This window comes from Papio anubis, chromosome 6 (genome assembly GCF_008728515.1).
Source record: "Papio anubis isolate 15944 chromosome 6, Panubis1.0, whole genome shotgun sequence".
NCBI classification, from domain to species: Eukaryota; Metazoa; Chordata; class Mammalia; order Primates; family Cercopithecidae; genus Papio; species Papio anubis.
This window is the reverse complement of record NC_044981.1, coordinates 94,147,504-94,291,682: the sequence shown is the minus strand read 5'-3', so window position 1 is coordinate 94,291,682 and position 144,179 is coordinate 94,147,504. Positions and strand designations below refer to the sequence as shown.

Below are 144,179 nucleotides of genomic sequence, written 5' to 3'. Positions count from 1 at the left end.
TGAACCCACGAGGCGATGCTTGCAGTGAGCTGAGATTGTGCCACTGCACTCCAGCCTGGGCCACAGAGTGAGACTTCATTTCAAAAAGAAAAAAAAAAAGGAAATACATTTAACCAAGGAGGTGAAAGATCTCTACAAGAAGGACTGCGAAACGCTTCTGAAAGAAATCATAGATGGCACAAACAAATGGGAAAGCATTCCATGCTCGTGGGTTGAAAGAATCAATACGTTAAAATGTCCATACTGGGTCAGTCCAGAGATTGGGAGCTGAAAGGAACCAGGACATAAAAGAAGACAAGCCCATTGCACTCAGTGTCCCAGTGGTTTTGCTATTGTGCACTCACTCATTTATTCATTCAATAACCCTTATTAAACCCCCACCATGTGCCATATATTATCCTAAGTGTTGCAGTTATGCCACTCACATCCTTGCCCTCGATATACTTGTCTCAAGACATGCAAATACACAGTTGCAATCCAATGTGATAGGTGAAATATTAAAGCTGTGTTCTAAGTTCTACATGGTTAAAGGAGAGAATGACCAACTAGCAGGGATGAGGGGGGACAGAGCAAGAAACAGCTTCACAGAGGAGGGGATGGTGATGCTTTGAGTTCTGAAGGATAAATAGGAATATGTTAGTTAGATGGGGGACTATTCCTGACAGAGGAATGATACATTTATTTTAAAGTTCGGAAAATATAAGAGTGCGCCTTGTCGGAGGTGGCAGGTAGATCAGAGTGACTGAAGCAGAGCAAATGTCCAGAGTAGTGGAAGGAGGTGAGCCCAGAGGGGCAGCCAGAGGTCAGTTCACAAAGAATCTTGTGTCACATGCCAAGGAGCTCTCAGTTAGGATTTACACACATAGTCATATTTGTTCCCTAGAGAGGGTATTGACTGCAGCATGATAAAGGGATTAGAGGGGTTTGTAACTTGAGGTGGGAAGATTAATTGAAATAGTTCATTCAATTTTTTTTTCCACCTGTGTTTGTTGAGTGCCATTTATGCTGCCAAACACTATTTTAGGTGCTGGAGATATCACAGTGCAAAGGCAGAGAAAATCCCTGTCCTTATTGAGTTATACTCTAATGTAAATAATTTTACCAACGATGGCAGTTCATGATAAGTGATAAGAAAAAAAAAATAAAGCATGACAGCATTAGCCTGAGGATGAGGGCTAGGTTAGATGAATGGCCAGAGAGGTTCCTTCTGAGGAGATGATGTTAAGCAGAGAGCTAGATGTTGTGAGGGAACTAGTCTTGTGAAGAAGTGGGGAGGGCATTCCAGAGTGAAAGCAAGTACAGAGAGCCAGGAGGGAAAGAGCTTGGGGAACTCAGAAAGAGCAAGGAGGCTGGTGTGAATGGAGCAGAGTGAGCCAGGGAGTGCACTAGGAGAGGGTGGGAGACTTACATGGACAGGGGCTGATCACATAGCCCACAGGAATGAGTGCAGATTTTGTTCTAAATTGGAAGGGATCCTGAGGAAAGGCTTTACGAGTGGAGCAACTTGCATTTTTTTTTTTTCTTTTTTTTTTTTTTTTTTTTGAGACGGAGTCTCGCTGTGTCTCCCAGGCTGGAGTCCAGTGGCGTGATCTCGGCTCACTGCAAGCTCCGCCTCCCGGGTTCACGCCATTCTCCCGCCTCAGCCTCCCAAGTAGCTGAGACTACAGGCGCCCACCACCACGCCCGGCTAGTTTTTTGTATTTTTAGTAGAGACGGGGTTTCACCATGTTAGCCAGGATAGTCTCGATCTCCTGACCTCGTGATCCACCCGCCTCGGCCTCCCAAAGTGCTGGGATTACAGGCTTGAGCCACCGCGCCCGGCCGCAACTTGCATTTTTAAAAGGTCACTCCAGTGTGTGAGGAGCAGGCACTGAACATCTGGGCTTGAATTAGGGCAGAAGCATCTGAGATAAAGAGGTAAGACTGGATTGAGGAGGCAAAATTACCAAGACTTAGTGATGGGTTGGATACATGGAGAAGAATTTATGATGGCTCCCAGGGTTCTGGTAAGGTGTCTGAAAAACAAGGAGCAGATTTAGGTAAAAAGTAAAGAGTTCAGTTTAATTTAGTAATTGAGTTTAGTTTACATGTTTTTTACGTGTGTTTCATATAGTAATGAAATATATGCATAGAAATCCTTAAAAGCAATTGGTATATGGATCTGGAGCTCGGTGGGTGGGATGTAAAGAATAAAAATATAGGTTTGTAAGTTTGGAGGGTCTGAGGCGGGTTAAAAAAGTAGTACCCCTTATCTTCACCTAAGTTTGGAATCAACAAAGAAATAAAATATAAAAGAAAGGGAGAGAGAAGACCAAACTGATGTAGCTTACAGTGGAGAATACAGCTCATATATGCAGACAAATAGGCTTTGTAATGCTTAGCATCAGGATTACCTGCTGGGTGACTAGTAAACTCCACAAACCCACAGATAACAAATAGTACTGAGACAATGAGGGAAGCTTTGAGCCAAGCATACCCAATTCATTCTTTCCACATTTACCAATTTAGTAACTTAATCTGCCAACCAAAGGGTTGACTAAGTGAGAAGAGGGAAGGGGACCAGGAGAGCTTTACTCGTGGAACATTTCCACCTGGAAGGAAACATCAGGAGTGAGGAGATGCATGCGGCCTACCATGCACCCCTTGATGATCAGGAGAATTGAGGGCAGAGATTGTGAGGAGCAGGCAAGAATCCTGAAGCAGGAACTCTGTGCCACTAGCCACTCTAGAAGAGGGTGAGTTGGGAATTGATTGGGTGGAATCGAGGGGAGAAAGATCTCAAGAGGAAACAGATTCTCCCATTTAAAAGTGAATAAACCTGATTCTGCCTGTCACTCAAGGAGCTCCTTTAGTGTGATGATTTAATCTTCATAAGACTTGGACTTCATGAATATCAGTGTTTTCAAAGCATTTCATATTCATTTTGTGATTAATAATTACCACCTATGAAACTATAACACAAATAGTATTTTACTGTTTTCCTATCAAAGAGGCAACGGAAGCTAGAGAACTTGAGGAACTTAACCAAGGTTACTTAGGTTGGTCAGGCGAAAGCTTGGTCAGGATTTTGATGGCAAGCTCTTAGGCAGCACAGTCTCTGTGTACACAGTTGGAAAAATATACATGGATGATATAGGATATTCATCTCCTATTAGTGTCTGAGACAGTGTGACTTTTCAGATATGAATAGGACAATTAAAAAGGAAACATAAGATCTATTCTTCATAAAAGTGAAATAATTTCAATCAGTTATTCATGGATTTGATATTTGATTAGTGTTATTCTAATTCCATGATGTAGTTGGGTTCCCTTGGACCTTTTAATACGGGAAAATTTCAAAGCTGTGGTAAAAGTGATAAAGTATCTAACAAATACATAGTTTGCATCAGTGCTAAATTGTGATTTGTATAATGATTTCACCCAATCATTCAAAAATAGCATTTAACATAAGGAATCTCAGATTTTTTTTTTCTCAAAAGTGTACTTGTCCCCAGTCTTCATCAGGACACCCTCCAACAATCCTTAAGCCTTAATTAGATAAGGGCAGGAGAGAGCATCAGGCTTGGGTATAGGATAAATATCCCTGGCTTGAACAGGAGATGTTGCTTTAATGACTTGGAATATGTCCAGAAAGCTCAGACTGGCTAGCAGACAAATCTGACAGCTACTGGATCTTGCAGCAATAACATTCTAACCAATTAAAAGCTGAGCTAGAAATAATGGTTTGTCACTGAATGGTGTTTCAGAAACCAATTGGTCCAGATTAACCAGAGGATTAACTTTTCCAACTGAATTTAAAGGTCACGAGAAACTGACTAATTAAAGAGAAAAGCATTCAATTAGAAGGGGAAATCTTACATATAGAAATTAGTTTAACAGACCTTGCTGTATTATTTATAGATAACTAAACTGCTGTCTTATTTTATGGCAGGAGTTCATAGCCAAGAATAAATATGTTCATTATTTTAGAAATTAAATGAGCAATCAGGTACTTCTAAGAAATTCGTCTACTGAAAAATGGCATTCATGGGTTTCTAACATCCACAAGTGTGGATTTTTTAAAAAAGATTTTTAGCAGGTAAATGTAGTCCACTGTTGTCTGATACTCAACTCTGATGGAATTAGATGGTTTGGCTTTTGATATGTGGGGACATCTGAGATCAGCTCTTCAGATGGCGCTTGTGTGGATAAGACCATGCAGTGGCCCATTCTTATCTGGGCCACTGAAACAGGTGTGTGTGAAAGGAAGCCTTCAGTACCTTCAGTGTAACTTGCCAGGCTTTCACCCACTGTATTGGTGATGACATTTCCTCATTGAAAATACCATTCCTTTAAGAATCACTCTTCCTGCAGTTACCTCAGGCCCCGATAGAATCCATCTCCTGTGGGAAACTGTGCCCCTCATACACATAGTGAGAGTAGCTTGCTTTGGGTGGAAAGATGTTGACATAGACTTTAACTGAATTAATGGTGTGCAGGTAAGCATTAAAATGACTTCTTGTTAATAGTGTTTCCTGTACCTAGCACAATGTCTGGCACATACTGGGTTTTAATAAACATTTGTTCAGAGAAGGTTGGGTGTAGGGGGTGGAATTGTAGAGAGGGAAAGAGAGAAGTGTTAGTCTGAAGGAAGCAAGGTATTGCTGCTGACTGTAAGGAATTAGAATGGCCAAATAACCCAGTCAATTTCAGTTTTTATTGTACACATATAGAACTCGAGTTAAGTGAACTGAATTTTGATGTGACAAGTACTATTGTGTCAGAGGTGTGTGCTAGAAGTTAAAGTCTGGCATCCCCATTGGTTAAATGAAACCTTTTGATCTCTCTCTGTGACGTGTGCTAACAGCCCCCAATAGGCATCATTTGATCCAACTGAAGTTCAACAAGAGATCACACTGGATCTATCAACAGACACCCAGAGAGCCGTTAATTTCCTGGACACTCCCCTTTGGTTGCTTGGCCCACTGTTCAGTCCAGCCGGAATGTTCTTACAAACGGGCTTGAACACTTGAACACTAATAGCAGTTCCTCATGGATGAAAACCAGATTTTATGTCCATATTGAGGAAGTAATTTTCAACCAGTATACACTGGTTTGTTTGTACTTACTGTTAAGAGATCAAAATATTTTTGTACCAGTGGTAAATATCTGCTGCCACAAGCACTACCCACCCTCCTATACCCAGTGCTTCCAGCTTGCTGCCGTGGTCTCCCTCACTATCCAGCAGTGCCTGACCCAGAAGGGTTCTTCCCAGACTCCGGACCATAGCTGCAGCCAGTGTCCATTCTTAGCGGTCAGTTGTTGCATGGTTTGAACATTGCTCCTGCCTACATCTGTGCTATGCTGTTTTCAGTTACTCCTCAGGTGTTTCTGTGTTTCTTCCTCAGTGATTCAGTCCAGAGAGGTTACCACATTCACTCCTGTTTATTAGAAGCATACAAGCAAACTACCTGCAGTTACCAATGAAGCAACTAGTTAACATCTTTAGCCTATCGACACAGAGATTGGGCCCAAATATCCCAAGGTGAAGTTTAGAGGTTATGGTTATCTGGTTTGTTTAGATGTGAAGGCAGTCAAACTAGTTTTCTTCATACCAAATACACTTTGCTGACTGAATTATTTAGGTTGGCTAGTTAGGGAGAATGAATAAATCAGATAGTTGACAATCTCACTTTGTTCTAGGTAAACCTTACTATTAGCATTTCATAGAAAGAAATATAAGCACTTCAAACATTTTTAGCATTAGCAACATTCCTTTATTGATAGTGCATTTTTCTAAGCTATCAATTTGTTTTCTTTCCTTTTAAATCAGTTTTATTCAAATTGTAAGAAATAGCCATGACCAAATTAGTTGACAAATGTCCATATTTTAAAATACAAAGCCCTTATCCTTCTAGTAAAACTTCAGCCCAAACTAAAGTTATCCTTCACGTATGGTGGCAGAATGAGCCTGAGCACAGCAGTGTTTGTTCCACTTCTAAGACTCAGCTAAGCTGCAGTTGATAGGTTTTGCCAGAAGTACATGTGACAAATGCTGATTGAGTTCCTATTATGAGCCACGAACTCTTCTGGGTTATATGGATTCAGCAACGAGCAAAATGAAGTCCTTTCCCTCGTGGGGCTTAAAAGAACCCTAAACTACTATGCTATTGACTAGAAAAGAATCACAAATTCCTTAAATGTTTTGAATATCTTAAAAAAGATTCTGCTAAATTATTTTTATCTTACTTTTCATTAATTCTAGTACTTTAATTACTTTTCATTATTTCTAATACTTTTCCATTCCATATTATATCCCAGCTGGCAATGCGTAAACCTGTAAATAATTTTTAAAATTTCAGAAAGATCCTTCTGGTTGTATTTACCATTTAATTATGCTACAAATCATTAGATGTATTCCTGCAACAGTGTTAATAAACTGCTTTCCCCTACATGTTTCAGGAAAGGGGTGTCTTATTTGTTGGCTTTGGTAAAACGTACAGTGCTTGGGAGGATGTCTCCATCCCAGAACCCTCCCTGCACTGTGCTGAATTAGCCCTCATACAGGCATTTCTGAATGGAAAGCTCTTCCCTGCTCACCTCCATCTGTGGAAGTTCTATCTCCCTGGTCATTTACACGGTAACTTCTTTGCTCCACACTTTCTCCTTTATACATGATATGAAAGGGGAAAAAGGCAGGGTATTAATAGCTATTTTAGTTTGTCCATCTGCTGTAATAAAATACCATAGACTAGACGGCTTATAAACAACAGAAATTCATTTCTCCTAGTTCTGCAGATGGAGAAGTCCAAGATCAAGGCACCGGCAGATTTGATGTCTGTTGCAGGCCTGCTTCCTCATAGATGACACCTTCTTGCTGTGTGTTCACATGGTGGGAGAGGCAAGCCAGCTTTCTCAGGCCTGTTTTTATAAAGGCACTAATCCCAGTCATAAGGACTCTGCTCTCATGATTTAATTGCCTCCCAAGGGCCTTTACCTCCTAATACCATCACCTTGGAGATTAGATTTCAACTTATGAATTTCAGGGAAGCACAAATATTCAAACCATAGCAACAGCTGTGTGAAGACCAACCCTTCCTTCAAAGCCTTGCTCAAGCATTGCTTGCTCCAGGAACCCTTCTCAGATTCCCTGGGATGAAGCGCATCTCTCTTTCCTTTCTGCCGTGGTTCATTATTTGGTACCTCAGGGCTCTTTGTGTATGTGCCTGCCTCTCCCTTTAAAATTGGCACTTGTAGAGGGCAAAGGCTGTATTTTAATCACTTTTGTATTTCTCAGAGTGCCTAGCACAGTGAGCTACACAAAATAGTCACCTAAGAAATGCTTATAGAATAGAATAAGTTAGTGCCAATGCAATCCTTTATCACTCACTTGAAAAGATGGAAAGGGAAAAAATTGGGTTGAGCTAAACCATAATTATGTTTGCAATATACTGTATCAGACATAAAGGTTGTTCAAAGTATTTGTTTCAAGTTTCTTCTAGAACATTCCTTCAAATCCTACATATACTGTAGACTGGAGTGCTGAAGTGAATTACACATGAGGTGCCCAGTCTCACGTATACAGGATATACAGAATTGCCTGTGCTTTGTGGGACCCCCAAAATGAGGAAAACAAAGCCCATCAAACTTTTTTTTGAAATCCACTGGAGAGGAATAAAATACAAAAAGGCAATCATGCAGTAGCAGCAGCAACCAGGCTCTCTAAGTTGTGTCAAACTGCCTGACTAGTTAGAGTCGTGTTCAGGGCGTCTCCCCTGCCTGATTCTCTAACTCTCCCTTTCTCCCTCTGCTGCCTTGGGAAGCTTGCTCTCATTAAAAGGGATGAGAAACTAGCCACATCATTATATTCACTTAAGGCAGAGTTTAGCTGGTCAGTTTTTGCCACTGTCAGTAATAGCTGCCACTTTGGGATTTTGAGCTCTTATTGGCATCATGGTTTGGGTTGGGATTTTTATTTGTCTTACGTTGAAATTTACATGTCTTCAGAACAACTAAAATTCACAAGAACAAACTAATTAATGGATTCCATTTTTGACAGCTACAAGAAGACGAATGAGAAAGTAACATGCTTCTGGCAGCGTGTTATCAATTGGGAGGCAACAGTGCATTCCCTCTATGTGGAACAGTGAGCTGGAACCGACACTGACAGATGACACAGCCCTTTGACAGTGACGCCTGTATGAGCTGACAGCTCCACTTGCAGTCAGTCAAGTCCATGCTTTGCAGTGAAATTTTAACGGGCTTGATTTGCAGAATATTTTTTGCCTACTTCTCAGCTTGTGGTAGAAGTGAATAAAAATTTCAAAGCATTCACATTACAAGAGGATTCTAGGATCTGTTACCCAACATTTCTTCCCTTCAAAGCTAATAGTAATAATAGTAAATAAAGCATAATCTTGGGGGCAAAAACCTGTAGGATATCTAGGAAAGGAACAATTCTCCTCCTGAAAATTAGGTTTTCTATAATGCAAGGTAATTTATATATTAGTAAAAAATCTTTTAGGAATGATGAGATACCACATTTCCCAAATTAATTATAATTTAATCATAAAATATGTGTGTATGTATGTGTATATATATACACACATATGTGCATACACACACAAATCATATTAAAGGAGACTGATTTAATTATGCTTTTAAAACTTATTATGTGTTCAAGTAAACTGCTTCCAAATACTAGAAAATATTTTTCTGTAAGAGAAAGAACCTTGCTTATTCACTTTCAGGTTTTAGGTCGTGCTTTCCATTTTACCTTTTTACAATCTATTCTCTTTGAACAAGACATAGGCATGAAGCTAATTTCCTGTGTGACTTTTGTAGAGTTACTATTCTGTGTTTCAATTCCTTCACCAACAAAATGTAGCTAATCACCCTGTCACCACCAACATCTCTCACAGGCTAAGAGCAAGAAATAAGGGCATCAGGGGTTGCAAACTAGTGAGTGGAAGGCCAAATTGGACTGGCAGGGGTGTTGTGAATTTTTGCATTTGAATGCCCCTAGGCTGGGCAGGCACCTCCAGTTTACATAGCCTCTGCTCCCTGTCTAACACTGTATCTCTTTGCACATTTATATAACTTGCTTGGGCCCTGAAGGCAATTGAATTTGTCACTGTGGCATCATCAACCAATGTATTCTCACTACTCACAGAAACACATAATAATTCTAACATTGTTGGTTTCAAAAGACTCACCATAAATGGGTAAAATAAATAGAATTTAATGATGGAGACAGGCAAATACAAATGAAATAGACATATGATGACAAAGAACAGCTAAAGTTAAAAGCTAATATTGACGTATAATGCAAATTCTCTTCCTAGGGTGATAAGCTAGCACTGAGCCACACACTCTGCAACTGTCCTAACTAGTCCTTCCTCTTGCTCCCCACTTCCCCATAAACAAATACGGCAGAGAGCTGAGACTAGCAATCTTATCCCAGGAAAAGATAAATGATTCACTTGTTATTGGGATTATCTAGCCAATTAAGGCGACTGATGCAACTGCTATGGTTTTAATGTTTGTCTCCTCTAAAACTCATGTTGAAATTTAATTTCCATTGTAATAGTATTAAAAGGTGGGACCTTTTAGAGGTAATTAGCCATGAAGGCTCCACCCTCATGGGTGGGAATGGTGCCCTCGTAAAGGGGCATGTTCAGCCCCCTCTTGCCCTCTTACCTTTGACATGGGATGATACAGCAAGAAAGCCCTTGCTGCAAGATGCCAGCATCTTGATCTTGGACTTCTCAGCCTCCAGAACTGTGAGCCAATAAATTCCTGTTTATTATAAATTACCCTGTCTCAGGTCTTATGTTAGAGCAAAATAAAATGAACTAAGACACCAACCTTCATATAAGTACAATTATAAATGATTAAATAAAGTGACATGGACAGCATATTAGGAGAGATGAGTTTTTGAAATGTCTTGGAAGAAAAATAATTCATAGATTGGCAAAGGAAAGGAAAAAGCCATTTTATACAGAGAGAATGGTTTATGCAAAGGTTCAGAGATGAGAAAGTCTTAAGTTATCATTGCTAGAATAGAGCCCATGAAGTTCATAATGCGGAAAAGATAAGGTTGGGTTCCCTGGATTAACTACATATACAAAGTATTACCGCATGTTAATTTGTAAGGAAACAAAATTCACAGACTGCATACAAAAACCAAGTAAAATATAATGACCTTCCATTTGTTTTATGGTAATTGGACATTTATTTCATAAAGTAAGTACTGCTATTATACCATGACCCATGATAAAAAGAAAAACTTCTCAGTTTACATTTCACCCATCACAACCTTGAATATTAAAATAAACTTACATGCTTCATTAACTAGAAAATAATTCCTTTCCATGCTTTGAATTTGCCTAGGGTGTGGTTCTCAGTGAAGACAAGTTCAATTGATATGCTTGAAGAATTCTAATTAAGAAACAAGGTAATTTCAAAGATACGACATTTAATGTTTTACTAGCATCGGTTTAATGCCTACTTTTATTCCATCCTTCAATTTCTTGAAACTTTATATGATTTTTGAGATTTAACTTTGTGATTTCTATATCAATTAAACCCTATTGGCCACCTCTTATACCAGAGATGAAAATTATCATAGGTTGATAAAGAATATTTGATTAGTGCCTAGTATGCTTAGAATAATGTATCAATGAATATTTGTCAGATATCTGTGTGTTAGGTGCCCTGGTGATATTCAAAAGAGTTACTGGACATAACTGTTTCCCTGTGAGGAAGCAGCTGATAATATAAAATAGATAATTGTGGAAATAGATTTCCTCATCAAATTAATGCTCCTTGTCAGGTTTCTCTTTTTCCTTAATCTCTGAACAAACAGTTTTTATTGGCAAAGCCCTCGATCAATTATATGATAGAAAAACACAAAATGGTTATACTTTAATATCAAGTATTCAGGTTACATAAGAGTTTAAAATAAGATGGGTAAATTGCAAGAAATTATTAAACATTTTCCCATTATAGATTGAAAAACAGAGGAACCAAAATTCAAATGAATAACTCCACCCAGGTAGCAGGGAGGTATTGAAGTCAGATGGGACTCTTACACACTCAGGACATGCAGGGCTCTTACCTGATCTCTCATTGCCATTTCTGTGGACTACAGACCATTGCATTCCCTCAGTGGAACTGAAAGCCTATTTGTAGGAGAGCCACAACCCAACCCTGCATTGTACGGGAATGAAAAAATGAAGGCAGTCAGGAAACACATGATGAGATGGATTACTTTTTTGTGACTGGAGTCCCTCCTCCTGCCATTTTTAACCAGAATAACAAATGTTCTTTGTTTGGACATATTTCTGAGCATATAAGGATTCAGGACAGGATTACAGGTGGTGAAGATCAGAAGTAATGGTTCCTGAATTGAATGAGCTCCATGTTCAAAACATTAATCTTAAAATTAATTAAAAACTCTATTTGATTATTTCTGTATACCTAAATCAAGTTATCTGTGTTATGAATTTCCAAGAAAATAGGTTGTGTGGAATTATGTTGGTTGGCATATTCCTCTTTCCTCATAAGTCAAGATAAAATTGAAAAATGGAACGTTATCTAATATTAAATGACAATTTTAATTAATAAGAATTCCTTAATAGCAAATATAACTACTAATGAGTACATTAATTACAAAAAATCTTTGTTTTTGAAAACCTATTGACTTCCTTTATTTATTTTTTATTTTCTTTCCTAAACATAATTTTGGACTCAGTTGCTTCAGTGTTTGCCTTCTCACATCTCCCGGGACTCCACTCAGTGTGTCTTACAGAAGAGCCAGGAAAGCCAAGACAACAGCAACTGAGTCAGCTCAGGCTACAGATATCTTCCCTTTTTCTCTTCTTTTCTTCTTTCATTTAACAAACATTTATTGACTGTGTGTTGGACCGTGCTTAATGCTGAAGGCGCAGTGATAAACAACATAGGCATGGTCACTGTCCCCTGGAGCTCACAGTCTCAGCAGAGGCAACTACTCAAGCAGTTACAGTGCAATATAGGAGGTGCCATAATGGGGAAACATTGGAAGGGAACCCAACCCAAAGGCCTGGGAAGACTTCTTGGAGGAAATGACCCTTATGCAGATACCTCAAAGATAAAAGGGAATTGGCCAGTGAAGAGGTGGAACATGTTCCTGGCAGATGGTACAGCATATGCCAAGGCCCATAGGCAAGAGACTGTGAAAGAAATTCAATATGGCTAGAATAGAATGGTGGGATGAGACTGAAGTTAGACAAGTAGGCAGGAGCTAGATCATGTGAGGCCTTACAAACCATGCTAAGACTTCATCCTTAGAGCAATGGGGGAGCCACTCCAGGAACTTCTATTTGAAGCACATATACATTATCTATACTCCCCTTGATGTCACGGGCAAGGGGAGAAGGGGGGCATAATTCCTTTCATTGACAAATACCGTATTATCCTCTTTATCTCATTATGGGCTCTCTCTCTTTTTCTTCCCCTACCCCCTGTCAAGTGTGTATGTGCATATGTGCTGGCAGAAAAGAATTTCCCATCTATCTGGCATTCTTTTCCCCCCAGAATGGTCTTCCAAAGGCCTCTCTGTCTTCTTTAGCCTCCAAACCTCCTGTAGGAAAACAGCCTGTTGCATGGCAACGATGATACCATCTGGAAGCAGAACCACCATGATGATTGATGTTTCATCCCTGCATGCCACGGTATTCTGCAGCAAGGTCTTCAAACCATGCTCATAGCATAGATAACTCCTCATAAAGAAACAATACCTGTAGCATGGACAACTCTTCATGAAGATGCTTACTCCCCAGTGATCATGAGTTTCAAAAGAAAGTATGCAACCTGACCAGCTGCACATATTTCACCAAAAACAGGATGTCTCCCAGCCACTGAGACATCATGTCTGTTGGTAAGTCCCTATTAAATGTTTCTCTTTGAGAAACCAGAATTGTCAGCCTCTTTCTTCAGCTTCTCAGCTTCCTCGGTCTTTGGGGATACGTTTGCATAGATCTGTCACCATGGAACACCTCCTTTCTAAAGTGGGTCTTCATTGATGATACTATATTATATTATATTTATAGTATATTATTATTGTTTCTTTTTTTTAAGAGACTGGGTCTCATTCTGTTGCTCAGACTGGAGTGCAGTGGGTGCGATCATAACTCATTGCAATGTCGAAATCCTGGGCTGAAGCCATCCTCCCACCTCAGCCTCCTGAGTAGCTGAGACTACAGGCATGTGCCAAAATATATATGTTTTGAAGCCCCTACTGTTGCCAGTCATTGTGCTAAGCAGGGAGATAAAATTGTGGGCAAAGGTACACTCTGCCTGCTCAGTTGGAATTTACATCTTTGTCACAGTTTCTTAAAAAAAAACCCACTAAGTTAAGTAAATAATAGATATCTTCCCAGTGATAAAGGAGTAAAAGTTTAGAAGCACAGAGCAATTTTTTTTCCTAAAAAGAACCCTTCAGAGAATACAGATCTGGATTGAAATGAATTATTGGCTCATGTTTAAGCCCTGTTGACATGATGATAAATAAATATTTAGGCAAGTTATAAACTGATGTGTGAAGGCCACAGCAGTATCTTAACTTCCTCATCCCCTCTCCCTGCTTCACTCAGAAATGTTTTGTGAAAATGTTTCAAACTGCTGTAGAATACTGTCACACCAAAGGCAGGTTTCCAGGAAAAAAAAATGTGGCAGCAGCTTCTCTGCCACCACAGAGATGAATGTTTTTCAGTTATTTATATCCCGTAGCATGTGACTCTATGGCAGGCCTGAAGGTGTTAGAGAGCAGGAGAGAATAGGGCACTTTCACCAAGGAGAACCCGTGAGAGGCGATTGAAACACATGGTTACAAAAAGAGGAAACATGAAGGCAGGAGAAAATAAAATGTATGCAATTTTTCACAGGATTCAATGAAGATCCATATTAATTAAACTTCACTTGCGAAATTCACATCCCATAGGTGATATGTATTTTGCTGACATGATGGGAGGTTGACTCTAAGCTTATGATAATTAGTCAATGAGTATGTATTGTCCGCTTTTGATTTGTATTGGATAGCGCAGGGACATACAGAAGAATATAAATCCAATGAGGATGTGAGAGAGTTTTCCTTTATCTTATCTCTATGCCGCTCGTTCCCTCTCTTTGGTGGTGAGGAGCAACTGATCCCTGGGGTGGAGGCACCAACACCTTGGAAAACACTCAGGGTCAGGTACTCTTCCCTCTGGTTTCTCTCATGCTGTCTGGGACTTCCTCATATTGGCCAAAGCTTTAGAGAGTTAAAAAAGGACACTTCTGGAACGAGGCTATAGATGCTGCAATGTGGACATTCTTTATCCAGGAACACTTGGGATGGGGTTACCGTCTATTGAAGGCTCATCTGGCTAACAGAAATGCTGGGGAAATTTTTTACTGAATTGCAAGTGCATTTGAGGTAATGTTTCAAAATCTGACTATCCATCAGAATCCCTGTAAGGGCTTTTAAAAATACGCACATATAGCCTAATACCCGACCTACTGACTGATTCAGAAGATTCAGAGCACCAGAATCTTAATTTTTAAAAAGATTCCCCAGGTGAGTCTTATGCAACCTACACTTTGATGTGTTTGGGAAAGACTGAATGGCAACCAATACAAAGACTGTGCTGTTCAATACTAAACACTTTACCTTTTGAATTTCATTTCAATTTAACAATGATACTTTAAACATCTACCAAGTGCTATTCAGAAGCCCATAAACATATTTGGAAGTATTTGTTTGTTTGTTTGTTTGTTTGTTTTTGAGACAGAATCTCACGTTGTCGCCCAGGCTGGAGTGCAGTGGCACGATCTTGGCTCACTGCAACCTCTGCTTCCTGGGTTCAAGCGATTCTTCTGCCTCAGCCTCTCGAGTAGCTGCGATTACAGGTGCCCGCAACCATGCCTGGCTAATTTTTGTATTTCTAGTAGAGACGGAGTTTCATCATGTTAGCCAGGCTGGTCTTGAACTCCCAACCTCAAGTGATCCACCCGCCTCAGCTTCCCAAAGTGCTGGAATTATAGGCATGCACCACTGTGCCCAGCCCAGAAGTGTTTTTTTAAAAAATGTAAATTAACAATTATAATCCTTGGCCTGTATTGAGCCTATCACAGACATCAGCCTAACATTTACGACAGCCCTATGAGGTAGATACTATTATTATCCCATTTACAGATGGAAACACTGAGGCTTAGGCAGTTTAAATATCCTGACTAAGTCATGTTAGGATTGAATTCAGGTGAGTATAAGTCAAGAGCCTTGAGCTTGTAACCTTTCTGCCTATTCAATCTCTCTATGTACTTTACCTTTGAAAGAAACACTATTCAGTGTATTGTTAAAGTAACTGGAAAAATTATTGCTTTCTGGATAAAATGCTTTAAGTGGGCTACTTGCCTAAAGAATTTTTTTTAAAGTTAAATTAGTGGGTGAGCAATATGTCAGATCTACTCACAGGTAAGAATACAAATTTATAATATTGCTGAATTAAATATTTATGAATATGAGTAGACAGTTACTTATTTACATAGGTCGGTGTGAATATAGCCAAATATAGATGCCTATAATTTTTTCCTCAATCAGCCTTTTCCTGGAATTCCTACTTTGATATATTTTAGCTGACTTATATTTACATCAATGCTGTGGTGTTTATGCACTTCGAGGTTGGCAGATTTTAAGGTATCTTCTAAATATGCCTGTGTCCAAATTTAGACAAATAACAAAATGACCTTGATGCAAATGCCATATTTTAATGAATTATGGAAAATAATATATGTGACCACAGAAGAGGGTACATCAGTTTGATCATGCTTTTAAAAATTATCTATTTTTAGTACCTGTATAAAATAAATGTTTTCATATAAGGTTATGCTGTTTGCTAACGATTTTGTTTTGGCCAGAAAAGAGAGTATGAAAGATAAAAAAGCATTTATAATAAACCCATTGGAAACCAATAATATATGTCATAATCTGAGAAACTCCTTCACTTTTTAATTACATATTTAATTACAGTGTGACTGAGCAGGTTACACTTAACCTCTTTGTACTTCAGCCCCCTTATCAGCAAAATAGAGTTGAGAGTAGTACCCTCCTCTTTGGGTGGTAGAAAAGATGAAATGAAATAGTGCATGTAAAGCTGTTTCAATAGTACTTGTCACAGAGTAGGCACCCAATATTAATGGCTCTCATTATTAATTCAATTCAGCAAATATTCACTGAATGGCAATCATGAAAACAATTGATCATTTTATAAATAATAAGTTGTATCTCAGACACTAAGCCACACACTATATTCATATTATCTCATTAAATTTCATAATAACTCTATGGAGTCAGTATGCTTTTAATCCCACTTTACAGATGAATAGACAGGCTTAGGGAGGTGACACAGTCAGAAGATGCTGATACCAGTGTTTTAACAAGCAGTCGAACTCCCTGGCCCTCCTGACTACCAGACTGTGACTCTATATCTAGTACCACACCCGGCACTGGAAGGCAATGGTGAGCTGAAGAGCCACGGATGCTTACCCTTGGGAAGGCTACCGTCTAGAAGAGAAGGCAGCTGTCAATCAAAACATTACAAAAATAATTATGGTCCGATGCTTCTCTGAGAAATTGACATTTAAATGGATTACAGATCCCCCAAGGAGTTAGCCTAGTAAAGGAAGGGTGTAGCCACTAGGGGAAAATTTCAGGTCAAAGAACAGTACAGGCAAAGCCTAGAGGTGGGAAGGAACATGGTTTACTCCAGGAAATGCCTTGAAACAGCAAAACACTCATGTGAGGAGATCACTTTTAATCCAAGCAATAACCACAGAGGGAGATATTCCACAGAGGAAGAACTTCTGAGTAATGGGCAAGAGGATCTTCCAAATCACAGTCAACACAGAAAACATGTAAAACCTAAAACCTGAAGAGTTGTAATTCCATTCTTGTCATGGGCACCACAGACATTCATGGACACGAGAAACTCATAAATCTAACAAAAAACAGGATTTTGTAGGAGGCATTTGCAAATAAATTTGCATATAAAGAGTCATGTTTCTAGTCAAAGGGCCAGCAGATTATGGTTTGTAAGCCAAATCCAATTGTCTATCTACTCTTTTACAGCCCACAAGCTACGAATGGCCTGTACATTCTTTAATGGTTGAAAATTATTCCAAAAGGGAATAATATTTCGCAGCATATGAAAATCACGTGAACTTCACATTTTAGTGGCCGTAAGTAATATTTGAGTAGAACACATCTACATCCGTTTATTCATATTGCCTCTGGCCACTTTCATGGTACACAGGCAGAGCTGGGTAGTTGTGACAGAGACTGCTTGGCCTGAAAGACCTAAAGTATTTCCTACCTCCTATATATGGCCCTTTTAAGTCTGCCAAGCCCTAATCCAGCCTATTGTCATTGCTGGGAACTATGTAGTTGCAAAAAGGAATTTTAAAAATCAGTACAAACGCCCCAATGTCTATAAGGCAAAAAGTCTTTGCATTTTAAAACCTAGACTTTGAATCATTGTAGACCTTGAAAGAGCAATCTCAGTGCAATTAGTGTATAATTTTCTATACAAAGAAATTGCCAGCCCAGCAAGTTCTAGTGTGGAACTGTGATGCAAGGCAGAGGTAGTGGCTGTTTTATTTGCCTTTGCCTATCCAGTGCCTAGACCAATGCCTTGTTCATAGTAGTATATGTTCAATAAATATTTGTTCGATGAACTATTGACGTGTCAAATGGACGAGGCAGAATCATTATAATGAAAGATAAGGCTTTTTGGCAGCATTAGAATAGCAACACCACCCTAGCCTCCTAGTTGAGAGTCTCACTGGTTTTTCAGTGAGAAGAGACCATGGTTATACCTACAATCAATTGCAGAGCAATCTGGTATTGATAGAGTAGAAACATAATCACTTTCCCCTTTCAAATCACAGCTTTTAACTCCAATCTGAAAAATTTCGCTTTCTCATCATTCCATAAGAACATTATCAACAGTCTCTTTCAATTTAAAAGTCCATTCTAATTGAAACTTCAGTCTCACATCTGATTTAGTGTTCACTTCTTCTTCCCTTCTCAGCATCAGCCTAGCTTTGATAGAGGAACTTGGCTTCTTCTCTGACTGGGTCTCCTTTTCCTCTCACAGGTTTGCACAGGGAGGAGGACAATGGAAAGGGAACAGAATCTCTTATTTGCCTGGGTATAGCCATGGGCCTCTCAGCTGTCTCTTCTTTCCTGGCCAGGAATGACCCTTTGGGTGGCAGATATCCACATCATGTCTCTCTCATGAGATGAAAGTGTTCCAGGTGTTTGACAATGAGGGTTTTTGCTCTTTAGGAAACCGCAGTGATGTTGCATCTCCCACTGCACAGTGCCCTGACTTTTGACCCTCACTTGGCTCATCTCTTCCAATGCCCCTACTTTCGTCTCTAGGAATACATTCCACTGTGTCTTGATTCCAATGGACACTGGACTCAAGGACATGGTCCTCTCACTCTTGACTTAAGTTCAGCTAATTATGTCCTTTGTGTCCATTTGATCCATGGACAGCTCAGTCATCTTTGCCAGACCAAATGGTGGGAGTAAGACCACTTGTATAGTCTTCTCCTCACCTTGCCATCTCTCTCTGTTCTTTCTACTCAAAAAGGCACTGCAGGTAACATAAGTACATGTTCAACCAGAGAGTGAGAGGCCAGTCTCTTCTTTTGACAGAGAATCTCTATTAGCAATCCTCTTGAAGCCTTCTTCCTAATTTAGAAACTGTTAGGAAAGAGGAAATAGAAAGAAAACCCACAGTGTTCCCCATTGAGTTGATGACTTATGACTCCAGTAATTCCTTTGAATTCTCCCTCCCTGTTGTTTGGCCAACTCTTAATAAGCTCTGAGGAGGCATTTGTTTTTAATTGTTTTCTGATCTCTTTATAATATGAGGTAATTGATTCATCTTTAGTTTCAGTCTTGGATTCTAGATGCCAATTCCAGGGGAATAAAAAATATTTCTAATTAATATCTTATTACATCTTTCACATTTTTCAGTTTACTGTTCACAATTTATGCTAACCACCTGATACTTTTGTGGCTTACTAGTGCCAGGTTCTTTTGGGGGGATGGGGACAATAAAGAAAACAGAAAAACTGGCTACCCCCATGGAGCTTACACTCTAGTTTAGAGCAAACATTCTCCAAACATTCTAGTTTAGAGCAAACATTCTCCAGGAGTTTAGACGTAACTCTTTCAGGTTCTAAGGTATAATAATCTACCTACATGAATGTCTTGGACTGGCCCAGATTCTTGTTCTTCTTCTGTCTGTCTGTCTCTCTCCTTGACTAATTGTTAATCTGTCTTAGCTGTACTCCTTTGGCTACCTACAAGACCTCTTTCTTTCTAAAACTGTCCTCTGCCTCTTGATCCACTCCACTGAGTTTAATTTTGATCTCTTGTACCCTGAGATGAGAACCACTGAACCCCTGGGTAATCCATGCCTCTTCCTCATCTTTTAGAATAGACATCTCCTGCCCCTTTGCTCCCACAGCCTTTGGGCATGCCTCCATTAGAGCACTGACCATACTTGAGGTCACGGACTAGGTCATTCCTTTTTGTAACTCTCTCCCCCTCACAGACGCACACATACCACCACCTCAACTTCCATCACCATCACGCCTGCCCATGCTACAGCTGTCAACACTACCATCTTTGTGCCTTGGACAAAGTAAGAATTCAACAGAAATTGTTTGAGTTGAACTGTTTATCTATTAGCAATTAACCTTTCACAATGCCGGTGTAGTCTTTTAATAATTCTGCCAGGTCAGGCAATATAAAGCCTCTTCCACTTCCAAGCTGGCAATGAGGACAATTTACTGCAGATGATTCTACGGGAAGTGACTGACTCTCACTGCTTAGCTCCCCAATAGCTGTGACTATGTAAGAATAACCAGAGGCCTCCAAATTCCACATCCTCTCATGATCCATGAACTCCCAGAAAGATAGATACATAAAGGAGAGGTCTGTTTCAAAAAAGCTTTGCAGTGTTAAGCCAGCCTTTGAAATCTTATTTATTGTGTTTCATAATACGTCAATTTAGGACTCATGTTTGGTCAACTCTGCTAAAAAATGTTAGAACTGCAATCTGAGCTTCCTTTGTTAGTTTGAATTTTCCATAAAAGAATTTCTTCTATAATGAAAATAACCAAAAGGGCTTTCATTCATGAAAATATTTGAGGCATCTGAAAGCCTAGTACATGTAGGAGTACTTTTGTACTGGTCTTTTTGAAGGAAATTTCTTTTAACTCTTTTTTAACTGTATCAAAAATGTTATGACAGATCTCTCGGTACTTGCTTCTTTACAAATGACCAAAAAATAGATGCTAATTTTATAAAAATATATTTTCACTGGGAATGGACAAAAGTGAAGGGTAGATCAAGGTTAGTCACAGTCAAAGAAAATAAAGATCAAAAAGCCTCCTGGGGTAATATGCTGAAAAATAATGAATTTTCCAAAGCCAATTTATGGCAAATTTTCTATATCAATTGCTGATTAAACAAAAGAATAAATAGAGAGCTTTACATGGCACTTGTTCTCCACCTGACTTGGAGAAATTGTGAACCATACACACTTTCCCTAATTTTCCCCCTTGTTACTTGAAACTGAGCCAAAGGCTTGGTCATTGAGTTAGAGAATTGGAGGAGCAATCCCTGGAACTTTTAGCCACTCATTGTTTGTTAGTAATGTGATCTTTCAGGAGATCTTGGAGGAAAAAAGTCAAGTTTAACATTACAGAGGAGAATGTAAAGGAGGATTACTTGAGGGATAGATATGGAGGGGATGATAGTCATTAATTTAAAGTGGTTTAGAATAGAGCTGGCTGTTATTTGTTTCTACTTGAAATGAGAAAACAGTAGATGATTCCCCTATTAATCCATTCAGTCATGTTACAAATATTTATTTTTCATCTATTGTGTGCCATGACGAAGAGTAACAGATAATTAAGGCTAGAGAAAAAAGCACTCAGGTAATAAAATTAAACTTACTTATTTTTAAATTTTTAAATTCTGGCTTCCATAAAACCTTAAAAATTTTTATATTTCTTGGGTTTTCTCAGAATTATGAAAGGCAAAGGAGACAGGTTATGTCAGTGTGTTGTTGAAAATCACAGGATTGGTGATTATATTTCGTGTGTCTCATAAAACAAAGTAAGTATCTAATATATTAGAAATTAAAATTTTAATAATAAAATTGTTTGTAATTGTAATAATATGTTAAGAGGGAGATTCTTTCCTCTCCATCCATACAGAATAAATCCTAAACAAACATATATGAATAATTCAATAGCTTAGTAATTAAAAATACAAATTAATATAGCAATGAGATACCTTTTTGCCTTCAAACTGATAGATATCATTTACACTGATAGTGCCTGTTGTTGGTGAGAGTTCATGAAAACAGGCAATCTCAAATAGCTATTGGTAGGAGTGTGAAGTCATACAGTCTTTCTGGAGGACATTTTAATAAATATAAAAAGCTCTAAAAGTATTCATTATTTTAATCCCACACTTCTACTTTGAGGAATGAAAGCTATACAAAGAGATAAATATCCAAGGATGCTTATCACAGCATTATTAAAATAGCCCAAAATTATAATCATCTAAATGTCCAACAGTAGAGAATTGTTAAAAAAAATTAGATTGTATCCATATTTTGCTATATTTTAAAGTCATTCAAATCACACTGTAGAATTGTCAATGCATGGAGAAATGTTCACAATGTATTAATTTAAAATACCTAAATGATGTGGAAGTGTATTAATATGTGTGTATTAGTCTGCTTGGGCTGGGCTGGCATAACAAATACCATCGATTGGGTGGCTTACACAACAGAAATTTATTTCTGGTAGTTCTGGAGGCTGGAAGTCCAAGATCAAAGTGTTAGCTGATCTGGTTCCTGGTGAGGGCTGTCTGCCTGGCTCGCAGATGGCTGCCTTCTTGCTGTGACCTCACATGGCTTGGGAGGGGATGTGGTGGGGAGTTCTCTGGTATCTCTTCTTATGAAAACATTAGTCCTATCAGGTTAGGGCCCTGCCCTTTTGACCTCATTGAATATTAACTACCTTCCACAGGCCCTATCTCCAAATACACTGGGTCTTAGGGCTTCAACATTTGAATCTGGGGAGAGTACATAAACATTCAGTTCATAATAACACATATATTGTCAAATAAACAGTATATGCTCTATATGCGTGGAAAGAAGTCAGAAGGATATACATGAGGTATATCAAAATGTTAACAATGTTTGTGTTTGGGTAGTAAGATTAAGGATAGTTTACATTTTTTTCTTTCTTTGTGCATCTGTCAATTCAAAATTATCTATTGAAAATGTATCAGAAAAACACTATAAACAGCATATGTGTTTTTAATTTCAACACCATAGCACCAGCCCTCACTGAGCAGACCATGTGCAGAGCAGGCTGCCCATTTCAGGGCTGGCCTTGGAATCGCTCTGGGCAATGTATGCACAGCACAGTAGGGAACAGAGAAACTTGCTGAACTTCCGAAGGAACCCATAAGAGATAATACAAAGACAAAGCTTTCATGGGATTTCAAGAAACAGCTACTTTTCTAGGAAAGCCTTATTATAAATGGGGCTTCCGAAGAATATGAAAGCCAAATAGGAATAACTAACGCTTGAGTGGCACTTTTAACTTTTCCAAAGCACTCTCCCATTTATTAATTCATTTGATCTTCATAACAACTATGCAGGCAGGGCGTCTATTAGTATTCCTATTTTAACAATGAAGACATAAAGGTAGAGAGCGATTAAGAGGCAAACTCCAATCACAATTAGCAAAGTGAGATCCAGATGTCCCAGCTCTTAGTCCAGCGCTCCTGCCCCTGCCTGGGCACCCTCACACATAACACAGCCTCTGGGAAAATCTAGGATCTTTTCAGCTTTTATTAAAAGAAAAAAGTTCCTTAGCTTTCTTGTGAAAAGAATGAAGCCAATAGGGCTGTAAGAAATAATATAATTCAAAAGGCAAAATAGAGCCTGCTATCACCCAGACGGAAGGTTTTGCAGCTAGCGTGTTTTGTAGTTATTTCTGGTCTTAAGAAGGTGTCAGTTTTTTCATTGACTGTATACTGTTGCTCCTTTGCCCTGAGACCCAGACAGGTAACAACTCTTTAAAAGCTAAGTGTAGTGAATCCCACCATGGTAAAGTGCTTTAGGGACAGTGAGTTGAGTGACTAGTTGTGTAATATAAAATTATATGGTCCTAACGTCCATCTTAATTAACAATGATTTCCTATCTAAGGACATTGTTTTATATACTAGATGACTTCACGGTTCTACTTAAATGCAGTGTAAGAATATAATCTAAATCTTTTTTTGTTGTTGTTTTAAACCCTCAAATATGGCAGCTTGGGAGATAGTTTACAACTCTATTTTTAATGAACTGATTTAACTATAGATATTATAACTGCAAATAAAACACATTTACAAAAAGCTGTTGTCTTTAGAATTGTAAATCTGGCAAGGTTTTTAGCAGTGGAGTCTTAGATAAATAAAAAGTTGCATCTTTTTAAACTGTGGGTGTTAATTGGGCTTTTCTTATCATCATGAAGAGTAAAAGCAGATGTTGATCTGAAACAATGCCTTATCATGCATAGTGGTCCTAAGGGAATGCATTTTCTTTGATGCCCTTATTTTTTCTGATTTATTATCAGCCAGATTTACCTGCTGGTCACATACTTATTCTGACTTGGAAATACCAACCAATGGTAATTCAGGAGATAGCTATTACTAGAGAGAAAGTATCCAACAAGAATGTCACAAACGTGTTTTGTCAGTGGACTATAGCTGTGTCAAGGTGAGATAAACTAATCGTTTCACCTTGACGTGCTAAATTAAGTAGTGTGAAGAAATCAGAAGACAATGGTGAATAAAATGAGCTGAGTGAATAACTTGCTATTTCCTTGCATAAATAAATTTTTTGTGATGATTAGAGCTTAGTGAATAAGTTCAGGGGTGGGGGTGGGAGAGGCAATTATTTCACATAACAGAAGAAAGCATCTATAATTATTTCATGATGACTATTTAGAGTCAAACAGAAGTTATCAGAACGGATGTAGTTGTAAATTTATTTAGTAAGCTAGGAAAGGCAGACTTTGCTGTTCAAACTCTGAAAAGTTGTATTCAAACCCATATCTTTCCAAATGAAAAAGAAATACTTATAAACATGGTCATTTAGGAGAAGATCAAGTACTAAGGGAATGAATGTAAATACTAGAACCTGTTGGGTTTAAAGCAAGTAGTAGAAGAATGAACAAAAACAAGAAAGCTTGCTCTTGTCTTCCTCTCTTTCTTGATTGTACTCTTTTTCTCCTTCATTTAGTTCATTTCACTTCAAAGACAGTATTTATTGAACATTTTCTAAGTTCAGGGTTCCATGCCAATAGGCACTGTGAATGCAACAGAATCAGTTACTACACACCAGGAACTCTAGGTAGAGATGTAGTTCTAGTAGATGAATTTCTTGCTTTATTTAAGTGCTGCCCAACTGGGAGATTTTCCACAACAGATTGGATATGAAAAAGTAGCCTCAAAGCAGCTAACCAAGGCTGAACAAAACAAATACATATTACTAGATAAAATGTTGATGAGCAACAGCTTCTTCTTGGGAGTGTCCAGTTAGCGTCTCCCTCAGCTGTGTGTACACATGTCTGTACATGTACATGTACATGTGTACATGGATATGTGAGTGAGCACATGTCTCTGCTTATGTATGTATTTCTGTGTGTGTATATATATATATGTGTGTGTGTGTGTATATATATATGTGCCTCTAGTAGATCAACAGTCAGTATGGCATGAAATCTTGCAAGGTTAAGTGTGTAAGTCCAGGACTTTAATAATTCTGCTTTTATATTACTATTTATTCTATTTCTAAAGTTGGTGATTTTCCATTGTGTATGTATTCTAACAGAAAGCTTCCCCAAATTTCCCTCATTTACATTGTTCCCACTTGCAGGTTTACATTATGCCAACATTTTGGTTGAAACTTCTCTTGCCTACCCTAACTCTCTTTGGTTTATATTCTTTTTTTTTTTTAACCAATCCTAACTAAAAAAAAAAACTTTACTAAAGCTAGTGCAGCACACATGTACTTGGAATTTTTTTGCTTTCCTTACAGAGGAGCAAGCTGACAATGTCACTGAGAGTTGTAACATTGCATTTTTTCCATTGAAATGGGGCAAAGCAAGGTCAAATGCCAAACCTATTATGCTTGGCTGCTGCTTACAAGAGTGTAAATTCAGGTTTCCTGCTTAGCACCATATAAGGGTTATGACAAGCTATTGTCATAGGAAGGGTACTGGGCTTAGGCTATGTAGTGGAGGGAGTCTTCCTGGAGGAGGCACTGTCTAAACTGAGATGTGAACGATGAGTAGGAGCTAGCCAGGCAAAAGGGAGAGGAAGAGGGAGAGAAAGCACATTTCAGGTAGAGAACCCAACAAGGGTTATTTCAGAGGTTAGAGAAAGTTATACATTTAAGAAGCTTGTATTAGTTTGCTAGGGCTGCCATAACAAAAGGCTGGATGGCTTAAACAACTGAAATTGATTTTCTCAGCATCCTGGAGGCTAGAAGTCTAAGATTAGGTTGTCAGCATGGTTGGTTTCCCCGAGACCTCTCTCCCAGGCTTACAGATACCTACCTCCCCTCTTGCTGCCTCTTCACATGGTTTTTTTTATCTGCACACTCATATCCCTGATATCTCTCCTTTTGTGTTTAAATTTCTTATTCTTATAAGAACACCAGACAGATTGGATTAAGGCCCATTTTAACAGCCTTGCTTTAACATAATCATCTCTTTAAAGGTTCTGTCTCCAAATACAGTCACATTCTGCATTTGTACTCCGGTGCATAAATACTGGGGATTCAACATATGAATTTTGGGGGACACAATTCAGCCCCATAACACAGCTTAATGCAAAATTCAATATTATCAAAGCACTTATTAAAGACTAAATATATGCCTAAATCTTACAATCAAATCACAACATCAAACACATCAATATTCTGAGACAACTCAAGAGACTGCATTAACTGTTTCACAAGGAACTACTGGTCTATCTCCTCTCCCCTCCAAATGGAACTGAAGACAATACATTTTCTACATGAGTTGAAGATCTGGGGTTAAAAACATCTTAGCAACTTGATAGTAGCAGTTTCTGGAATATTTGTTAGACAAACAAAACCTCTGCTTTAAACCTGAAGGACTTTGGGGAAGAACTAACAACACTACCATGTGTGATTCTTGTCCAAGCACCTAGAGTGACATTGCCATGAAAAGGCCTGTTGGCCAAGAGTTACTTTTGTCAGCTGATGACGCAGTGTGCCATCATTTTTATTAAGACTAAAGAAAGTCGGTCTGGGTAAACTTGTAACGAAAAAGGTAATCACAAATAAGGTTTGGGCCTTTGGGGCATATCATGATGGTCTAACTAAGAGAGTGACCTCTGCCTGAGCTGTCAAGAGACCCAATCTGAGTACAAGTTCTGCTGCTTAGTGTGATCCTGATGTCACTTTTGGCACTGATATTCTGTGATTCTATAGTCCTAGTATATCAAGTCATGTCTGAAAAGGATCACAGCTAAAGAGTTAAGGCTGTACTTATTCTTTGTCAACATCTCCAATCCCGAACGATGAGGTGATGTCAGAAAGCTGGCCTCACATGCCCCCAGCCCTGAGACCGTGGGGATGGCACTATTAATGGTAGGACGCCTCGCTTTTCTTTTCTGGGCCTCTGGGCACTAGGCAGTGAAACCGTGCAAAACTTAGAAAGCTCTTGCCTGCATGATTTATGGCTATAGCCAGTTCTTTATTCCCTCACTTTCATAAGCACCATATTCTCTTAGAAAACTTAGGGGAAAATCTGCCAATCCTGGGCTATTTTGGGGTTTCTTCATCATCTCTTGACCTTTGATTTGACAAGCCAAATAGCGAAATGAAAAATGGGCTCTGTAGTCTTGCCCGTGATTACCAGCCAGGACAGGCAGCATCCGGAAGGAAAAACAAAAAAGCCACCAAGCATTTGGAGTAAAAGGCTCTGAGCTAGTAGCAAAGGAGGAACTTGAGAATTTGGACACAATGTCCCAATAAAGGAAAGTAAATTATTTTAAGTTTGACAAATTTTGTTTCTAATTTGCATCTATCTTTGTGAGATAGAAATGGAAGCTTCAGGAATTGCTTGCTGTTTTAAGTGGCCGTCTGCATCAGGCACATCTTAAAGGGTAATTTTGACATTCTTGACTTCTATGGGAATGAGCCTATTGGGTCTATATAATCTACTTGGTATTATTAATATCTTTAAGATAGTCTGCAAAGTTAACATTTTAAAATTGTGCTTACCAACAATCATCATTTTCCTGTATCATGTTGTAATTTCATATGAACATCAAGGTATTTCAGTATTGTTGACAGTTTTCCATTCTTGCTATATATAACATGTCTAAATTTGAAAGTGAAAGCAAAGTAATGAGGAAATTTGCAAAGCACAGAAATATATTCTACTCGTTCCCTTCCTGAATTTTTCCTTGCAGGTAAGGAAGAAGGTGCAATGTGCCAGTTAATCTATTTAAATGAAACCATAGCTTTTTAAGATTTGAGGGAAAATATTTTTCAGACATTTACATGCATAAACAATTGCTCTATGAAAGCTAAACTTAGTCATACAATCTACCTAGATCTTTAGAACATGCGCATACATTAAACCACTTCAAAATTAATAAAACTCTCTAAATTATGCATAGCGCAGAGGGTGAAAAAAGTTGATAACAGGAACTGCTGCCTGGCTGGTGCTATGAATTTGGTAATGCACTGAGAGCAACCCTATGGCTATGCACTAGAGAAGATCATAATAAGGTATAATTGTTGCTTGCTCATTTGTTCGAACTCTAAAACTATATCAAATAACACTTAATTATACACATAGAATACCATTACAGCAAAGAACTCACACTTGAATAGCTCAGTATAAGTGAGGACATTTAATATTATTTGGCTCCAATAGGTGCAAAAAAGATACAAAGTAGCAGCTGCTAATTAATCTGGAGTTCTAGGTTTGCAACCTCAAAAGAAAATCTAAAGAATATTTCCTGGAGTTTGAATATGTAAAGTTTTAACTGCTCCATCTGGTACATGCCCTCTGATTACCCACAATGTTGGCTGGCAGTTTGAGGGACGCATTTGATAGCCAGCCAAGTTTAAAGGTCTATTGGAGGTAAAACAATGCCCACCCTTTAACAAGAGTGCCATTGTTCCTTAACAATGAAGCTCTCTGGCTTATTTGAATGTCAACAATTCAGAAAAGTTGATGTTTGGAGCCATCAAATAAAATGTTTTTGTGAAACAGTTTATTATTTCAGTGGTAATTATTTGAATCATTCATGGTAAAGGATGTTTGCTAATGAGAGCTTGGCTGCTGTAAATTCCAGAGAGACTGAATGCTCTTTGTGCTGACAAAAAGACCCAAATCACTGGAGAGCGACTGACTGGACAAATCATTCATCTATGCAAATGCCAGCCGAAATGGTCAGATGCATTTATTACCCTCCTCATTATAGTAAACAAGGCAGGAATCGTGACTGGCAGTTATCAACTTGCCCTGAAGTATGATTTGTTCTCCTACCACTATTTAAATGAGAGGAAAAAAGGCATGCCACCAGGGACTTTGTTGGTTTATAAAAGAGTAAATGTCACATAGCCCAGTGCTTAAAGACTTTTGATTGACAAATGTTTTATTTGACATATCAAACAATGATGGTTTTCATATCAAATAGTCCATATTTGTTAGCAAAAATCTTAACCCCTTGAAGTTTGGCCAATGCTTTTAGCTCGCTTCTGCCAATGCTTAGAAACTAGAACACAGATGGCAAGTTACATTAAAGGCAATACCAAATATCTCTACACATAATGTGCAAAGACCTAAAAATACTCTGCATTGGGTGACAGAAATGACACAGTGTTTTATCACAACACATATAGTGTAAAATGTTCTTCTGAACTGATAATGCAAATTAAAGTGATGTTGACCTACTTGCACTTACTAAGTATTCTTCTGCTGTTTAGTGCAAGATAAGCTAAACATTAAAGAATTTATACAGCATATGTCACAGTGAAATCTAAATTGTCTGGTGTAACTCTTCTTAAATGTCACAACAGTGTCACAACACGCTCAGGGTTTCAGAGCTTACAGTTAAAGCCACAGCACCCTTACATAACCCCTTGTTCTCGTGTGCTCAAAACTTTTCCCTTCTTATTTCCTGTGACTTCAGTTTTATAGGCTTCATTTCAGCCTGGTTGATATTTACAAGTATACCTCATAATACAGAAGCATGCCAGGCAGATATGTGAGCTTATAGAATTTGTAATTGAGGTTGTCACTTGATAAACATCATATGACAACTTGCCTGGGAGACACTTAGGGCGATGTGTTCCCACACATGCTCTCCTCTCCTTTGTTGCTATATTTTAGGCTGTCACCACTGCTGGAGTTTGGTGCCTCTTCATTCTCTGAACTGCAATGGAATTGTTCATTTTCAAAAGCCAGAAGTAACTACAATCACTGGAAAAGGTTCTAAACAAACCTAAAACTGTGGTTTGTTTTCCTAGCATAGAATACGATATGAAATTTTCATGGAAACGAAAGGTTTTTCAGGCCATTGTGTTTCATTCAGTTAAGCTGACGTATTTTTTTGCCTTGAGTATTATATTTCAAAACATAAAAATACGTTTAGTAGTCTTCACTGATATAATTTGAGTATTTAAATATGCATTTTATCAGAAGGAATAATAGCATCCCTCCTTTAAAATATGATTATAAAAGTTTGGTGGTTCTTAAGTAAAATCACATCATCTTGGATTTGAACTTTGTCCATAGAAACATTTCCATTTTATGATAAGTTGTAATCATAAAAGAGAATATAATTGTTAGGGGATAACAGTTATTCCTAATGCTCCTACTTCCTTCCATGTGCGTGGGGGGGCCGTCCATTAGGAAACCCTCGGCCTATGTTGTCCCCATCACTCAGTGGTTTCTGGGCCTGGTGCACTTGGGAAAAGACTAACCTTTTCTCTGACTGTCACTTTGGGGTACATCTGCCTGGAGAAAGCATGAGCTCTGATCTGCCCCTGGAGTGGGAAGGTTGGATCTTCAGCTCCTCCTGACACTGAGTGTGTAAATCTGCCTAATTCTGGGTGCAGCATTAGGAAGCCCACAGGAATGCCATGGTCTACAGTAGTTCCATTGGAAATTTGAACATTATCCCCTTGACTCTTTTATCTCTCAGTCAGTTCAGAACTTGGATGAGCAGGAGAAGTATATTAATATTAATGTACAATGAAATTTGTTTCATTAACAAGGTTTTGAGAACATATTTCTTCTGTACAAGATGGCACAAATGAATTAAGAAAGTCTGGACTCAGCTGGCTCTGGTAAGTTCAGAGATTTGGGGGTTGAACAAGAAAGAGATGGGATCATGAGAAGTAGTAACACGGAATAAAGTTACTGGGTAGTGCCCTGATAGGGCTGCATGAGAGGGGAAGTCCCTGCTAGCGAGAGACCTTCCAGTAAGAGCAGCAAGAGGCCACCACCTGAAAGGGGTATAGGGCAGGGAAACTCACAAGGGAGAGTGGAAAATCAGAGAGGGGGCTTCCATGTCTAGGTGATGTTGCTCAGCAACAAGGTGGGGTGTTTCGAGGTCAGAGAACTCTGAAAGGCAACAGAGTTTTGGCATCTTTTATAGCTACAGGCTTTGTCTTATCTATGGCGAGCAGATGTTGGGTGCAGTTTCACGGAGTATATAAGTAGGTAGACTCTGAATGGCTAAAAATATGTTTATTTGGACTATATTTAATGGATGTGAGGGAATTTGGGTTTGCTGTTGGTGGGTTTTGGGCTAATGGTTCCAGCCTACTGTGAGGAAGTAACATTGGAGTCATTCTAGGCTAATAAAGAGGACCTGTCTCTGGCTCATTTATATAACACTTGCTCAGTCAAATTTCATTTCTTTTAGAGGATATATATATAAAAAAAGCACTAGGCTTTGTTCTCTAACTCACTAAAATTTCTCTGGGTTGGGAGATTTTGGCTTAAGCAGAAGGGAATATAAAAGGTCCAAAGTGAAAGCACTTTTCTGATCAAATGAAAACTTGTAGTCCTGAAATCACACTATATACATGGCTACCTATTTCACTTTCCGTATGGGCTGAGAAGTACATTTCTTGATGGAAAGCTTCCTGAGGGCACACTGTTTCAGATCAATGGCATTTGCTTTGGCTTCAGCTATCGACTTTGCAGTTTTTCATTGACAGTGAGATTCCATGTATGAATTTGTCTAGTCGAACCTGGACTAGACCAGCTATTTTTCTTACACTGTCCGTAGTCAAACCAAACCCTGTCTTTTGGTTTGTGGTTAAAGCTGCTCCTTAAAGAAATAACCATCTTCGTCACATGGCTTTTGCTGAAGAAATGGTTTCATCTTGCATGGTAATTTCTGTCTATTGCTATTGATGATAAGTATGACATAGTGTTACTCTTCTGGTTTATGCCCCAAACACAGCCTTCATCTTCCAACTATGAGTGTCTTCATCCAATTGACTCTGCCTATTGAAATTCTACTCTCTGAAATGTTACCTTGGTCACCTTTGGATGACAGGATTATGAGCACTGAGATTATTTTTGCTACTTTAGCCCACTTTATATTGTCTTTATGCTTTGCTAAGTTTCATTTTATAATTAAGAAAAGACTATGAAGCTATAAATAGAAAATACTCAGATTCAAATGATGTCATCAGTTGCTCTCTGGTTCCTCTTTCTTTACTGCTGGACTATGCTTTATTTATGTTGATCTTATTCTCAGACTTACATTCTTTTCATTTATGCAAGATGGCTGCCGACTGTCCCTGGGATTACAGTCTTCCTGGCTCATGCCCAACAGGAAAATGTGAGAGTGTTGGTTCCAGTATTCTCATTAAAAATCCTGAAATTTACTTTTTTGGACCAGGTTAAGTCATGAGTTTATTTGAACCAACCACTGTGGTCATGAAATATGATATACTGCTTGACTTAGGCCTGGGACTACCCCCTAGAGCCAGGAGGAAGCCTCACCTCACCCCGACAATGAGAACTGGGCATAGGGGAGAGAAGCATCACTAGTCAGGAATTATCCAGTGAAGAACAAATTTCCACTCTGTGTTTTGGCCACCTTCATGTGAAGTGGCCAAAAGAATAGTTACTAACACTACAATGTTGGTAGGATTCTTATGACTCTCTCTACACATACCTGAGTTACCTTTCCTGTGTTGGTGGCTATGATTTTTGTCACAAAGAATTTTAAAAGTTATTTCATTTTTCAGAAGTTCCATATAGTTTCACGTATAGCACCTTGAGTTCCAGTTATTCCAGAACAAAATTTAAAAATAACAATACATTAGCACACATGAAGTTTTGTAAATCATACAGACCTGCTAAGTCAACTGTTGATAGATCTACAATGGGAGACTGAATATACAAACAGGCAATAGCCAGGTTGTATATAAAAATAGAACTCTGGCCCACAGTGTGCAGCAATCACTCCAGGAAACTAACTCATTATCTGCAATAACCAGCATGGAAGCCAGTCTGCTGTAAGTCAGATTTGTAGGAAGTAAGACCACCATCTCTAGCAATTGATTCTGGAAGCCAAATAATAACCTTTGTAACAACTGGCCCCAAATGGCCAGGATTTGATTAGTAACAGACAGCTTTATAGTTTTTCTTCTTGCTCCCAACTTAGGACCAACCAGAGAAAGCCAAATTTGAACCCTTAACCAATCATGTGGGATATCTCACTTTTAGTTGGTCTACCTACAGCTTCCCCATGCCAACAACCTCCAATCAGAGCATACCTAAAGTTTTGTTGTTGTAGTTATTGTTTTTCTCAACTATAAAGCTTTCCCATTCTTCTGCCTGCCTGCGAATCTTTGCCAAAATGCAAGTGATGGTGGCTGACTCCTTCGATATGTTATAGCAAGTCCTGAATATAGAGCCTTTGTTTGTTCTCTTACCAATGGTCTTTATTTATTTCCATAAGTTACTTGAGAAACCACCTAATCAATTAAAGCATGTATCCTCTAGTCTTTTGTATGCCTGCAAAGAAATCTGTAATTCTGTTCACTAGAATGGTATTTTTCAGTTACATAGTAGCAGATGTTTAAAAATATTAATTCTGGCAGAGTCCTCATATTGGCATCTCTATTTTACAAATGAAGTGACCTAAAACCACTAAACTGAGTTACTTATAATGAATAAAAGGCAGAGTTAGAATTTGAACTTGACAGTTTTGTTTCACAACTGATCTTTAAACAAACAGATAATAGAAACTATAAGAGAAAAATAGGGCTAAAATTAGATTTCTATTTTTATATCAATGTCTGAAGAGAGAAAAGATTGAAGTTTATAAAATAAAGAAATAAATCTATACCGTGGATATCCTCTGATATTTGAAAGGCGACATTAAGACAAATGAAATAAATTGCTATTTTATTTGGATGACATAAAACATATTTCTTAGTTGCTGTGTTCTTTGAACTGGTAAAGGATAATAGGAAAGTGGAAGAATTGTGTAGTTAAGCAAAAATCAAAGGCCTACCTACTTACTTCCCAGGACTGATTATATCCATCTTAGCAATCATGGACAAGCCACTTTATCTCTCTGGACCTCAATTTTCTCATATTCTAAAATGAGGTTTGTAACCTCTATCTGCAGGGATTAAATGAGGTAACATGTGAGAATATCCTCAGTAACTGGCATTTAATACATACTGGTTCCTTTTTCCTCTCTGTTCAGGGTGTTATCACTATCAGAATCATGGCTGTACATAGATGGCATAGTATCATTATTACTGATTTGCCAGTCATTCTCTCTCCAGATTGGATTTCTCCAGGATAGGAATGGAAACTTAGTTACCTCTGTAAAATTAGTGCCTGCTTGGACATAAACACTCTGCAAATGATCACTAATGTAGATAATCTTGGACTTCAGGAAGCACATACTCCACAAGAAAAAATAATGTGTGTGATATGATAAAGGAATGACATAAGACAGCAAAAACTAAAGTGATAAAATGGAAGGCACTGAGTAAATGCACAAAAAAGGGTAGGTGATGTTGGGAAAAACATCACAGGAGATGGATGAGCCTTGAGGTAGACCTTAGCAAGGGAGAGGATTTTGCTACCAAAAAATAGGTACAAAATGTAGTGCAAGAGGAATGTGCAAAGGCTTAGAGGTAGAAATAGACATGCATGTCTCGGAGGAATGCTGAAAATATAAGCTTAACTAGTAGAAAATTCATCTGACAATGAAAAAAAAAAAAAGAAGATTGAATAGCTATGGTCACTAATGTAGATAATCTTGGACTTCAGGAAGTACATACTCCACAAGAAAAGAATAACACATGTGATGTAATATAGGAATGACATGAGACAGCAAAAACTAAAGTGATAAAATGTGAGGCACTGTGTTTATGTCCTATCAGGCACTAGTGATACAGAGATAACCGAGTTTCCATTCCTATCCTGGAAAAATTCAATCTGGAGAGAGAATGACTGGCAAATCAATAATGATGATACTATGCCATCAATGTACAGCTATGATTCTATTTAATCTGTTAAATCGGGTCTTGAGTTTGTCAACAAGCATTTCTGAGTACCTAATAATTGCCTGTGCTTGCAACAGCCTACATCCTCTGATAAACAAACAAAAGAAAGTCATTACATAAAAACAGACTATTCAAAGAGTAGAGCCAGAGTCCCTACAAAGACTCCCAAAGCCCTGCTGATCTGACCCTCCATGGTGCTGCCCTGACTGCCTCTCCTTCCACTATCCTCCTGGCCTGCTCCGGTCCACTCACACTGGCTTCCTGTTTCTGGAATATTCGAGGCAACGACCCACAGTAGAGTCTTTGCACTTGCTATTCCCTCTGCCTGGAATGCTCTTTCTTTCTGGCATTTCCTTCACATCCTTCAGAAAGGTTTGTTCTCCTTTCTCACCTCCAGGAGGTTGGCTTGATCTCCACCTTTAAAACAGCAGCACCTCCACCCTACCCTACTCTCTTTATTCCTTCCTACCCTGCTCTACATTTTTTTCTTCTCAGAGCACCAATCACCTCCTCACCTACCATAGATGTACTTATTTGTCATGCTTATTTTATATCACCACCCTAGTGTAAGCTTCATGAGTGGAAAGTCTGAGTTTTGTTCACTGAGGTATACTGACTACCTGGCACAGGGTAAGCCTCAACAATCAATCATTCAGCGAATACATGAAGAAATAGAAAATATTCAGTTTTACCAAATGAAAACAAGAATGAGGTTCCAGATTCAAGTAAACCCTCTGTCTAGTAGTCAGTTTTAGGATTATTGTTATTTTAGCATTTTAATTTAAGATCCTGACCATTTTACATACTCAGACCTATACAGAATCTGGACTTGTATTTTTTTCACTCATTTACTCCACTGGAAGTCACTTGAACTTTATAGAAGTTGGAGAAAAAAAGAGAAAATAATAGAGGGCCACAGATTTCACACTGACATTAGCTGCAGTTAAGGAGACAAATGTGGAACGGAAAGCCCTCAATCAATGAACTTGGTTTCAAATGTGTATTAAGAAAGCCTGAAGTCTTAATTCCTTTTCTCAGAAATGAAGAAAGGTCAGGAACCTTGGTGACAGAATTTTGTTTGATCTTTCAGCTGAGGTTTCCAAGTGTTTTCCAGATATTTAAATGTGGATGAAAGGTCAAACATCTTGAACTAAAAATTACAACTACGCTTTAAAACTTGGTGCGTTAAACACTTACACAAACTAAATCGTCGTTCATCAGGGAGCAAGAGTAACTTAGAAACAAAAGCTATGACACTTACACATTGTCAGCACAAATGGTAATTTGGCAATCAGCTTAATTCTGGGTAAGAAAACTTCTTTTCCCAATGGGGATAACGGTTCTAAGTGTAATGAGAATCTTGTGCCAAATGGAAGAAAATAATTTAATCGTACACTAAAAATTCAAAGAGAAGTTTCTTATTAGGATGAATAATATTATTTACCCATGGTACTCCAATCTTGTGCCTTTGATACTTTAGATAGGAATTAAAAATTGAAACACAGGAGTCATCTTTAACTTTTGTTTTTTACTTCTTAATACGCTGTATTATATTAATCAATCATCAGAGTTTATAAACTTTTCTTTTGAAATAGAGTGGGCTAGGTCAAGCAGCTCCCTCTCCACCTCCACGTCATCACTATCTCTGTTCCTGTCCTCGGTCACCACAGCCACAGACCATTTGCTGTGTCCCCACGAGTGGCTCAGGAGCTCAGACTCTCCCAAATTACTCTTTTGAAAATTTACTAGTGCTTATACCTGTCTTTTGCTCTGGGCAGGTGGTGGGGTCTGAATACCTGAGATCAGTCATATGTCACTGCACGCCTTCAATAGACTAAATGATCTATATGTGGAAACTTAATTCCTAACGTGATATATTTGGAGGTGGGGCCTTTTGAGGTGATTTGGTCATGCCAGTGGAATCCTCATGAATAGGATTAGTGCTCTTATATAAAAGGAACCCCAGAGCACTCCCTTGCCCTTTTCTGCCGTTGAGGTTAGAGTGAGAAGGTACTGTCTATGAAGATATTATGAACCAGAAAATGGCCCTTCTCCAGATACTGAATCTACTACTGCCCTGATCTTGACCTTCCCAGCCTCCTGAACTGTGAGAAATAAATTTCTGTTGTTTAAAAGCGCTGTGGTTTGTCCCCACCAAAAGTCATGCTGAAGTTTAATTGCCAGTGTGGCAGTGTTGGGAGGTAGAGCCTAGTGGAAGGTGTTTGGGTCATGGGAATAGATTAATGCCTGTTAACCTTTGAAGTAAGTGAGTGAGTTCTCACTCTCTCAGGACTGGATTCGTTCTCTCAAGAATGAGTTGTTATAAAGTGACTTGTTTTGTCTCTCTTGGCACATTCCACTTGCCTTTCTGCTTACCCACCACGTCTTGATACAGCACATGGCCATCACCAAAAGCTGAGCAGAGGCTGGCACCTGAACTTTCCAGCCACCACAATCATGAGCTAGAAAAACTTATTTTTTTTTTTTCTAATAAATTACCCAGCCCCAGGTATTCTGTTATAACAACACAAAATGGACTAAGACAAGAAGTCACTCAGTTTATGGCATTTTGTGATAGCAGCCTGAACAGACTAAGACAATGACTGACCCCAGTAAAAACGCTGAACCCAAGACTCAGTTGAGTTGCTTGTTTAACAACACTTCATATATGTTGTCACCCATTGTTGCTGGGAGAATTAGTGTGTCTTTGTGCAACTCCATTGGGAGGGGATACCTAGAAGCTTGTGCCGGGTGTTTCCTGAACTTTGCCCTATGTCTTTTTTCCCTTTGTTGATCTTTATCTGTATCTTCTTAATGTAATAAACCATAATTATAAGTATATTAGTTTTTTTGACTCTTGGTACACATGCATATGCACGCAAACCCACAAATTATTTTTTCAAAAGTAATCACATAATTAGATTTCAAATATCTTTTCAGACAAATTTATGTTTGTTACATTATAAACTATTTTCATCATCTATTAGTTTAATGCCATCGTTTTCATCTAATTTAGGGGAGAGTCAGGAGATCAAAGAGTGAAAACATTAGAAAGTGACATCTGCTTTGGGCATTATCCTCAAAAGTACAACCAGCTGGGACATATCCAAGTCCTCAAAAGACCATGCTCTGTTCCATACAGGCAGGCTCTTTAGGATAATGGGGCAGTGCTAGTGGCTCATATCAACTCTATTAATATGAAGTGAGTTTCTTGGTTGGAGGAAATGTTTTGTAGAAGGAAATGAGGGTTATAATGTATTCAAAGAGTCAATGAAAAGAGTTTATGGCAAAGGCATCAGGTGTCGAAGGTGGGTAGGGAAACCAAATCCAAATTCAGAATAATTATCTAGTCCCAAAAGGACAAACTGCTCTACCCTCTATGATGAAAAGAGGCTAAAATGATCAACTTGTCAGCTGAAATCTGTCATTTCCCACCCAGTCTTATGCTCTGACTACTTTGGGCTCTTCGTGGTTCCCCACATGTATCACAGTATTTCACATCTCTTAGTGTTTGTGCATACTCTCTTCTCTGCCTGGAATACCTTTCCATTGCTTCTCCACATGGGTAACTGCTTATGTAGGTTTTTTTTTTTTTTTTTTTGACTTTCATGCTTAGCAGAGCAGAAACATAGTGAATGTTCATTGAATTAAATGGAAGATGATCTTACCAAAAGAGAATAGAGTGAGAATAAAACCTGATGAAAAACCTTAGAGAATACTTAAATTTAGGCCATATGATATATAATTCTCTATCCAAGGTCTAAATATATATATGATGATATATTATATATTATTACATATAATCAATATATAATTATATATAATATATATCATTAAATTATATATAACATATATAATAATAAAATAGATTATATCAATTATATATATTGTTATATATAATATATAATACATGTAGTATACTATTATATATCATTATAAACTATATATCTCCAATACTGTAACTATACTTGGCTATATATGTGATGTGAAGTCAAAGAGGAGAGGGTCTCAGGAAGGAGAGTTGATTGACTATCAGATATTGCAGATAAGTTGGGGGACCTAATTAGATCTCATTCTCCAGGCTCCTCATTGGACTTTATTCTCAGACTGACTCTCTCCATATGGTGATCACTTCCAATTCAATGTTTATATCCTCCTGTTTAAGAATTCCAGTGAAAAAAAAACAGCATCTGTTTCCCAATAACTTCTTCAAGAGACCTACATCTAACGCTCACTGACTCTGATGAACCAGTCACTGGGCAGGGGGACATGATGCTTTGCTGGGCCAATCCTAATTCAAGTGGCCAACCCAGAGCTATTGGGATGGGGTCAGCCCATCTGAATATCTTCAGTGGATTTTCCCTAAAGAAAGTACAGGTGGGCCAGGTGTGGTGGCTCATGCCTGTAATCCTAGTACTTTGGGAGGCTGAGTGGGGAAGATCATTTGAGCCTAGGAATTCAAGACCAACCTGGACAACATAGGAAAACCCCATCTCTACAAAATAATAATAATAATAATAATAATAATAATAAAGAAATTAGTCAGGCATGGTGGTACAAATCTGTGGTTCTAGCTCTTTGGGAGGCTGAAGTGGGAGGATCACTTGGGCCTGGGAGTTTGAGGCTTCAGTGAGCCATGAAGGTGCTACTGCACTCCAGCCTGGGTGACAGAACAAGAACCTGTCTCAAAAAAATTTTTTTAAATAAATTTAAAGAAAAGAAAGTTCAGGTGGTGTCACTAGAAAAAGGTGAATGAGTGTTAGGCAAAAACAATAGAAATCCACCCTAGCAGTATTTGAAGTAGCATAATTCTCAGCGTAGTTAATAAAATACTCTGCCAACATGTAGTTCATAAGAGGAACTACAGAAAGGAAAATTATTTTTAAAAATTCTGTACACGTTTGAATCTGTCTCCCTCCTTCTGTGTGGAATGGCAAAATTTGTGGGTGGTGGAGAGCAGTCAGTGCCTTTGGAGTGACTGGAGGAGACCTGTGTGAATGCTTACCTAGAGTTCTGTTTTTGAGGCAACAAATTCCGGACATATGTGTGTATATGTATGCGTGTGTATATGTTTTACATACTACCCCTTAAAATTGGCTACAATATACATTTCAAAGTAATATAAATTAAATTCACTATTTTTTCATTCATTAGTTACATTTTTATTTAAGCTTGAAATACTGGTTAGAAGAGGGTACAACAAAACCATATTTGTATCTATCTTATTATCGCCCATATCTGGCTATATCCATGATGCATTACTTCAAATAATAAAATCTGGCCAGAGCACTTCCTATTAGTAAATCCATTTCCTCATATCAGCATTACAAAGGTATTCTACTATCAATGTAATATGGATTTTAGAGTAGTAAGGGACTACAATTCTGCACTGATCATCCAGCGAGACTGGTCATTTTACAAATGAATAAACTGAAGGCCAGAGAACTGAGTAACTTGCCCAAGATATGTCGATGTCAGAGCCAGGTCTAGAGCAGGAAGACTGGGACTAGAATTGTGCTTTTGTTATTATATCCCAATGCTCAATGCTCTCAGACCCTAAGGGAAACATCCATAAACATTTAAATACATGTTGCATTTGGATATATGTGGCCCAGTCAAGACTTCTGGTCTTTATTTGAGTCTGTCTCAAAATTTGAAGGATGAGATACTTAGTACACAGGAACTCATCTTAAATCATCCTCCTCATCTTCTACTGTTTAGCCTGAAATTCCTAGGAGCTTCTCAGTCTTTTATTCAAGATCTATCTCTCTGTCTCTCTCTCTCGTTCTTTCTCTCTCTGATCCTGAACCTTCACCATCCATTATCCTACTCTCCCACTTATCTGTTTATTCCATGCTACCTTTACATGACACATTCTCATGCCACTCACAACTATCTATGGATTATTGTTCTTTCTTCTGCTTTGACTTTTTTATTTTTTAAAGATAATCCATGTAGATGTTGTGCCTGTTTTCCTCTAAGAGCAAGGATAGGTACAGAAAATACCAGGAGATGCTAGAAGGGCAGTGTGAGGGAAAGCATACACCTATGGAGGTGTACAGTAATTTATACCGAAAAGCCTATCCTTATATTTCAAATCTGGGCTTGCTCTGTCAATAAGCAGAACTGCAGCTCACCCTTGCTCAGGACATCTTTGTTCTCATAAGAAATGATTGTGTGGATTTGCCACCAGTCAAGAAGGAATGCTCCATTTAAACAGGTTTTGGCTCCACCATTAGGTTGCCTTTGGTTCCTATATCAAGCTCTTCTCCAATCTGCAGTTGCTAAAGTGGCAGAGTTGTTTTGCTTGAAGCTGGAGGCATATCTCATGCCAGCTTTTGAGGGGGGATAAAACACAGTTTAGTAGACTCTCCGTAAAAAGTAGCTGAATATCCTGCAGGCCCTTAGGTCTTCATGGACTTTTGTAACATGACAAGCACACTCCTCCTTCCTTACCCTACAGGTTGTACAATGAACTTAACTATCAATAAATATTCAAAACTCCAGGGCATACCCAGTGTGGTTCCAGGTGTGGCTAAGGTAATGGTTTCTGTCCTGTTCTGGTTGACTTCTCTTCTTGTATTGAACTGGCTTATTGATTTTTTTTCTGTATCCCACACTGTTCAGGTTCTCTATAGTCTGTGTGTTACAGATCACCTCTTCATACCAGAGCTGTTATTGTCAGTTCCCGAGCATGGGCAGCCTTTCCATCAGTATCTGCTTCTTTATCAGCTGTATTTCTCCCTGACAACATGTTCAGCAAAATGCCTGCTGTAGCTGCTTGTTTTCCTAGGAGTGGGGTTTTTATACCTGTGCAGTGTTTGCTGCTCGCTACCTTGTCTCCCTGTAATCTGTACCCTCTCTGCTCCAGGGCAGTGCTGTGGGAAGCACTTTGCAACCCATTCTCCATTTCTGAAAGAAAGGAATAGGTAGAATTAGACCAAAACAAATTCCTCCACTGTACGGAATGTTTGGAGTTTATGATGCTTTGTGGAGTCTCAGGGTTTTATTGTTTAACCATTTCATACCCATTTAAAAAGTAGATGATAGTTATGGCAAACGTGGAATATGCATGCATTTTCCTAGTTCAAGTTTATCAAAATAAATGTCCTTTTTGTATTACAGGATGATGACATGATTTTTCTCTTTTGATCTATTAATAAATTTTCTACCATCTAATTAACCTTGCATTTCTGAAATTAATTTACTAGGCCATTCTCTAACATTTAAGAATATTTAAAGTAATTAAGCATATCTTTTGTTTAGGAGTTTTGAGTCAGTTCTTTTAAGGGCGATTGTTCTGAAGTTTGTGCTTTCTTTGTTAGATGGATGCTGACTTCATATAAAGAATAGAGACAGTTTCTTTCTTTATCTATGTTCTGGACCAGTTTATATAGCATAGAAACAATTTGTTCCTGGAAAGTTTGAAATAATTCATCTGTAAAACCATCTGGGTCCTGCACATTTTTGAGGAGTAGTTCTGTGACAACTTTATTTTTTCCATGAAAATTGATTTATTTAGGTTTTCTACCTCTTCAAGGGCCAATTTTGGTAATTTATATTTTCTTAGACTACTGTTCATTTCTTTAAGATTTTATTAATATGGAGTTGTGCAAAGTATTTTCTTGGAGTTCTTTTAATAGTCTCTTGGTTCCCTTTTCATTTCTAAGCTTGTGTATAGGCCACTTCTGACAGCATAATTGGTTCTTGTACAATAGTTAGAAGTCAAGTCATGCTTAGGCAAATTCTTTTTATCCTATTTATGCAATCTTACAAATTAGAGTTCTGGTTCTGTTCATACTATAAAAATACCAATGTTAATCACAGAAGCAAATGCAAGGAAAATACAAAATATACTTGTTAACTAGAAGCAAATATTTATAAATACATAAAACAAATATTTAGAATAAAATATAGATTTCAAATATTTAAAATACTCCATTTGAAAGATTTTTTTCTGTGGAATTACACTAGGTAAGCTTTTTCAAAGTAAATTTAGAATGTTTGGATAGAGGGTTTTTTTTTTTTTTTTTTAAACTTTTTTTCTTTTGCTTGAAAATACCTTGAGGCACACAGAGGTCCTCTTCATTAATCCAATGAAGATCTGCCTTGAAAATTTCCATTGCATAAAGTTATTGAATGGTAAATTCTGGAGGATGGGTTTATTTTCATGATAGTTCTATATGGCTCATCATAGGATGACTAGGTAGAGGTGAATCTAGAGACAGAGGCAGGGAGCGGAGAACAATGTGTCATGCATATTATGTACCATATATAGAATTTGGGGACAGATCTTGTAGATAGTGGGAGGCTATTGAAGAGTTTGAACCATTTGTGTATTAGGTTGGTGCAAAAGGAATCGTGGGTTTGCAATTACTTTTCATTGCAAGAAGCACAATTACTTTTGCACCAACCCATTTTGCACTTTATAAATACAACTCTGACAGCAATGTGAGGCATAGATTAGAAGGAAGAAAACATGAAGGCAGGGATACCAGCTATAACAGAAGGGAAATAAGTTAGGGGTCAGAAGGGTCAGATCCAAGTAATATTTAAAAGGCATGAGGGCAAGACTTAAGAGACCAGTTGAACGTGAGGAGTAAGGTGAGAAGAAACATTCAGATTGGTTTACAGATCACCCATCGCCTGAATAATTGAATGAATTATGGTAACAATTCAATTACTCAAGGTAATTCAGACAGGCCCCTCCATTTTAGGATTATTTTCTCAAATTTTTTTAAATCTAAAACTGCTACTCCCCCTCCCTAGTGGGTTTCAACTGGAGTACAGAGTAATGCCTAGTGCCTGCACTTGCATTCTCAGCTGAGAGACTCTTACCCCAGTGACCTCTTATGCCTTCCCAGCCATCGTCTCTGTATACTGAGCTTGTCAGATGGTTACCAACAAAGCATTACCAGATGACTCGCTTTTCCATTTCTTTGAGTACTCTGTAGACTCCCAGTGAAAATTTATAATGTTGGTGAATGCAATCCTCAGTTGTCCTGGGCAATTTAAAGAATTAAAATTATTGTGTATGTACTCCTTAGAAAATCACTTTCTGATTTAGAATTTCTTCACATACCAATCTGTACTCAAAAACTATTTTCACAGTCTTGATGAAAGCAGGTGAAATTCTGGATAAAACACTTTGAGGAAGGAGATGCTTTACTGTTTTTTCCATAATCCCTCTCTCATCACCAATCCCAATATACTTCCAGCCTTTTTTCCCCTTTGTCTTAGTCTGTTTTTTGCTGCTACAATAGAATACCTAAGACTGGGTAATTTATAATGAAGATAAATTTATTGACTGACAGCTCTGGAGGCTGAGAAGTACAATATCAAGGTGCTAGCATCTGGTGAGGGCCTTCTTGCTGTGTCATCTCATGGTGGAAGGAGGAAGGGCCAAGAGAGGACCGAAGTTATCCTGTGATAATGGCACCAATCCCATCCATAAGGGTAGAGTCCTCATGGCCTAATCACTTCTTAAGGGTCCCACCTCTTAATACTGTTACAATGGCAATTAAATTTCAACATGAGTTTTGGAGGGGACAAAATTCAAGCAACAGAACCCCTGCATGCTTTTGTTCATGCTACTGTCTTTGTTGGGAAATCCTAGAAATTGTACCTTTTTTTTTTAAGCTCAGTTCAATATGCCAACTCCTTTAAAAAGCTGGTCCTAGTGGCAATCTTGTCTTATTTTATGCTCCCATAGATTTTTACTCGTGATACTTTTAAACCCTCTTCTTGTGGATTATTTGTACACACGGATTATGTCCTTGGCTTGATAGTGAGGTCCTTGTTAGTCTTTATTTCTCCTACAACATTTAGCATAGTGCCTTTCACATAATAAATCATCAAAACAAATTTGTTGAGTTAAATTTCTAACTGAAAAGGAATGATAAAATATTATAACAAGGTTTATATGTTATATATTATGATAAGCTTTAGGTATTTTAAACTGATGAGAGGCCTTGACTTGAGACTCGGGGTGTGTGTTCGTGTATATGTATGTGTGTGTGTGCACATGTATATTTCATGCAATATATATTGATATATCATTTCCTTCAGCATTTCTATAAATTATTGTTCTCACTATTTGGACTTAACTTTGTGTATAAATTTGCAAAGATCTGAAGGGCCTACCTGGGAAAACCAAGGAATTTGAGTGATGGCAAGTTATGACACACATCTAGTGTTTAATTTGGATAGTAACTGGAAGTTTATACTAATTATTCAGGTCTGATTACAAATTAACAAACCCTAATAGCAGCTAAATGTGAAAATTTGAACATCAAAAATGATAGCAAATATTATAAGAAAGAGCAAGAAAGAAATTTCAATACTTTACTATAGTTCCTACTTTAATTTGAAAAATATATTAGCATTTTGCTATCTCAAAATATTTGCTAGATATATGGAATAGTGTCTATTTTGGAAGTGAGATAAACCTCATAAAGTAGTTATTTAGAACATGTACACATTTATGAATTATATCTCACTAACAATATAATATACATCTTCCATTCAAATATATTAACATCAATTATTTGATATTTGAGAATTTTTTTTTCAGTTGCAGCATTCCAACTAACATAACCATCTCTTTCCATAAACAGGGATCTGTGCTAGTTTTACACTAATTCCTAAGATGATTAATTGATATATTGGATGTAATGCTTTAAAAAATCTGAACCTTGTTTGGTGCTTGAAGTAACAAGCCCTAAGCCATGGGTTAATCAAGAAAACTATACATTGGTCTTCATTAACATATCAAGAATCAGCCCACCAATAACAGAATCACTAAACATGTACATTTACTGTGGAAAATTCAATTACACTTAACTTAGCTTGAAAATATCAGTGTCTTAATAATCTCTTGTTTGATATAGACTAGAACTTTTCCTGTGGAGAGAGCATAGTTCTTTTGCAGATTTTCTTTGATTAACCACATTTAAGAGCAGATACCATTATCCACACTTGACAAAATATCTAGAAAGTGAAGTAATTCAGCCAACGTCACACTGCCAGAGAGAGACCTAAATCAGCTCTAGACATCTTGGCTGCAATTAACACTCTCCTGAATCCAGAAATAAGTAGGAAAACATGTATTTCTATGCTTGGACAGTTCCAAGTTGTTGTAAGGTCCCAGATGATGCTGTCACCAACCTCTGCTTCCCTCCTAATGCTAATGAAGGGTGAAAAGTGATGGAGGAGACACCTGACAGGAGTTTTCCTGGAAAAGGATAGAGATGAGAACCTGAGACACGACTATGTGTCCAACTCTTGTGAGCTGTGGATTGGCAACAAACATTCTATATCATGATTTAAATTTGCGATAACGTGGTCATTTGTGAGTGTAGAATGAGTCACAAAGCACCCAAGGGCAATACGTGTCCCTTTGAATGTGCTGGAGGACAACAGTTGCCATGGATGTGTTCTGGGGACCCCCTGGTGCTGGTTAATGATAAAACAAGAGGTAGGAGAAGTTTGAAGGTAAGGTGAAGTTGGTAGAGTTGTCCTAGGCTCTTGGTATCTTGGTATAATCCTTCCTCAGATTTAATTTTGGTGCCTGGTTGATACTTTTATCTTACATAGAGGGTGCCAGAAAATGGGGAAAAGAAAAGGAAAGAAAAGAAAAAATAAAAGAAGAACATGGAATAGAAGTTTTGGTTGGTATTAGATCTGGATTAGAAAATAAAAGGCACATCTCCTGACATTTCTCTATCATATGGCACTGGAAGTGAAACCTATTTGTCACCGAGGACTAGATGCTCTTTAGAAATCATTCTTAGTTGTATCGTTATTTTATTGCACTTAAGTAAAGAGCTTTTGAAAATTATAGAAGAACAAAATTTATTCCCCACATGCCTTATTCTCATTAATTGCCCTCTGTGAATGCATAGAAGTGTGGCTGTTTTTTTCAAACAGATAACTTAAGGCAAATAAAGTATTACAAGGTCTTATTGACAGCAACAGGTAAAAGAGCAAGATGTCCTCTATTTAGATATAAAAACAGCAAAGCTCAAAGAGAACGTGAACTTACTGATTCAACGTGTTTTCAGAAGATGAAGGTCTGTTAGAGTCCTGAAGAAAACAAGGCTGAGAAAAGTTTGCCCATAAATCAGCAATTACTGGTGGTTAGTCAATATTACAGGTTTGATAAAGTGCCAGAGCCCACTAATGATATGAGAACATTAAGTCTTTGGTCACAAAGTCACAGCAAGTCCTTGCTCAGATTTACTTTGGAGCTGTCTGGACTTGGAGCTGTTGCTATGAATAATAAATCTGATGTTTTTCTTATGCCCTCATTTCTGTGGCATTGTGCTGCACTCACACTTGGTGAAAACTAAGTTGGGCCGAAATGCAACAGCAGCTGCAGACGTGACACTACTGGTTTAGAATTTTTACATATAGAAAGTGAAACTGATCAAGCTCATGTATTCTTGGTACATGCCAAAATTCTATCTCCCAAATTCTGCTGATATTGGTTACTGGGTTGCTCAATTACTTTCAAGAAGGGCCAGGTATTTAGTCTTCTGAAATGAAAGGGATGCCCACTTGTGCCATCACCTCCTAGGTTTTTTATCTTGCACTTGCCTTTACAGTAAAATGAAAATAGAATATGGAATACCTCTCCCCATTCCCAAGGAAATTCAAAAACTGTCTAAAGGAGTCAACACAGATTTTTAACAAGATTCTATCCATTTGCTTGGCTTGTGTCTCCAGCTAAAGTTAAGGCATTGCTTTGTAATTTTAGTACCTGTTCATGGTCAGTCTTCATAGTTCAGATAAAATATTCTGCAAGTGAAATGGTCTACAACTTTCTACTCAGGTGTAGTTCTGGATTCAGTGACATCTGTATCACCTGGGAGCTTGTTATTAATTTAGAACTCAGGCCCCACCCAGAATCAGAACCTGCATTTTAACATGATCTCCAGAAGATTCATAAGCACATTAAAGTTTGAGAAGTATTGGCCTGTACAACTTTCCTACTTTTACTGCAAATGGTATTTGTCAGGCATTTTATGTAAAAGAATGCCTGCTTAGATACATGTCTGAGGCAGTTGGAGGCACAAATTGGAATAGAATATCCTACCAAACACAATTTATATGTAAGACCTAACTTGTAGTTTAAGTAAACATAAATTCTTATTAGTGATTGAATAAAATACTAATACTGTTATTACCAAAAAATGGCCTCTCCTGCCATCAAAATGCTACCTTCAAAGAAAGCAGCTCAAAACTCTACACTTCTGAGTTTCAAATACTTGTGTTAGTCCCCTAAAGGATTTTTTTTTTTAGTAATTGCATTAGGATTCCCTTCTAGCTGCACTAATGGCTATGGAAGAGTATTCATTTTTAGGGAAATAGAACATAAAAATATGAAATTAGTTCAAGACCTCTCATCCTATAAAATGGTCCAACACTATATGAATAGCAATCTACTTAGTAAATAGTAAATAAAGTGCTTGGTTCCATAATGGATTGACCACACCGACCATCATTAAATCTTGTCTGATCTAGCTCCAATTTGTTTATACTGCCCTGGCAGCCACAGGCAATCTCAAAGGGCAAGAGGCCAGGAGCCAGGAGGAAGGAAAAATGCTGCCTGCAGCCCTTCCTGGATTATCATCCTCTTGTACTCCTAGTGGCTTGCTTTGTGAGTCATCTGTTTTGAAGGAAAGACCCCTACTCTAAAGCAATCAAATCTCTCACCATTAAAGGCTGAAATTATAAGCAAGAAAAAAATAGTAAGAGAATGATGTAAAAATAGTAAGGAGCTTTATCCTTGGTCACTTTATTATTATCATTATTACACTTGAAGTTCTGGGGTACATGTGCATAAAGTGCAGGTTTGTTGCATAGGTATACACATGCCATGGTGGTTTGCTGCACCCATCAACCCGTCATCTGTATTAGCTATTTCTCCTAATGCTATCCCCTGCCAACCCCACCACCCCCTGACAGGCCCCAGTGTGTGATCTTCCCCTCCCTGTGTCCAGGTGTTCTCATTGTTTGACTTCCACTTATGGGTGAGAACATGTGGTGTTTGGTTTCCTGTTTCTGTGTTAGCTTGCTGAGAATCATGGTTTCCAGTTTCATCCATCTCCCTGCAAAGGACATGAACTCATCTTTTTATGGCTACATAGTATTCCATGGTGTATATGTGCCACATTTTCTTTATCCAGTCTATCATTGATGGACATTTGGGTTGGTTCCAAGTCTTTGCTATTGTGAATAGTGCTGCAATAAATATACATGTGCATGTGTCTTTATAGTAGAATGATTTATAATCCTTTGGTTATGTACTCAGTAATGGGATTGCTGGGTCAAATGGTATTTCTGGTTCTATATCCTTGAGGAATCGCCACACTGTCTTCTACAATGTTTGAGCTAATTTACACTCCTACCAACAGTGTAAAAGTGTTCCTACTTCTCCACATCCTCTCCAGCATCTGTTGTTTCCTGACTTTTTAATGATTGCCATTCTAACTGGCCTGAGATGGCATCTCGTTGTGGTTTTGATTTGCATTTCTCTAATGCTTGGTCACGTTTTTGATCAGCACATTAAAGAGGCAAAGGCATTTTCACCTCAAAATTCTAGAGACCTTCTACCAACGTATAACCAAAAGAAAAAAAGGGAAAGCATATTTTAAAAATCATTTTCTTTATTTCTTTTTAAATGACTCTGAAACGGAGGAATTTTTCCCAACAAGGCACTGAAGAATCTGGCCAAGAAACCCCTTAACAGTTATAGTATCACAAAGGATGATATTTAAAGATGCACTTTAAATTTCTATAGATTAGCATGTCACTGTATGAACAGACCACAGGCACCTGCCTAATACAGATACACAGAAGCTCTTTCGAAAGCATCTCCACTTAAAAAAGGAAAAAGTAGGGAGGAAAGGAATTGTAGCCTCAGTTGAGCTTACCCAAGGCCCTGGCCGTAAGCTTCATTTTCCTAGCTGTTGGTAGGTGTAAAGTTACCTCAGGAAGAGGGCTCTTTGGTCCTTTGTCTCTAGGTAGTATTTCTCCTGCATTACTCCTGACAACTGACAATCTTGATTAATGCTAAGTTTTTGAGTATATAACCCAGGCTACAGAAAAAGGGACAAATCAAATCAAAACAGCACAAACAGAACAAATTGCTGAGGCTTTTGTTTTTCAAATATATTTCAAAATATTGCTTGTAGGCCTGTGTGAATTCAGTTTTAAGTTTTATGATATCATTTTAAAGAACCTTGTAATTGATATTCACTTATTAAGGATATTAGAAATTGTTCAGTGGAAGCTGCAAGTTAAGAGACCTACATTCAAGTCTTCACTTTGCAAGCAACTTGTCACAAATCTTTGGGTAAGTCATCCAGTCTTTCTAGGCTTTTCTTTCTTCTGGTGACAATTAAAAGGGTTAGACTAGAATGAACTTGAAGGTTCTATTCTGACATTTTGTGTTGGAAAGGCTCAATTACTGATCTTCCACGTGTTTTAATAAATATTAATAAAATTCACATATTTGCATACTACCTTGTAGCTCACAAAGTACTTTCATATATATGATCTCTTTTCAATCTCTCTAGTACCTGTGAGTTAGGAACGTTTCATAAAAGCGAGAAAATTCAGAGAAGTTGCAACTTATCTAGGATCACAGAACTACTAAAATGGCAGAGCTGGATAGCAGGTCTTCCTACTTCCAAGTTCAATTTTTCCTTCTATTATATTCAGCTACTTCAAGGTTATGCTAATATGGGAGCATATTTAGTTAAGTTTATTGAAGTGTAAAGAAATATGATATCATAAGAAAAACCCAAATTTTTGAATTTAAAGTCACAGAACTAGATTTCATTGACAGCTCTGTCACTCTGATTTGGAGAATTCATTTTGTCTCTCTAAGCCTCAGTTTCCTCATCTATTAAAAAAAAAAGCGTTTGGACTCCATGGATTTGGGCTTCTTATTTAAAATTCTAGTTTTTGGGCCGGGTGTGGTGGCTCACCCCTGTAATCCCAGCACTTTGGGAGGCCCAGGCAGGCAGATTACTTGAGGCCAGGAGTTTGAGACCTGCCTGGCCAACACGGTAAAATCCCATCACTACTGAAAATACAAAAATCAGTGAAGTGTGGTAGTGCACAGCTGTAATCCCAGCTACTTGGGAGCCTGAGGCATGAGAATCACTTGAACCCAGTAGGCAGAGGCTGCAGTGAGCTGAGATCGTGCCACTGCACTCCAGCCTGGGAGACAGAGCGAGACTCTGTCTCAAAAATAAATAAATAGGTTTTGTGCAGTGGCTCATGCCTGTAATCCCAGTACTTTGAGAGGCAGAGGTGGGTAGATCACTTGAGGTCAGGAGTTTGAGACCAGCCTGGCCAACATGGTGAAACCCTGTCTCTACTAAAAATACAAATAATTAGCTGGGTGTGGTGGTGCACGCCTGTAATCCCAGCTACTCGGGAGGCTGAGACAGCAGAACCTGGGAGGCGGAGGTTGCAGCAAGCCGAGATCATGCCATTGCACTCCAGCCTGGGTGACAGAGTGAGCCTTCATCTCAAAAAGTAAACAAATAAATAAATAAGTAAATAAAATAAAATTATGGTTTTCTTTTTAGTAACTGTGACTGCTTCTAGATTAATATTGTGGCAGATTAATATTAATTGAAACCTTTTTATGGACTATAAGAGGTTAAAGAAAAAACTAGACTCCAAAATTAGTCCTACTGGCTACTGTTCATGCTCTTTGGCCACTGGGATATTAAAAATCTTGAACTAATATGATTGACTGAACTCTGCTTTCCGACAAACTAGTTAACCTAAGATTTCACAGAGGGACAAATTATTTTAGCTGAGTTATGTAGAAAATGTATGGAGTTGCATTTTCTGAGAGATCTTGACTTGAGAGAAGAACTTTCTTAGAAACCAATGATAGAAAACCAAAGGGAACTTATTGTGAAGACATTTTTGGCCCTCTGCAATGTTCTGATTCTCTACCCTCTGACATTGTCAAGCATACTTACAGTCCTGAAAGTTAATAATTGGTAGACATTTTATTTTAAGATAAAGAAAAATTACTTGAAAATAGCCAAGGGTATGATGGTGAGTGTTTCAAGAGTTAGGGACAAAGAAGAGTTTTGAACCTGCTGCTTTTTTGCCCGCCTCCCCATCTGAGTAGAACATTGCAACTTTTGAAGCTCACATAGAATAGATCATAACCAGCTTGCTGAGTTGGTGACTTTATGCACAATTAAGCCTTGTTGGGACTTTCTTTATTTGTAATAGTGCTGTTATAGCGTGGGAAGCTATTCATTTCCAAACAACATTCCATTTAATAACTAGGCATTAGTTCACCCATTAAATCAGGGCCATCACTAACTGATAAGCATCGCCTTTTTTTTTTGTTTTTTGTTTTTTGTTTTTTTTTTAGCCTCACTTGGTTCTCCTGCCCAGCAAACAAAGCATGACAACAACATGGCCCTTGAGATGTGAAGGTTGGAGGAAGGGTAGATTGAGCAATGATGACCAAAATTCCATCTAGTCACAGAAATCTAACATTCTCCTAGGCTTTTCCTTTCTTTAAATAAGAACTTTTTATTTCTAAGCAGCACTTAAAGTGCCATTACAAACAAAGGTGAACAAAAAAACTAAATAAATAATAGCACCAAATTCCACATCTCTTAAACATTGAAGAGATGAAAATGTATGGAGGGAAATGCAACAGGTATGCACCCAAAAGATAAGAACAAGAATGTTAAGAACAGCATTGCTTACAATAATCAAAACTAAAAACAGCTCAATGTTTATCAAGAGTAGAACAGATAAATAAATTATGGTATATTTATATAATAGAAACTCAAGAAACTATCATTACACTTGACAACATGAATAACCCTTACAAAATTAATGTTGTGAGAAAGAAGCCAGACTCAGAAGAGTGTGTAATGTATGATCCCATCTACCTAAAGGTCAAAACTTAGGAAAATTAATCTCTGGTGTTAGAATTCAGGACAATGGTTACCTTTGGGCAGGAGTAAGAGGAAGAGATTTAAGAGAGAATCTGGGAGGTTTCTGAGTACTGGTAATTATTTTTTTTATCTAAATGGTGAATACAAGGGTGTGTACACTCATCTTTTGTGTTATCTTCTGAATGTACTTTATACTTAAATAAAAACTTTAGAAGTTATCTAGGATTAAGAAACCACTGTTAGACTGAATTTGAGCACTGAGTTGATGCTTATCAACTCAATGAAGTCTCACCAGCAACGATAAACAGATCAGTCTTATTTACTTATTATATTTATTTTTAATCCAGTTTTAATTTTATAATAGGTTTAGATTTACAGAAAAGTTCCAGTGAATAGACTGACATTTACAAAAGAGTTGTAATGATAATACAGAGCTCCCATATATCACTCATCTAGTTTCCCTTTATTGTTAAAAGCTCATGTTACAATAGTATGTTTATTATAACTAAGAAACCAGTATTGGTGTATTATTATTAAATGAATTCTACTCTTCACTCTAATTTCACTAGTTTTTCTACTAACCTTCATTTTCTGTTCCAGGATCTCATTCAAAATTAGATTTTTTGAAAAGATAAGCAAAATCAACAAACTTTTAGCCAGACTAAGAAAAAATGAGAAATGACCCAAATAAATAAAATCAGAGATAAAATAGGAGACATTACAACTGATACCAGAGGAATATAAAAATCAGAAGAAACTATTAGGAACAATGCTATGCCAACAAATTTGGTAACCCAGACAAAAGGGAAACATTTCTGGACACATACAACCTACCAATACTGAATTATGAAGCTATAGAAAATGTGAACAGATCAGTAACAAGTGGCGGATTGAACTAGTATAAAAGGTCTCCTATTAAAGAAAAGCCCAGGACGTGTTGACTTTACTTCTATCAAACATTTAAACAACAAATTCTAATTCTTCTGAAACTCTTCCAAAAAATTGAAGAGGAGCAAATACTGCCAAGGTCCTTCTATGGGGCAGGCATTGCCCTGATAGCAAAATCAGGCAAGGACACAATAAAAATGAAAGCTTATAGGCCAGTACCCCTGATGAATATAAATGCAAAAATCTTCAACAAAAGAGATCACTAACCATGGTCAAGTAGGATTCATAGCAGACATGCAAGAATGATTCAACATAAAGCAAATTAGTAAATGTGATACAACACTTTAAGAGAATGAAGGACAAAAACCACATTGATCATTTCAATGCAGGAAAAGCATTTGACACAATCCATTATTTTTCTCTGAAAAAAAGCTCAGTGAATTAGGTATAAAAGGAATGTACTTCAATACAATAAAGGCCATATATGACAAGCCCACAACAGCTAATATACTGAATAGACAAAAGTTGAATGCTTTTCTTCTAAGAACTGGAACAAGACAAGGATGCCCACTTTCTCACTTCTATTTGACATAGTACTGGCAGTCCTAGCCAGAGCAGTTAGGTAAGAAAAAAAATAAGGCATCGAAATTGTATAGAAGTTAAATGGTCCTTGTTTGCAGATGACAAGACCTTATATCTAGAAAACCCTAAATACTCCACTAAAAAAGCTGTTATAACTAATAAATTTAGTAAGTTTGCAGGATATAAAATCAACATACAAAAATCAGTAGCATTTCTATACACAAAAAGCACACTATTTGAAAAAGACATCAAGAAAACAATCCCACTTACAATGGCTACAAAAACAACCCATAAAATAAAATACTTAGGAATAAATTTAACCAAGGAGGTGAAAGATCTGTACACTCAAACTATAAAACCCTGATGAAAGAAATTAGAGAAGATGCAATAAATGGAAAGATATTCTGTGTTTATGGATTGGAGGAATAGTTAAAATGCCCATACCTACCCAAAGCAATCTACATATTCAGTGCAATCTCTAACAATATATCAGTGATGTTCTTCTCAGAAATAGAACAAAAAATCCTAAAATTTGTATGGAACCACAGAAAATCCTGGATAGAGAAAACAATGTTGAGCAAAAAGAACAAAACTGAAGTCATCACAATACCTCACTTCAAAATATTTTACAAAGCTATCACAATCGAAACAGCATGGTAGTGGCATAAAAATGGAAAAATTAACCAATGGAACAGAATATAGAGGCCAGATATAAAGCCACACATCTATGGTCAATTGCTTTTTAACAAAAGGTGCCAAGAACACACAATGGAGAAAGGACAGTCTGTTCAGTAATGCTGGGAAAAACTAATGTCCACATGCAGGAAAATAAAATTAGAAACTTATCTCTCACCATATAGAAAAGCCAACTCAAAATGGATTAAATGCTTAAATTTAAGACTCAAAACTATGAAACTTCTAGAAGAAAACATAGGGAAAAAGCTCCATGACATAAGTCTGGGCAAGATCTTATCTTTTTGGTTAAGATCTCAAACACATAGGCAACAAAAGTGAAGACAGACAAATGGGATAACATCAAGCTAAAAAGCTTCTGCATAGCAAAAGAAAAAATCAAGTGAAGAGACAACCCACATAATGGGAGAAAATATTTGCAAACTATTTAATTAGCAAGGGATTAATAACCAGAATATTTTATATAAGGAGCTCAAACAACTCAATAGGAAAGCAAAAACAAAAACAAAAACAAATAATCCAATTTAAAAAATGGGCAAAAGATCTGAACAGGCATTTCTCAAAAGAAGACATACAAATGGCCAACAGGTATATGAAAAAATGCTCCGTATCACTAATCATCAGATAAATGCAAATCAAAACAATGAGCTATATCACCCCAGCGAGAATGGCTTTTATCAAAAAAACAAAACAAAACAGGGAACAACAGATGCTGGTGAGAATGTGGAGAAAGGGGAACCACTGTGCGCTGCTGGTGGAAATGCATATTACTAGAGCCACTGTGAAAAACTGTATGAAGATTCTTCAGAGAACTAAAAATAGAACTACTATATGATCCAGCAATTCCACTACTGGGTATAGATCCAACAGAAAGGACATATATATATCGAAGAGATATCTGCACTTCTATGTTTATTGCAGCACTATTTACAATAGCCAAGATTTAGGACCTAAGTGTCCATGCAGCAGATGAATGGATAAAGAAAATGGGGTACATATACACAATGGAATATTATTCAGCCATAAAACCCTCCACAAAACTCTTTTATTTGCAGCAACATGGATAGAACTGGAGGTCATTATGATGAGTGAAATAAGCCAAGCACGGAAAGACAAAGAATGCATGTTTTCACTCATATGTGGGAGTTTGGAAAGTGGATCTCAGAGACTGAGAAGTATTGCGGGGGGGCGGGCCGTGGGGGAACGAGGGGAGATAAACATACACTTAGAAGAAACATACACTTAGAAGAAATAAGACCTGGTGTTCCATAGATCAGTAGGATGACTATAGTTAACATTAATCGATAGTACATGTCAAAATAGCTAGAAGAGAATAATTTGAATGTTCCTAGCACAAAGAAAAGATAAATATTTAAGGGGATGAGTAACCCAGTTATGGTGATTACAGAAATGAATCAAATTATCAGGTGTACCATGAAAATATGTACAGCTATTGTGCATCAAAAAGTTGAAGAAAATAAAAATTTTAATTTTTTCATATACAATATATACTGCATATCGTGTATTGATTCTGTTCATATATAAGTAAATATCCTTACTGTTTTGCCTCATTAGGAGCATTCAGACAGCAAATAATGTGTAGTTCAACATTTTACTAAATATTTTCCATCTTAGTGGATATTTTGTAACAAGATAAATATGATGCAAACTAAAAAAAAGGTGCCAAAGCCGGGCGTGGTGACTCACGCCTGTAATCCTAGCACTTTAGGAGGCTGAGGCGGGCGGATCACAAGGTCAGGAGATCAAGACCATCCTAGCCAATATGGTGAAACCTCGTCTCTACTAAAAATACAAAATATTAGCTGGGCGTGGTGGCGCGCCCTTGTAGTCCCAGCTACTCGGGAGGCTGAGGCAGGAGAATCTTGAACCTGGGAGGTGGAGGTTGCAGTGAGCCAAGATCGCGCCACTGCACTCCAGCCTGGCAACAAAGCGAGACTCCGTTTAAAAAAAAAAAAAAAAAATCTACCAAAATAAATCAAAATGGAGTAAGAGAGACTGCCAGACCATCTTCTTCATGAGAGGTAATGGTCAGAGGCTTCTGAACGTTGGTATGGAAATGAGCCTGCAGGCAGGATTTGTATACAGGGCAGAGGAGGTTTGTAAACTAGGTGAATTATACCTTCAGAGCGCATATAATGTATATTATACTTTTCCTCTGCGTATGCGTCCCAGCCGTATTACCTATGTATCACCTGATCCACCAAGTCTAGACTGAAGAAGTCCTAGCAGGACTACACTATCCATGGCGAGTCAGTACTTGGAGGAGATTATTCCGAAGAGGATTTGTAGCCACTGCCCACTGTATATTGCCTAGGCCCTTTACACTGGCCCCAGTGGAGCGGGAAAGCCAGCAGGAAGCTCCTCCCGCTGGCCTGGGAGCGGGCTGTCCATAGGACCCAAAGCACCTCCCACGGGAGAAACGCCCGGCTTTGCTTCTGGCCCCGCCCCGCCTTCCTCCAGGCCCCTCCCCGCCCCCTCGGCCCCGCCCCATCTCCCCTGCCCCGCCCCTCCTCGCGGCCTCAGCGTCTTCCTTCCGGGTCGCGCTGGGCCGGGTTTGCGGTGGTTGTGCAGCGGCCAGAGAGCCGGGGAGCCGCCCCCGCACCCAGGCCTTCTCGCACTGCGTGGTCGCTGGTGAAGCCCGCTGCGCGCGCCTCTCCCGGACCCTGCAGGGTACGGCCCTTCCTTTATTTCTCCCTCCCGTGGGTCTCTATCTTCTTCCTTCGGCACTGGGGCGGGGCCGGGGCTGAGCCAACGCGCAGCTCCCCGCTTTGGGGAGTCTGGACGCCTGGCAGGGGCCCCCGCTGCCGGCCCCTCCTTGCCCGCTGCCGGCCCCTCCTTGCCCGCTGCCCCGCGCCCCCACTTCACGCTTGCGGCTTGCTGGGGCCCCTGAGAACTGCTGACGTGCTTCGGGCTGTTTCTACGCTACAGTCTGCCTGCAGGCTGTGAGGCGTCGTCCGGAAGTGTGCGCGGCTCAGGGTTGTTTACACCAGGGGGGACTGCGGGTCGCCCACACTCGCGCTCTGTGCTGCCCCGGCAGCCACGCGTCGGCCACACGCGCGCCTGTGCTTGTGATTCCTGTGCCTCCTCCCTTGATTTCCCTCTGACATCCGATGGTTTTTGCCTAACCAGGCCTATGTTTTCTTTCTTCAGGACTGCTACAAGGTGCCCAGCTACAACCTTGTTTCGATGTTTAGGTTTAGGGGTGCCTCTAGAGTGTGATGATGACCATCTGCTTGGCCTCCTTGTCAACATATTTATAACGGGTGTTTTTGGATTTCCTTGATTTCCCAGTGATCATTGCCACAAAGCTTCGAGATGCATTCACAGATTGAAATACAGTATACAAATAACTATTATAGAAGGTGAAGATGGTATAAGCTTGTAGTCAGGTAGTTGCGTCGGCCTGATGCCCGGCTGGCTTTATGCCCCGGAGGGCACACTACCACCAGGTGCAGGGATCTCTGTGGACAGGCTCTGTTCGCAGACACAAGCTGCCTTTTCTGCTGCTTGCGTGCACTCCTCGGTTTCTTAAGTTCAGGTATAGGTATATATTTTTTTCTTTCAGGCTCACTTCCTGCCTCCATTATCCTATATCGCATATTGTATCTGTTGGTTGAGTAGAGAGAGATTCATCCAGAGTCGTGAACGCTCCAATAGTCCTTTATCAGATGAAGGACTTGGGGGAAATGTGCATTATGCTCTAGTAGGCACTCTAAAAGTTCCTTGAATTGGATTCTTCTTTCCATACTTGTGTTCTGAGTACTAACTTTGTTTTTAACTTCTGTCCCAAAAGTTGGCTTTTCTGAACTCTGCATTTTCAAACTCTTCCCTTCTGTTACTGACTTGAAAATCAGATAAATCAGCTCATTGTAAGATGGATAATTTCTTTACTCACGCAATGATGAAATAATGCAATTATAGTACTCTGCACAATGGTACATATGGTGCTTGCACATATGGTCAGTTAACAAAAACTACCCCTTCTTTCTTTACTGTGTTAGTCTCATCCTCTTAATTTTGCTGTGGTTGACATTCTCGATCTTAACTTCGCGGATCTAACTTCAGCGTCCTTTTAAAAAGGCCTTTATCTACATGAATTATATATAAATATCCACCTCCGTTTTCTTCTGGTATTGTTAATGATCTTATTCATATTTAGTGTGAGATAAGAAGGCTCTAACTTTATAATTTTATTACTGACTGCTTCATCATTTGTTGAATTCTATTTTTCCCTGCTGATCAGTCCTATAAATACCATAGGCCCTAAATTCTCGTGTATTCTTGGGACTTTCTGAACGGTCGTGCAGTGTTCTTTGGCTCCCTGTGGTGATCCTGGCTTCTGTGATGCTCTTATTGCTCTAGGTTTATAATGTGTTTTAATGTTTAGGGATTGGAACGATGCCTGGCATATTGTAGACATCACTAAATATTTTTGAAATGAACACATTTAGTGGGGGCAAGTTGATTGCCTTTCTTTGCCTCTTGCCCCTTTAAAATTTTCCTGCCAGTTATTGAGATTCGTTTATTTTAGCTTGCTTTTTCCATGGTCAGTTGAATCATTAACTGTTAGTAAATAAATCCCTTCTGTTGCTCACTCAGAGCTTGCGATTAGAGTTGCTCCTTACAGTTACATGGAGAAGTAGCCTGATTAAAAATCTGCATGCCTTTTGACTTTGCACTGTATCATAGTAACTGTAGTGTGCCTCTCCCCATCACCTATGATTTAGGATGTTCTGTACCTGGTTTCTAAGAGAAAAAATGGTTATCTGAGAGATAAATGGCTGAAGTGTTCCCTGGGACATCCTCATATCCATTTGTATTTTACCATCCCAACTGGATATCTCAAATATAATAAATTTTAAGATGTTGTTACTGTGGACACTTAAAAACCTTATTAGCTCATGAAATAAATGTATGCATTCTTTAAAACAGATCAAGCAATACAGAAATCCTCAAAGGTGGAAGTGAAAGTGCTGTGTACCCACCTACGCAGTAACCTTGTTCCATAAAGATTATCACTGCTTGCAGATTTTAAAAATAATAGATTTAAATCTACTTTTGTTTCATAAATGGCAGTGTACCATGTATAATTTTCTATAGCTTCCACTTAATAATAATGGATGAAAATCCTTCTGTGTCAGTGCATATAATAGTATCTTGTCTTTTTTGTAAGTCTTTTTGGTATTTCATTGTAGGAATAACCCAAAAGTTATTTAGCCAATCCCCTGTTGGCATTTTTCCAAATTTATTACAAACAGAACTGCAAGGATCATTTTTGTGTTTATTCTCTATGTTGTCATATTTGCATGTTAGTTTATTTCCTAAGATATGGAATTGCTAGGTCAGAGGCTACACATAAGTGTTAAATTGTGAGAGATTCTGCCAAAGTACTCCTCAAAAGTTGTTGGTAAGAGTAAATTTAGACAATTTATTAAAATGCTGCTTTTGCCACATCACATTGCGAATAATTGTCAAGGATCTGAGATCATACCCTACTTGCAAGCTAACAGTTTCATGGAAACTGGCAGAAAATATGAGACTCCTGACTGAGAGACAAAACACAACAGTAACGGTAGCCAGAGGATCATCTTATGCTGATTTGCTGGAGCCCTGATTTCCACGGGGTGATGTGACAAGAGCCCAGTGACACTAGCAGGTGAAGTAGGTTGTGTTACAGGAGAGGAATCCTTAGTTTAGGGAACCTGAATCTTTCATAGTGGGCTGCAAATAAACGTGTCTGATCTTTGCCAGAGAGGGAGACATTATCTTTATTTTCCTGCATGGTAAACAAACCTGCCCTCTGTACCAGAGGGAGACATCTCTTTATCTGCCAAGGCTATTTGCTGTGTGAACACCACTGAAAAGATGAAAAATAAAGGCCATCAGTGCCTCTGCTTATATGACATGCAGAAACTTGAGAGACTTGCTAAGATGAAATGATTATTTTTTTATATTTAGTAATTTTTTGGATGAAAAATAGTTTTATTGTGTTAGTATTGCATTTCTTTGCTTATTGATGGGGTTGACTATCTGTATGTTTGTTGGTCATTTGTATTCATTTTTACTTGCATGATCATATCCTTTGCTTAGGTTTCTGTTGAAATGTTCCTCTTTTCTAATTGATTTGTAATAGCTCTTTACATATTGTGGCTATTAACGATTTGGTTCACCATATGCTAGTATTTTGTCATAGTCTATTTTTTAGTGTTTCTTGGGGCTTTTGCTGTATAAAGGTCTTTATTATTTATGTTGCCAGTTCTGCTGTTGTTTTCCTTTATGGCCTCTGGGTTTCCACCCCAAGATTATTAAAATGCTCTTTGTACACATTCTGTTATCATAGATTTAGATTTTTAAAAATGGTTGCTATGGCATACTATCACAAATTTATTTTTCCAAATTGCTGGACATTTTCCTAAAACATTTATTTTGGTAAACTATCCTTTCCCTGTTATTTGACTTGACACATTTGTTGTAAGATACTATATCCTTAATTTGTTGTTTTCTCAAAGCCAACATATCAGTAAGCAAAGTATGTTAGATACTTACTGTGATTATGATTTTGGTTGAATTCAGCCTTAAAGATAATATGTGTAATTGTTCTTAGTGGATTTTATCTTAAAAAATATAAAGTGTCTTTTTTGCCCTGTTTAATGATTTTTGTCTGGGAGTCTACATTGTCTTATATCACTCTTGCCTCTCTGTCAGTTTTGTGTGTACCTAATAGGTCTTTTTTGCCCATATGTTTATTTTCAGTGATTTTACACCATTTTGCTTTACTTGCCTTTCATAAACATCAAACATTCATGTAACTGAGCTGGACTTTTATTTCTCCCTGAAATCTTCCCCCTTTCCAATTTGGAAGTTTGTCTTTTTTTTTTTTTTTTTTTTTTTTTTAGATAGAATCTTGCTCTGTCACCCACGCTGGAGTGCAATGGTGTAATTTTGGCTCACTGCAACCTCCATCTCCTGGACTCAAGTGATCCTCCTGCCTCAGCCTCCCAAGTAGCTGGGACTGCAGGTGCACACCACCATTCCTGGCTAATTTTTGTGTTTTTTGTAGAGATGGGGCTTCACCGTGTTGCCCAGGCTGGTCTCAAACTCCTGGGCTCAAGTGATTCATCCGCCTTGGCCTCCCAAAGTGCTGGGGTTGTAGGTGTGAGCCACTGTGCCTGACCTGGAAGTTTGTCCTTTTTTTGTTTTTGGTTTGTTTTACATTTTTTAAAACTTTTAAATAAGATCATTGTAGATTCATATACAGTTCTAAGAAATAATACAGAGAGATGTAGTCCTGTGTGTATTCACCCAGTTTCTACCTGTGGTAACACCTTGCATAACTATAGTACAATATTATACTCAGGAAATTGACATTGATACAACCTTATTCAGATTTCACCAGTTTTACATGCACCCATCCCTGTGCCTGTTTAGTCGTAAGTAATTTTATATAGATTTCCTGTGAACATCACTGCAGTCAAAATATACAAGGGTTCCATCACAAGGTTACCTTGTACAAAATTGCGTTTATCTCTTAATAGCACAATTTAACCTAGTCATATTAACTTTTTTTTCCCCTCTGCTGCAAGTTTGGAAATTCTGAAACCATCTATAAATGACTCTTTTTTTGCCCTCATTCTTCCCATTAATAAGTTGAGACCTGGATCTCTTGCCTTCTTTACATTCTTGGTTTCATTGATTTGATTTCTTTTCTATAGTTGTATTATTCTGTTCCCACATTGCTATAAAGAAATACCTGAGACTGGGCAATTTATAAAGTAAAGAGGTTTAATTGGCTCACAGTTCCACAGACTTACAGGAAGCATGATGCTAGCTTCTACTAAGCTTTTGCGGAGGCCTCAGGAAACTACAATCATTGTGGCAGGCAAAGCAGGAGCAAGGGTCTTATGTGGCAGGAGCAGGAGGAAGAAAGAGTGGGGGATGCTCTATACACTTTGAAACAAAAAGATCTCTTCAGAACTCTTATGAGAACACCACTAGGGGCATAGTGCTAAACCATTAGAAACCACCCCTATGATCCAGACACCTGCTTCCAGGCCCCACCTCCAGCACTGGGGATTACATTTCAGCATGCAGACACAGATGCAAAACATATCAGTAGTTCTGTTTTTTTTTTTTTTTTTTTTTTTTTTTCTCTAACCAGTTTTTAAAATTTTACCAGTATCGTATCACTTAGATTTAACTATAAGATCACTGGTTACTTGAATAGTATGTCTTCCCTATTTTTGAAATATTTAATTCTGTTTTTTTTTTTTTTTTTTTTGTTTTGTTTTGTTTTGGTTTTTTTTACTGGGATAAATTTTTAAGTAATAGTTTCAGGAAGAGTTATGGGAAGTATACTTGCATATCTAGAATATTTTTTATTTTATTTTGTTATTTCTATGTGAATAAGAGTTATGAGCCATTTTTTTTTCCTTTAGAATTTCCTTGAATTTAAATCAGCTTCAGTCTTTATCTTATATAGATGTTAGGTTTCTTGTATATGTGCACTAGGTCATTTATTTGTCTCTTTTAATTTTCAATTTATTTCAGTCACCACCTTTTAATTTCTGAGAAAATTTTTAAGTTAGTTTGTACTTATTTTATGGATCCTATAACCTATTAGTTTACACTGAATAATGATTTTTTAAAAAAACTGTTGTCCTAATTTTGGCATTAACTTTTATTGAATGCCATTTGCTGTAATTGCCTGTTTCCCTGTCTTTAAAATGGTTAATTCTGTTTAGACGTATAAATGCAGATCTATGTTGACCATCTTGTTCCTGGTCTGAAATATTTCATGTCATGAAGATCACTATTCTGTTTTCCAGACAGGTAGTTTCCTAAGGCAAGATGAGTGGTTGGGGCTGTGTGAGCAGGCTTTGCCCTTGGCAGAATAAGTGGGCAGAACATGCCAAGTAGTACTTATCTTTAAAGAGACCAGACAAGTAAGCTAGCATGTGCATAAACACATCAATACTAGGGTATCAGGTTTACAACTTGACTTGTTTTGACTGAAAGCAAAAGCACACAGAACAGTTACATCATCCTAAAAATTCCTTGTATGACCCGTTCGTAGTTACTATAGTCAATTTCTCTTTCTTCCCTTAACCCTGGGCAATCACTGATCTATCTGCCTTTCCTATTTGCCTTTTCCAAAGTATCACATAAATGAAATCATACAATATGTAGTTTTTGCATCAGACCTCTGTCACTTAACAAAATGCATTTTAAGATTCATCTATATTATTGCCTGGATTGGTAGTTATTTCTTTTTTTTTTTTTTTTCCTGAGTAGTAACTCATTGTATGGCTATAACACTGTCCATTCATCTGTCAAGGACATCTTAGATGTTTCTAAGTTGGAACAATTATGAATAAACCTGCTATAAACGTTTGTATACAGGTTTTTGGTTGAATAGGTTTTCAGTACACTTGAGTAAATACCTTGGAGTGGGATTGCTGGATGGTTTGGTAAGGGTGGATGGAACTTTATAATAAACTACCAAACTGTTTTTCAAAGTGGGTATATGATTTTGCATTCCCACTAGAAATGTTTGCAGAATCTAATTTGGTATCTTAAAATTTGATTCATTTGTAATTAACTCTTCCCAGGTCTTCCCCTAAGAGTAAATACTTCTCAGGTCTAAGATGAAATACTTTCTCAGAGTTTACTCTTTTGAAACTGTACTTGATCTTGCTCTTCAGTAATATGTTTGCTAGGACATGTACAAGTATCCCATAAGAGAAAAAAAGATATTATCAAGTAGATGAAAGGGCAAGCACAGACTGGGAGAAAACATCTGCAAAAACGTCTAACAAAGAATGTGTATCCAGTGCATATAAAGAACTCTTACAACTCCATAATAAGAAAACAACAACAAAAAAATGGATTAGAAAATAGACACTGCACTAAAGGAGATACAGATGGCAAATAAGCACATGAAAAGATGTTCCATGTCATGAATCAATTGAGAAGTTCAAATTAAAACCACAGGGTATCACCACCCACCCACTAGAATGGATGAAGATAGACCATATTAACTATTGATGAGGATGTGGAGCAACTGGAACTCTCATATGTTGATGTCAGAATGTAAAATGCTACAGCCACTTTGGAAATAATTTGGTACTAGAAACAACCCAAATGGTTCACAACAACTGAATTGATATGCCTATGTAGCTGACCCTTGAACAACATGGGTTTGAACTGTGAAGGTATTTGCTTATATGCAGTTTTTTTCCGATAAATATAGAAAAATTTTGGAGGTTTGCAACAATTTGAAAAAACTTGCAGATTGCATAGCCTGGAAATATATATATATAAGATATTTCATGAATACATAAAATATTTGTAGATACTAGTCTATTTTATAATTTACTGCCATAAATAGCACACAAATATATTATAAAAAGTTAAAATTTATCAAAAGGTGATCACACACTTACAGAATGTACATGCTTCCATTTGCAGTTGACAGAAATGTAAACAAATGTAAATTCAATATTAAATCATAACTCCATAGAATTAGATGTAGTACATACTATACTACTGTAATAATTTCATGATCACCTCCAGTTGCTATTGCAGTGAGCTCCAATATTGCAGCTATCAGCTTCCAGTGCTGTGTGAAGCTAATCATCTACACATGAGCAGTTTGTCTCTCTAGTAAATTGTGTATTACAGTAAGAAGTGATTTCTTTCTGATTCTCATGTATTTTTCACTGTGCTTAGTGTAATACCATAAAATTTGAATAACACCATGGGACTCTTAGAAAGTGCCACTGGTAATTCTGGGAATGTTTCCAAGAAACAGAGCGAAGTCATGACATTACAAGCAAAAACTGACTTGCTTGTTATGTACCATAGATTACAGTCTGCAGCTATGGTTACCTGTCGTTTCAAGACAAATGAATCCAGCAAAAGGACCACTGTAAAAAAAGAAAAGAGAATTTATGTAGCTGTTGCTACAGTTATATGAGCAGGTGCAAAACCTTGCACTTTTTGTGAAATACCACTTTATCTCATATTGAAAATGCAGCTCTTATGTGGGTGCAGGATTGCTATAAGAAAGGCATACTTGTAGACTCTAATATGTTTTGAGAGAAAGTGAAGTTAATGTATGACAGCTTAAAGCAAAAGGAAGGTGAAGGATCTAAAGCTAGAGAATTTAATGCCAGCAAAGGATGGTTTGATAATTGTAGAAAGAAGTTTGACTTTACAAATGTTAAGATAACAGGAAAGGCAGTTGCTACTGTTCAAGAGGCAGCAGATGATTTCCCAGATACCATTAAAATAATTGAGGAGAAAGGCTATCTGCTTAAATGGGGTTCTTTCTCTCTTGTTTTGTTTGTTCTGTTTTGTTTCGTTTCATTTTGTTTCGTTTCCATCCTTCCATCCATCCATCCTTCTTTTTTTTTTTAATTATACTTTATGTTCTAGGGTACATGTGCACAACGTGCAGGTATGTTACATATGTATACATGTGCCATGTTGGTGTGCTGTATCCATTAACTCATCATTTACATTAGGTATAACTCCTAATGCTATCCCTTCCCTCTCCCACCACCCACAACAGGCCCTGGTGTGTGATGTTCCCCTTCCTGTGTCCAAGTAATCTCATTGTTCAGTTCCCACCTATGAGTGAGAACATGCGGTGTTTGGTTTTCTGTTCTTGCAATAGTTTGCTGAGAATGATGGTTTCCAGCTACATCCATGTCCCTACAAAGGACATGAACTCATCCTTTCTTATGGGCTGCATAGTATTCCATGGTGTATATGTGCCATATTTTCTTAATCCAGTCTGTTGTTGATGGAAATTTGGGTTGGTTCCAAGTCTTTGCTATTGTGAATGGTGCCGCAGTAAACATACATGTGCATATGTCTTTATAGCAGCATGATTTATAATCCTTTGGGTATATACCCTGTAATGGGATGGCTGGGTGAAATGGTATTTCTAGTTCTAGATCCTTGAGGAATCGCCACACTATCTTCCACAATGGTTGAACTAGTTTACAGTCCCACCAACAGTGTAAAAGTGTTCCTGTTTCTCCACATCCTCCCCAGCACCTGTTGTTTCCTGACTTTTTAATGATTGCCATTCTAACTGGTGTGAGATGGTATCTCATTGTGGTTTTGATTTGCATTTCTCTGAAGGTGAGTGATGATGAGCTTTTTTTCATGTGTCTGTTGGCTGCATAAATGTCTTCTTTTGAGAAGTGTCTGTTCATATCCTTTGCCCACTTTTTGATGGGGTTGTTTATTTTTTTCTTGTAAATTTGTTTGAGTTCTTTGTAGGTTCTGGATATTAGCCCTTTCTCAGATGAGTAGATTGCAAAAAAATTCTCCCATTCTGTAGGTTGCCTGTTCACTCTGATGGTAGTTTCTTTTGCTGTGCAGAAGCTCTTTAGTTTAATTAGATCCCATTTGTCAATTTTGGCTTTTGTTGCCGTTGCTTTTGGTGTTTTCGACATGAAGTCCTTGCCTATGCCTGTGTCCTGAATGGTATTGCCTAGGTTTTCTTCTAGGGTTTTTATGGTTTTAGTTCTAACATTTAAGTCTCTAATCCATCTTGAATTAATTTTTGTATAAGGAGTAAGGAAGGGATCCAGTTTCAGCTTTCTGCATATGGCTAGCCAGTTTTCCCAGCACCATTTATTAAATAGGGAATCCTTTTCCCATTTCTTGTTTTTCTCAGGTTTGTCAAAGATCAGATGGTTGTAGATGTGTGGTATTATTTCTGAGGACTCTGTTCTGTTCCATTGGTCTATATCTCTGTTTTGGTACCAGTACCATGCTGTTTTGGTTACTGTAGCCTTGTAGTATAGTTTGAAGTCAGGTAGCGTGATGTCTCCAGCTTTGTTCTTTTGACTTAGAATTTTCTTGGCAATGCGGGCTCTTTTTTGGTTCCATATGAACTTTAAAGTAGTTTTTTTCCAATTCAAAAGTCATTGGTAGCTTAATGGGGATGGCATTGAATCTATAAATTACCTTGGGCAGTATGGCCATTTTCATGATATTGATTCTTCCTATCCATGAGCATGGTATGTTCTTCCATTTGTTTGTGTCCTCTTTTATTTCATTGAGCAGTGGTTTGTAGTTCTCCTTGAAGAGGTCCTTCACATCCCTTGTAAGTTGGATTCCTAGGTATTTTATTCTCTTTGAAGCTATTGTGAATGGGAGTTCATTCATGATTTGGCTCTCTGTTTGTCTGTTATTGGTGTATATGAATGCTTGTGATTTTTGCACATTGATTTTGTATCCTGAGACTTTGCTGAAGTTGCTTATCAGCTTAGGGAGAGTTTCAGCTGAGACGATGGGGTTTTCTAAATATACAATCATGTCATCTGCAAACAGGGACAATGTGACTTCTTCTTTTCCTAATTGAATATCCTTTATTTCTTTCTATTGCCTGATTTCCCTGGCCAGAACTTCCAACACTATGTTGAATAGGAATGGTGAGAGAGGGCATCGCTGTCTTGTGCCAGTTTTTAAGGGGAATGCTTCCAGTTTTTGCCCATTCAGTATGATATTGGCTGTGGGTTTGTCATAAATAGCTCTTATTATTTTGAGATATGTTCCATCAATACCAAATTTATTGAGAGTTTTTAGCATGAAGGGCTGTTGAATGTTGTCAAAGGCCTTTTCTGCATCTATTGAGATAATCATGTGGTTTTTGTCTTTGGTTCTGTTTATATGCTGGATTACGTTTATTGATTTGCGTATGTTGACCCAGCCTTGCATCCCAGGGATGAAGCCCACTTGATCATGGTGGAAAAGCTTTTTGATGTGCTGCTGGATTCGGTTTCCCAGTATTTTATTGAGGATTTTTGCATCGATGTTCATCAGGAATATTGATCTAAAATTCTCTTTTTTTGTTGTGTCTCTGCCAGGCTTTGGTATCAGGATGATGTTGGCCTTATAAAATGGGTTAGGGAGGATTCCCTCTTTTTTTATTGATTGGAATAGTTTAAGAAGGAATGGTACCAGCTCCTCCTTGTACGTCTGGTAGAATTCGGCTGTGAATCCGTCTGGTCCTGGACTTTTCTTCATTGTTAGGCTATTAATTATTGCCTCAATTTCAGAGCCTGCTATTGATCTATTCAGGGATTCAACTTCTTCCTGGTTTAGTCTTGGGAGAGTATATGTGTCCAGGAATTTGTCCATTTCTTCTAGGTTTTCTAGTATATTTGTGTAGAGGTGTTTATAGTATTCTCTGATGGTAGTTTGTATTTCTGTGGGGGTGGTGGTGATATCCCCTTTATCATTTTTTATTGCGTCTATTTGATTCTTCTCTCTTTTCTTCTTTATTAGTCTTGCTAGTGGTCTATCAATGTTGTTGATCTTTTCAAAAAACCAGCTCCTGGATTCATTGATTTTTTTTGAAGGATTTTTTTGTGTCTCTATCTCCTTCAGTTCTGCTCTGATCTTAGTTTTTTCTTGCCTTCTGCTAGCTTTTGAATGTATTTGCTCTTGCTTCTCTAGTTCTTTTAACTGTGATGTTAGGGTGTCAATTTTAGATCTTTCCTGCTTTCTCTTGTGGGCATTTAGTGGTATAAATTTCCCTCACACACTGCTTTAAATGTGACCCAGAGATTCTGGTATGTTGTATCTTTGTTCTCATTGGTTTCAAAGAACATCTTTATTTCTGCCTTCATTTTGTTATGTACCCAGTAGTCATTCAGAAGTAGGTTGTTCAGTTTCCATGTAGTTGAGTGGTTTTGATTGAGTTTCTTAGTCCTGAGTTCTAGTTTGATGGCACTGTGGTCTGAGAGATAGTTGGTTATAATTTCTGTTCTTTTACATTTGCTGAGGAGTGCTTTACTTCCAACTGTGTGGTCAATTTTGGAATAAGTGCAATGTGGTATTGAGAAGAATGTATATTCTGTTGCTTTGGGGTGGAGAGTTCTGTAGATGTCTATTAGGTCCGCTTGGTGCAGAGTTGATTTCAATTCCTGGATATCCTTGTTAACTTTCTGTCTCATTGATCTGTCTAATGTTGACAGTGGGATCTGTCTAATGTTGACAGTGGGGTGTTAAAGTCTCCCATTATTATGATATGGGAGTCTAAGTCTCTTTGTAAGTCTCTAAGGACTTGCTTTATGAATCTGGGTGCTCCTGTATTGGGTGCACATATATTTAGGATAGTTAGCTTTTCTTGTTCAATTGATCCCTTACAATTATGTAATGGCCTTCTTTGTCTCTTTTGATCTTTGATGGTTTAAAGTCTGTTTTATCAGAGAGTAGGATCGCAACCCCTACCTTTTTCTGCTTTCCATTTGCTTGGTAGATCTTCCTCCATCCCTTTATTTTGAGCCTATCTGTGTCTCTGCATGTGAGATGGGTCTCCTGAATATAGCCAACTGATGGGTCTTGACTCTTTATCCAATTTTCCAGTCTGTGTCTTTTAATTGGACCATTTAGCGCATTTACATTTAAGGTTAATATTATTGTGTGTGAACTTGATTCTGTCATTGTGATGTTAGCTGGTTATTTTGCTCGTTAGTTGATGCAGTTTCTTCCTAGCATGGATGGTCGTTACAATTTGGCATGTTTTTGCAATGGCTGGTTCGGGTTGTTCCTTTCCATGTTTAGTGTTTCCTTCAGGAGCTCTTGTAGGGCAGGCCTAGTGGTGACAAAAATCTCTCAGCATTTGCTTGTCTGTAAAGGATGTTATTTCTCCTTCACTGATGAAACTTAGTTTGGCTGGATATGAAATTCTGGGTTGAAAATTCCTTTCTTTAAGAATGTCGAATATTGGCCCCCACTCTCTTATGGCTTGTAGAGTTTCTGCCGAGAGATCTGCTGTTAGTCTGATGGGCTTCCCTTTGTGGGTAACCTGACCTTTCTCTCTGGCTGCCCTTAACATTTTTTCCTTCATTTCAACTTTGGTGAATCTGACAATTATGTGTCTTGGAGTTGCTCTTCTCGAGGAGTATCTTTGTGGCGTTCTCTGTATTTCCTGAATTTGAATGTTGGCCTGCCTTGCTAGGTTGGGGAAGTTCTCCTGGATAATATCCTGCAGAGTGTTTTCCAACTTGGTTCCATTCTCACTGTCACTTTCTAGGTACACCAATCAGACGTAGATTTGGTCTTTTCACATAATCCCATATTTCTTGGAGGCTTTGTTCATTTCTTTTTACTCTTTTTTCTCTAAACTTCTCTTCTTGCTTCATTTCATTCATTTGATCTTCAATCACTGATACTCTTTCTTCCAGTTGATCGAGTCGGTTACTGAAGCTTGTGCATTTGTCACGTAGTTCTCGTGTCATGGTTTTCATCTCTATCAGGTCATTTATGGACTTCTCTGCATTGGTTATTCTAGTTATCCATTCGTAAAATCTTTTTTCAAGGTTTTTAATTTCTTTGTGCTGGGTTCATAGTTGCTCCTTTAGCTCTGAGATGTTTGATTGACTGAAGCCTTCTTCTCTAAACTTGTCAAAGTCATTCTCCGTCCAGCTTTGTTCCTTTGCTGGCGAGGAGCTACGTTTCTTTGGAGGGGGAGAGGCACTCTGATTTTTTGAATTTTCAGCTGTTCTGCACTGCTTTTTCCCCATCTTTGTGGTTTTAACTGCCTTTGGTCTTTGATGATGGTGACATACAGACGGGGTTTTGGTGTGGATGTCCTTTCTGTTTGTTAGTTTTCCTTCTAACAGTCAGGACCCCTCGGCTACAGGTCTGTTGGAGTTTTCTTGAGGTCCACTCCAGACCCTGTTTGCCTAGGTATCAGCAGCGGAGGCTGCAGAAGAGAGAATATTGCTGAACAACAAGTGTTGCTGTCTGATTGTTCCTCTGGAAGCTTCGTCTCAGAGGTGTACCCGTCCGTGTGAGGTGTGAGGTGTCAGTCTGCCCCTAGTGGGGGATGTCTCTCAGTTAGGCTACTTGGGAATCAGGGACCCGCTTGAGCAGACAGTCTGTCAGTTCTGAGATCTCAGCCTCCGTGTTGGAAGAATCACTACTCTCTTCAAAGCTGTCAGACAGGGACATTTACATCTGCAGAGGTTTCTGCTGCTTTTTGTTTAGCTATGCCCTGTCCCCAGAGATGGAGTCTACAGAGGCAGGCAGGCCTCCTTGAGCTGCAGTGGGCTCCACCCAGTTCGAACTTCCCGGCAGCTTACCTACTTAAGCTTCAGCAATGGTGGGCGCCACTCCCCCAGCCTCGCTGCCACCTTGCAGTTAGATCTCAGACTGCTGTGCTAGCAATGAGGGTGGGACCCTCTGAGCCAGGTGTGGGATATAATCTCCTGGTGTGCCGTTTGCTAAGAACTTGGTAAAGCACAGTATTAGGGTGGGAGTGACCTGATTTTCCAGGTGTTGTGTGTCATGGTTTTCCTTGGCTAGGAAAGGGAATTCCCTTCCCCCTTGCGCTTCCCAGGTGAGGGGATGCCTCGCCCTGCTTTTGCTCTCACTTGTTGGGCTGCACCCACTGTCTTGCACCGACTGTCCGACACGCCCCAGTGAGATGAACCCGGTACCTCAGTTGGAAATGCGGAAATCACCCATCTTCTCTGTCGCTCACACTGGGAGCTGGAGACTGGAGCTGTTCCTATTCGGCCATCTTGGCACCCAATCCCATCCACCCTTCTTGACTTGTCTTCCTTCCATCTTGTCTTTTTTTTTTTTTTTTTTTTTTGAGACAGGATCTTGCTCTGTCACCCAGGCTCGAGTGCAATGGCATGATCACAGCTTATTGTAGCCCCAGGCTCCTGAGGTGGAAGCAGTCCTCCCAGGTAGCTAGGATTACAGGTGCACACCACCACACTTGGCAATTTTTTTATGTTTTATTTTTGTAGAGGCAGGGTCTCCCTGTGTTGCTTAGGCTGGTCTTGAACTCCTGGTCTCAAGTGATCCTTCTGCCTTGGCCTCCCAAAGTGCATGAGCCATTGCACCCAGCCTCAGTCAGGTTTTAAATGCAGACAAAGTGCCCTATTCTGGGGGGAAAAAAAAGCCACAAAAGACATTTGTTATTAAAGAAGTAAAGCAAGCACCAAGATTTAAGGCAGGAAGGGACAGAGTAACTGGTGTTTTGTGCAAATGCATCTGCGTTTATGATCAAGATTCCCCTTATTTGTAAAGCTACTAACCCCCAGCCTTAAACAGAAAAGGTAAATGCCACTTATTAGTCTTTTGGTTATGTAACAAGAAGGCCTGGACAGTGAGAATTCTTTTTCTTGATTGATTTCATCAATGCTTTCTCCCTGAAGTCAGGAGGTATTAATACCTTGCTATAAGGGACTGCGTTTTAAAGTTCTTTTGGTATCAGACAAGGTCCCTGGCCACCCAGAACTCCACGAGTTTAACACTGAAGATGTCGAATTATTCCACTTGTCCCCACATGCAATGTCCCTAATTCAGCCTGCAGATCAGGGGGTCGTAAGGAGCTTTAAGGCTTATTATACATGGTACTCTATGGAAAGAACTGTCAGCTCTGTGGATGAGAACCTCAACAGAGAGAACCTGTATGTTCAGAAGGATTACACCATAAATATGCCATTGTTACAGAAAAAACTGTGAAGGCCATCAAGACTCAAACAATAAGAAAATTAAAGAAAACTGTACCGATAGTGTACGTGACTTCACAGGATATATGACAGAACCAATCAAGGAAATCATGAACAAGATTGTAGATATGGCAAAAAAAAAAAAAAAAAAAAAAAAAAAGGTGCAGGGGGAGGAGGATGAAGGGTTTCAAAATACGGATCTTAGAGAAATTCAAGAGCTAATAGACTGCACACCAGAGGAGTTAACAGAAAACGACTTGGTGGAGACGAGTGTTTTTGAATTAGTGCCAGATGACGAGGAAGAAGACATAAAAGAAGCAGTGCCAGAAAACAAATTGACATTAGACAATCTGGCAGAAAGTTCCAATTATTCTGGACGGTTTTGACTTCTTTTACAACATGGACCCTTCTGTGACATGGACACTGCAACTAAAGCAAACGGTAGAAGAAGGATTGGTACTGTATAGAGATATTTTTGGAGAAATGAAAAAGCAAAAAATCAGGCAGAAATTATAGTATATTTCCATAAAGTTGCACCAAATGTGCCTGCCTCTCCTGCCTCTTTTTATACCTCCTCCATCACTTTCACCTCTGTAGTCTGAATAGCAAGGTCTACCCCTCCTCTTCCTCCTCCCTCCTCAGCCTACCCAGCCTACTCAACATGAAGATCAGACTGAAGACCTTTGTGGTAATTCACTTTCACTTAATGAGTAGTCAGTATATTTTCTCTTATGATTTTCTTAACAATACTTCCTTTTCTCTAGCTTACTTTATGGTAAGAATACATTATATAACTTATAAAATATGTTAATCAACTGTTTATGTTATTGGTAAGCCTTCTGGTCGACAGTAGGCTATTAGTAAAGTTTTGGGTAAGTCAAAAGTTATACTCAGATTTTTTAAAATTTATTTTTAGTAGAGACAGTGTTTTTCCATATTGGCCAGGCCGGTCTCAAACTCCTGACCTCTGGTGATCCACCTGCCTCAGCTTCCCAGAGTGCTGGGATTACAGGCATGAGCCTCTATGCCAGCCTATATTCAGATTTTTTACTGCACAGGGGGTCAGTGCCCCAATCCCATACATTGTTCAAGGGTCAACTGTATAATAGGATTTGATTCAGAATAAAAAGGAAATGAATTACTCATACACATAGCATCATGGGTACATCTGGAAGACAGGCTGAATAAAATAAGCTAGATATAAAATAATACAGTTGATCCTCAAACAACATGAAGGTTAGGGGTGCCGATCCCCCATGCAGTTGATCTAGCTATAATTTTTTACTCCCCATAAGCTTAAATACCACTGAATACCCTATGGTTGACTGGAAGCCTTACTGATAACATATACAGTTGGTTAATATATGTTTTATATGTTATATGTATTGTATACTGTACTCTTACAATGAAATAGGCTAGAGAAAGAAAATATTAAGAAAATCATAAGAAAGAGAAAATATATTTACTCTTCATTAAGTGGAAATGGGTCATCATAAAGGTCTTCATCCTCATTGTCGTCATGTTAAATAGGCTGAGAGGGAGGAAGAGGATGGGTCAGTCTTGCTGTCTCGGAGATCACAGAGACAGAAGAAAAGGCACATATAAGTGGACCCACACAGTTCAAACCTGGGTTGTTTAAGGGTCAACTATACATACTATATTATTTCACTTTCATATAATTCTGGAATAAAGGACAATCTGGTTTGTAGTGACAGAAAGCAGATCAGTTTTTGCCTGGCGCAGGTTGTGGATAGGTGATTGACCAGGGAACCTTTTAGGCTGGGGTAATATTCTGTCTCTTGGTTTTGGTGGTGGTTATGTTGGTTTCTGTCATTGTCAAAACTCATCAAATTATATGCTTAAAGTGGGGTGCGTTTTATACTAAAGTTAATTTAACAGTATTAAACCATTTTAGTTAGTTGCTATTTTAACTATAATGGCAAGCTATGACAGACGTATTGTCCTTGGATTTTTGTTAGGCATTTTTTGTTATATTTTTTTCTAGGTAAAATGTTCTCTATGTTAATGTACAAAAATATATGGCTAATATTTGGCTACAGTAAATTCACATAATTAGTATGACTTTAATAAACAAAATATCATTTTTTCTTTCTTCAGTAAGTTCCTTAAATTTATCCTCAACCAGATATCTCCAATTTTTAATATTTCAGTTAAATATGCATTGCGTATCTGCTAAAGATTTAGGGTTATTCCAGATTCACAGTTCTTCTCATTCAGATGGCTTATTCTTACCCATCATTAAACCCTGAAGAAAAAGGTAATATATAGGTAATATAACAATGGAATGTATTTCTAAGTTATGTTGTGTCATCTTACCTGTGTAATTAGAAACATATCCTTTCTTGACACTCTGAGATAGCATCTTGGGCAGGAAGAAGGTTTCCAGATCCATTATATCAGAAAAACAACAACAACAAGAACAAAAGCCATTCCACTCGTCCTATAACTCTACTTAAAAAAAAAAAAAAAAGATTTCTTCAATTCCTTTTTCTGCTTTTCTTGCTACTAAAGATTGATTATGAAATATTTCAGAAGTTTAGATATGCTTGTTAAAGAAACTCTAGGAAAGAAAGAATACATTCTGCAGAACTAACCTTTATCAATTCGTAGTTTAAATTTGTTCTGAATCTTATCTCTTGTTTTCCAATAGATGCGTTCCTAGTTGACTTCTTGGTTACCTCTTGCTTAGTTCCTGCCATTTATTCATTAACTCAGCAGAAGATTTTGCAGAGTCTACTGTGTTCCAGACTTTTTGCATCATTTCCTTGATTTTTGAGATCTACCTTGATTCCTTGAAGAGAGTGGTACTATTTACCTCTGGTTTTTAAGGTTTTTGCTCTCCTTTTAGATTTTTCTTCCTGGCCTGGTTCCCTTGCCTTCTCCATTTGCTTCATTTGCTTGGATTTTCAAGAAGCTTTGAAGCTGGATAGGAGTCTCCAGTCTTCCTCTTGATCCATATGTTTCAGGTAAGAACTCCACCTATTTTTTCTACATTGGGGCCTTATTGATTTGAAAAATACAGTCATAATAAAAATGGTTGTTTTTTTTTTTTTCTTTTTTTTTGAGACGGAGTCTCGCTCTGTGGCCCAGGCTGGAGTGCAGTGGCCGGAACTCAGCTCACTGCAAGCTCCGCCTCCCGGGTTTACGCCATTCTCCTGCCTCAGCCTTCCGAGTAGCTGGGACTACAGGCGCCCACCATCTCGCCCGGCTAGTTTTTTGTATTTTTTTAGTAGAGACGGGGTTTCACCATGTTAGCCAGGATGGTCTCGATCTCCTGACCTCGTGATCCGCCCGTCTCGGCCTCCCAAAGTGCTGGGATTACAGCCTTGAGCCACTGCGCCCGGCCAATAAAAATGTTTTAACTGGGGAAGAATTTATTTAGAGGAAGAGAGAGGCACATAAAGCCTTAAGATACCATCCCAAGTAATTTCCATACTGACACTATTACATTTTTTCAGTGTTTTTTAAGATCTAGTACAATTAGAATATCAATAATTATGATGAAGAAAAAGAGGAGTTTTTCCAGTGCTTGGCCTTTGCTCCTTTACATCCATCTAATACCAGAACAATATTAACCTGTTTTGTTACCTTTGCTCTTATATTACAGCCTGTCTCTTCTCTCTTTCTCTCTTTTTTTTTTTTTTTTTTTTTTTTGAGACGGAGTCTCGCTCCGTCGCCCAGGCTGGAGTGCAGTGGTGCGATCTTTGCTCACTGCAACTTCTGCTTCCCGGGTTCAAGCGATTCTCCGTCTCTTTTGTCTTAACTCGTAGGTTATCTCTTTAAGAAATTCTGTTTCAGCCATAGTTTTTCCAGTTCTCCATAATCAACGTACCACTTTAACATAGATTTGGAGTGCAAAAACATCGTTGTATTTGAGGAAATAGCTTTCTTTTACCTCTCTAATCATCTCTTTCATGAATCTTTCTTTAATTTCAATCAGAGTTTCTTTGTGACCAGAATCAAGACTCTTATGTATTCAGAAGCTGCTTTTGTACTAACAGAAGTTGCCACTTTTTTCATTCTCTTTGAACAGTAAAATTTCAATGTATGTACTATTCCTTCTTGGATGGCTTCAAAGAAGTTCATACATTTGATTTTTACCTGTTGCGTTTCAGTTTTTATTACCCATTTCCTCTCTCTTTTTCTCTGTATCAAGATATGGAACATTTCTTGCATCATTTTTTGGTTTACATGTGCCTTATCATAAAGAATCGCTGGTTTCATTTCTGTGTTTATTTTAAACTGATTTATTTTAATTCTCTTATGCCGTCTACTCTTCCAATCTCCGTAAAACAACACATGTTTATTGAGCATATATTGGCATGTGCTAGGCCTTAAGGGTATAGTTATAATTAAGGCATGTTCTCCAAACTTGAGGGATTCATCGTCTATTCAGGTAGAGAAATATTTCAGCATGTAAGGAATAGCAAATAATATGAACATAGAAGAGCAGAGGAAAGGTGCATGGTAGATAAAGTATGAACCTGACCTTGAAGGTTGAGTAAGAGAGTGCCAAGCAGTGGAAGAGAGTGGGCATTCCAGAGCCATCCAGCCTTAGTTGAAGATTTCAGGATGCTGAGGCATGAAAGCAGGAGTGCTGCTGAGGGCATGGTGGAGGTTCTGATGGGTCTACAGCAAGGGTGGTGGGTGTGGACATGAAAGGGAAGGGGAGGGCGGGCTCAAAGTTAGATTGAATGTTCTTGTATATCATGTTATCAAAAAGACAGCCTTCCTTTAATGGTACCTCTGTGTATATGAGAAGAATTAGGAAGAAGAAAACCTGGGAGGAGACTGAGAAGTTACCAGAGGCAAAAGGGGGCATAAGAGCACAAGTTGGTATAAAAGCTAGAGGGGGCTGGCCAGGAAAGAGAACTGATAGGAATTTCAGATGCTGCATCAAATTCACGTATCATTCCCCTCTTTTTCCATTAATGCTTTCTTTCATTCCCCTATGTTTTGATTTCTAGATTCAAGCAGAAAAGTCCTTCCCCAAAATAGTGTGTCTTGATCGGTTTCAGCAGGATTCAGAAATAATAATCATTTAAGGGTCGGCCTTTTTTCTTGAGTCATTACCACATGGAGCATTCTAATTACATTTTGGTACTATGTAGCAAAGCTGTCTAAACTTACTCTTTTTTTTCCCCCCCTATGACTTCATTGACATGTCTCTCTGGGCTCTTTTGCAAGTAAATATTGTTACAATTTGCCTTCTATGTATGCCTGTGCCTTATTGCCTGTCCTTTTTGTCTTTTTCCATGTTTTTTCACTTTAGTATATGTTGAGAATCCTCTTTTCCATTTTAAAGTTGTTTTCAGGTTCTTTCATCTCACTGTGAACCTAGCCTTTACACTATCCTGGCTCTAGTTCATTCTGATCGCTCCCTTTGTTATTTTATTAACAGTCCTTTTCCTTCCTCCTTTTCCCTTCGAAGTACAAGCCGACTTCTCGGCAGCTCCTGCCATCCTGCTTCTCTCCGCCTCATCGATTCCCCATCTCACTTCAAATCTCAGTAGTAAACATATGTTCTCCCTTGTCTATACCTCTTAATTTCTCTTTTCCACTGTTACTGCTTTCTCTGTAACTGTGTTATTTAACTTTGTTAAGCATTTTATAATATGGAAGATGTGGTTGAAACCTAAGTTGTATTATAAAAAAATCATGTCGTATAAAAGCAAGTTGTTTCCCAAGGAGTACGAAAGTCTCATGATACAAGTTAAAATGGCTGTTGTTTTGGTATTCCTTGATTGTGCTAGTATAAATGTTCAGTGTAGAGAATTTCTCACTTATAGTCGTTGTTTATCAGTGATTGAATTAAGCAACAAATGAAATGAAGATCATCCTAATTCTGACTTATTCTAAATGGAAAATAATATTTTTATATGTTGTGAGTCTTTAAAATTAAAATAGCTTTTTGAATGAACAAGAAAAGAGAATGTCTCCCGGAAGGTCCATTTTATAATCACTCTTTTGGACAAATTAAAGTGTTCCTGACTAATATTTATTTATTTGCACCAGGTGGGAAAAATAATTTTATCTTTGAATCCCATTCTCCTCATAAAATAGAGTTATTGTATCTTTTACACTTGGTTCATTGCCCACTGGGATATTCATTGGTTACCACAAATTGCCTCCATGCCTTGGCAGAAGTCCAGACAGCGCCTGGACAATTTGGACTTCTGCATTGGTCGTTGCTCCCCACATGAGTCCTGAGACAATGGCTTCATTCCCTTTTTCAGCTTCATTTCCCAGGGAAAAGTAGAGAGAGCTATCCTTTCTTCTCCATATGTTCTTCCCCACCCCTAAAACACTTTTATGTGTCATCTTAGTAGATTGGAAAGGAGTTTAGAATCAATGAAGGACGTTAGCAATGGGTTTGTACATTTGTCTTTTTTATTTCTATGCCTTGCTTATTTTCAAAAACAGGTTTTAACTTCTATAACATTTTCCGAATAGCACTGCTGGAAAAAGAATAAATATATTTGCTTTTTCAGTGTATCATACACTGCATTTCCTTCCTTTAAAAATTTCTTTTGCCATTTTTAACTTTATTTCCTGAAAAAATTAGCATTAAATATTATTTTTATCCATAGTTGGAAAAAACTAAAGCATCCATTTTACATTTCTATATTGAAGAAGTTTGAACATATAACACATATATTTACAGTTTATAACTCACTTTTTCATATGTTGCCTCAATGCAAAATTTTGCTTAACTTTAACACAGCTTAAATATAATACTGCCCATATGACAGTCTTGCTGCTTTTGATATTATCTTATAATCTACAATGGTAAAAGCTGGGAAACAGTTTCAAAGTTTGTGGCTTGGTATGTCAAACAGAATATGACTTTCACAATTTGTCTAAAATCTTTTTGCCAAAAATGCTTGTGAAAATTCACATGAATGATGATATCTTATTTTGCAGGTATTTCTTTGGTTTTAAAAAACTGTTTTACTTTTTGATAAACACAGTTTTATAAAGAAAGTGGGAGGAGCTTAGTTGAAGCAATTTATAGACCGTAGAGTGAGACATGATGTCCAAAGATTAAGCAGTCAACTTATTCATCCACTGTGGCAGATGGTTTTCTGTCCTTCCTTTGATGGTTTCCAGGAATAACACATCCATAGTCTTCCAAATTAGCTGATTTGTCAATTGGTTTGAATATGTGTTATACATTGTTCTTTATTTCCTAAATTTTATTTTTGCATTTTAACTTATTTGTTAATTCTGTTTCTTTTTGAAAAGAGGAGACTCAAGTAACTTCTTTGAAAAATGATTCTTAATTTATCTGCAGCCCTATTTTGAAATAAAGTGTATATGGTAAAAGAAAGATTTGTGCCCTTTCAAATTTTTGTGTTAAGGATTGAGACTTGAGTTGTGAAAAATTGTCTGTTTGTTTTTGAGACAGGGTCTTGCTCTGTGGCTCAGGCTGAAGTGCAGTGATACGATCATGACTCACTACAGCCTTGAACTTCTGGGCTCAAGTGATCCTCCAGCCTCAGCCTTAAATATATATTTTTTTAATTTGACAGATTTATACTCGTGGTAGGTGAAATGTTTGAATAAAGAAGTAATATAACAGGTAGTTATTTTTTCCCCCAATTTTAACATGACATACTTCAGTATTTGGTATAATATGTCCTGAGGTGAATCTGGTTCATTGACTCATGAATACATCCAATAAGTGTATGCTACAGAAACACCTTATTTATTTATTTGTTTGTTTGTTTGTTTGAGACAGGGTCTGGCTTTGTCACCCAGGCTGGAGTGCAGTGGTGCAATCCTGGCTCACTGCAACTTCCGCCCCGCTGGGCTCAAGTGATTCTCCCACCTCGGCCTACCAAAGTATTGGGATTACAGGCATGAGCTATCATGCCCAGCCTATTTATTTTAATATATGCTTTGTTGCCCTTCTTTGGAAAAAGTCTTATTCTGGTTATTCCGTTATTTCTTGTTCTTGTGCTGTAAATCCCTCTATTTGGTGAGTCCACTGACTGTCTCTCATCATGGTTCATTTTCTATTCTGGTCTGTAACTTATTACTGTGATGCATCATTAGTAAAGGTTTAGTCTGTTCTGTGCTTTGGAAGCATTCCTGCAAAGAGTTTTCACATTTGCTCTTACCAGGTCCTAAAGTTTCACCAGTTCAGGACTACTTTTCTTTTTTCAGTTTTTGGCATGAGGATAGGGTGGGATTCTAAACCATGAAGGTTGTGTGAATTTAGTCCCACACTTATGTGTGGTTCATGCCTAATATGGTTCTGATTTCCTCTGGTGACTTTCCCCCCATTGCCTTAGTTGATGTCATGCCTACTTGGGCTTCCTCGCCAGTGAGCTAACTTTTTGTAGTCCCGGTTTCATGGATAGGGTGATCCTTTCAGAGTTTTGGCTTTATGAAGGTCCTTCCAACTGTGACTGGTGTCTTGAAATAATGTCTCTCATTGGGTGTTAGGGAGCCCCCTTGTAACCATTATGGCCTGTAACTGGTTCCATGAGTCATATTAGCTTGAGCCCCTCACCTCTGCTCATTGACTCTTTTTTCTGCTCATTGACTTTTTTTTTTGAGACAGAGTTTTGCTGTTGTTGTCTAGGCTGGAGTGCAATGGCGCGATCTTGGCTCACTGCAACCTCCACCGCCCGGGTTCAAGCAGTTCTCCTGCCTTACCCTCCTGAGTAGCTGGAATTACAGGCATGTGCCACCATGCCCGGCTAATTTTGTATTTTCAGTAGAGATGGGGTTTCTCCATTTTCATCAGGCTGGTCTCAAACTCCCGACCTAAGGTGATCCACCTGCCTCGGCCTTTCAAAGTGCTGGGATTACAGGTGTGAGCCACCATGCCCAGCTGACTTTCTTCTTAGTTTCTTATAACTGTGGATTCTCTGCACTTGTTTCAAGTTCAGTTCTTTAAGTAGCGTTTCAGTGCTTATATTTTTAAGCATTTCAGTGTGTTTGGATCTGTCTGGGAATGAGACGCAAAGGGATGCTGTTATACAATTTAAAATTATTTGGATTTTTACAATTTTTTAGTTTGCTCATCACCTTTCTATCAACATGTCAAACATTTTGTGCCTATTATGTACTGTGTACTTTGAGAAATAAAGATCTTTGGCTAGATTCCCTCCTTCAAGAGACTTACTCCTAATATAAACCCTAGAGGAACTAAGGTATATATGTCTTATAGAAATGCAGTGCCAGTAGGTGTCAGAAAGTAAGGCTACTGATGTGGAAAAAAGTGGTTAGAAAAGAAATGATAGAGGAAGCGAGACTTAACGTAAAATACGAAGCGTGGTTAGAACTTGATTGGGTTTGCTGGGTTAGACAAGAAGAGATTGGTCCAGCTTGAAGAGAGCCTTAAGATACCAAACCAACGAATTTAGATTATATCTTGTAGGTAAGAAAAAGGCATTGGAGGTTTTTGAGTGGAAGGGACATTTAGTGCAAATAATGTTTTATAATCTTAGTGCTAAAGTTTTGGAAGACTAGTACGTCACTCTATTAAAGAAAAGTTGGGACCGGGCGTGGTGGCTCATGCCTGTAATCCCAGCACTTTGGGAGGCCGAGGCAGGCGGATCACATGAGGTCAGGAGTTCAAATCAGCCTTGCCAACGTGTTGAAACCCCGTGTTTACTAAAAACACAAAAAATTAGCTGGACGTGGTATCGTATGCCTGTAGTCCCAGCTACTCGGGAGGCTGAGTCATGAAAATCGCTTGAAACCAGGAGGCAGAGGTTGCAGTGAGCCGAGATTGTGCCACAGCACTCCAGCCTGGGCGACAAGAGCAAGACTCTGACTCAAAAAAAAAAAAAAAAAAAAAAAAGAAAAGTTGGTACATCTCCTTTCTTAGAAGTTAAGCTCAAGACTTTACAGGTACAAAAATAAGTTTGTTTCATAGTTCCTTGTTTTTGTCAACAAAAGTTTACCTACTCAATGAGGATGGGCCCCAGCCTATGTTGTAAATGAGTGGAGCTGGCTGGGAACAAGAGTGGCCACTGAGAGAGCTCGTGCCTCTTGGGGTCTTGTTGATTGTTGAAGGTTACAAACTAGATCAAATTTTTAAAAACCCCTGTTTGGCCTCGGTAAAATATGTATGCAAACATAGTTTGAAACAAAAGCTGTGAGTTTGCAACCTCTCTATAGATAGTATTCATTATTAAATCTTTATTATATTCTAGCATAACATTTAAAAAATACATTATTTTACGTTATTTAAAATTGTGTACAAAATAGAAATATGTGGCCTGTTTGATTTGAAAGGTTGAATAACTGGCTGTTTACTTATAATCGTATTTTTGGATATTTTGACTTTGAGACTTGGACATAAAAATATTTTCCAAAACTCTTGTCTTACAGGTAAAAGAATGTCACATGTCAGCATTTGTACCTGAAGTCAGTATGAAAATTTCAGGGTACATGGATGAATGCCAACTTTTGCATTACCCATGTGTATCCTGTGGCCATTCTATCCGGGGTGAGTGATTTCTAAGAGTAGCTGGCAACAAACCAGATGCCAGCCAGTCGTGGACTGCCCTAACAAATAATGCTAAGAGTTATAAATTAAACACTGTCTGGTGATCTGTGATGTGTACGGCAGTTAATTTAGTTCATCTGGATTAACTGTCAGCACCAAAAAAACTATATTCCCATAATGTGAAATCTGAATTTAGTATGTTTGGAAGAGAGTAATAATTAACAGTAGGGAATTATTTGTTAACACGTAAAATTACAGCAATGCCTAAGATTCTTTTGAATTTACAGCAGTATTTTAGTCGTTCACCATGTAATTTAAATAATTTTAATTTCAGATTCAAAGACTTAGTATTTCTTGAGTGATGGCTATAATTTTGTATAAAATACGGCTTTTTGGATTATATATCTTCCATTGCCTTATAATATAGTTTTGCTTCCTATATTGTATACATAACAATATTTAGGTTTCTTAAAAATACATTAGAACATGGCCGAGGCGGGTGGATCACGAGGTCAGGAGATCGAGACCATCCTGGCTAACATGGTGAAACCCCGTCTCTACTAAAAATACAAAAAACTAGCCAGGCGTGGTGGCGGGCGCCTGTAGTCCCAGCTACTCGGAGGCTGAGGCAGGAGAATGGCGTGAACCCGGGAGGCGGAGCTTGCAGTGAGCCGAGATCGCGCCACTGCACTCCAGCCTGGGCGACAGAGCGAGACTCAGTCTCAAAAAAAAAAAAAAAAAAAAAAAAAAAAATACATCAGAACATGACTTCACATTTGTATTTTAAAACTTGTTTTTTTAGTTTCATTCTGGGAAAATACATTGAGGGTAGAGCCTGTTTGTTACCTTATCCATGCATTTTTCGGCTTATTTAAATTATTTTACTTCACCAAACCATTCATTTTTTTAGAACATCCTTCAAAGAGTTCATGCGTCTTACTGAGGACACCTGACCTTTTGAAGCTTCATAATTCACATCTAGATGTCACCGGTCTTTCCCATGTTAACAGTTCTGACTATGTTTTATTATATATGCCTTCGGCGCCGAGCCAGGACAGCTACAAGAGGAGAGATGATGAACAGCCATAGAACTATAGAATCAAACAGCCGGACTTCTCCTCTCAATGCGGAGGTGGTCCAGTATGCCAAAGAAGTAGTGGATTTCAGTTCCCATTATGGAAGTGAGAATAGTATGTCCTATACTATGTGGAATTTGGCTGGCGTACCAAATGTATTCCCAAGTTCTGGTGACTTTACTCAGACAGCTGTGTTTCGAACTTATGGGACATGGTGGGATCAGTGTCCTAGTGCTTCCTTGCCATTCAAGAGGACACCACCTAATTTTCAGAGCCAGGACTATGTGGAACTTACTTTTGAACAACAGGTGTATCCTACAGCTGTTCATGTTCTAGAAACCTATCATCCTGGCGCAGTCATCAGAATTCTCGCTTGTTCTGCAAATCCTTATTCCCCAAATCCACCAACTGAAGTAAGGTAAGACTAATTTTTTAATGACCTAAGTTATATGGTAGAAAGGTTTTGGTTGTTTTAATATTGGATATCTTTTTTATTGCAAGCATTCTTTATAGTGATTTACATGAATTTGATTTTGAAAATATTCCTTAGTTTTCTGATGGGGAAGAGAGATCACTCATATTAAGATTTAATGCAGGCTTTATACCTGTAGTACCTCACACTATAATATTCATGGCTTATGCTATTTGCATCTCATAAAATTTACCAAAACCAAAAAACACAATTTGAACTCATAGGGACCATTCTGAGACGTTAGTATGAAATATAACTTTGAAAATATTTTCAAACAGGCATCATGTTATTGCTTTTAAATCTTTTCAACAACTCACAATAGGCCTGTGAGTGATACTTAAGAGGAGGTCCTTAGGGGATTTGGTTTAATGTTAGTTGAATGTTTTTGCAACAAGCATATTCATTTAAAAATCAATGTTGCTTTAAGTAATTCATGCATTCTCCCTATAAGCCTATTTTGCACATAGCAGCTCCTTGGCTCTCATTTTTGTCATTCAACCTCCTAATTAAAAAAAATATTGATATAATGCAGTCTTGCACGTACCCTGTTCTCCATGTGCCTAGGACCCATTCTGCCCTCAAATAAACCACTTTTATCGCTCATTTTGTATCTTTCCAGAATTTCTTTGTGCAGATACAAGCAAATACAAATATAATTTTATTTTTTTATGCATAAAAGTAAGCATATTTATCACATTGTACTGTACCTTGTTTGTTTCACACAGTAGTATATATTGGTTCTTTTCATGTAAGTACAAAGAGAGCTTCCTCATTCTTTCCTGCAGTTGCAAGTAATGCATAGTGTGTATGAACCCCAACTGATTAGTCCCCCATTGATGGGCACTTAGTTGTTTCTAGTCTTTTGCTGTTATAAACATTAATGCAGGGAATTACCTTATCATAAGTCACTTCACATGTGTGCAAGTATATCTGTGGGATAAATTTCCCAGAAGAAGGTTACTCAACCAAGGATAATTTGATAATTTTGTAATGTTTAACATTTGTTTTTGCATTTTAACAATTTATTTTTAATTACATTTAATTTTAATTTTTAACAGTTGTAATTTTGATATATAATGCCAAATTCCTCTCCAAAGGGTCTGTACTATTTATATTCCTACTAGCAGGGCATGTACATGAGTGTTTTGCCAAAGCCTCGCCTACAGAGTATGTTAATCAATTTCAATATTTTTGCAATTTAATAGGTGAAAAATGTTATCTCATGTTAACTGTTAAAATTCTTTTATTATCTCTGAGGTTGAAATCTTTTCATATGTTTAAAAACCATTTATATTTCTTTTTCCTTTAACTATCTGATCATATTATTTGCTGATTTTTTCTATTACTTATGAATCTTAGCAGTTCCTAGGACTTTATATCACTTTATTAAATCACTCATTCATTAAATATTTTAGTGTCTACCATGTGCTAGGTGTTGTTCTAGGTATTAGAGATGTGTCAGTGAGCAATGAACAAAGTAAATAAAAATCCCTGCTCTCAGGAGCTTATTCTAGCCTGAGAGCAGATCAGGGCGCCTGTTCAGCTGTAGGATGGCCAGCTGCCAGTGCAGGAGGAGGTGGGCAGGGGTCAGCTGCTACCTCTGTAACATGCTGCTCCTCTGATGTCTCTGTCCCCTCATCTCTAAGGGAACACTTCCAGGGCCTGCCAGAAAGCATACAGAGTACAGCTCAACTTGAAGATTGCTGGTATAATCTTTACTTTTTTTCCCCCAGAACTACCTAATAATTCATTGCAAATAATGTTATTAGTCATTTTTTAATCTCAGAAAGCCAGCATACTTTAATTAAAATCAGATTTTTTTTTCTCCTTAAGAAGAAAAAAAAAGTATTACTGGGGTAGGATCTTTTGTTTTGTTTTGTTTTGAGACAGGGTCTCTCTCTCTGTCGCCCAGGCTAGAGTATAGTGGCATGGTCTCGGCTCACTGCAACCTCTGCCTCCTGGGTTCACAAGATTCTCCTGCCTCAGCCACCTGAGTAGCTGGGATTACAGGTACATGCCACCATGCCTGGCTAATTTTTATAGTTTTAGTAGAGATGGGGTTTCACCATGTTGGGCAGGCTGATCTCAAACTCTTGACCTCAGGTGATCTGCCCGCCTCGGCCTCCCAAAATGCTGGGATTACAGACATGAGCCACCGTGCATGGCAGGATCTTTTCTTACATGAGAATTGTTTTATTAGGACTCTGTCATTCTTCTTACAAAGTTATCCACTTTTTTCCAAGAATCTGAAAAGATTTAGGGATGAGATCAATGGAACATGTAATGTGTTTTCTCCAGTGTAAAACTTAACAGCTGTATAACTAATTTTAAGTATAAATCATGCTCTTGGGTTACTGAGAGTTACTGGTGTGTGATTGTGATTAAAGTTAAAACTTTATTTATACATGTATCTCTGATTTTCTTTACTGATTTTCAGCTTTAGTCTACTGAAAATATCATTACATTTTAAGAGAAAAAAAGGTGACCAATATATTATTAAGGTATATGAAAAGCCTTTTTAAATTTTACTGATTATGAAATCAATAGCTGTTTCATTGTTTAAAAAGAAGCTAGAAAATACAAAAAAAAGGAAAATATATATGAAAAAAATCTGTAATTCTTCTGCCCAAATTCAGTAACTGTTAACATTTGGGTGAATTTTTTTATACAATCAGAAACATTTATTGAACACCCTCTCTGCTAGTTTACTGCTAGGAACCAAGTAGAGAGTCAGACAGAGATGGCTCTTTTTTGAGCTTACAGGCCAGCCTAGAAGAGGACCATATAGAACATGTATTGGCAGAGGGGAGAACCTAATCTGTGGGCTCAGAGAAGGCTTCCCTGGGGAAGTGACTTACCTGCAACCTGAGGGTTGAGTGAGGCCCCAGTGTGGATAGGAAAGGAGGAGAAACGACAGCACATTTGAAGGTGAGATCGTGAGCTAAGATCATGGCGTTTGAAGAAGTGAGAAAAGTCCAAGAATGCAGAGAATAAGCTATTGGCAAATGCAGACATGGGAGTGACATTCTTAAGATTTAAACTAGTGGTTTCTAGACTTTTGGATTTTATAGAATTTTGGATCCAGCTTCCCAGAAGAATATCTTGAGGCGACTCTTCCTGTGCAATTTATTATGCAAAAACTGTGGGAGAAGCTAGTAAGGGAGTAGAGGAAGCACGATGGGAAAAAGTCAAGCAAGGATGCAATATCATGTGAAGTCCCAGTCTGCTGGGAGGCAAAGTTGCTAGAGAGCTGGGCTCTCGTACTCCTGCACCAACCAGACTTCGACCATGGGCTGGGAGGGTGGGAATGGGGACTGTCAGTCTTCCAGGCACATGTCACTCCCTAGATGAAGCCCAAGGTAGTTTTGTGAAGAAGGTTGTAGGTGTAAACCCTTAGGAGCAAAGCAAGCCTATCTGCAGGGTGGCACATAGAACTGATGAGATGGGGGGTGTGCAGGTGAATGGAGTTCAAGTGGGAGGAGTCAGTCACAATAAACTAGTAACATAATAATGATCATAAACATTAGGGAACTCATAGACTTGTTGGATTATTTACTGTGCTAAATTAATGTACAGTGAAAAGACAAAATACCAATTTTATCTATCATCACCATCATTTCATAAAAGTTTATGCATCTGTTTTAAAAAAAAATTAACCAGTGATGAGCTTGGTCAATTCCGAGTTAAATGACAAAATCATGTTTCTTCGCCAACAAAGTCGAAAGGACCAGATCATGACAAATTTGTGAAATGATTACTTAAGCAACTCAGTTTATACCAAGAAATTAGCATGATTAGAATCTTGAATAAAGATTTTTTTCAATTTTATAAGAACATATATGTGTGATAGGTGCATACTAAATGTGCATTCTCACATTTAGTGATGGAAAACTCCATCTTGTACTACTGTTTGGGAACCACTGGGCTGCACTGCCTATTATTTTAATTTTATATCCCCCCCCTTAGAAGTTAACAAACAAGAGTGTGTTGGAGTAGCTCAGGAATTTGCAGGAAATTAACTACTTTTAGTCCCAGAACATTTAAAATTTAAAACCAGTCTTTTCCTATTTCATGTGATTGCATTTCTTTGTTCAGTAAATGAAGTGGAAAAGTTACAGGCAGTTCTACCAGATCTTAAAGTCTTTTCATTTCTTGCTTAATACCTTATTAAGAGGAAAAGGAAAAGGCCAGGCATAGTGGCTCACGCCTGTAATCCCAGCACTTTGGGAGGCCCAGGTGGGTGGGTCACAAGGTCAGGAGTTCGAGACCAGCCTGGCCAAAATCGTGAAACCCCATCTCTACTAAAAATACAAAAATTAGCCAGGCATGGTGGTGGGCGCCTGTAATTCCAGCTACTCGGGAGACTGAGGCAGGAGAATTGCTTGAAACCAGAAGGTGGAGGTTGCAGGTTTTAGAGCGCCCTAGTCCTGTGAATAATATCTTAATGGATGCCTATGTAAGACTCAGAAAGCAGGCTAGCTCAGGGTTACCATTTGGAAGAGAGAGACAAGGAAAAGGGGAAGAGGAAGATGACAAATAGAGGTCAGATTAAAGAAACCAATTGGAATAAAGTTATTTGGGAATGAAATTTAATGATGTGGAATTTTTTTTCAGTGTACAAAGCACTCCAACTATATAATATTGAAATTAAGAAAGCAGGGAGAAAAAAAGAGGCTTTCATAGAATTTGCTACCAAATTGAGTTAAGTAACGATTTCACAAATTTGTCATGACCTGGTCCTTTCGACTCTGTGGGCCAAGAAACATGATTTTGTCATTTAACTCAGAATTGACTGAGCTCTTCACTAGTTAATTTTTTTTTTTTTTTTAAGTACATGCTAGTTTATTAGTTTCCAATTAGAAATGGTCTGGGAGGCAGGGAGTGAATAGATACACCTGTCAGAATACTTTTTACTTTTATTTCTGTTTTCCTATACTATTCCTTTACTTTCAGCTAGTGAAATGGAACAGGGTTGGCAAGATAACTTTCTTTGCTGGCTACTAGATATACTAACTGGCTAGGATAAATTTTGGTTGCAGGGAAGCTTTATGTACTCATCTGCCTGGCTTCAAGCCTCAATACAGGTTAGAAAACTTGCTTTCTTTGATTTCCATTAATGAAACATCTCTCTTCCTCTCATCTACCCACTGCTTCCTGGTTGCCCTGGAGAATGTTTCTCAGTGGTATAACAGCAAGTCAACAGTCATAGAGAGAATGGTTTATTGTTTCTGAGCACTGGACACATAGTAGTCATTCAGTACAATCAACAGAAAGAACATTAAATGGGCTGTGCTGGTTACCATCCCAGAATTGAATGCTCCAGATGCAGACTGTAAGCCTAGTCTCAAAGACATTCCAGGCTGAAATTTGCACATGTGATACGCGAGCTTTAAAATACTTAAAGAGTACATTAGAGTTTGTCAGATTTGTCCAGTAGATAAATACAGTGTATGAGCATAATACTAAACATGTAAATGTACATATTACAGAGGCCATGACCTAAAGGAGTTTAATCATATCAACTCTGCCCTGGGGCTAGAGAATTAAAAGAGTTGGGCTTTCTCCAGAATGTGTGTGTGTTTGTGCGTGTGTATGTGTGTGTACCCCTGTGTACATGTGCGTATGTTTATGTTTGTTTTCTTGTTGTCACTGACTAGTTTTTATTATTCTGGCTTTAGTTTTCCAGAATAAAAAGAAATTTGAATATTCTCTTGTTGGGTAAGATAGATACCTTTCTCTTTTTAACTTTGAAATGATACATTTTAGCTCTGTTGGGGAATTTTAAACAAAAACTTTAATGCAGATAGCAGAAAATCTATTTGTATTGGTCTCATAGTTAATATTAATTCAAGTGTCCACAGACCTAGAAATAATTTTTGTCTTTTTTTCTTGTTGCTTTTTCGATTATCAAGAAAAATAAAAGTAAAATATAAAAACTAATGATTTACTTGCAAATTTTTAATATTTAGACATATTTTTAAATCTTTCTAAAGACAGGTACGATCCTGATATTCTACTTTAAGTATAATTTTTGCAGCTTCTGATATATGTGTAACTAAATAATCTTCATGCTATATAGAAGTCAGAAGCAAGAATGATGCTAAAATAACATTAATCCTAATAAGTTTAAACATGCTAGAAATGTTAAGGAAGTCAGTTTAAAGCATCATCTCAACCCTGTCTATTTTGCATGTTCTGCAAGGTAACTAGAGAGGAGTTTTGTAGATTAATGCATTATTAAAATGGAATATTTATGTTCTAATCAATATCTTTATACTTATATTTATAATTTTTTAATTTGATTTACATTATAATGCATTTCAAATTATACATGAAGACCTGTATTGTGTGCATATTTATTTATTGCTAAGCACTTGGCAGATGTTATTTCTATATTATATTTTCAGTGTTTTTCTTAGGCCTCACAAAACTCCCCATTGAAACTAAACAAAAAGGTTGGTTTGGTTCACATGTGCTGTAAACCAGTATAGGTGGTTATTTCATAGGGTCTTGAGGGGTCCTTGTTTCTTGGAGATGTTCCTCCAGCATTGTCTGGTGTCAATTTGCAGTAGTGACGAAAGAGTAAGACCAAAATTTGAATTTTCTCACCAGTATTGTTTTAGATATTTCAGCTTCTGTTCCCCAGCACCTATATGACTAGCTCTGTTTTACTGCATATATTTACATTAGAGTTATTCAAATCAATTCCTTTGTTAGGAACCTTTGATTTTACAAGCTAATCTCTAGGGACACTTCTTAGGTTCAGGTTGGCACGCCAGGTTTATTTTTCTGCCTTGTCACTGGAAGAAGATACCCACCTGCTTCTCTTTCCTCATTAAACCTGCCACAGCCTGCTCTATTCTTTGGAACTCTTTCCCTGCCTTGCAAGATTGGTTATAGATTGTAACTAATTTCTCCATTGCTACTTTATTGTTGCCTCTGAATACAAGTACTCACAGGCTATTTATGTTTGATGGATTTTATTCCTACATTTCAGGAGAGAATCAGCAAAAATAACAAGTATGGGATTTTAAACATTCTAGAAACTTCAATAAAAGTCCCTACTGTTAAAGTTCCCTGTTCTGTGGTTCCTGATTCCCTTCGTGATATGTTTATTAGAATTCCTCTGGAGCTTGCTTTTATTCCTGGAGGTGGAAATTGCCATACTTCCCTCTCTATTCTTCCAAGATTGTGGCTATATGCTTTTCTTGGTCCCTTCTTGGGCCTAAAACAGTTGGAGTACCTATATGTTGATGGCTTCTATAGTTTTGGCTCTGATTTCTTCCTTGAATTTCAAATTCTTTTTTTTTTTTTTTCTCAGTTTCCTCTATGCTTTGCCATTATCAGTTTTTACTTAGATCTCAGTAGGTCATTGGGCCAGGAAAATAAACGAACAATTTATTGGTGGAAAAAATCTCATGTAATTAATGAGTATATAAAAAAATTAAGTGTTATTAGTAATCAGTGAATTACAAATTACATCATAAGGAGATATGGCTCACAATCAAACTAGAGATTATTTTTAATGCTTTCAGTGATCATTCTTATGTACTATTGGCATAAGCTTTTTTGAAAGCAGTTTGTAGTGTATATTGAGAGACTTAAAAATATTCTTATTCTTTGATGTAAAATCTTTATTAAAAAATTTTACTAGCCACAGTAAATAATTAAGAATAGAGGAAGGATGATAATTGAAGTATTTTTTAAATGTTTCTAATTTTCTCTTCTCTATTAGAAACAATATTAGAGAAATAGTTAACTGACATATAAGTATATTAAGTACCTGATGATACTATGATTATGAAGAATCTTTAATTTTGGAAAATAGTTCTATAAGAAGACTTATATGGAGATGGAATATAAGTTAGGCCTTGAAGAATAGATAGGCAGATAATAGTAGGTTGGGCATTTCATGGGGAGGAAGATAACATGAGCAAAGACATAAAGGTGGAAATAAGTTTATTGCATGGAAAATAATGATTAATCTGGCTGGGAAGCAGGAGTTCATTTGGAGAAATAGGAGAATGTTATTCCCCTTTTATGTGTTTAGATATTTGCTAGATACTAAGGATATAAGGATAACTTAAAGATGGCAAAAATGGAAATTCAGGAGAAGGGCGTATATAAGAAACACTTTCTTGAAACATTTGATGAAACTTCATGATTTGATAAAATAAAGAGAAAAAGATAATATGAAAATTTTGCGTTTATATGAGGCTAGTGACAGAAATGGAAAGGCTGAAGTAGGAGACCTTTGTGAAGCAAAATGATCAGTTTAGTTTTTGCGGTTGGTTTAAGCTATGTACACAGGAGAGCTTCATCTTCATGTGTTTTATTCTTACTTTGAGTTTACTTATCTTGTAAAATGGAATGTTGTTCAGCTACCTCTAACTACATGTTCCGGTTTTTAAACTGACCAATGTGAAATCTATAAAAAAAGGACTGTTTGGGGACTTATAAAAATAAATTACGTAATAAGGTCTGTGGCATTTGGTTTTTTAAAGTCTTTATATCTTGGGAACAATACTTATATTGGATTCTGTTTATTTTGATGACTTTGTTTCACACTGTGACATATTGGGCATGGGGCTATAACCTTAAGGGACCAGTAGATCTCATTCTAAACTGTATTATAGGGAAGTTTCTTTTTTTGGCAGATGGGAGATTCTTTGGTCAGAGAGACCTACGAAGTTGAATGCTTCCCAAGCTCGCCAGTTTAAACCTTGTATTAAGCAGATAAATTTTCCCACAAATCTTATACGACTGGAAGTAAATAGTTCTCTTCTGGATTATTACACTGAATTAGATGCAGTTGTGCTACATGGTGTGAAGGACAAGCCAGTGCTTTCTCTCAAGACTTCACTTATTGACATGAATGATATAGATGATGATGCCTATGAAGAAAAGGATGGTTGTGGAATGGACAATCTTAACAAAAAGTTTAGCAGTGCTGTCCTCAGGGAAGGGCCAAATAATGGATATTTTGATAAACTACCTTATGAGGTAAGCCAAAAATATTTAGCAGCAGTATTGGATAAAACACTATAGATTTTTAGTCTTTAGATATTAATGTTTACTGAGCATTGGTAATTGAGCATTGGTAAGGTATATGTAATTTGATGTGTTGTATATTTTGATTTTGGAAAAACTAGACAAAATCATGTTTTAACTAATTTCACTGCTTTCGTTTTGGTTTGGCTTTAGTGTTTCTGGATAAACTATTAAGTATGTATTTTCATATTGCTAATAATAACCAAATACAAAAATCAGTAATAAGTAACAATCCACTTTAATTCATATTACACAGTTTAAGTATGGGCAATACATGCATAACTTTGTATTAGTTATGTTAAAGATGATTTGCTATTAAAAATAAGAATATTAAGATTGTGAGATGAATGCTTATTCTATTTAATCCATAATTTAATCCATAGTTTCTCTAAGTGTCATTTTTTTTTTTTCTATACTAACTCTATTCTGTATTCTCCTAACTGTAATTTTTGGTCTAGGCAGGTAGTGCTTTTACCTTGGAATTATTAATACTTTTTTTTTTTTTTTTTTTGAGATGGAGTCTCACTCTGTCGCACAGGCTGGAGTGCAGTGGCATAATCTCAGCTCACTGCAACCTCCGCCTCCTGGGTTCACACCATTCTCCTGCTTCTCCTCCTCTCCCAAGTAGCTGGGACTACAGGCACCCGCAACCATGCCCAGCTAATTTTTGTATTTTTAGCAGAGACGGGGTTTCACCATGTTAGCCAGGATGGTCTCGATCTCCTGACCTCGTGATCCGCCTGCCTCGGCTTCCCAGGGTGCTGGGATTACAGGCATGAGCCACCGCGCCCGGCCTGGAATTATGAATACTTTTTTATGTGTCTAGTCTGAAGTCTTGTTTTCAGTGTGTCCCTACTGGGGTGTTTCTGAGGTATATTTAGCATCCCAGGCTCCCGATGTCAAATGCTAGTAGCATTCCAGGATCATGTGATACCAAAACCTCTCCCCACCAGTTTCGAAATATTCCTAGGGGTGAGAGTAGGGCCAAGCATTTCTGTCTCCCACTGAAAACTACTGTGTGGCTAAAAATGTATAATCAGTTTTCTTTTTAAGAAAACTTTATAGACTCAAATTTTAACCAACTGAGATATCCCTCTTCCAAATTGATGGGTATTTCAGATTTCATGGAAATAACACAAATAGCTTAACTTTCATGAAACAATAAGATAGCCTCTTGAATGTGTTAGAGTAATAGTAGCTATAATGCCTCTCCAACATATTACAGTTAAAATGCTATGGCACGTCCTGTGAAGTAGCTAAAGTTGCCACATAAAGATGAATTTAAGTGTCCAAGGTAATTTGGTCTTTAAGCCATGGGACCAGGGTCCCACCCAGACCTCATGTGACGGAAAGGAAGCTTCACAGATTGGACAAGACTGGCCTTTACTGGGAGGAGAGAGGAAAGATGAAGGAAAAGCTGGGTTTGTGGGGAGAGAGGAGCATGAGATACTGACAGTGTTGCTCCTCAGGGCTCTGAGGAGGGTCTGTTGTGGCAGCAGTGGGAGCAGTTCATCTGGAGTAGAGTGAATCGCTGCTTTGATTCTTACCCACTTGCAAAAACTGTAAAATAGAAGTTTAATTTCAGCAAATACATCTTAAACAGTTTATTGAATTTTTTCCAGACCTGATAAAATGCTTGACCCATAGAATTTGAATGAAGGACAGAGGACACTTTAGGCAAAGGGAAGAGAAGATACAAAGATGAGAAGTGAAACTGTGTGACTTGTTTGGGAACTCCAGTATTTCAGTGTGGCCAAAACATAGGATTTGATAGGGAAAACTGTAGGAGATGGAATTGGATGGAGGCTCAGGGCTGCCTCAGTGCACAGCTCCATGCACGTAGATGACAGTGATTGGGACTCCCTGTCTTTGGCAGTGCGGAGTCTATTCTGCTGCATCATAGAGGGCTGTCTGGGTTTCACCAAGAGATTTGCATTTTATCCTTTCAGCCAGTGGTGTTCAGGGTGGTCCAGTATACAGCCAAATTAGTCAAGGGGAGTCACAGATACTTTAGACTTTACAGATAATTTACTTTTGCTAAAAAATTAGAACATGCCCTAGAGTAGAAAAATATAATAAAGTAAAAATATCAGTTTTCCTTAGTGTATTCAATGAAGTCCCAATTGAAATGCTAGCAGAATTTTTTTAAATTGAAAAGTTTGCCTAAAAATATGAAAATACTCAGGAAAATTCTGGAAAAGAGTGATAGAGGGGTATTAGTCCTGATTCTCATTTGCAGCCAAACAATCCATGACATTCCAACACATAAACTTTAAAAAACCTAGTTATTTTACTTGGAGGACTGTTGATATGGGAGAAATAACATATAGATAAATGGAACAGAATAGAGTCCAGGAACAGGCCAAGAGGATAGAGGGAAATGTATTGACAACTCCTCTGGGAAGCTGTTATATTTATGTCATTAAAAAAAAAGAAACAGAAATAAAAACAGTTTTTTATCTTTTCTTCCTTTTTTGCCTTTTGGAATAAAAAAGTTTTGATACCAGTGTTGTCTAGGATAGAAGCAAAAGGGTACTTTTTTTTTTTTTTTTTTTTTTGAGACAGAGTCTTGCTCTGTCACCCAGGCTGGAGTGCAGTGGCGCAATCTTGGCTCACTGCAAGCTCCAACTCCTGGGTTCACGCCATTCTCCTGCCTCAGCCTCCTGTGTAGCTGGGACCAAAGGCACCTGCCACCATGCCTGGTTAATTTTTTTTGTATTTTTAGTAGAGATGGGGTTTCACTGTGTTAGCCAGGATGGTTTTGATCTCCTGACCTCGTGATCTGCCCATCTCGGCCTCCCAAAGTGCTAGGATTACAGGCGTGAGCCACTGCCCCCGGCCACAAAAGGGTACTTTCATACAATTTTTGTGGATATATAAATTGATGTGAACATTCTGAATGGCAATTTTCCACTTCCATCAAAACTTTTAAATGCATGTAATTTACTATAAGGATATATTTTCAGAGTTTGCCAAGATGAACATACATGCATAATACATACACACAATGATATTGCAGTATTATATGCAATAGGAAAAAAAGCAGGAAATGCATCAATGAGAAACTAGTTGAATTATGTCACTTCTATGAAATGGAAGGAGGTGGGTCTGTATGTGCAGATATGGAAAGATCTACAAGATATATCATTAAATGAGAAAAGCAAGTTGCAGAATGGTGTATATAGTATCATTGTTTTAGTGCAAATTCAAGAACACAATTTCATATACATTTATTTGGAAGAGATCAGAAAAACTTAACAATGCTTATCTTTGGGGAGAGGGATGGTTAGAACTGAGTGTAGAGAGGCAGAAACTTCTCATTTTAGACCTTTCTTCAATGTTTGGGTTTACTTTTTACTTGAAATTGTTGATTTTTGTTCGTGTAATATTTTATACATCAACAGGTGTGTCTGGATGATGAGATTTGTTAAAGAAAAATTACTCAATCGTGCTAGGTATAGGGACCACTACAGTGGGATTTTGCAGTGTGAGAGGGAGATTGGGTTCAACAGCATGGGCAAGTGGGAATTAATAGCCAGGGAGCAGGTTGGAGAGTCACTGGGTAGAAAATTACTAAGAAACATCAGGAGTAAGGAGATTCTGGCTACATTCTCTTTAAACTTATTTTAAAGATCCTATTGTTGTTACTCTGTGTTTTGTGATATTTTGACTTAAAACAGTGAAATTCTGACCTGAAATTAATACTGAGCCTAGATAACAAAATAAATTGAAGAAGAGCATTTAGGTTAATTGCAAAACAAAAAATTTAGCTAGATAAATACATTAAATTAAAAAAACCCCTCTCTCATCTAAATAAGTTGTTTAACATTTAGCAAATATTTAGTGTCTTTTTCTTTATAGTTTTTAGTTCAGAATAGGCTATTTAAGCAGTAGTTCTTTGAAACTAGAAGCCCCCAACTGTTAAGAAAAAATAAATCTTGCAGTAATTCGATAAGGTAATTTTAATTAGAGAAAGCAATGTTTTGAATTCTGCCTTCTTAATAATTCTTGTATCTGTTTGCTACTCCATCATCACTGCCAGCTACCTTAAGCAGACCCCTTATTTCCTATTTCCTAGAATTCTGTATTAGCCCCATGGCTGGTTTCTCTTCCTGCCTCTTTGCTTCCAGTAGCACCCCCGCAATGTTCTTTCTGAAACACAAATGTGAACATGTCACTCTAGTTTAAAACCCTTCAGGACGACTCATTGCTTTCAGGATAAACCCAAGCTCCTCTGTGAGGCTTTCATAACACAGTCTTTACCACTAGACTCTCTTTTCACCTGGTTTGCCCCTGACTTGTTAAAGCTGAATGTTCCAGCATAAGAAACTATCATCAGAGTGATCAGGCAACCTACAGAATGGGAGAAAATTTTTGCAATCTATCCATCTGACAAAGGGCTAATATCTAGAATCTACAAGAAGTTAAACAAATTTCAAGAGAAAAACAACCCCATCGAAAAGTGGGCAAGGAATATGAACAGACACTGCTCAAAAGAAGACATTTATGCAGCCAACAAACATAAGAAAAAATGTTAATCATCACTGGTCATTAGAGAAATGCAAATCAAAATCACAATGAGATACCATCTCATGCTAGTTAGAATGGTGATCATTAAAAGGTCAGGAAACAACAGATGCTGGAGAGGATGTGGAGAAATAGGAACGCCTTTACACTGTTGGTGGGAATGTAAATTAGTCAACCATTGTGGAAGACAGTGTGGCAATTTCTCAAGGATCTAGAACTAGAAATACCATTACTGGGTATATACCCCAAGGATTATGAATCATTCTACTATAAGGACACATACACATGTATATTTATTGCAGCACTGTTCACAATAGCAAAGACTTGGAACCAACCCAAATGTCCATCATTGATAGACTGGATAAAGAAAATGTGGCACATATACACCATGGAATACTATGCAGCCATAAAGAAGGATGAGTTCATGTCCTTTGCAGTGACATGGATGAAGCTGGAAACCATCATTCTCAGCAAACTAACACAGGAACAGAAAACCAAGCACTGCATGTTCTCACTCATAAGTGGGAGGTGAACAATGAGAACACCTGGACACAGGGAGGGGAACATCACACACTGGGGCCTGTTGAGGGGGAAGGGGGCTAGGGGAGGGATAACATTAGGAGAAATACCTACTGTAGGTGACGGGTTGATGGGTGCAGCAAACCACCGTGGCACGTGTATACCTATGTAACAAACCTGCACATTCTGTACATGTACCCCAGAGCTTAACAGTATATATACATAAAAAAAAAAAAAAGCTGAGTGTTCCTGGCACAGGTACACTTTCACTTTGGAGCTAGGCCTGCTAGGCTTTAGTAGCATTCTGTGTTTCTTTCTGTCAAAGCTATTAAAATGTATCATTGTCCTTACCAATCCCCACTGGACTGTAAGCACTCTGAGAATGGGCACTCTTTCTTTTCTGTCCCCAGTGTCTGGCACGTAGTAGCTGTTCAGTGATGTTGAGTATGACAAATTGTATTATTCAATAGATTACCAAAATGTATCTTTGCACCTAAGAAAATGAGTAGGCAATATGTGCTGAGTATACTTTGAACAGTCTCGAAAGGTACTATAGTCAAATGCATGCATGATTTCTTCTCTTTGGATAATTCCGTTGAATGTTTTTATTTACTATATGAAAATATTGTTATAAAATGTATGACATTTTATTCCTTATTAGATCATGTTATATGTTTCATAAAATGATACTGCTTTTCATTCTTGATGATCTTGGTTTCTCTGTCTTATTTAGCTTATTCAACTGATTCTGAATCATCTTACACTACCAGACCTGTGTAGATTAGCACAGACTTGCAAACTACTGAGCCAGCATTGCTGTGATCCTCTACAATACATCCATCTCAATCTGCAACCATACTGGGCAAAACTAGATGACACCTCTTTGGAATTTCTACAGTCTCGATGCACTCTTGTCCAGTGGCTTAATTTATCTTGGACTGGCAATAGAGGCTTCATCTCTGTTGCAGGATTTAGCAGGTTAGTACAAAGGCTTGATGAAGTTTTTTTTGTTTTTTGTTTTTTTCCCCAGCAGCAGGCTATACTTATGTAGTGGTTTTCATAATAAAAGTTTGAAATTATGTAACGTGTACCTTACAAAAATAAAAAGGAAATAAATTTTGAGTGTCATGTTTAGAATGCTGCTGCTTATAAAAAATGAGTGTTTTACTATCCTCTTCAGCTAAATTTTATATGAATATGAAGGGAAACTATACCCTTTACTTCAGGGCTCCTGTTTCTTCTTTCTCATATTTTCAGCACAGATGATTAACACATTTTAAAAACTATTTCCAAATCAAAATCTACCTCTCTAATGTGATTTGTCAGAAATGGAAAACAATTTATTATAGAACATTTTTAATTAAATCTTAATTACATGTGCAATACATCACCCAGATTTAGAAGCTCATTTAAACTAATTATGTTGAAAATGCAATTGCATGCTAAATAGGCGACCACACTTGCAGACCTGCCCAGGTGTTTCTGCTCCTTTCTATTTAAGCATTTCGTTTCCTTACTATTAAATGTCACCTGTTAAGCATTTGAAAGCTTGCACAAGTGCATGTTCATTTAGTAATGCCACAGTCATTTTTCTTAGGATACAAACAGGAGTTTTTCTCCTAACCTTGATCATGGTTTTTCTCATGGTATGTTACATATAATCCCAGCATTTTCATGAAGTTAAATAATGAAGGAGTAGAAACTTTAGAGAAATTTTCTGTTATTTTTAATTAATGAATACTCTTGTATTCTATTTTTAAAAACGAAAAATGAACTATAGCAATCCCTACACATATCCCCAGTGAATACATTCTAGAACACTGGTTTATGAATTAGAAATTCGTATGTAGAGCCTTGTTTCCTCTTAACTCAGATTGTAAAAATAAAGATGCAGTTCCAGAAATAAAGATTTGATATTGTTAGATTTAAATGAAGTAATGATGTTTGAAATAGTAACAATGTGTTCCAAATACTGACCTTGATAGTTTATGCATCAGAGTGAAAAATAAACCAAGCAGTAATGGCCAGTAGCAAGTGTTGAAACCGTGGATGCGCTGAGTTTCTTTTCTGCCAGAAATTGAGCCAGGGGAAGAGGTTCATTGCTAGATATTTGGCAGCTGTCCAGTGAAACAGAGTTTAGTCCTTTCTACTTCCCCTTGCACCAAACACACACATTTCAAATTCTTTTCTCTGCTAATAGGACTAAGAAAGAACTGAAGCTAATGAAGACTGTGAATATTTAGAGCATACATTATCATAAACCAAGACTAACTGAATATGAGAACAGATAGAACAAGTGGTGTCAGTAAGCATTATTTTACATTATATAGACCTTTGGGGCATTTTAATCACCCTCATAGCTCTTTCCCAATGTTTTCCATTATTAAGAATTTATTAAATGTTTGTTTTCACCCTTTGTGTGCAAGGAGTTTCAGTGGGTGTTGATCGTATGCAGAGACATATGAGATATATAATATAGTTCCTGCCTTCAGGCTACAGAGAAGATAAAGATATTAAGATAAGCATATAAGCATATCCCTTATTTATTTTTATAAACAGAATAACTGGGTAGTAACTAAGTGTAGACGTTAAAGAAAACATTGGTCATGAATGGCTGAAGTACAGCTTCACTGGCAAAGTGCTGCATGTGACTGTGATAATGAGTAAAATATAAAGCTAATATTAATCAATTTTTAAGTTTCTTTATGTAGCTTCTTCTAGCACATGAGAAGAAACATCACTTATAAGAAGAAAACTTAGCCATGCCATTTAAAAAATTTTTATACTAGTAATGGATAAAGATCTTTTGCAAAGTTAGAGTTTCTATCTACTTCTAACCCACAATTTATCGTCCATTTTCAATTCATCCAGGGTAGTTGCCGTAGAGCAGTTTGAATAATCAGAACAAGCCATATATAGATTTAAGTTCTTATATTTTACTGTAGTATTTCAGCCAGTAAAATCATAAATCTTGATGGCATTCCTTTAAGTGTAGTCACTATTTCCATTAAGAAAAGAAAAAGTTGAAGCAAGAGGGAGAGAGAACCTTTTCTTGGGCGGGGCGTGTTGGAGTTTTCCCTACTGATTACTGTTGGCCCCCATGACTTGACTGCTGAATTGATAGTTACTATGGCTTGTAGGCAGCATTCCCAGAATAAACAATAAATATGCATGGCTTGATTATTAATGAGTAATCTATGAATAAGTATGGTCTATTTATGCTCATTACTATGAAGAAGACTTATTTGTAATATTTTAAAGAAGAAAAGCACATTTAAAAACTAGAGACCAATGTTGATGAGCTGTTTTTTGAACAAATCTTTGGGAAAAAGTTTGATGCAGTTTATTTTTGTTGCTTAAAAACCTTATCTCACAAGTCAGAACTGTTTAACTGGATTTTCAATAACTTTTTAGGAATTTTTATTATTCATCATAGCAGAGAAATAGGTTACATTGGAATAAAGAGAACTTAAAACTTTTAATCAGTTATTAAAATCTTAATCTAGCTACAGATTTGTGATTTGCTACTTTGAGTACTGTTCATGCATATCATTACTCATTAAAATCACATCTATTATAATTCCGCTTTTCTAATATGGTTCCCTGAAGTCTTAGATGTTCCTTTGCCTGCCTGCCTGTTTGTGCTTTAGAACTTAATTGTATCATTCTGTTCAAAAAGCCTTAGGTTCATTTGTTCCCTACCATTTTTCTTCAAATAGTTGCTGAACAGCCTTGTCTCCCCCTCAGTTATGTGTGGGTTTTTACTCTAAATCCCTCTTACTTGTTCTCAGTAGTTTATATTCACTCCTTTAGGAAACATTCTTGGATGCTTTCTAGATTTGAGAACTTTATTAGGTATTTTGACATAGAGCTAAAGTTTTATGGTATGAAGAGCTTATTTTCCACTAATATATTTATTCAGTTGCCTGCCTATATTTTATACAGTTGTGTCTTAGATTGTCAACTCTAGAAAGTAGGGACCATTTTAAGATGTTCTTTTCCCTTCTTTCTTTTTTTTTTTTTTGAGACGGAGTCTGGCCCTGTCGCCCAGGCTGGAATGCAGTGGCGCGATCTCCACTCACTGCAAGCTCCGCTTCCTGGGTTCACGCCATTCTCCTGCCTCAGCCTCCTGTGTAGCTGGGATTACAGGCGCCCGCCACCGTGCCCGGCTAATTTTTTTTTTTTTTTTGTATTTTTAGTTAGAGACAGGGTTTCACCGTGTTAGCCAGGATGGTCTCGATCTCCTGACCTCATGATCCGCCTGTCTCGGCCTCCCAAAGTGCTGGGATTACAGGCGTGAGCCACTGCACCCGGTCTTCCCTTCTTTCTATCATTGTTGGATACTACCCCTATACAGTTAAGTAGAAGTTTTGTTTTTAATGGCTTTATTTTGGATCAGCTATGTTAAATAATGTTCCAAGTTATTTGGGATTAAGATTATCTTGAATTTACTGTTTTAGAAAACTTAGTGAGGGTCAGCTAAAAACCATGAGATTAGGAATTCAGAAGTCATAGATATTTTATATCTAATTCTTCTCTTTTTATACTTCAGGCAATTTCTGAGGACTATTACCTTTTATATTGTGATAAGTAGACTCAAATCGTTCATTCATGTGATCTTAATTATTTTAGGGTGCAAGTTACCATTTAGTAAATTACTTCTTATGTACTTGTATTATTCTGGACAAATTAATTCACCTCATAATGATAAGCAATTTATTTTTCTCTACAGAGATTCCTTTTCTCATAGCAGGAGACTAGTCTGGGATTGTTTATATGAACTTAGGTCCTCTCATAAAATCTTCAGTATAAGAAAATACTTTATGAGCACAATGTAGAATGAACTGACTGCAGGAAATAAACAAGCTGAGTTCTCCTTTCAAATGATCAGTGGCACAGTTGAGATGAATAAATACATATATGTAATTATGCATTAAAATAAAACCTGCATGAGGAACATTAAGGAAAGAAGTAAGAGCTGTGTGCAGCTAATTGAGTCTGTTACTGTCTCTGCCCTCTTGGGATGTAGATATGAAAAGGTAGGTAGTATACATTTTGAAAATTTAAGTAGAGATAATATGAGGGTATTAATCAAATAATCTGCTCAGAGTAAAAATATGCAATACAGGATTCTTGATAAAGAGAAAGAAAGAAAGGTAGTATAGGTATAGACTTTATCTCATTGTGCTTTCAAATTCTATCATTCATGAAATCAACTTGGGAAGTTTCCTATTGTCTGCTAACAGTTTGCTTTCTGGTATAAAGCCAGAGTCTTTATAGTGACACACACTGTGTGAACGGTCCCTCATCTCTGATCTACTCATCTCTCCATCATTTTGTGCCTCCTATATCCCCTATCTCACTGTTCTTCACTCTGCTTGTTATCCTGCCCTGGACTGCCCTTCCCTTTGCCTAGAATGCTCCTCCTCCAGATACCTGCTTTGTCACCCTCTCGCTTCCTTCAGGGTTTTACTCTGAAGCTTTTCACATCTCTGAAGCTTTTCTGACTACTCTGTCCATCCTTGACACTTTCTGTTGCGCTTCCCTGCTTTTATTTTCTCCTGGGCACTTTTCGCGAATTTGCGACCTACTTTATGCATTTGGTTATCTTCTCCTTCTCTCTTCAAAACATTAGTAAGCTTCATGAGAGCAGGGATTTTGTTTTGTCCACTGTTATCTCCCCAGTGCCTAAACTGTTACCTGGATGATAGTAGAAGCTCAGTGCATATTTGTTGAATGAATGAATGAATGAATGTGCTTCATGCGAACTGCAGTTTAGCTAATACAACTAGCAAAGGAAGCAGCAGTGAGAGGAGTTGGAGGAGATCCAAAAGAGGCAGTTAACGTGAGGAGTGTCAGAGTTTTAAGGAAGGAGTGTGCAGTTGTATGAAATGTCACAAATTAAATAATACAAGTTTGAATTTAGAATAAACGGGTGTTCAGGTGTAAATAAGATGTGTGGGCTACTGGGTTATTTACAATATTTAAATTTGCAGCAACTGAATTTTTTTATTGTTTAAATGTGAATTGGCCAAGATTTAACTTATACTTAATGTTTATGGGGTGCTTTGACCTTTAAAAACTGCATTTGCATAGTATTTCAGCTTCAATTCCACTAGGCAGTGTGGTGAATGTTGTTACATACTTTAAGTCTGCATTTACAGCTGAGGAAATGCTAAGATTTGGGTAAATGCCTTTTCCAAGGTCTCTGCTAGGAACTAGTAGAACAATGCAAAAAACCACATCTTTTAACCAGTGTTACTTGATTTATTTACACAACGAATCTGATTTAGTCAATTTTATTTTGTATGTGTACTTATAAGCTCATTAAATCATTTAGGAATAAAAGACGTGGCATAAATTGACTAACAGTATATTACTGATGTGACACTGGTGGGAAGATTATGTCAAGAGACCTGGACAGTCATAATTGGTGCACTGTTAAGAGGGTTCAGTTTGCTTAGTTGATAAAGTTTCATGGATTCAAATACTCCTAGATTCATGTTTACTTTTAGATTGTTTTCAGGGGATGATCATGGACAGGACTATTTTTCCCCCAGCTATAATATAACTGAGATAAATATTGTGATAATTACTCTGATAAAGCATTTTGTGACCTTCATCTTGGATTATTTCTATGTATTTTATGTGAAGCTGCAATTGAATATTTTCAACATCAAGCAGTCTAGCTGCTAAAGAGTAACAGTTGCAAGGACCGTAACAGTGCTCTAGTTAAACCCACATAGACATTTTCTGAGTTGAGAGGAGCCTAGTCTGATTTGTTTTGAGGTTACTTAATTAAAGTTGTCACTTTCATGTGCAGTGTTCAAAATATATTATCCAGTACTGGATAGGTACTGTTGAGGGGGAAATATCTCCCAAGAGTTTAGAGTTTTGTTATGTTTTGATTTTTTTTTTTTTTTGGCTTTACCAACTCAGATGTGAATTACAGGTAAGTAGGGAAAATACATCTTCTACTTCTTAATTTTCCACTTAGCATTAGCTGACTTTTTATATGATGTGAATTCATTTTATCCTCTCAAGTTGATTTTTTTAGCCTAACCATTCATATTTCAGCATGCAGTGAATAAGAATTTAAGCAAAACAAATTTTACATTTTCCCTAATAGAAATCTATCCTTTTAAATGTATCTGCTTAGAGTTGCTAAAATTGCAAAGTTCTTGCAAAAATGTCTTTTAGTTTTATAAAATTCACATGGAATGTTGTTCTTGCAGGTTTCTGAAGGTTTGTGGATCTGAATTAGTACGCCTTGAATTGTCTTGCAGCCACTTTCTTAATGAAACTTGCTTAGAAGTTATTTCTGAGATGTGTCCAAATCTACAAGCCTTAAATCTCTCCTCCTGTGATAAGCTACCACCTCAAGCTTTCAACCACATTGCCAAGTTATGCAGCCTTAAACGACTTGTTCTCTATCGAACAAAAGTAGAGGTAAGAATAATTCATAATTTTCATCTTTGCTATTATAGTGGCCAACTGAATATTTAGTTTTCTTTAATAACTCATAATGTGTTTTTTAAATTTTTAAATCAAGTTTATGATGCCATCTGACTACTCTGAAATCATTAGAGCTGATTCAGTCATTGTGAAGTTATTTCAAACCTAATGTGTTTTGAAATTATAAGGAAATGTTCTTCTCTGTGCTCTTAAAATTTTCGTGATGCTATTCATGTCCCCAGGAAAAGAAAGAAACAGTTGGTTGAGGTAAGCCAAAATACTGGCAGGGAACGAATTAGAGAAAGTTAGGAGGATAGTATGCAAGAGGACATTTGCTTGCAGCAGGGGGAAGCAAAGTGGTATTTATCCTGGACCAGACTTAGGGGTTAAAATTTATAATACCATAGTTAATGAGTCTCATTAAGAAATGGAATCATGTCATATATATTAGTCTGCTTGCTTTTTCACATAATGTCTCTAGGACATGTTTCCAGGTCAGTGCATATATTATCTAACTCTTTTACTGTAATAGTATATGTTATACCATAATCTATTTAACATTCTCCAAATGATCAACAGACTGGTTCATCAACATTTGGTTTTTCCAGTTGTTTTCCTTTTACAAACTACCTAGCACTAAGATTCTTCTGTGTGTAGTTTTGTTTTCTTCTTCTTCTTTTTTTTTGAGACAGAGTCTCACTCTGTCACCCAGACTGGAGTGCAATGGCGTGATTTCAGCTCACTGCAACCTCCACCTGGCCCGTTCAAGCGATTCTCCTGCCTCAGCCTCCTGAGTATCTGGGATTACAGGCGCCTGCCACCATGCCCAGCTAATTTTTGTATTTTTAGTAGAGATGGGGTTTCACCACCAGCCTGTGCATGGTTTTACACATATTTACTATTACTGCTATTGGATAGAGTCCTAGAGGTGGTATTGCTAGGTTAAAGAGTATGTGACTGGGCCCCTGTAGTACACACTGTCATGTATTTGTTGCCTCTGCTCCACACATACTGGCTTTCTTTCTATTCCTGGAATGTTCTGACCTGGTCCCAGCTCAGGGCTTTTGTTCTTTTGCCTATCCGAAATGTTTGTCTAGCTCATTATGGCTGCCATTTTTTCAGCTCAGTGTTCAACTTGCATATTTTTTGGAGATGGCTTCCTGGACACTCATAAAATATAGCACCCCTTCTAGTTTGTTTCCTTCAGTTTTATTTCCTTTTTAACATCCTTGTCACTGTCTGACATGATACTTGTATTCTTGCTTATTTTCATTCTTCTCACATTAAGATATAATGGTAGAAGACTTGTCGGTCTTTTTCATTGTTGTGTTTCCAGAATCTAGAATAGTACTTGGTAAAGATTGGCCATTCAGTAAATATGTGTTAAGTAAATGAATAAAGATAACCAAATTACTTTTCCAAAATGATATACCAGTGACTTGGGAGACTGCATTAGTTCTAGTGGGAATGGTTTGGTTCCCAAGAGAGCAGGTTGTTGTAAAGTGAGAATGCCCTTTGTGTTTGACCTCTTTGCACCGTCTGCTTCCCCTTTGATCTTCTGCCATGTTAAGACACAGCAGGAAAGCCCTTACCAGAAGCCGAGCAGATGACAGTGCCATGCCCCTTGAAATTCCCAGCCTGCATACCTGTGAGCTAAATAAACTCTTTTTCTTTATGAGCTACCCAACCTCAGGTATTTTGTTATAGCAACAACGAATGAACTAAGATGGCATTGTTCTCAATTTTGGGCAGAATATTTAGCTAGACTTTAGCAGGTGACCTGGCATGGTGGAAAAAAGACTTTGATTCTAGTTCTAGCCCTGCCAGCGATAAGCTTGGTAATCTAGGTGAAGACATTGTCTCAGATTTCCAGATTTGTTATTTGTAAAATGAAAGAATTATTGTCCCAGAATGCCAGATGATACTAGCCTGTGTTTTCATTGGTATGTGGTGAAATGACTCCCCATTTGTGTGGGTATAAAATTGTTAGCTATCTTTTCTTGGGTAGGACTGTTCATTCTGAAATTATGCCATGCCTGCTTTTTATTGGCACATTTACTATTTTATGGGCCTGTGTACTATAAACTGAAATCCTCTGAGCAAGGAAGATTTAAATGCCCCATTTAAAAATTTCTGATTAATAAGAAATATAGCACACATAAATATTAAATGTAATTATTAAATGAGCCTTTGAGAAGAAAAATAGGGTAAAAACCAAAAAATATCAACTTGCTAGGCATCTTATATCTGTGGTGGCTTGAAATATATCCCATGAGATGTTTTTGAAATGTTATATAGTAATGTGATCTAAGTGTCAGAGAATTATTAAATAGTCTACAGTTTTCTTGAATTTGTCTCAGATTGATAGATATGACTAAATTTTTTAAGTGTGATTTATGAGGATTAAGAAGATTTCATATCTCAAGAGTGGAAATTTATACATATGTACCTAAGTCTAGATAGCATAAGCTCTGATTTTTCCTCAGTTACTTAAATACGGATGTAAAATCATTGTATGAATGTATTAAATAAAATTTAGGTTGTACCCTCTGTTACTTCCTATTAAATTTTTTTATTAGCCCATCTGGTAAAATGTCATAAACACTACACAATTTTTCTGACATTGAATATGTAGAAAAAAACTATAAAATTGAGTTTTCATTGATCTATGGTTGACTTAAAATTAAAGATGCTGTTATTTTAGTGATATAAATGGCAAATGTGAAATTGAGAAAATCTTACCCAGGCAGTGTTTACTTTTAATGCTTCCCAACTCATTGCTTTCTACCTATACTTCACTCACTTCTGTTATTATCTCCTCATTCTTGGGATCTATATCAGAGTCCGACATGGGCACTAAGTAAATCAGAAAAAGGAGAACTGGCAAAATAATCAGCTGGTTTCTTTGAAAACAAACAGAAGCTACAGCACTGGTATTTATATCAATCTGTAAACACCTCCATTGTCACTTAAGCAAAGTGTTATGTCCCCTCCTTCTTCCTTTGATACACACCTTTCACCTTGCACCTAATGATGTTGGTGGATGAGAGCAAACAGAATGAGAAGGCAAGATGTAGGAGACTGGTCTGTCTTTAAACGTTCCACATATTCACTGGCAGTATATTCTCATATTCTAGACTCTGTTTTGAAGAAGGAGCAGTACTTGATTTCAAATGCCTCTGCTTGCTCTAAGGACATACATGAAAAGAAAAAGAAAATAACAATTTTAGTTTTCTGGGAGATGTTATTTTGTTTTAAAAGGGCTACAAATTATCCAGGACCACTTTAACCCGTTTTTCTGAACCCTACAAAATTCTAAAATAAACAAAAATTAGTATGACAAAATAATGGATTGTATTATAGCATATTAACCTCACAGAGACCAGTTGATGATGCAATACAGTTACGGTTTATGTGCCTTTACATAATTTACATTAGTAAGTATAGTATATTTATGCCATTTTACAAGACTTAGACAAGTCCGTATGCATAGTGAATAAAGCTTTTGAGTATTTTGGAGACCTGGATTTTTAGTCCCAAAGTTTGGGAAAACCTACTGAATATATTCCGTTGGCTGTCCTAGACATTTTGCATTATTATTTCTTTATACTAGTCTGAATAGGGTTGGTGGTATTCTCATCTTTACACATAATTAAATTAAGATCTTAAAAGATTAATAAATTGCCTACTGGCACAAGCCATAGAGTCAGGATTTGAACTCAGGTCTTGTGGCCTTGATGTGGAAGTTAAAATCATAAGATATATAAAAGCATAGAATTGTAGTTATTCTGATAGCTTGGCTATTTATCTAAAACAAGGATTTTCTTTACTACTTATTATTTCTAATTTGTAGTTGGTAAGGAGATATAGCATAGTAACTAACATATACAACATTATAATCCATGATAAAATACAAACTTAATAGTATATCTTAAGTATATAAACTTAAATAAATGTCTTCTGCAGGAAAATGGATTTTTTGTCTTTTTACTATGAACAAGCTTAGTTTGAAGTCTTAGTTGTTCTGAATTTATAAATCACAATTTGTTATTCAAATTACATTTAGAAACATTTAAGTGAAAGTTTGTGGAATCAATACATAATCAACTGCTTTAAGCAAATAGTTTATACAGGCCTACTCTCAATTTTATACTGTAGTGGAGAGCAGCATTGAGACAGACAATCCTCAAAATAATTTTGACATGTAAAATGATATGTTGTTGATAGCTAGGTGATGTGTTCTTAAGTGGTTAGCCATAGCCAGGCATGCAGCAGGCCTGATGACTCAGTAAGAATGAGACCTCAGGAGAATAGAACGGTGGCAGGGTCAGAATTGTCTTGTATGCTGGTAGGTAAATTCTGGGATGCTGATGTGGTCCCTCCTTGCATCAGTGGTCGTTCAAAATTTTTAGGCTTATAAGATAGTAAAATACAGTTCAGCTTGGTTTCTTAATTTATTTCATGAGATCTTTTTCTTTCTTTAGATGTGTTTAGGATTACAATGAAAAATGACTTCATCAGAGAAATAACAAATGTCTTATTAATTTAGCAAAGAAAATTCACTAAGTAAGCTATGTGTGGAGTCAGTGGCATGTATTTGTTGAATTTCATTAGATGCAGAGCATTAAATACATGCCTAGTAAAGAACAAGATACTATTACATTAATAAAAGACAGGGTGAACAGGTATACAGTAAGCCCAAATATATGCTAGCATTGTCACAGGCTTGTCCTTAGTTGGAGGATGATCTGCATTGGGAAACCTTTCTAGAAGAAATTACCATTGAGCTGAGATTTATGCCCTGTTCACTGTGTGATCCTAGAATTACTAGTGAAATGGGTTGCTAAATAGGGTAATTTTTTTCCTCCTGAAATTGGTGCATCTTTTAGAGTTGAATAGACAGCACTTTCTGCAACAGATGGGAACTTAGACAGGAAAGACACTCTAGTTGTGCTTAGTTTCTTCTACCATCCGTGGCATGGAAATAATAAGGTATTATAATGATTTAAAGGAGTTAAGTTCAGTCTTTTTGGTTCTTTTCTTCTCTATTCATAAGATTCTTATTATGTACGATAAAACATTGATTGCAAGTACTTCTTTAACCATACATGATGATGTATTTTCGTGAAAGTAGAGCTCTAAAAATCTAGCCCATTCAGCTGGGCTCAGGGGCTCATGCCGGTAATCCAGCACTTTGGGAGGCTGAGGCAGAAGGATCACTTGAGATCAGGAGTTCAAGACCAACCTGAGCAACATAGCGAGACCCCATCGCTACAGAAAATTTAACAAATTAGCTGGACATGCCCCTGTAGTCCCACTCAGGAGACTGAGGTGGGAGGATCGCTTGAGCCCAGGAGGTCAAGGCTACAGTGAGCTGTGATTGTGCCACTGCACTCCAGCCTGAGTGACAGAGCAAGACCCTGTCTCAAAAATAAAATAAATCTGACTCATTAAATAGATTTTTAGATACTTGAAAAAAAGTTTTATTTTGAAATAATTTCAGACTTACAGAAAATTGAAAAAAAAAAGATTTCTTTTGTACTTTCACCCAGGTTCCCCTACTATAATGCATAATTGTTTTATTGAACCATTTGAAAAATAAGTTGAAAACATAATAACCCTTTACCCCTGGGGCATTATAAGTGAAAGACATAATTTGCCCCTGAAAGGGCATGTATCTGTAATCTACTTTCAGATACTTGTGTTATGGGCTGAATTGTATCTCCCCAAAATTCGTACTTTGAAATCCTACCCCCTAGTACTTAAGAATGTGACTGTATTTGGAGACAGGGTTTTTAAAGAGGTGATTAAGGTTAAATGAGGTCGTTAGGGTGGAGCCTAATCCAATATGACTGGTGTCCTTAAGGAAGAGGAGATTAGGACACACACGCACAAGAAAGACCGTGTGAAGACAATGGAAGAAGATGAACCGCTACAAGCCAGTAAGAGAAGTCTTAGAGGAAACCAACTCTGTTGACACCTAGTTCTCAGATTTCTAGCCTCCAGAATTGTAAGCAAGTAAATTTCTGATGGTTAAACTACCTAGTCTATGATACTTTGTTACAGCAGCCCTAGAAAGGTAATACACATCTGGTATAGGATAGCATAAGAAAAACTTTTTAACATAGTGCATGAGAATGTCTTTAAGATAAGTCCCACACACGTACTAAAACAATCTGGACTAGTGCTAGAAGTTTGAACCTGTTTACCTTTCCTCTGTTTGGGGGAAAAAAAAATCTGGAGTCAGGGGTGAGAGTGGGGCATGATAGGTAGCTCAGTAAGAATGTTATTCTGTTGCTTAGCAGCAGACTGGAAAACCAGGAGTGTTTTTTAAAAGTTGGAGTTATAAATGGAACACCTGCATCCAGTTTTGATTGCCTCACTTCAAGAATGATAGAGCATAAATTGAAAGAATCTGAAGAAGTGAAAAAACTGATGATAGGTATTGTGGGGGACTAGTATATGACAGTAATCCGTAAGTATGGTTCGGCATCTGTTTACTTGGCCTGCTCGGCTGTGTCGACAGTTTCAAGGACCCCTCTGCTTTTATCTTCATGAACTAGAAGACAACAAAAGAAGTTGATCTTTACTTCTGTAAGATATTAACACTCTCCTATTTTTTTCTTTCTGTGCTAGTTTATTTGGCAGATCACGTATATGAGTAAAATTGCACACCACCCTGACTGTTGATGAAAGCGGCTGGGCTTTCTACAAAAGATATATTAACTATCTTTTGAAAGAGTGCGATTTAATTTAGTGCTATGAATTTGTTTTCTGACCTGTGTATGTGGTGGTCTCCTTACCGCATTCTTATTTGATTTAAACAATACATTATTGTATTTTGATAAGTAGAGCAGGGATGGCCTTTCTTTTAAAAGAGCCATGGCAACTAACCAAGTCAGACTATAAGACCAAACTTATTGGCAAATGAAGAGGGTGGCTTCTCACTTACAGAGCCAGTGCTGATAACTAAGACCAGGGTGAGAAATTAAAATAGAAAGAACCGGCTTTGGTCACCTAAATTAACTAATGCACGCTGTTGTTAGTTGTCATCTAAAATGCAGTCTATTTAAAACAGAAATGTTAATATAGCTAGATAATATATAAAACAGAAAGATATTAGTAATTATTTTGTTCTTAAACACAATCAAGAATCAGTAGTTTTAATAGCTGATAATAAGTTTAATTTATCACAGATAAAACTAAAACAAACTTTCTTAGAGTCCTTGGTATGTGTCTGTAGGCTATATTTCTGTATCCTGATTGGCCTTGTAGAACTTTCAATGGGAATAGGAGACTTGGTGGGGTATGTGTGCCCTGAATGAATGGGTTGTAGTTGAGTTAGAGTCAAGAAGCCTAACTTGTGAGTGCAGTGGTAGAGGAGATCATCTTTTAATGGGGGCAGACTCCTTATCAAACACAACCATGACAGTGACCAATAAGCCAGGTATAAGAAATCTACCTGGAAAGGACACCATTCATTAGAGATGGCTGATTAGGCTGGGCGCGGTGGCTCAAGCCTGTAATCCCAGCACTTTGGGAGGCCGAGACGGGTGGATCATGAGGTCAGGAGATCGAGACCATCCTGGCTAACACGGTGAAACCCCGTCTCTACTAAAAATACAAAAAACTAGCTGGGTGAGGTGGCGGGCACCTGTAGTCCCAGCTACTCGGGAGGCTGAGGCAGGAGAATGGCATGAACCCGGGAGGCGGAGCTTGCAGGGAGCTGAGATCCGGCCACTGCAATCCAGCCTGGGCGACAGAGCGAGACTCCGTCTCAAAAAAAAAAAAAAAAGAGAGAGATGGCTGATTAGCCCATCCTCTCTGTTGGCATGTCCTGAGGAAAGCTAAATTAAAGTTACAGGACTGAAATTTGTAAACTGTCATGTCTTTATTTTATTTTATTTTTTTGTAGAGATAGGGTCTCACTGTGTTACTCAGGCTGGTCTCAACCTCCTGGGCTCAAGTGATCCTCCTGCCTCAGCCTTCCAAGTGCTGGGATTACATGCATGAGCCACCACACCCAGTCCCATGTCTTTTTGACTGCAAATCTCTGCATCCATTATAGGTTGTTATACACATTGATCAGTTGATTGATCAGTTGATCAGTTGAGTATCTATGAGGAAAGATGTATTCGACTATATTATTATAGGAAAGATCCAATACAGTGATAAATATAGGCTTCAAAATGACACTGCAGGGCAAGGCAAAGGTGTGTGAACATTTAGTCTTAGATTTTGTTTCATCACACGCAAGAATTTTAAGAATTTGACAAATTATCTGAACCTGAAACTGAAACTTGTATGTTAGAGCTAAAATTCTGAGTCTGTAGTCTAGGGTAGCTATTAAACATCTACAGTTAGGTTTAGAGAACTTTCTTCTTTTTCCTCAAAGGTAGTGTAAGGAGCTTTATTAATTTTTATGATTTATGATATTTAGCCTTTTCTTTTTAGAGTTCTGTCAGAATTCTAACTCCCCATCACAATGTTGATCTTAAAGTTGTGAAAGACAATATTATTTTCAGGTTGTGATTATGTATCAGTGTATAATCTATACCATATTGTGTATTTGAACTGTATAAAAGAATAACTTCTAGTAGATGGTTCATAGTAAATCTGGATAAAGTAATTGAATTTAAATATTATAAAATGGTGATTATTTCTACATATGTTTAGTTTCAAGTACTTTAAATAGTTCTCAAAATACTTCAACTTTTTTTGTTGTTTTTTTGTTGTTGTTGTTGTTGTTTTTGAGACAGAGTCTCGCGACGCCCAGGCTGAAGTGCAGTGGAGCGATCTTGGCTCACTGCAACCTCCGCGTCCCTGGTTCAAGCGATTCTCCTGCCCCAGCCTCCCGAGTAGCTGGGACAACAGGCGTGTGCCACCATGCCCAGCTGATTTTTATATTTTTAGTAGAGATGGGGTTTCACCGTATTTGCCAGGCTGGTCTCGAACTCCTGACTTCAAGTAATCTGCCCATCTCAGCCTCCCAAAATGCTGGGATTATAGGCGTGAGCCACTGCACCTGACCTTCAACTTTTATTCTATATTCTTCTTCACCAAGTTTATTGAAATTGTAAGAGGAGCAAAACAATTTTTAATTAGAGAAAGATTTACACTTATATATATATTTTACACTCCAGTAATTGATTGGTTGTGTTCTTAGGATTTCTTTGGAGATATTTGTTATGCAAATTTATGCATTTTCATTTAGTGAATATACTTTTATAAAATTTCACCTTCTTACTCGGAGATAGTGCTCTGATGTGTTTGAAATGTATTATAATCAATGAAAGTACATTTGTTTCTGATGATGTTATATAACTAGTCTATATTTTAGCTAGTCTTTGTCTGTAATATGTACACTTGTTACCTGGCCCTTATTAATATGCTTTCTAGGAATCATATTTTAGAATGGAGAATACTAATTTGGAATCCTACTGTCCTATATTGAGTGTTATAATTAAGGGTTACATTCTTTATTAAAGATAACCAACAATTCTTAACATTGAATAAAAAAGGTCATAAACTAGTTGTAACAGCTAAAAACCTACATTAATGTAAAATAGCAAGCATATTGCTGCATACATTAATTATACAAGGTTCTCAGTACATTATAAAATGTACAGGTATGCATAAATATAATTCTAAGCTATAAATCTGGACTATCTAAAAGTTATATATGAGTATAATAAACAGTTATTTTTATGAAGTATTTTTGCTTAGCACTTTAGAAGTCTGGAGGGTGGGAAGTTATGAAGTTTATGGATAGCATTTCTTAAAAAGCTGTCAATGAAAATGTGAATTCATGCCTTTTATCTATTAATAAATTTCTTTGTAACAAGTAAAGAAAGGCATTAATAATAATTCTTTATAACTGAATGGCACTTCATATCTGCATACACCAAACTTCCACATCTGTTATCCATCATTTCACTAACTAAATTGTTTTTGAAATTGAAATCATTCTTGTTTTTTTTTTTCCCTTGAGACAGGGTGTCACTCTGTCGCCCAGGCTAGAGTGCAGTGGGGTGATCTCAGCTCACTGCAACCTCTGCCTGCCAGGTTCAAGTGATCCTTCCAGCTCAACCTCCCAAGTATCTGAGACTATAGGCTTGCACCACTGTGCCAGGCTAATTTTTGTATTTTTTGTAGAGATGGGGTTTTGCCATGTTCCCAGGTCTCAAACTCCTGAGCTCAAGTGATCTATCTTCCTACGTCAGCCTTCCAAAGTGAAATCATTTTCTTAGCAATAGTCATTGTAATCATTGTAGTAATCTTAAGTATTTGGAGGCTTCACTAAAGGACGCTAAGGGGAATAAAATTGCTAAACAAGCAAGAAGGCAGTTGTGAAAGTAGGGGGAAACAGTCTTTCTTCTGTTATAATCATCAGAGTATGATGTTTATGGACTAATTCCTTTACAGTCCTTTTGTGAGTTGTAGAGGATGGTCTGGAACCCTGATGCTGTAAGCATGCTTTACAGTTGTTTTTGCCTAGTTGCATTAATAAAAACTGTTCACATTGAACTTGTCTCTTGCTTTTCTCTCCAGTTATAACTTGGTATAATATTTTGCTGTTTACTTCTTTACCTTTGGCATTTCGCTATCCAAAATGGCTGAGTGTCATGTAACCCACTTGAATATTTAATTATGTGTTTACTCTTCCAGTTTGGTCCCAGGTTGAGAAGCGTATGCTTCTTTACCTGGATGTGTGGGGAGTTGTTGAATTTATTACTTAAAGTTATCCATTGGGTTTTGAAGCTGCTGAACAGGTTTAATAGGTAGATTTTAGGTGGAATGTAAAATAAATCTTTCTTTATGAACATGTATTCTACTGCTAAATGACAGCGTGCACCTAGAGTATGTTTTAGTAATTCTGTAGAAGAAATAATCATGGACCCAGTCACTCCTTAGTGAATTCCTTGCCATAGTTGTTTAAGTAAGGTTGCCCTTTGTTTGAAAATTACAAACTCATTTGAAATGAACCTTGCATTATTAAAGCTGCTATTTTAATTATATTTTAGTTTTATAGAACTACTCTTGTACTTCCATTGAATGAGTTTTCAAGACCTAACCAGCAGAATACGTAGACTTGGGGACCTGAAAGATACTTTATGTCTTGAATCAGAGGTTCATATAATTTTTCACTTTTCATTTCTGAATAAATAAAATACGGTGCCATTTTCACAGTACACCTAATAATACAGCTTTGATCCATCCATTTGTGTGTTCTAGATATGTAGCAGTGCTGCATATACTCATTATAGTAGAATTGTTTTGTTCTCCTAAGTAGAGATTGGCAAACTTTTTCTGTGAAGGGCTAGGTAGTAAATACTTTAGGCCTCACAGGCCTCATGGTTCTGTCACAGCTACTCTATCCTGCTGTTGTAGTGTGAAAACAGTCACTGACAATACATTAATGAGTGGGTATGCCTGTGTTCCAATAAAACTTTATTTACAAAAACAGGCAATAGACTGGATTTGGCCTGTGGACAGTAGTTTGCCAACTTCTGCTCTAAACTATTGAGTTGGTGCTCTCTACAAAATCAGGCCCTTTTATATCTGGAAATGAAGAGTTAATTTCCCCGTAGTTTATTATCTTTGCTTTGACATCAGTAGCAACATTTTAATTCTGAATGCTAACAACATGGAGAAAGAATATTCTAAAGATATTTTAGGAGGAAACGGGTTAACTGGATTTAAAGACGTTGTCAACTGGTTCTATAGGCATGTTCTCTAAACCTGGGTACTCCCACAGTCTCTGGCTTTCACTGATGAGCTTTGCTGGAGAAAGCCATGAAACTGTTAATTTGTGCTTACTCACCTCAGTGCTACCTGTCAGCCCTTTGATTTATCTCTATTTGACTTCTTGTTAATTTCTCACAGTATCTCTTCCAAGGTCATTGTTGTTCTTTCCATTACCATCACTTCCATCTCACAATATCTTGGTCTCAGCATTTGATCTCATATCTCTTATTCAGAAAGATCAGTTATATCATTCAACATAAATCTCTTGTTCTGTGTTCCTTTTCAAGCTGAGGATTTTAAAAATGATAGTTCTAATATTAAATGATTTTTAATTCCCAGTTTAATGTATAGACTGATACAAGTTACTATAAAATATTTGTTGTGAATTCCTCTTCTATGACTTGAAATTCTCCCAGAGAAAATAATGCATCTACTTGAAATTCTCCCAGAGAAAATAATGCATCACAAATGTTTTCTAGACATATATAATTAGACTTTAGTTCAAAAATGAGTTAGGACGATATGCTGTTAGGTCTGTGCCTTAAAGTTACAATCTTTAAGATACGCAATAAGCAAAAGTTGTGATTTCTCTGAGGAACAGTCCAGACAGGTTATATAGTATTCTTGACAATAAATATTTTTTCTTACTATTACGCTACTTTTTTTGTTTGTTTGTTTTGCAGACAAGTTCTTGCTCATTCACTCAGGCTGGAGTACAGTGGCATGAATGCAGCTCATTGCAGCCTTGACCTCCAGGTCTCAAGCAATCTTCCCACCTCAGCCTCCCAAGTTGCTGGGACCACAGGCATGTGCCACTATGCCTGGCTAATGTTTTTATTTTTATTTATTTATATCTTTTTGTAGAGATGAGGTCGCACCATGTTGCCCAGGCTGGTTTTGAAATCCTGGGCTCAAGCTATCCTCCCTCCTTGGTCTCCCAGTGTGTTAGGATTATAAGCATGAGCCACCACACCTGGCCTTACTCTCACTTTTAATTGAAAGAACTGATTCTATAGGGAATTTATCTCAAACTATATCATGAGAATCTTATTGTCCCAGTCTGGGGATAATCAGCTAGGTGACAGTGTTCCAAGCCACCCCAGGAGTTTGGATGGAAGTCTTAGAGAAAGAAGAGATTTTGTTCTGGGCAGATACACCAAAAAGTATATAGTGACCTGCCATTGGCCATGCCTTCTGGTCAGAACTGAGCTAAGCCTTCTACTGGTCCTGCAGTATCCACAGTGCCACTGCAGAGCAGGACCTCTGTACCTTCAGCAGAAGTCCTGGTTCTAGAAGGGGGCAATGTGCAAGACCCTTAAACAAGGAGGAATAAAAAAAGATGGGGTTGAGAGATGGCAGTTCAAAGAAATAAGTGAAAGCAGCTTGTGAAAAAGAACTAGAAATTTTGAAACATAAATAGACTAAAACAAGAACACATAGTTGTGAAAACAACTGATTAGAAATCTGTCAAATAGTCATTAGGAAATAATAAATAGATGGGATAAATTCTAAATTGGACACAGGATTGCTAAATTAGAAGAGAAGTCTGAAGAATGTACTCAAATTTGTAAAAGGTATGTCAGGAACTGCTGTAAGGTTTATACACACCCACACAATCTCAATCTCTCTCTCTGTCACACACACACACATTTACTCCTAAGGCAAGGCAGTCCTACTCATTTAATAAATATATATTGTGCCTACTATATACTAGTGACTCTGTTATTTATCCATTGCTATATATCAATTGCTTCAAAATTAGTGGCTTAAAACAACCTGCATGTATTATCTCACATGTTTTCTGTGGGTCAGGTTTAGCTGGGTAGTTTTGGCTCAGGGTCTCTAAGGAGGTTGCAGCCAGGTTGTTATCTGGTGCTCCAGTCATATCAAGGCTTAACTATGGCTGGTAGCTCAGCTTCCAAACTCAGGGTGATGTTGCTACAGTTTCTCTTCAGCTTGTGGCCAAAAGCCCCTGTTCTCTCCACACAGGCCTCTCCACAGGCCGCTTGAGTGTCCTCATGACATGGCAGCTGGCTTCCCCCAAGGGAACAAGTTGGGAGGGAGGAAGCCAAGACAGGAGCCACAGCCTTTTTATAACTGTATTAGGAGGGTTCTGAATCAGAACCAATAGGAGGTAAAGATATTTATTATAAGGAATTGGCTGACATGATGATAAAGTTGGCGAGTCTCAAAATCTGCAGGATGAATTGGCAAGCTGGAGACCCAGGAGAGCTAGTGTAGTTCTAGTCTGACAGGTAGCAGGCTTAAGACCCAGAAGAGCTGATGTTTCAGTTTACATCCAAATTCAGGAAGAAATCAGTGTCCCAATTAGAAGGCCATCAGACATTGGCTTTTTCCTGAATCTGGAAGAATTCTCTCTTATTTGAGGGAGGGTCAGCCTGTTTGTTCTATTCAGATCTTCAAATGATTGGATGAGGCCCACCCACACTAGGTAGGGAAGTGTGCTTTATTCAGTCTACTGATTTAAATGTTAATCTCATCCAAAAACAACCTCACAGAAACACCCAGAATTGGCAGGAGGCAGTGGCTCACACCTGTAATTTCAGCAGTTTGAGAGGCCGAGGCAGGTGGATCATGAGGTCAGCAGATCGAGACCATCCTGGCCAATATGGTGAAACCCCGTCTCTACTAATAATACAAAAATTAGCTGGGCATGGTGAAACGTGCCTGTAATCCCAGCCACTCGGGATTCTGAGGCAGGAGAATCAGGGAGTCGGAGGTTGCAATGAGCTGAGATTGTGCCACTGCACTCCAGCCTGGGGAGAGAGTGAGACTCCGTCTCAAAAACAAACAAATACCCAGAATTATGTTTAACTAAATATCTAGGCACCCCATGGCCTAGTAAGGCTGATATATAAAATTAACTATCATAAATGTAATATTCAAAGTGACCTGTATCACCTCTACAGTATACTGTTTGTTAAAAGTGAGTTGCTAAGTTAAGCCCACTCTCTCAAAGGGAGAAGAATTAAGCTCTACCTCTGGAAGGAAAGCGTATAGAATAACATGCGGACATATTTTTCAAACCTCTCTAACCGCTGGTACTAGGAGACTCCAGTGTTCATTGAATAGAAGTTACTGAAGAAAAAAATGGAAGGAATGGTAGAGAAGTAATATTTGAAGAGAGAAATGTTTAGAATCATCATCTTTCATGAAGAGAGATATGAGTCTTCAAATCAAAATGGGCACTTGGGGTTTTAAACAAAATAAATGAAAATAAATTTTTAGACAGATTGTGATAAAATTGCAGGAGATCAAAAATAAAGGGACAAGAGCTATCAGAGAGAAAAGATATATCACCTGCAGAGGAAAACAATTAGATTGACAATAGACTTCTTATCAAGTAAGAGACTGATAAGCAATGGAGTAATGTTTTCAAGGTGTTGAAAGAAGGTAACTGTCAAAATTCTAAGTCTAGCTAAACTTTTATTCAAGATTGAGGACAAATCTCAAATATGCACAATAAAATTTATTTTTAAAAACAGATTGGGGTAAATATTAAACAAAGTTATTTAACTTTCTGTCACTCTGATTCCCCATTTATAATGATAGGATAGGTAAATAACAATATTTACCTTACAGGCTGTTAACTTTTCTGTTCACTGTTACATCCCAAGTGCCTAAACAGTGCCTAACACATAGTAGGCATGCAATAACAGTTTATTAAATGAACGGATGAGTTAATAGGATTGTTGTGAGGATTTATATATGTAAAGAATTTACAGCAATGCTGCCTGACATGTTAATAAGTACTCAATAAATGTTTGTTGTTAAGATTTTATGACCCATAGACACTCAGAATGACTAAAAATATTTCTCAACAAAAAGAAAAATTCTGTAAGGAAGTATCAGGTATAAAAAAAATTATGACACAGAAATTGATAAAATGCTAGTAAATTAACTAATGACCATGGAGAGGAGATTAAGAAAAATTAATCTTTTTGTATTATTTCTAAAAGGTAAAAACTGAAACCTTTAAGGTGATTCTAAAGTTCACATGAAAGAGCAAAGAGCCAACAGCAGCTAAGAGATGTTTGAAGAATGAGGAAAGGCTATTTGCCATACTAGATTTAAAGACTTATGAACTATAATAATTAAGACAGAAATGTTGGTACAGGGAATGGAAAATAGACCAGTGAAACAAAATGACCCAGAAGTAGACTCATGCATATATGGAAACCTTATATATGATAGAAAGCATTACAAATCAGTGGATACAATGGAGTCTTCAGTAAATCAAACTGGAACAATGTGGGGAAAATGAAATTTGATATCCTACCATATAAAAATCAATTGTAGTTGGGTTAAAAACCTAAGTGCAAAATAGGAAGACTCTAAAACTCTGCTTTTAAAAAAGAAGAATCTTAGATTCTTCCTTAGCTAAAGAAGAACTTTTTGGAAAAAAACAACAGAATACAAACATAAAGGGGAAAAGGATTAATGCCACATTTAATATAGTCATATTAAAATTTAAAATGTTCATGTCTCAGAAAATCCAGTAAACAGTGAAAAGACATGCCTCAGAGAAGGTATTTATAGCTGATATAACTGAGAAAGATTGGTATCCAGCATGAATAAAGAATTCCAAAAGTCAAGAAGGAAGAAACAACCCAATGGAAAGAAAAATCAGCAAAGGATGTGATGAAGCAATTTACATAGCAGAAAATATGAATGGCCAATGAACATATGAAAAGATCTTCAGTCTCACTGGTAATCAGACTAATGCAAATTATACCATTCTGTACTCATCAGACAGGCAGACATGTAAAAGGATGAAAAGTCTACGTATGTTGATAAAGATGTGGGAATGTAACACTCTTACACTACTGATGGGAGAATAGGTTGATTTAAGCACTCAGAAGAGCTATTTTGCAAAGCCAAATAAAGTCAAAGAATACGTAAACACCTGGAAATTCTCCTTCTGGTATGTGCTCTAGAGAAATACTGTTCTATAAATGCACAAGGAAGCATGTAAAGGAATGTTTATTCTAACACTGTTTGTAATGGTGAAAATTGTAAGCAACTAAATATCAATCAAATGAGAGTGTATGCTGTAATATATTTGCATAATGGAATATTATACAACAATTTCTAATGTTAATATTATATGCTACTTATGGATATATAACGTATACTAAAATTATGTATTTTCAGGCATGTTTTAAACACCAAGCCTTAATAAAAGTTACCTCTGAGGAAGTACATGAATGGATGGAGGGATACAAAAATGTAGTGAGATAAGCAAAGAAGACAAAATATTAAGAGTTGATAAACTGAGTGGTGGCTGCATGGTTATTATGGGCGTTCTTTTGGACCCTATACTTGTTTGTATATTTGAGATTCTTCATAGTAAGTAATTTAAAAATAAATTACCAAACAAGTTTCATTAAAAATTAGTGAATTAGAGCTATATGTATTTACATGGACAGGTCCCTCACACTGATGAAGAAGATGCAGAAGTATATTGACATTGTAATAGCATTTATATAGAAACTATATAGAACAGTATTATGTGCTACTTATGGATATATAATGTATTGTAAAATTATATACTTTCAAGCATGTTTTAAACACCAAGTCATGATAAAGGTTACCTCTGAGGAAGTATGTGAATGGATGGAGCCAAGCAAGAATGTAGCCGGATAAGCAAAGAATGTCGAAATGTTAAGAGTCGATAAAACTTAGTGGTGGCTACATGGGTGTTATATTGGAACCTATACTTGTTTGTGTATTTGAGATTCTTCATAATAAGTAATTTAAAAATAAATTACCAAACAAGTTCTGTGAATTATTTGTATGTGTGTATGTATGTATTTTTTTTTAATTTAAAATTTCTTACCAACAAAAATTTATGAGATTCTTTCTAAAAAATCTAATATTCTCTGGATCTTACTTAAGGGAAAATCTTATAAAACAACCTTTTAATATGGATGTGGTCCTGTAATTAAAAAAAAAAAAAAACCTAATGTTATGTTCCTATCTGTTAATAAGTTCACATGGCTAAGTATTGTGGAGAACCTGAAAATTAAATTATCTTTATATACTCTTTCTAATGTTACCATTCTGAGAGCTACATGGGATTGTTTTACAAATGTTGTTATGTTGAAACTTAAGTATAAAATCAATATAAACTTTTTTTGTTTAAATTCAAAGAAATGCTCAATGATGAAATAATTAGACAAGTATAATAGCGCTCTGTGACCTATTGTAACTATTATTATTTTTGCTTTAAGTAACGTTACATTATGAGAAATATTTTATTACTTTATTTTCTCAATGAGAATTTTATCTGGGATTTGACCAAATGTTTTACATTTTCATTGACACATTCTTCACCTCTCCCTCAACTGATACTTTTTAGTTTCTGAACACTTGGAATAGATTTTTACAGAAGTTGTATAATATCTTAATTTTTAAATATATTAAAATTGTATAAGATATTTTGCCATGTAAGTTTGAATAGTTTTCTCCTTAATTGATAAAAGAAAAATTAGAAATTTGAATATTTTGCATTTTTTGCTTTTCACAGTTTTTCAAGGTAGACATGTTTTTAAAAATATTTCACGGTGCCATGATTATGTAGCAGTCTTTGGATTTCTTTAGTGGTGAGACCGTTTTCATTGCACAGGGTAGATGGGCTTAAATGGCAGGAATATGACTAGAAAGTGCATGTTATATATATTTCAGTCAGCATGTTGCTACTGACAGGTGCTCAATGGTTGTTGGTATCCTTGTCAGCAAAGAGAATCGTTTGACATTAAAGTCACCAGCTCAATCCTGATTTGGGGTGACTCTATTGGCAGTTCCATCAGGCTGCAGCTGATCAGTGAATGTCAGAGCTGCAGCTGTTCTTCAGGAGTGTCACCAGCCTACTGTGGGTTTTTTGTCTTTTTATTTCTGTTTGTGGAGGGAGGAGTGGTTTAGCTTGTCTTGGTGTTCAATCTTAGCCAGACTTTCAAATTGCTTACCTTTGGGAAATGAACTGAGAGGTCATAGGGAATATAGGTATCTTTAGGGCATCCAAAACCATATACAAAGTGACGACTTAAATGGAGACTAGTAATGATTACCTTGACTCCAAGCCAATCAATGGTGGAGCCTCTGGGGACTCATTAAATGGCATTTGTGGACTCTGTAACCTAGCTTTTGAGCTGCATTTCAGGAAAAGCAGTGACAGCCTTTAATGTCTAATTGACCTCTTCTCTTTATTTCACTTTCATTCACTTTCCATATTTGCCTCTGATGTGGTCCCTAATGGCAGCAAACAGCACTGCTCAGCATTTTGAACTTCTGTTCAGAGCTTCAGCACCTCAGTTTGGGCAGTTGTGTCATGGTAAGTGTTTGAGAATTCTTTATACTTCTCAGTTACTTGTTCTCTTTTTCTTCCTATGGATGAAATATATCCTGACTCACCCTGCCCCATACACACCCACAGGTTTTCAGATTTATGGTTCTCTTCTTTGTCCCTTGCTTTCAAAAGTATGTCTTTGAAACACTGATGTTATTTGTCCAGGAGAGCAAAGAAAGAAGTATAGTGTGGTGGAATATAGTATAGTTCTGCCTCAAACCAGATGTTGTCTCCGACAGCTAATCACCTCTCTAGGTTTCTTCACACACTAAGATGTTAGTCATACCCAAATGCCAATAGTTTAGTAAGTTTTTCGCTAAGCTTATTTTCGCTTTTAAATCCTGAGATAATTTTCTTGAAATTTTAATGATAATAGATAGGTTTATTTTATCTGTGTGTTTTTGTGTTTGTTTTACTGTCCTTATTGGTCAAAACAGAAAGATTAACACCCTATGTTGGAACTCTTTTTTTGTGTGTGGAAATTTTACTGGTATGTGAAATCTAAAAGCTTAGGGACTGTTGGGCTAGATAAACTTTAAAGTCCTTCCAGATTTAAAATATGATTTTATGTGACCTTGAAAGAGCTCATGGGAAGAGTTAAATCTTTTAATCTAACCACATAATTACATAGCTTTTAAATAATACTGAGATGTAAAGGACAATAGAAATCTTATGTGGAGAAGGTGTGCATGTGCGTGTGTGTGTGTGCACACATGCCGTAAGTGAATCTTTCAGTGTAACTGACTGGAAGAATTCATTCCTCCTCATTTGTCCTCTGTTTCCTAAAACAATGTAGGTTTAGGAGATCCCCAGACCATTCCAGTTTTGCCTTGCATTCACTTAGTAGGAAGACTTGAATAAGCAAAATGATTGCAAGATTCTAGAAAACTGGTATGCTAGGCTTAGAGTCAGTAGACAGTGTCCCTGACCTAAAATAAGTCCCATTTGAACACCTCTTAGAGCTCAGCCTGGCTTCAGAAATGCCCCAGGATTTGGCAGTGTAGACTAAATAGGCCTCTTATGATGACATATTTATCTCCGTGTCCCCATGGTCTTTAAAATTCTGTGGTTAGGTTTTATTAAACCCCAAGTATGGGCACAGGTCATCTCAGTCTCTAGAAACAGTCTTGGGAGTCCACTAGATTTTCCTCACTTCTGGTCAAATTCTTTCCATAGTAAGCCATTTGATAGGCTTCTGTGGGTCTCTCTAGTGACTCTTCTTGATGGGCCCGGTGACATTTGATGGCCTTTTCTGTCACAACAAACCAGCCAGTTACTGCCACTTGGATCTTCCTTATTGCTAGCCTGCCCTCTTTAGATTGGTAAGGACCATTTAACTTTGCTTAGACGTACCGTATTCTGCTTGTTATTTACCTCCCCTTAAACTGGAGCAACATTCCTTAGAAAATCAAGCCTCTGACCATAGACGCTTTACTGTTGGAATTATATATATGCATATGGTTGGAATTATATTATATTAAGTTAGCATTTTCCAGAGTTGACATGTGGAAAATTAGCTCTAAAGGATAATCAGTTTTAAAGGCTGTGTATTTGGGAGTGGAGTGGAGATTCCTAATGAAATTACGAAGCCAGGTATGGTTGCTCACACATATAGTCCCAACTACTCTGGAGGCTGATGTAGGAGGATTGCTTGAGCCCAGGTGTTCGAGGCTGCAGTGAGCTATGGTTATACTACTGCACTCCAGCCTGGTCTTAGAGTTTTACAGTGGTTTGTCCTACAACAAAGAAACTGTTTACTTTTGCTAAAACCAGTGTTTTCAAACCTTGCCTGACTACTGAACTCATTTTTCTATATTACATTTTATTGTTGACTGTCAATATAATAGCAATTTTTAGATTTGTGATATTTATGAAGCAACTATTCACAGTATACACACATAGAGCACTGTGTTGACTTTGCCATGGTGATTGTGGTGTATTATATACCTTTGCTGAGTATTCACCTCATGGCATACTTTCTCTGTAGTGAGTTTAATGTAGATACTAAATTAGTTGTGTCACTTTTTTTCTGAAACTAATCTTTGTACCACAAGTGCCAGTTAGATTTGCAGTGACAAGAACTTCTGAGGAGTAGTGTCTCACCTGTAATAAACCTGAATATTCTAGTCAATGCCGTAAACATTTTTTTAGGACTCCTTAGAAATACTTATTTTTTCTCTTGATTGAGAAAGAGACAAAATGTATCTATTTCTTTTTACTTTTAAAAAATGACTTTAAAAAGTTTGAATTTCACTATTATTTGGTGCTGACTGAAGTGATTTAAAGTTGCCTAAATTAAGGAATCGTAAGACCTGCCTGGTATTTTCTTAAGTTTCCTGCTAATTATGTGATCCTAGTCAGGTCCCTTAAATTCTTGCTGATGGTTCCTCTGTGGCATTTGCCCTGTTTTTAAAATTAGATAATGAATAAGAAAATAAATATGTCTAATATTTTTGGGGGAAAAGGAGTCCTGCATAATATCTAAAATTTAGAAGGAATTGTAGTTAATAAAGGAGGGATAGGTTGCCTTTGTTCCAGTAAAAAGTATTTAGTTTCATTTTTATTTTCCTAGCCCTGAATTTGGCATGAGTAGTGCTGTGAAAATTTCACAACAACAACAAAAAACCCTTGAGGGAATTTCTCACTGTATTCTCTGCTGGTAGAGAATTTGTTCAAATGCTGCTGAGATTGGCCAGGCACAGATTGGGCACAATCAGAATCATGGGTTTCAGAAAGTTTTTTAATTTTTTGTTTTCTAAATAAGCTAATTGGCTGTCCTGATGATCAAACCCACAGTTTTGTATTGTTCAGGTATACTCGATGAAGGAAATCCCAAACTTGTTTTCGTGGACTTCAGCATGATTCCACCATACATACACTGACATCCACAACCTTAGAAATCATTACCCCTATATCTAATCTGTCAGCCTTTGGTTCCACCTCAAAAATACAGCCCCAAATCTATCAGATTTCTACAATTCCACCATTGCTACCTTAATCCAAGCCCGTGTCATCTGTCCTTTACACTGTTGCAGGCCTCCTCAATCAGCTTCCTCCTCTGTCCCTCCCCACCATCGGCCCATCCTCCAGACAGAAGCCAGAGGTGGTTTTGCATTGGTTTTTATGTCAATAATAATATGTCACTCCTTTGCTTAGAACCCTCCATTGACTTCCTTAGTACTTGAAAGAAAAATCTAACTCCTTCATGGTCTAAATGGCCTGGCCACTGCGTGACTCTGCCCTTGGGCCATATGGATCTCATTTTTGTTCCTCGAATGCATCAACCTCATTCCTGGAGATTTCAGCAATTACCACCTCTTCTGTCAACCCCTTACACTCTGATCACTCTCACATCACTGTTTTATTATTTTCCCACCATATGTCACTCTTTGAATGTATTTTTTCCTTACTTAATTAGTCTGTGTGTCTTTCCCAAAAATGTGGACAATATTCTCCTTTTTTCAGTTTACTGCTGGTCCTAGCATCTGGAGTGGTGCATAAATGTTTGTTGAAAATACAATTAAACAAAAGAACAAAAGGAAATAATCAGTGTAATTGTTTACTATTTTGTTTCCTTTTGTTTTCTTGTGATAATTTTAATATCTGATTTTAACAAAATCAAATGAACCTCTTAAAATAACCTATTTAAAGGAACATTATTAAAGCATATAAAGCCCAAGAACTGAAATGTTTAATCCTTGATTAGTAGAGTCTTATCCTGTAATCATGAAGTAAGCACTGGACACCTCCAATAACTGACTGTTGATTAACATATGTAATCTACATTATTTTCATGTTGTATGTGCAGTCCCCAAATGCCTCATTTAACCCAAAACTAGTATCCTTATTAGTATTATCAGCATTTCCACATAGTGTTTTAGAGCCTACAAGATGCACATCAGGGAGCTCTTATATACCTGCCAAAGTATATTAGCCATATATAACATGGAAGAAAGTAGGTGCTGTCAATGAGTAGCAGCAGCAAGGTTGAAATGGTGGGCATAAAAGAAGAACACATAATCCTTTAATTCTTCATGAGAGACCAAAGACTTCAGACTGCTTTGGGATTTAATTCATTAACGTCTTCTGTCTGGAGTTCTCTTAAATGGATTTTTAAATAAATGAGTACTCCTGGCTGTTTTATGAAACGGTGGCAGATCCGCGAGATGAGTGGGCAGATCTGTATTAACAAGGATGTGGATTTGTTTAAATGGGAGCAAAGCAATAGGTTGTAATTAAGAATCTGACTTACTCTTAACAGTTTGCATGTCTGAACATAAAATGTAAAAGATTGGAATTTGATTTCCAGATTGAAGACTATGATGTGATAGCTAGCATGATAGGAGCCAAGTGTAAAAAACTCCGGACCCTGGATCTATGGAGATGTAAGAATATTACTGAGAATGGAATAGCAGAACTGGCTTCTGGGTGTCCACTTCTGGAGGAACTTGACCTCGGCTGGTGCCCAACTCTGCAGAGCAGCACCGGGTGCTTCACCAGACTGGCACGCCAGCTCCCACACTTGCAAAAACTCTTTCTTACAGCTAACAGATCTGTATGTGACACAGACATTGAAGAATTGGCATGTAATTGTACCAGGTTACAGCAGCTGGACATACTAGGTAAGGATGCAATGTATGAATTTGTTTTAAATGTCTGTTTCCTTGACATAAAAGCCAATCTCAGACTTTTTGTAAGGAGAAAGAAAATTTTTGGATTCAATAAAAATTTTGTACTGATAAGACTGCTTGGTTTGATAGGAAATGCAAGTAGATCAGTTAATATAGGCAATAATTATATACGTACTTTAATAAAATAGGACAGTAACAGAGTTTTATAGTTGAAACTATCAAAAACTCTAACCATTAATTCTTGGTCTACTTGGAAGAGTGAGAATTTACATGAGCTGTGCTCTCTATTTTTATTAAGGAGAGAAAAGAAATTGATTCATTTGTATAATGAATTCAAGCTAGTTTTTTTTTTAAAGTTTCTTAATTAAAATTCTTGATTAAGGAATATTATGAAATCTTTATCCCTGATAATTCTAGTGTTTAGGAATAGTTCTACCCCATGCAGATCTATTGAAAATCTTTTCCAACTGTGGGATTTTTTGTATCCTTACTGCGTTCATCAGAAAGGAACCCTATGTAATTTTGTTACTTCTTACTTTTAGCCAGGGGTGCTAGCAGTGTCACAGTAGTTATCATTGTGCACACAATTGATACTTTGTGAAGTCACATCGCACTTGCACATTTTACATCAAATGCATGGTGAAAACCATTTTGAACTGGGGAGACAGAAATAGGAAAGTCTGGAGGAGCTGATTTGAAGGGGTAGGAGGTAGGAATGAAGATAGTGGGTAGGATATTGGCAAGATTCAGGTCCTAGATGCTAAATTGGCTGGAAAATTCAACTTTTACTTTTTTTTAACAAAATCATTTCAATATGAAGTTATGTTTGAAAAAATGATTTTAATTTGTAAAGGGTTATTTCAGGTTCATTACAAACAATAAATCATGAATGGATTAATTGTTAGCACTTTATATAAATGTTATATTTAAGGTGTTCTTTTGTTTTGTTTTGTTTTCCTTAAATAGGAACAAGAATGGTAAGTCCGGCATCCTTAAGAAAACTCCTGGAATCTTGTAAAGATCTTTCTTTACTTGATGTGTCCTTCTGTTCGCAGATTGATAACAGAGCTGTGCTAGAACTGAATGCAAGCTTTCCAAAAGTGTTCATAAAAAAGAGCTTTACTCAGTGACTTAATATATGTTCTGTAATAAAATTAATGTGCTTTGGTGGGGTTTATTTTGGGATTGGTTTTGGGTTTTGGTTTTAGTTGTTTTAATGGTAAGAATTAAGATATTTGTAGATTTTAAAGAAAAATATGAAATGGACTGTCCATTAAATCAAGTAAAAATGTGCACAAATGTTTTCATAAAATATTACAAGCACTTCTCTTCAAGAATATGTGAGTGGATGATATTTTTACCTTATGTTAATCAGTGATATGCTGTAGTCAATAATATGATTGATAAAAGAATAACATGGAAACATGCTAACTTATTTTCAAAGGAACACTAAGCAATAAAGTATCATGATATTTATGCAAAAAAAAAAGTAATTTTTTACACCTCCATGTAAAGATGTCTTATTAAGCCTGTGACCTGGCAAGTGTTTTGTTCAGTATGTACAAAATGGTCAGAGCTAGTTGGAGAAAGAGACATGCTTTTCCAGCTGTTTGGCTATTTCTTTGAATTAATTGTTCAACTGGAAAATTTGTAGTTTTTCTAGCCAGGTGTGGTGGCACACACTTGTAGTCCTAGTGGCACAGGAGGTGGAGGCAGGAGGATTACTTGAGATGGGATTTTGAGACTCTAGTGTACTTACGACTACACCTGTGAACAGCCACTGCACTCCAACCTGGGCAATGTAGCAAGTCCCTTTCTCTTAAAGAAAATTGTAGTGTTTCCACTTTTCTTCTGATATTTTTGTCTATTTCACTACTGGATAATGCCAGTATAAAAATTTTGGTATAATCAAGAATAAGAGGTAAACTACTAAATAAAAAAGCTTTCCAATTGCTATAAGCAGATGCCTTAACATTTTGCAAAAGGTAAAGTTTTGAGGTTTCTGAATATATGTGGATTTTCTTTATATATTAAAAAAATCATAAATGTGGATATATATATATAATTATACAAATTATACAAAAACATACATTGTTTTGTTAAAAAATTAATTAATTCTGCTACTGAGAAAGTAGAAAATATTTTGTGGCATGAAAAGGCACAGCTGTTTTGAACAGAAAACTAATATTAACTGTAGTATAACGAAATTCATTGTCCTACTCAGTGCAAAACGGTTATATTCCAGCATCCGCACACCCTAGCGTGATCCTGTAGAACTGTGGTAATACTGTAGCCACTAAAATAGCCACTAATGTGGCTATTTTATTAATTTTAATTGAATTCAAGTAGGACTTCACTGTTTCAGTTGCACTAGCTACATGTCAAGTGTTCAGTAGTCATATGAGGATAATGCTTCCTTTGTGCCTGGCCCTGTTTCTTGTGCTTTGCATTTACTAATTCAATTCTCACAACAACCCTGTAAGATAAATGCCATTACTAACCCCCATTTACAGATGAGGAAACTGAGGCAAAAAAAGATTGAAGAATTTACTCATGATCCTAAAGCTGCTAGTGGCAGAGCCAACATATAAACCCAGGCCATCTGGCTTCTGAGGCATTGCATTCAACCTGTGCTTTTAAATGTTCAGGGTAGCTTCTGGCTCTAGGGCAGAGGTCAGGAAACTTTTTCTATAAAGGGCCAGATAGTAAATATTTTAGGCTTTGTGGGCTAAGAGGTAAAACTGAGATTGTTATGTAGGTACTTAAATAACTGGAGAGAAATAACATTTGCACAAAAATTTTATTGACAAAATTCAAAACAATAATTGAGAACTATCTTTTTGTAATATGGGTTTACCAATGAAAATAATTTATTTAGGGGGAGGATCAAAGTTAATGTTTCGTGTCATTAAAGTTGATTATAAGTACTTACTTGCTAATGCTGATCTGTAATAAGATTTTACGTATCTTACTTCTGAAAATTCGTTGCAGATAGGTATTGTTAAATACTTAATCCATGAGAATATGATTTTTGTTGAGCATATTCATCACTTCGAAGGTAACTTCTTTGGATATTTTCCTTTTAGCATGTTGTTATATTGCAGCTTAATCACTTCCAATTGAAGATTAGGTAGGAGCTTCTCAACTGCACTGGGTTAAATCGATTTTGAAAAATGGAAATTTCCTTTGCACTTGCAAACTCCAAACTCCAAATGGGAACTATAGTGTGAGCTACAAATTTGTGTGAGAATGGAGATCCCACTTTGTTGTCTTACCTTTTGATAGCACAGGAAATGTGTAAAGCAGCTTGTTGTTACTTGTAATTCAAATAGTGTTGTCATCAAAATGACTTTTGTTGACATGTTTCACATGTAAACACTTGTTTTGCCTTGTAATTTTGGCTTGAATTCATTTCAAAATTTTATTAAGTCTTGAGCAAAAGCTAAATTCCAAAGCCATTCAGTGTTCCATAATAGTGGTTGAGGACATGTCTTCTTTTTCAGAAAAATGTCAATATCAACCCTGCACGTAAAAGCTCATAATAGAACTAACACTATTATGCCAGTGTGGTTGGGCAAATTGGAACATTCATCTTCTGTATCTGACAAAAGATAACTGAACCATTGGTGTTTAATCTGTCAGAAACTATGAGAGCAAGTGAAGTTCACCATTGATACTAGTAGTTCAATAATACAAAGTTGAGTCAAATATATCCCACAAAGTATCTGCTGATGAATAATACAGTAAATAACCATAGATCTTAAATACCTTCTTACCTTTTCACTGGCTTAAAAAATTTGACAAACTTAAATCTTTTTGCTTCACACATTTTAGCACCACCAGTTGTAACACATCTTAGCAGATTCTACTTCAGGTTGCATGAAATTTGTGTTTTCTTCTTAGAAAATATTCATGCTTGTAATTGTTCTACACAGATAATTTATAGAGACTAATTTCAGTCACTTCAACATTGGCATTGACTTATCAAATAAGCAATAACTAGGCAGTATCAGTAACATCTGTTGACTCATCAAGAGCCAAGGAAAACCACTCAGGGTCATTTGCCTTTTTTATTGACTGTTGATGTTGTTCCCAGTGTTCTCAATTCTTAAAGCAACCATTCTTGCCAAAAGGCTAATTTAATAGTCTTAAGCAAGTTTACTTTGGGCACGTTCCTTCAGCTGATGGAATCAAACACAATTTAGTCATCGTTAGTAAAATGTTTTCCTTGCTTGGTTTACAACTGAATCACTTTGGCTGCGACTTTATCTTCATTTTTGATTTTTTTTTTTTTCTGAGACTGAATCTTGTTCTGTTGCCCAGGCTGGAGTGCAGTGGCACGATCTCAGCTCACTGCAACCTCCACCCTGCAGGTTCAAGTGATTCTCCTGCCTCAGCCTCCCGAGTAGCTGAGATTACAGGCACAAGCCACCACGCCTAGCTAATTTTTGTGTTTTTAGTAGAGATGGGGTTTTACCATGTTGTCCAGGCTGGTCTTGAACTCCTGACCTCAAGTGATCCACCCACCTCGGCCTCCCAAAGTGCTTGGATTATAGGCATGAACCACCGCCCCTGACTGCACTATATAGTATTCTTTAAGAACAGCTCTAATGACATTGCATATTAAACATCATACTCTGACGTCTCATCTGATTTTTAAAAATCCATATACTAATGTGCCTTAAAAATGTCACTTCAAGTCTACTTTTCTTTTTTTCTCTTGTTTTGATGTTATGGGTAAGCACTAGTAATAAATTTAAAAATATTGTGGTATGACAATATATGTAGCACTCAAAATGTTGGTAACTGCATTACTGCAATTTTTAGTGTGCCAAGGAGCAGTGCAAAATGATGACAGCACCACATAAGCCTCTTTTGCACTTATTCAACTCTGCCATTCTATTGTGAAAGCAATCATAGACAATACCTAAACGAATGAGTGTGGCCATGTTCCAATAAAATTTCATGAGCACTGAAAGTTGAATTTTACATAATTCCTTGTGTTACAAAATACTACTCTGTTAGCCATTAGATTTTTTTCAGCCATTAGAAAATGTAAAACTATTCTTATGAGCTGGCTGGATTTGGCCTGTGGACCAAATCTGTGACCCCTATTCCAGAGTGTTTTCGAGTCAGTTAATCCATGCTTGCCAGTTCCAAATTTTATAAACCACATTCAAACCTGTTAATCCGCTGTTACCTTTCTCATTTTGCCGTTCAGGTTTTAAAATGAAGAGCAGTGTTTTGTTAGAAAAAACAAAGTGTTTACCATAACAAGAAAGATATGTAGACAAGAAAGATATTTATGTAGACTCTCTGTTCATTAAATTTTGAAGACAGATGACGCATTGTTAGTTTTGACAACTGACTTAAATTTTTGTATAATTATTTATCTTTGCATTTTGCTCAGGTAAATTATCTTCCCAGAGTCTAAAAATAAAGATATCCCTGATCCTGTTTAAAAACATAAATAATCCTCTCAATGTAAATTGTTTTGAAATAAGATCTTAAAAGTACAAAATGTAGACAATTAATATTCAGGTGCTTAATTTTGAGCCAAAATGTAGAAAAGAAAAACTAATTTCTCTGTGGCAGTATTTTTATTTTTTGGCATTTCCCAGGAGTTAACTGAAGACTAAAAACTCATATGTGCAAGTGTAATGACACTAACCAAAGAGTCAGTAAAAATTACACTTGGCTACCACGTATGTATGTATATATGTATGTATGTATGTGTGTGTATTACATATGTGAGACAGGGTCTCTATTGCCCCAGGCTGGAGTGCAGTGGCATGATCTCAGCTTACTGCAGCCTCAATCTCCCAGGCTGAAGCGATCCTCCCACCTCGGCCTCCCGAGTACCTGGGACTACAGACACCACCACGCCTGGCAAATTTTTAAATTTTTTATAGAGACACAGTCTTGCCATGTTGCCTGTGTTGGTCTTGAACTCCTGAGCTCAAGTAATTCTCCCACCTTGGCCTCCTGTAGTGCTGGAATTACAGGCATAAGCCACTGTGTCTGGCCCCATGTATGTTAATAGTGAATGTTTGGCTTTTCATTTGTTTCTTTCAGCTAGTAAAGGATACCTGTTACAGACACATCAAAAATTTCACTTTCAAAGTCATTTTTGACACATCAGTGCTGCATCTACTTTTCTCCCTTTAGCTCATTTGATATTGATACTTCCGAGAAACTTTATAACTACCCTTAAAATCTTGTCAGTGACCATTAACTGCCAATCATCACCTCATTTCCTTTTATTGACAACATACTACTAGAAGCCTAGGCTGTGAGTATAAAACCATAGCTGTTAGAGTGATTTTTTGGCAATAGCTCACATTCTGTTAAGAGTCATTTGCTTTAATCAAAGATCATGATTTTATTTTATTTTTTTTATAAGGAGGGATGGGGCCAAGATTACTCCTCTGGCACAGCAGTAAGTGTACTCAAGGTCTGTGCCTGTAAGCTTGAGTATTTGGCTTAAATTTTGTACATATAAATACTGTTAAAGGTATATTTGACTACATTTTGAAAGGAAAAAGGTAGTCCTGCTAAAATTGACATTTAGGGATATTTTAATATATGTATTTGGTAAAGTAATTAGTGAAGTATTAGTTATAAAAATTTTAAGGAAAACGTTTAAAAGCACAATAGTCATATCAGATAGAATATACCAAAGATAAAACAAGTCTCTGTTACAAATGAAGTTGTCTGTACAGACAACTGAGATATTTTAATTTTATTTACATAAAAATGCTGTTCAATATCTAATGATTTCTGTTGTTTGTATTCTGTACTTTAGAGTAGTAAAATAAGTTTGAGTATCTCTTTAGTTCACTTTCAAAATTGATCATTTCAGGACACCGCTGAACATAACGGAAGGTTTGGGAAAATAGGTTTGTGTCACAGCCCCTATGAAATTATCAGCCTAGATGAGGAGCCATCGCCTGTGTACAGAACTCTTAACAATCCATCCACATGCTGTGAAATGACATCAATTTGGGTGCATTTTAAACCCTGAGATTACAGGAGTCTGCAACTACATTCTAAACTGAGTTCACACTGTTATTTATTTCTACCTTCTCAATCATTCCTCCAAATTAAGATTTACTTACTTAAAAGTTTGATTTGCTACTTAAACGAAAATTTGATACAGCGTTTTCCTCCTTTTACTCCCAGAGCATCATGTATTGGCCTTTTGTAGAAACCAATCCCTTCATTACTATAATTCTTCTGTTGTTCCACAGTTCTTAGCCCCAAACTACTTTTGGTGAGCTAGGATGGAATGAATGACACTGTTTAGTTAATATATATTGACAACAAAAATACATTGATAGCTTTGAGCTAGGCACAGATTGAGGTAAGGGTGCTGGGTATAGAAAAGGCATACAAACAACCACAGTACAATTTCCCAAAATGGTTATGTATCAAGACATTTAGGTTTCTTTACTGCTGAACTTCAGGGACTTTAAAAGGCTAATGGACAGACACTGTGAAGGTGAGTTAAGATTTGTACTGTTTGCCAGACTTCTGTGAATACCTATCAACTTCTCTTAGAAATTAGTTTTTCAGAGCACAGTTTGGAAAATGCCACTAACAGCATTGTAGGATGTATTATGAAAAGTATTCACTAAGGTCACTTTTAACCTTCTCATTAAAGATTATGCATTGTAATTTTGTTTCTTTTAAAAGTATTTTTTATTTATTAAGAAGAATCCTTGGAAGTTACTAATATTTTGGTGATGTGATTTTAAAAATATTTTTGAGCGTGATTACTTTTTATTTTGACCCATAATTTCTAAGTCCATTTTTTATTAATGTATTATAGTTTTAGAACATTCATTTACTTCTAGTATCATAAAATTCTGTGAAATACAACTCGTAGTCTAGTAATTGGGAATACCTTAAGGGCCTGCTGTTCCAGTTGATGATTTTAATTTGAATATTTGTATGTAGGATTTAACTGTCAAGTGCTTTAATTAATATTTACATGTTGTGCTGGTCCATAAACTATTTTAACCATCCATTATATAGTAATAGAAAAAAGTAGAAATTTTAGATTAACTTCTGATAAGTGACTATTTTAAAAATGTTTATGTAACTTTTGTAAAAAAGTATAGTAAAAATTCACTGCTAGCATCTGTTTTGCTGAAGTCTGAGAATGAAGGAAAAGGGGTAGTTTATCATGAGAATCATTTCTTTACAAATAAATACTTTAAATGTGAACCCTATTATATGTATAGTCATACATATGTATACATACATGTATATATACACACCTACATATACTTATTTCAGCTTCTCCAGTAAATATATGCCAATTTTGTTAAACTTTTTTTTTTAGTGGGAAGTTATATTTCTGCAACGCTTTCTATAGCATATTTATAAATTGCTGCTAAGATTACAACAACCAAGGCAAGAGAATTGTTAATACTAACATAAATTCTGACCCACCATTCTTCTTACTTGATATGTTTTTTGCTGACAGATACCCCAAATAGAGTCAATATTGTTGAAGCCCTAGTAACTTCATTTGAAAGTCATAAAAATAACTCCATCCAGTAAAATCTAAAATAAATGTTCTTAAGTCCTAATAATCAGAAATATTTGTCAAATTGAAAGAATTTACAAGATGTGTCCCTATTATATGTTATCTTCACTGTCAGCAGGGTATGTCTGGACATGTGCACAGAAAAGAGAAACACGTAGATTGAGGACTGTTCTGCCTTTGTCTTTCCAAGTGCCTTCCGCTTTACGATCCATATACACTCCTTGCAAAATCAAGAGTCTTTTTCATTTCCTGCTCTAGGTGCATCCATTTTACCAGGGCCTAGAGTATGAATGGAGAGTGCTCCTGGAGCATCATCAGGCCATGTTCCTCGGTGCCTTCAGCCCTTATAAACCTGTGTAGCAAGCCACTAGCTTCAGTTCTCCATAACCTTAAGTCTCCCCTCATAAACATCTGGGCGATTAAAAAAATATTTTAAACATTAAAATACCAAGTGTCAAAGAAGGGGAATTTCTTAAGCCTAGTGGTACACTGGTAAGTGGTTAGCCACCAACTCTTGGGAGAAAAAAAAGCTCCAATTTGTAGTGCTTCCCAATTTTTGTCATGTAATACTCCCATCTGGCTGATTTCAAGCTATCAATGTGAAGTCACTTAATGCTGAGTTGGAATGAGACACACATACTTTGCTCTTTTGAGATGATATGAACTGGCTCCAGGTCCCCTCTGCCAGATAAAGTTATTAAACATTGATCCCATAATTTCTGAAAAATAGTCATAATAAGCTATAGCATTACGTGTAGTTAAATGATCCTTCAAAATCTATGAAATTCCTATTTGCCATCAAATACATTACAATAATAAAATCAAAAGAAATGTTCTAAACAATAATAATCTAGGAAAATTAAGCATATAAAAGCTTTGAAAAATTTTATAAGCAAATTATTTTGCTGATGTAAATCTGACATAAATCATATAAATTGATAAGAGCATTGTGTGTTTATGGGATTATAATTTTTTAAAAGAGTTTCCCTGTATTTCCATGGCTTTGAAAATTATATCCCCAGATAAATTGTGGCATTTCCTTTGTGCATGTTGGTGCAATTTTACATTATGAAATTGTCGCGTAGATTCATTACACCTATTTTCCAAACAAAAATGACCATAATTCAGATATGAACCTATCATATACCAAGCTCTAAACCGTATAAAAACATTCACTAATGTATTTGCAGGCACATTAATAAGATATTTACCCATTTTGTAACAAAGATTCTTGGTCAGAAAACCTCGGAATTTTTACTTTTGATAATCTGTCTGTTTCAGGTACCAGACTTGATCCAGATTTGGGAGCTTGTATGTATTACCTTTTATTAGAGTACAATGGGTAACAGACTACCTCCACTGTTTCAGTAGCTTTCAACAACATGTATTTTTCATTGTGTGGCTTGTTGGCTGCTGTGGGTTAATTGCTGTGGCTGCACTTCAGGATGTGATTCAGGTTCAGGTTTACTCTATTCAGGCCCCAGGCTGAAAGAGAAGGCCCTACCTGGGATATGCCCTTCTAGTGGCAGAGGACATTAAAGCAAGAGAACTGGCAGCATTGTGAAATGCACTGAAAAGTTCATCAAGTCTGTTTGCATTGTGTTGACCAAGCAAGTCATGTGGCTAAACCCAGTCATTGGTCAGCAAAGCTGCTCTTCCTATAGGGAACCATTGTAAGTTACATCCAAAGGTTTTGGGAACAAATAATTCTGAATAATAATACCCGAGGTACTACAATGTACTACAGATATTTCAGCTCTTTAAGTAGCCAAAATATCTCAGTATAAAACAAAATAAGATCTTACTTTTTTAAAAAAGAAGTATAATATTGAATACACTGGTTTAGGTTCAGAATTTTTAGAAAGATCCTCACTCTTTTTAAGATTTTACCCAAATAATCACCTAATTCCATGGGAAATAAAAAATAGGATAAACTAATAGAAATATTTCCGAAACAAGAGTCGTGAGGAATCCATAATCAACTGTGCTACCTTTTGACTATTTAACTTTGAGTCTCAACTTCCTCATCTGTAAACTAAGCAAGTTGTTCCAAAAGGTTCCTAAGGTCGTTCTCAGTGTAAAGGTCTCATTCTAATGCTTTTTTATTGTCACCTAATTAACAAAGCATATCCTGCAATTTTTATTATAGTTTAACTCAGTTTTTCTTAGAAGTATGGCAGAGCAGTAAAACTTTAATTTTCTTTTATTTGTATCCCTCTATTCAAAAATGGATTTGAGATAAAGTAATAGGATATGATCTTCCTTGTTTTTACTTAGTATTCAAGTAGCGGAACCTAGCTTTAAAATAGTCAAGTCACTAAAATTCTCTTGCTTTACCATGAGAGTCACTGATTTAAACATGTATATGTAAGAATCATCTGGAAGCTTGTTTAAAATGTAAATTTCGAGTCCACAAACCCCTGGAGATTCTGATACTACAAAGCCAGAAAACTACATTTTTAACAAGTACCCCAGGTTTCCGAAGTAACCTAAGCAGTACAAACCCTATAAATTATTTTGGTGATAATAGGGAAAAAAAAAACCTTTCACATGCTGGGATACTACATACTTAGTATAATAATTTAAAATTAATTATTAATACCATGTGTCTCATTATTTGGTGTTTGTATTTTATCTTTATGAATTAATTTTTGTCACTACATTTAGTGTATTGGACTATACACTAGTCCAATGCTATAAATTGTCACTGTAAGTGATGGTATTATTTTCACATATAAATTTTAGAAATGTAGAAACCAAAATACCTTAATGTTCCTTTGAAATGAAAGTGCTTTGATTAGTATTAGCATTCCCCAGAAACATACAGGGTAGGTCAATCTCAGAATGAAATACTATGAAATGAGAACTACTGTTGAATTAGTGCATCCAATCTCTTTGCTTCTTCCTTGTTTCCTTACAATCTAGTCCTCCTTTTAAAACATAGTCAGATAATGTCATTTCTGTGCCTAAAACCCTTCAGAATAAAAACCAAAGCCCTTTATCTTTGCTACCTTTGAAACCTTATGTCCCCAGCTCATTCCCCTACTCCCATCCCACCCCCAGCTCTCTGCACCCTGCTCCTTGCTGAAATGCTCCACTTAAAGTGCTCTTCCCTATGTATCTTCAGCCCTCCAGGTCTCACTTTCTTCAGGTCTCTGCTCAAATATTGCCTATGCACAGAGGCCTTTATTGACCACCCAAACTAAAACAGCATATTCCCCTCTCCTCATCAATCATTAGCCCTTATAACTTGCTATAGTTTTATTTATAGCACTTTCGACTATTTGACATGTATTCATTTGTATCCACTCCTCTATAATTTTAAGTTCTTCAAGCACAAGTACTTTGTCTTGGCACTGCTATATTGCTAGGACTTAGAATAGTATCTGGCACATAGTAGGTGCTCAGTAAATAATTGTTTGACAAATACTGGTGATTACCCACAGCTTGGCCTGTCTCCAGTATAAGGCAAGGCTATTAAAATCCAAGTTTTATAAAGTAGGCAATGTTTTTAAAGGCAGTTTTATTTTCTCTTAATTTCCCATCTATTTGAAAGTCATTTTAATTTAAAATACTTTCAGAATTATCATCCCTTTTGCAAACTCTGTTCTTCCCATCTTTTTCTTGTCTGTTTTTCAGATATATGAGATAATTTATTTTGAATTATGGCAATTGAAAGTTGATGTTTAATTTCAACAGGATTTAATTACTTAATTGAAATATGAAACTCCAACTGTGAATTCAATGTTGGGGAAAGCACCAGATTTACCTTCCCATAAGCACTTGACTTTCATGGGATACATATATGGGAAAGGTGTATGAATGGCTAATAACATTCAGAATTTCCTCTGAAAACTAGAAATCTTCTTGATTAAAAAACTGACTAAAAGAATAATTTGGCCAGGTGCAGTGGCTCATGCCTGTAATCCCAGCACTTTGGGAGCCTGAGGGGGGCAGATCGCTTGAGCCCAGGAGTTCAAGACCTGGCTGGGCAACATGGTGAAACCCTGTCTGTACAAAAAAATACAAAAATTAGCTGGGCATGGTGGCACACACCTGTGATCCCAGCTATTTGGGAGGATGGCTTGAGCCAGGAGGCAGAACTTGCAGTGAGATCACACCACTGCATTCAAGCCTGGGTGACAGAGCGAGACCCTGTCTCAAAAAAAAAAAAAAAAAAAAAAATCTGGTGCATGCGCTCTAACACAATATACGCACAGGTAGAGGTTATTATGCCCTAAAGATATTCCTGTCTGTAACAAAACCAAGGTTCTTTAGACCAGAGGTTCAAAGGACTTTGAAAATTGAAGGGAAAAAAGTAGCTGTTGTATTAAATATTTTTAGTAAAATAAGATTGAACCACATTAAAACTGTCCACTTTTTAGGACATTTCTCCCTCTGTGGCCCAGACTTTTCTGTTTATTACTTTACACCTGCTCTAGTGCTTGGAAATGCCCATGTGTCTGTACACTGTCAAGTGACCTACAGATCTGCTTGGGCTAATGCTCAAGTAACACCTGTCTTAAGAACTTAAGCTCAGCACCAAACAGTTGAGTAGTGGACCCAGCAGTTTCTCCAAATGATATACAGCTTTAGAGTCCAATGAGGCCCGGCTATGGAATCTCCTATGTTTAGCACACAGAAAAGTCAGTTCCCTGAAAATATGATAGTTCTTGTGTCATTTTATTACCAGTAGACATACCCTAAATTATCCGTAAGATTCCAGCTTTTATGCAATCATACCTAGTGGCAGGTTCATTACATTGGACCGCTTCCATCATAGAAGGGGCAGCATTTTCTTCTTTCTGGGATAAACACTTCAGATATGGATTTGCCTTCCCTGCACACAGTGCTTCTGCCAAAACTACCATCTGTGGACTTATGAAATGCCTTATCTGCCATCATAGTATTCCATAAAGCATTACTTCTGATCAAACAAGGCTCACGAAATTCAATGG

General features: G+C 37.2%; 1 protein-coding gene across 4 annotated transcripts; it reads left to right on the top strand.

Annotated features, from left to right (window-relative positions):
- The first annotated feature begins 57,307 nt into the window (after positions 1 to 57,307).
- Positions 57,308 to 138,896, top strand: FBXL4 (F-box and leucine rich repeat protein 4). Of its 4 annotated transcripts, none has more exons than XM_003897938.5 (10): positions 57,308 to 57,506; positions 76,200 to 76,317; positions 83,702 to 83,819; positions 84,730 to 85,313; positions 94,025 to 94,370; positions 100,198 to 100,442; positions 106,700 to 106,913; positions 125,950 to 126,021; positions 130,346 to 130,658; positions 131,634 to 138,896. In XM_003897938.5, exons 4-10 carry the CDS (start codon positions 84,802 to 84,804, stop codon positions 131,795 to 131,797), a joined length of 1,866 nt encoding a protein of 621 aa, XP_003897987.1. In that variant the 5' UTR covers positions 57,308 to 57,506; positions 76,200 to 76,317; positions 83,702 to 83,819; positions 84,730 to 84,801; the 3' UTR covers positions 131,798 to 138,896. The 4 variants fall into 4 exon arrangements, with proteins under 4 accessions (XP_003897987.1, XP_021793319.1, XP_003897988.1 ...); XM_021937625.2 differs by having other exon boundaries at positions 57,361 to 57,506; positions 76,002 to 76,317; positions 131,634 to 132,143; XM_021937627.2 differs by lacking the exon at positions 125,950 to 126,021.
- The last annotated feature ends 5,283 nt before the right edge of the window (positions 138,897 to 144,179 follow it).

Coding starts and splice junctions, on each gene's coding strand:
- FBXL4 (XM_003897938.5), top strand. CDS start 84,802: ATGTCACCGGTCTTTCCCATGTTAACAGTTCTGACTATGTTTTATTAT. Junction 85,314..94,024: donor AATCCACCAACTGAAGTAAG/GTAAGACTAATT, acceptor TTTTTTTGGCAG/ATGGGAGATTCTTTGGTCAG. Junction 100,443..106,699: donor TCTGTTGCAGGATTTAGCAG/GTTAGTACAAAG, acceptor TTGTTCTTGCAG/GTTTCTGAAGGTTTGTGGAT.